The sequence below is a fragment of the Leuciscus leuciscus genome (genome assembly GCF_965113295.1).
Source record: "Leuciscus leuciscus genome assembly, chromosome: 2".
Taxonomy (NCBI): Eukaryota; Metazoa; Chordata; class Actinopteri; order Cypriniformes; family Leuciscidae; genus Leuciscus; species Leuciscus leuciscus.
In genome coordinates this window covers 30,968,945-31,113,123 of record NC_138726.1, presented here as the reverse complement: position 1 = coordinate 31,113,123, position 144,179 = coordinate 30,968,945, and the positions used below count along the sequence as shown (strand labels likewise).

At 38.3% G+C, this 144,179-nt stretch overlaps 1 protein-coding gene across 1 annotated transcript; it reads right to left on the bottom strand.

Annotated features, from left to right (window-relative positions):
- Positions 1-86,263: 86,263 nt before the first annotated feature.
- cdh11 (cadherin 11, type 2, OB-cadherin (osteoblast)) lies at positions 86,264-141,650 on the bottom strand. Its single transcript, XM_082162157.1, has 12 exons — positions 141,159-141,650; positions 104,050-104,528; positions 103,035-103,329; positions 102,231-102,350; positions 100,227-100,394; positions 98,492-98,679; positions 96,143-96,396; positions 95,236-95,372; positions 94,505-94,626; positions 93,226-93,343; positions 89,500-89,751; positions 86,264-88,362 (listed from the first exon to the last, which is right to left on the bottom strand). Exons 2-12 carry the CDS (start codon positions 104,299-104,301, stop codon positions 87,866-87,868), a joined length of 2,403 nt encoding a protein of 800 aa, XP_082018283.1. The 5' UTR covers positions 104,302-104,528; positions 141,159-141,650; the 3' UTR covers positions 86,264-87,865.
- Positions 141,651-144,179: the final 2,529 nt, after the last annotated feature.

Here is a 144,179-nt window from a genome sequence, read left to right as displayed (position 1 = left end):
CATATACATCAGGATGTAAGTGACAGTCTGTCTCAGTAGAATGGAATGAGGCCATAACTACAGTAACACTTATGGTAAATTTTATTTTGGTGAAGAGACCTTATACATGAATGCTACATCTACATCTAGTTGTTCTCATATCTCTATACCAGACAAAAATACATTCAGCGGAAATAAGAGTACAAAAAGGCTATATATTATATGTCTATGATATTATGTAAATCACAGGAATTCACTAAAGTAAACAGGATTATTAGCATATGAGAAAGCAGTTATAGCTCCTTACCGTTATCATCAAAAACCCTTATCTCTAACCAGTCTGCTCTCTTTCCACTCTACCCCTTTCCCCACAATTTCCCTCGTCTACCTCCAGGTCTGACTCACACCTTAATTAGATTAAGACATATAGTACTTTTCCTACAATTCTCCCAAGACCTAAATGGAACATAAATGATTGAATCCCTATTAAAGCAATTATGAATTGATACCTGGGGGAAGAGACTTCTGACATAAAACATTCAATATTCTCTTCTCCCCTGTGATCTCCTTTTTAAAATGTTTACATTCAATCATACTGCTCTGTTTTTGCCATCATTAAATTTGTAGCATTCTTGTCAAGGGAATGTTTACACAAAGAGGGGCTCATTGAGTAAAATGACACGTTAACACTGACAATGCAAGGAAGAATGGAGTTGACTGGCACTTTTTCTCTGTTGAATTTATCTGGTGGAACAAATAAGGGTTAAATGAAAGCTTTAAAAACAGATGCTATGTCATGGATGTCAAAATCTATGTTGTTGTGCATTTCTGTTATGTTTGGTTGTCAGGTTGGCACACTGTTTTTAAGAGGGAAGAAAAAGTACTGAATATATATATGTTTTAATTCTGCATAAAACTCACACCAATTAACACATTTGTGTGACATGAATTGGAATATATTAATATTAAACTAAGATATGATGTATTATTAATTTAATACAAATTTCACAATCTGGTTTCAACTTTTTTTTAATTACTTAAATAATGAATCAGTCCATCTCACTCATAATATTAACTTATTTCAGAATGATGATTTATTTGTGTTTCATTCTATGTGTCAAAACCAAAGATATCACAATATAACAGATTCTTCTCTTTTAAAGGTTTAATTCGTTCAAATATGAAAATTGTGTCATCATTTCCTGTCCCTCATGTCGTTCTGTATGACTCTGTATATGACTTTCTGTCTTCTGTGGAACACAAAATATATTTCAAAGAATGATTCAGTATTTAATTATATTTAACTATATTTAATTATATAAATTATATTTGTGTGTGTGTGTGCGTTGTGCGTGCGTGCGTGCGTGTGTGTGTGTGTGTGTAATAGTAAACAAGACCAAATGAAAATAAGACTTTCTGAAACAGCAGATTTCCTCACAAAACTCAATAGTTGAATCGGAATTCAACAAAACGTAAAATATCAAGAATGCCTGATAAAGATGTTCTACTGTCTGTGTGCATCAAGCAGAACTCCAGAGTAGACCTGTCATGTCGCATACATTTAATAACAAATGGCAGGTGGTGTTGTGGTCAAGTCTGAGTGACCCAGAACAGCCCTCCCTTTGAACAGCACCTTTGAACTCAGGACAATATTGCCAGGAAAACCAGTATGTTGTTTTTCAAGGGAATGTAGTTACCAGTCACAAACAGAAGCAGACGAGCGGTCTTGGCTCTCCTTCTCTGGGGCTGGAGGTTGGACAGGTTGAAGAAAGAAAACAGATTTTTGATCCAGATGTCTCTGAGACCTTTTTGGCCACCTCCCCACCCATGTTACTGTAGGCCTTATTTTCCCCAACTGCTTATCAATCTCCAGAATTGTATGCTGCTTATTATGCTGCTTTTGGACATAATGCTGGCCATTGTCCATAGTTCACATTTCATGCACAAGTAATTGTTGACCCAGTTATATTGTTTGCCACCCTTGTCTTTCATGTATTCACTGTGGATGTGAATGTTACTTAGGCTCACCCCAGTGAGAGCATATTCTTAATATTCTCAATGCCATTTGAAATCCATGGATTAGTCTGACACATCTCCTATAATCCACAAAACATCCCGTTTTCATATCTGAAAAAAAAAAAAAAAAAAAAAAAAAACATATTGACATAAGATCCTTTGCCTCAGACAAAAGGAAAAGATGTGCTGACCCTGTATGCTCATAAAGACAACACAAAGTTGGGTATGAAAATCATATCATGTAATGAAAGGTCCAGCTTTGTGTTTAAGACTGTTGTGTTTTAGGCTTTTGAGGATAAGAGCGGTCATAATGCAAAATTAAAATGTCACTGCAGTTGGTCGTCTGTTTGACATATCTTTATATATATAACAATAATAATCATTTTCTAACACTGTTGAGGCATTGAGGCTAAACACTATTGAAAGAAAAAAAAAAAAAACATAGAATGATTCTACTAAAACATGTTTTTGAATGGATCACACAAAAAATAAAATAATAATAATAATAATTGTTTGTTCGACTTAAGCATTTTGACGTCATATTTGCTATGTTAATGTTTCCTAAAAACAGCTTCATGCCCTTTCAGCCAACAGTTTTATGCTGTGAAATACTGTAGCCATGTGTCAGAAACAGATCAAGTGGTTTAGTTGCAGATGTTTTTATTGTATTTGGATTAATTCCATGTAAGCGGATATTCTCTCCATGTTAATCATCTGAAATTCTTGAAGAGCATAGAAATAGAATGTGTTTGCATATGAATATATGTTCCATGACCATGTCAACAAAAATATTATTGCTCTCTGTGCAATGTAAGATAATAATACCTAGGTAAAGCAAAAACATAAAAATAATAATAATATATAATATTAATATAATAACACATTTTATATTTTGGTTTCATATAATAATAAATTATAAAAAATAACTAGACGTACATTTTCTGAAGAAAATGTGAGTGGTGCTTGCCCTGGCAAAACTCGGCACCTGCAGATGCTACAGTGTTCTGAGCGATTGCAAGAGAGCCTGCCACCATGTCTGCACAGTGTTCTGGAGCTGAGATATGGCTAATTCATGTATTTGTACATTGCTAGAGAACTATAAATGGTTGCTAGGGTGTGGCTTTACAGTTTATTGGGTGATATTTAAAGACTATTTGCCAGTCTGAATCAAAAGATCCCAACCCTGTTTTTCTACAATGTTGTGGTGCTGTGATATCGCTTGTTAATTTTGTTATACGGTTGCTAAGGTGCTGTAAGTGGTTGCTAGGGTGGGGCAAAAAAATATTACTATTTATTGGCTGCTTGATATGCCTATTCAAGTGACACAACCCCCAAGTCTCAAGGACATTCTTATGCAGAGTTATGATCACACAAATTTCTTGACTGTGTTAAGTCTATGATTTGTTTTTTTTTCTGCTAATTTTTGTCCCGCCAGATGAACTTCGTACACTTTATCATAGCACCAAAAAGTCATAGCACACCTCTCCTCAGTAAACCAGACTATTTGACGCCTCATTCATCGGTCTATAACAAACTGTGTGGGACAAGCACCCCTAATAATTATAATAAGTATGCAAGAAAATAATTGTGATTCTTTGCTTTGCAAGCACCACCAATAATTGTGTAACATGTATGTTTTGTTTTATTTTGTCTTTGTTATCCCTACTTAGAATGCGGCTGCAAGGCTCCTCACGAACATTAGGAAAAGGGAGCATATTACCCCAGTTTTGGTAAAGCTGCATTGGCTTCCTGTTATATCGGATTCATTATAAGGTGTTACTCTACGTTTATAAAGTTGTCCATGGCCTGGCCCCAGAATATATTACTAATTTAATTCAGATGAATTCATGTAGTCCTCAATGATCACTTAATTGTTTACTTCTCGCAATTCCTAAAACTTGCTTGAAAACTAAAGGGGATTGGGCTTTTTCTGTTGCCGGCCCAAGACTGTGGAATACCCTTCCACTTGACATTAGATCTGCACCCTCAATTGATATTTTTAAACGTCGGTTGAAAACACATTTGTTTTCTATGACTTTTAATTCTTGAAAATTTGGCAGTGTATTTTGTTTTATTATGTGTATGTTATGTATTTTCCTCGCTGCTTTTAATTTTTTTGTTTGTTTGTTTTAGTTACTATTGACTGTTGCTTTGTGTTGTCTGTTTTATTATTATTTGCTATTATCTATTATTATTAGACTGATTTTAACACAGCCCTCTGGTCTACTTTGTAGTGGAATGGGCTCTATAAATAAACTAGACTTGAGACTTACCTGTGTGACCAAGGCCACATCCAGATGAAGCCAGAGCTTTCCCTATCCAATCTCTTTTTTTTTTTAGCGTTCAAAAAATAAATTCCTTAAACTCAAGAAACTTGTGTGAAACTTGCCGTCGTCTCAAGAAATATCTGCATACACACAAAACGACTAAAACAGACTCAAAAAGATGTAATATACATGCCAGACTAGTATGTGATGCTGTAATTCTGCCACAGAGATACACACAAAACGTAGAAGAAGACTCAGAGCATGCGCATAAACCTTGAGCGCTGTATACAATAATAATAGTAGCTTCTTCTTTTCTTTTTCTTATATATATATTAGGGCTGGGGGAATTAACGCGTTAATCTTTGCAATTAATTTGAAATTTGAAATGATTTCCTGTTGCGTCTGCTATTAAAAAGGCCGAAATATGCCGTCCCGCCCCTCCATGTTCGGCGGTCAGGTTTCATTCTCGGGCAGCTTTCATGAGCGTGAGTGTGTGTGTGTGTGTGTGTGTGTGTGTGTGTGTGTGTGTGTGTGTGTGTGTGTGTGTGTGTGTGTGTGTGTGTGTGTGTGTGTGTGTGTGTGTGTGTGTGTGTGTGTGTGTGTGTCGGTCGGTCGGCGCGCTCTGTGCTCCGCGCGCGCGTGTGTGTGTGTGTGTGTGTCCGCTCGCTCTGTCGTTAATGGCCCAGCAGCGGCGAGCTCTCCATTCCGTGTGTGTGTGTGTGTGTGTGTGTGTGTCGGCGGCTCTGTCGTTAACGGCCCAAAGGCTTCAATCATGTACTAAGCACTGGAAATGTAAAGTCCACTCAAGTAACGTGAAATTTCTCTGTTGACTTCTGTTTGCTGAGCTGGTATAGCCATGCTGGGCAACAATGGTAAAATGACCTGCTCTGATCACATGCTCTGGTAATAATAGCTTTGTAGGACTATATTTTGTTTTAATAATTAATAAAATAATAATAATAATAATAATCTGTTAAATTGATTATGTTGATTGATTATTGAAAAAGAATAATATATTGATATATTGATGTTTAATATTTTAATATAGGGCTATTTTCTGTTCCCTTTTTTTCCTGTGTTGTTTAATTAGGTGATTCTAAGTTTAAATATTGATGATTACAAGCTTGGGGGAAGCGCAATTAATTGCAATTAATTACGAAATTGTGCAATTAATTAGTTTTTTTTTTTTTTATCGATTCCAGCCCTAATTAAAATATTTATAGAAAAAATTGAAAAAATGTTTAATAAAGTAAAGCATAAAATCAGCTATATCTGTGGGGATTTTAATATTGATTTATTGAACCCCAACAATCACAAATTGACGGAAGAGTTTATTGAAACATTGTATAGTTTGAGTCTTTTTCCAACAATCACTAAACCAATTAGAATAACAGGTAATGGTGCTACTCTGATAGATAATATTTTTACAAACAATGTTGAAAATAATTCTTTAAGTGGAATATTAATTAATGATATAAGTGACCACCTGCCAATCTTTGTGACTTATGACTGTAACTATAGTGGAAAGAGAGAGTGTAACGAAATTAAATATAGGAGATTTAGAACTGAAGAAACTATATTTGCATTTAGAAAGGAATTAATTAAGTACAACTGGAATGAAGTAATTAAAGAAGCTGACCTTAATATTGCATATTAATTATTTTTAGACATATTCATAACTTTATATAATAAAAACTGTCCAATAAAACAATATTGCAGTAAAAGGAAATATTCTGAAAAACCTTGGATGTCTAAATCAATTCAAAATGCTTGTAAAAAAAAGAATACTCTTTATAGGAATTTTATAAAATATAGAACGAAAGAATTGGAATTAAAATATAAGAAATATAAAAACAAATTAACTAACATAATGAGGGTATGTAAGAAGGATTATTATAATAATTTACTAGAGAAAAATAAATATAATGTGAAAGGAATATGGAATACAATAAACACTATTATTACAAAAGGACTTAATAAATGTAATTATCCGGAATATTTCAAGGACAATGACAGTTGACAAATATGAATGTGGTGGTTGACAGATTCAATAAATTTTTTTGTAAATGTGGGCCCTAAACTGGCCAAAGATATAAAGCACACAGGGATGAAATACTCTGTGATGGATCAAGTGGATAGAAATCCACACTCATTTGTTTTGGGAACTGTAGAAGGCAAAGAAATTATAGAGATTGTAAGTAAATGTATGAATAAAACGTCAAAAGATTGTGATGACATTGATATGTCACTGGTAAAAAAAGTAATTGATGGAATTGTAGTTCCATTAACATACATAATATAATCTATCATTTAAAACAGGAGTATTTCCTGAAAAGATGAAGTTGGCAAAAGTCATCCCATTGTATAAAGCTGGTGATTCACATGTTTTTAATAATTATAGACCGATATCCTTACTTTCTCAGTTCTCAAAAATACTCGAAAAATTATTTGTTAAAAGGCTAGATAATTTCATTGATAAAAACAACTTACTAATGGACAGTCAGTATGGATTCAGATCTGGTAGATCAACGTCTATGGCACTAATTGAGTTAGTAGACAGATTAACAAATTGTATGGAATATAAAAAATATGCAGTAGGGATTTTCATTGATTTAAAAAAAGCTTTTGATACTGTTGATCATGAAATTATGTTAAAAAAAAATGGAAAGGTATGGCATCAGAGGTGTGGGCTATAATTGGATAAAAAATTATATGGAAAATAGGAGTCAGTTTGTACAAATGGGTAATCATCGGTCAGTAAGCCTCAGTATTTCCTGTGGTGTCCCACAGGGGTCAGTTTTAGGCCCCAAACTGTTTATTCTTTATCTAAATGATATTTTCAAAGTATCAAATGTACTTAAATTTACTTTATTTACGGAAGGACTCTGATGAAGATGTAACTACATCGAAACGTTAGTCAAGTCATTGTTATGCACCTTAAATATATATATTTTTTATTAAGTAGACATCTGTGCTGCACCGGTGATTCCCTTTTTTCTGCTCTGTTTTGTCCTGCCTTGGTTGCACCGGATTGTTGTGGATTACAGAAGCGCAGAGAACCTCCTTTTCAATTGAGTACTTAAATTTACTGTTTTTGCTGATGATACAAATGTTTTTTGCTGCGGGGACAATTTGCAACAGATGATGGAAATGGTAACAATCGAAATGAATAAATTAAAACTTTGGTTTGATTCAAATAAGTTATCTCTCAACTTGAACAAAACCAGATACATATTGAACAAAAATACATTACATACTATGTACTGCACACTTATTTTGCCATATATGTTATACTGTGTGGAAGTTTGGGGAAATACCTATAAAAGTCATTTGCAAAATATTTGCACACTACAAAAAAGAGCAATCAGGATAATAAATCATACTGGGTATTACGAGTTTTTTAATTCACATTTGTTAAAATGTATGGATATTGTTACATTTAAAACTGCTCAATTAATGTTTAAAGTCAAAGAAAATAATTTACCAGGTAACATAAGTGCAATGTTTAATGAAAGAGATGGGGGATATCATCTAAGAGGATACTGTATGTTCAAACAACCTCTTGTGCGAACTGCTATGAAAAACATGTGTATATCAGTTTGTGGGGTAACCATATGGAATGGACTGGATAATGACATCAAACAGAGCCATAATATTATTCGGTTCAAAAATAGATTAAAGAAATCATTATTGGATCAATATAGATAAGCATAGTCTGAAACACAGGACTAAATCTGTAATGTGAAAGTACTGTGGTTAAGGTATTGTTGTGAGTTATGTAAGATCTGAGAAAAATGTATGCTGTAACTGCGTATTTATTTGCTTTGTAATATTATTATTTTGTTAAATAGGGGCAGGTTTAAATAAGCTAATTGCTTCTGCCTGCTCCTTCTCGAACAACTCTTTTATTTTGGTATTATTATTATTGTTATTATTTATTTTATTTTTTTTTACTTTTTTTTTTTTTTTTACTTGATGGTTGTGTCTTATTTTGTGGTTTTAATTATTGTTTTGTTTGTTGTGTAACTATGTTGATTGTTTGAGATAAAAAAATTAAAAAAATAAAAGTAAAAAAATCCATTTTTACATTCTGCGCTAAATGTCTGCTAATCTACTGTTAATGTGCTTTGGTTTGGTGACTGCCTCCCTAATGTCAGCCTTTGTCTACCACCTCAAAGGCTCTGTTATGCACAATGCATGTCCTCTGACCTTGAAGTGGCCTTTATGACAGGCCTGAAAGAGGCACTTTAGGATTCTATGGGTGCTGAGAGAAATGCAAGACTGAGCGCTTCTCATGTTTGATCCTGAACGAGGATGACATTTCTGACAGCAGATGGTAGCTTTTCAAATTACATTCACTGTCAAAGGGGGCAACACCTTGGTAATTTCTAAATATTGAATTCAAACTATATGGTCAAATTCAAGTGGATGACATTCAAATGTCCCCATTACATTTTTTATTTTACTTTTTTTTTTACACAATTTTTGTCGCTAAAACATACATGGTTACATGTTTAAAACAATCATACTAAATACATAAAGTGTGTTGAAAGTTGTTATACCGTTACTCTGTATGTTCGCTCTGTGGCTGGTTGAGACACTTGTTGAACTTTGAAGTAATCTAGATCGATATTAGAATATCACATTAACAAAAGCTGGATGACTTGTTTTTGCTAAAGTTCTTACGAGATCAAGAAAATATGATCATATAACACCGATTTTATCATCACTGCATTGGTTACCTATAAAGTTCCGTATTAATTACAAGGTATTGCTACTGACTTATAAAGCCCTAAACGGCTTAGCTCCAGTCTATTTAACGGATCTTCTATCGCCCTATAATCCATCGCGCTCTTTGAGATCACTAAATTCAAGGCTTTTGGTCATACCTAGGATATCCAGAACCACCAAAGGAGGGAGAGCATTTTCACATTTGGCTCCAAAACTCTGGAATAGTCTTCCTGATACTGTTCGTTGCTCAGACTCGCTCTCCCAGTTTAAAACTAGATTAAAGTCGCATCTCTTCAGCCAGGCATTCATATAATCCTACAGTTCAAACTACAATCCGGCCTCTATCCAATGCCAGAGGAGAACTGGCCCCCGACTGAGCCTGGGTTCTCCCAAGGTTTTTTTTCTCCATTAAGGCACCTGATGGAGTTTTAGGACACCATTAGGTCACTTGATGGAGTTTTTCGGTTCCTTGCCACTGTTGCCTTTGGCTTGCTCAGTTGGGGATATTTTGGGGATATCTAATTTAATTTTATCAATCAATAAATTCCTCTTGAAACAAACTTTGTTGTATTATTTTAATTTAATACTGTGAAGCTGCTTTGATGCAATCTGTATTGTGAAAAGCGCTATACAAATAAACTTGACTTGACTTGACTTAAATGACATGAAGTTCATTTTAAAATATATTGTATGATGGAGAAAGCTCTCGCTGAATATGCTATATTAGCCACTTGGCAAAATAGTGTTGTCTCTGAGGCATTGTAAAAACATGGTACTCGTGGTAAATAAAAATAAAAAAGACTAACCGTGTTGAGCTATATAACAATGATTTGTTTTCTGATGCATTCGTTCCCTGTCTCTCTTTGAAACGGAGCACCATCGTTGGCTCAGCCTGGTTGGCTCACAAGGTTCGGTTCCTGGACTCCCCAATTTCCCAGGTTGGGTTGGTCGGCGACGCGGTGGAGAGCTGAGCCCACAGCTCTTCGCCGCCCAGGAGCAGATGGAGGCCACCCGACACATCCTGCCCCGGCGGCCCGCTGTTGCCTCTACCCCGCCGCCTGTGGCAGTTCCTCCGCCTGCTCGTCGCCGAGGGCGTCCCCTGCCGCTGCCTCCGGTTCCGTGGGGCCCCCACAGCAACCTCCACCCAGGCCACAGCATAGAGCCAGCAGCAGGCAGGCCGCCGGGTCTGTCTCAGGCAATGCCAAGCCAGGGGGCAAGTGTCAGACGTAGCGTCCCTGAGATAGGCCACCCAGGGATGGGGTAACGAGCTCTTCAGATGGTTACTGTTCCACCACTGGCTCCCCGGAGTCCAGTGGTACCCGAATTGTTAAGAGAGCAAATTCCTCCGTCCCTGGGACCCAAGAGGGTAAGGCTGGCAGTGTTCGACCGGCAGCATGGTGCGTTCGAGGACCCGGTCTTACGCCTTCTCACGCATCCCCTGTTGCCCCGTGGAGACAGGTAAGTGTTGCACCGCACACTCAGACCCCGCTTCGGGCCGCCCACGGGCCTTCCGAGCCGGGTCCCTGTCCTCCACCTTGCTGCCCCACCTCGGGTACGTCTGTGGTCTTCTGGGCCTGGGCCTGGTTTGTAGAAGCGGAAAGAGCTTCCCAACCGGTCCGGACCAGACTGTGACCATCAGGCTATGCGATTCACTATCGCTCGGCGCCCGCTCAAGTTCAGTGATAATCATCACACTAGGGCAGAAATGCTCCTGAAAGCTCAGTGATATTCATCACACCTAGTGTTGAGCAGTGCTCCTGTCTTGTGCGCGCATGTCGCTGTCCTACTGGCGAAGGACACGATATAGCCGCTCCCTCCAGCCGATATGAAGGCCAGTTTGTATAAACTCGTTCTTAATGTACCTACTATGTGGTGGGTCGTGACCATCTTGGCCCTGTGTCACTTGAAACGGGCCCTTTCTTGAAAGCCTCCGTCCAAGTTGCTACACAGAGAGGCATTTTTCAGAATGCCCCACCCCCAAGCTTGGTCTGCAGTGTTTGACCTGAATGACATATACTTCAGATCTCTAGCCTTCCGCACCACAGGCCATCCTGCATGTTGCGTTTGAGGGCTCGAAGTATCAGTACAGAGTCCTACCCTTCGAGTGCTACATAGCCAGTTGGGTCTTCACGGCTTAACCCTCTGGGGTCTAAGGTGTTTTTGGGGTCCTTGAGATGTTCTGACATGCCCTGACATTTGTGCTTTTTTCAGTTGCTTATAAACATATTAATGGCAAAGGTGTAATTACACTCTATTTAGCACAAACAGGGCTATCATAATATGTGAGCAACATGTATGTACATGTTTGTATTTTTGAGAGAATAATGTTTATGCATGGTTATTGAAAAAAATAAAAAATAAAGTTTCTGAAATAAGGCCACAAAACACATACTATATATGTGTCCACAAGACTTCTGAATAATGCATTTTGTCGCCTAGAGTTTTTTCTTCAAAATGATGTGAAAATCATCCTGCCTAATTATTCACATAAAACAATACATTGATTAAAATTTTGCAAGACACTTTATGTTTGGAAAGGCCATATGCGAGTGGGCGTCAACGATCATGCATATTTAGTGGTTCACACCTGAGGAGACAATGGGGCCCGCATACTTAATGAGCCATTCATTCAGGTGTGTCACTGAGCCACATACATATATATATATATTGGAACAAACACATAATAACATATTATTTGATTACTTTATTTTTGACAAAACATACTATATTTAACATATGAACAAAAATGGGCAAACAAAAGCTTATTTGAGGTGGCAAATATTTTACAGTAAAAATGTATAATCTATTCAAAACTAGTCAACGAAATGTTGTCTTTCATATGTCTGTAACATAGGTCTTTTGTTTATATAAGAAATATAAATGTTAATTTGCGGTTTAATACGTTGCTTATACAAATACATTTTATTTCAACATATTTCAGTCGATTTTTAGTCATCTCAGTATAGTTTGATAAAAGCGGATCATTCATTCACACACAGAAACGCGATTCAAATTTAAACAGTCTTTTTGCGAGAGCGCATCTCTGCCATTCATTCATTCACACACAGACACGCGATTCACTTGAGAATGAAAAAAAACTTACTACAGTATTCTCAGGATCCGTTGCTCCTCGAAATGCCAGCACTTCTGAGGTACATTTTCCATTTTTATTATTCCTCACAGCGCCGCGAGACAGTGTAAACAAGTACATTGATCTGAATAAACTTGATGTGTTTTCTCGAGCTGATATGTGGGCGTTCACAGTTTGTATGGGATCGCCTCAGTCATTTGCGTTTGAATAGCGCGCGCTCTCCGTGGGCGGAGTCACATTAAAAATAATTAGCTGAGAAGAGAACGACTGACATCTCTCTCTTTTCATACAGATTACATAAACTGAGAATATTTGTTTTTTATAAAAAATACTTCATTTAAAAGAATAGAATTCAAGCTTCATGCCTGTGTGTCTGTATGCCTGTTTGACTGAGTATTCGCTGAGTTACAGTTCATTTTCGGACGCGTTTCAGAATTGACTTCACTGACAGAGAGGAGGCAGAACTCGCATCATGTTTATTTTTCTTTATTTGGCGAAAAGCACAACACTTTGTTTTTATTATGAGTATACTCAAAAAAAAAAGACACACTTAACAGGATCGATTGATGTATAACACAAGCATATAAGATACAAATTCTTAATTTTTTTTATTTAATTTTTTTGCACTGATAAGGAAAAAAACGAGCCTATCGCGCCGGCGCGATAGCCGACCTCAGGGGGTTACAGGTCGAGTCCCGAAATAACGGGTCGAGTCCCGAGGTGACCGTGGCAGAGCGGCACGCCCTGTGTGACAACAGATCACCCCGGCCTGCCGCCAAACCCTAAGCCCGTGTTCAGACCTTTCATTTCTCCGGGCCAACCGCTCCTAGAATGAGGTCAACTAACACCGACTGAGGGGCCATGTACAAAGGGCATGCTTTAACGGAGGCCTGGGCGACCTCCGACTGCATTGGCATTCATTACCTCGAGTTGTTGCAGTTCACCTAGCTTTGAGCCACCGCTGCTCAGCAAGCTGGTACTGCTCTGAAAATACAGCATTGCGACCGTTGTGCTAGCTTCCCTCGCATGTCACAACGCCAGTCGACTCCTCCTTGGAGTCAGAAGCTTCTGAGGATCGCTTCATTCCACTATTCTCCCGCCTGCTCAATCGTGCCGCCACAAGCCTCACGACAGCCTATGGCCAGGGAGAGTGGAGACTCCATCCCCAGGCGGTCCAGCTGGGCAGGGAACACTTCGGGGTGACACAGTTACATCTGTTTGCCTCTCCGGATTCGTTCCTCTGCCAGTTGTGTTATTTCTGTCCGAGCGGACAATCCTTAGACAGACACTGGCTCTCAGCTGGCCCCGGGGCCCCACAGAGATGCGTTCCCCAGTGAGCCTTCTAAAAAAGCGGCTATGCGATTCATTGTCGCTTGGTGCCCGCTCAAGTTCAGTGATTTTCATCACACTCAGGTGTTGAGCAGAGATGCTCCTGAAGCTCAGTGAATTTCATCACACTCAGGTGTTGAGCAGAGATGCTCCTGAAGCTCAGTGATTTTCTTCACACCTAGTGTTGAGCAGGGCTTCTGTCTTGTGCGCGCATGTCGCTTGCATGTACTGTGCTAGGTCAGGAGTGGAGCAGGTCTTGATAGTTGCCCCTTATTGGCCCAACCAGACCTAGTTCCCCTCGACAGCTCTTCCTGATTTTCCCCTGAAAACATTCTCAGGGACGGGGCATGATGGCACCCATGTTCAGACCCCTGGAGAGATTCCAGGTCGGTCCTAAAAATGGATGCAGAGGTTCAGGTGGCTACAGCAGGATTATGTGGTAGTCACCGTCATCAGCACCCCTAAGAGGAAGTGTTGCTTACGCCAAATAGAAGTGGAACCTATTCGTTGAGTGAGTCTTCTCTCCGTGAGGAGATCCTGCAGGTGTTCGGTCATTTCAGTGCTCTCTTTCCTGCAAGAAGGGTTGGAGTGAGGGCTGTGTCCTCCACCCTCAAAATGATGTTGCCTCTTTTTTTTTCTTTGACACACATCATGATGCAGTAGCACAGGAAGCACGTCCTGATCGTCAGGTTCCTGAGGGAGCAAGAAAAGCCTTGCGCCCCTCTTTATCCTCTTGGGCCTTATCTCTGGTGCTACTGCACTGCAGAGACCGCCCCTGAGCCACTGCAGGCAGGGCGTTAAAAATTCTGTTTAAAAAAAAAAAATTCTCCTGCTCGCGTGCTCTCTACTAGAGGGTAGGGACTTACTCGCTTTCGGTCAACGAGTTGTGCCTGGAATTCGGGTCGGCTAACTCTCACTACTTGAGACCCCAGCCTGGATATGTGCCCAAGGTTGCTACCTCTCCCTAAAGGTGGGACCAGGTGGTGAGCCTGCAAGCACTGCCACAGAGGAGGCAGACCCAGTCCTGGCTTTCTCTGTCCGTCCGCTTCATTGCGGTTATACGTGCACAGAACGCAAGCCTTAGGACCTCAGACCAGCTCTTGTCTGTTAAGGAAATCAGCAGAAAGGGAAGGCTGTTTCCATGCGAGGTTGGCCCACTGAATGGTGGCTGCCTTCATCTTGGTGAAAAACCCGAGATGCACATGTCCACTTAGGTGGTGAGCTCCTCTGAAGTGAGTGTATGCTCCCGCCTAGGCGTTGACACAGAGTGCTTCGCTGACAGATATTCTAGAGTTGTGGGCTGGGCGACACCTGTAGTCGAACAGCTGCTTCTCGTGGGCTCACTTTTTCATGAAGCCAGTTTCACTTGAGCCTGGTTCGAAGTGTCGGCTTGCTGCGCCATTCCCCTCCTATGGACTGGATACGTGCGCAATTCTTGCTCCAGTAGAGTTCCCTCTTAAACAGAACCCTGTTGGGTTCCTCCACACCCTCCGGCAACGGACGCGGCGGAGCGTCTGAAGCCAGGCCTACCACTCGTATGCACTGGTGGAGCTTGTGCTAGGCTGGATCCATATGTTGCGATCCCCACGGTGATCCCATATGTGTTTTCTTCCACGATACGGCCTGAAGGAGGGAACGGAGGACGTAGTTCTGCGCTGCGGGGCGGAGCGTGTAATCACGCACGCCAATGTTGAATTGGCTTGATTAAATAGTAGTACGAAGAAGACAGGTTCCCTAAGCGTGATCCCCATTCAGTCGACGTCGACTACGTCCTCCGTTCCCTCCTTCAGGGAACAGTGGGTTGCATATGCAACCAGGACGTTATGTTTTTATTAAATAATTGTCATTGTCACCATGCTTATGGACTTTTTAACATAATGTCACATTGTAATAAATATTGTAACATTGTAATAAATATTGTATTCTCCAACACACAACATTATTGTGCCTTATGATACCTTTAATGTAACTCATATATGGTTCATACTGTATGGTTGAAATGTCTCTTTATGTTAAATCTTACTTTACATGTGTATACTATATCATGAGATTTTTTATAATAATAAATTACTTTAACTTTAACACTTTTTACTTTTACTCAAGTATATTTTTGACCAGATACTTGTTCTTTTAATTGAGTAAAACAATTCACTAAGTAGCCTATCTGTACTTTCACCTAAGTATAAGTTTTGAGTACTTATTACCTGATTAATTCAGCAATTTATTTTACACAGCAGGAAATTTTTTTTAATAATATTGTAAGCTTTGTAATATATGTCCATTTATTGCATATCCCATGAATAATAATACTTATAATAATATTATTATTATTATTATTATCATGATCATTATTATTATTATTATTTAGTCATTTTACTTTTTGGTTTGACTGACAGGTACAACTAACCTTTCAAACTTGCTTTTATGCATGTGTTATTGTATAATCATTATTTAGATGTAAAACATACACTAGGTAAGTGAACACAAACACTAGCTTCACAAGCTCGATTTCACATATTGTCTCTGTGTTTGCAAAAAGGAATTCTATATCCATTAGCATGATAGTCTTCTTCAATGTTGGTCTTCTCTTAGTTTACCATACTGCCAAAGTAGGTACAACAATTGTATGAATATTATGAATGCTATCCAGACATACCTGCCATGCCATGTTTGGCATTGTCATGTGACCTGCAATGTAATTTGTGTTGCTTCCACGTGATCTCATGAGAATACGTGTGTATTTTTACGTAAAGTGTAGTTCTACCATACGTACATTTAATTACGTTTTATACACACAGAAACGTATAATACTGACGTATTTACAGCACTAAAATGTATAACATTTACGTATTGACAGCACAAAAACGTAATTTATTTACGTATAAACAACTTTACCGACGTACAAATTTGTACGTATTCCTATTTAACTTATGCATATTAAAGGGTTAGTTCACCCAAAAATGAAAATTCTGTCAGTAATTACTCACCCTCATGTTGTTCCAATCATGTAAGACTTTCGTTCATCTTCGGATCACAAATTAAGACATTTTTGATTAACCCTCTGAGGTCTGAGCTGTTTTCTGGCCCTGGAGGTGTTCTGACATTTGTGTTTTTTTCTGTTACTAGTGACATTTTCATGGCTAAAGTCTAATTACACTGTATTCAGCACAAACTCTGCTACAATAATATATCAGCAGCATGTATGTAAAAGTTTGTAGTTTTGAGATAATGACATTTATGCGTGGTTTGTGAAAATACAAAAAAAAATTGTCACTGAAATAAGGCCATGAAACCCATACTGATTATTTCTTCACAAGACTTTTGAAAATTGTATGACATAGCCTAGAATATTTGATCCAAAACTATGTGAAAATCACCCTGACTGCTCATTCAGATAAGACAATATATTGATTTAAAATTTCTAAGACGTGTTTTGTGTGACAAAGCCATATTCGAAGAGGCGTGATCATCTCATGAATATGTAAGCTTTTAACACCTGAGAAAGACAAAGACACTCCCCTATCTGCCCTATTAGGAGCGATCAAGCCCTGTCATTCAGAGCAACCTTGCACAAAGAATGAGGAGATTTAAAAAAGAATGGCTTTTAGATTGTTTGGATTTATTTACAACACAACATAATCCAAAAATACACAACAAATGACAAAAGAGCACATTGAAAACAATGATCCAAAGACAGAGACCTTTGTGCCATTCCTAAAAACATTGTACATACCATTTCCAAGGTGTTTGATTTTCACTTTACCATGTTCATGTACAGAGACTCATGTGAATGTTGAAGTCAGCAGGACTCAGTTGCATCTGGTCCCTGAAAGAAAAGAAAAAAGTGAACATACTGGTATCAAGAGAAACTAGGCCTGCACGATTTTGGGAATACATTTTAGATTTTTCTGGTTAAAATAGCTTTTTAAAATTCACAGAATACACACACACACACAGACACACACACACACACACACACAAATGTTTCCAACAATATATAATATAAAGAACACCATATTTGTTGTGCCTTGTAGGCATAAGCTATGTGCAGTACTGCATAAAATAATTTTATTTTACAAAGCAGCCTATAAATCTTCCAAAAGATTTCAGTAACAATGCTAGAGAAAAATATATTGATTATCTTATGTTACTTCAAATGTTTCCATTCGTTATGATGATATGAAATGAGATAATAGTAAAAACATAAAGCCTAATGTTTGGTGCATTTTTCCTTTCAAACGCAATCGCGCTCCAAAATATGATACATTCAAACCCACAGCGCGCTCCAAAATATGATACATTCAAACGCCATCGCGCTCCAAAATATTAAACATTATGGTTATATGTTTGAGCAGATATCCACAAACAGTATTTAACAGTAAACACGGGTCTAAATAGTATAATATTCACCATATATCTAGCAACAGTTCAACTGCAATGTGAAGTTTATGCAACAATACCATAAACTAATAAGTAAGAATTTCTTACCTTACATCTTTCTTGTCTTCAAATCGCGTTCTTCTTCTTCTGATGTAAATCCAATGTAAGCTCACAGCGTGTCTTCCAAACTCGACGAAAAGCAGAGACTTGTGAAGTGTTTTGGTGTTTTGTGTTTGAGGTAACGAGGGCGTTCGCGTTCCATGTGGAGATTTGCATGTGAATCTCTTTTGCGCGAGTGGGCGTGTCAAATTAAAAAGTAATTAGCAAGCGTTTGAGATACTGGACATCCTGTTGGTTTTATACAAATTACTTAAACACCGAATATTTGTTTTCAGTTTGAATCCGATCATTTAAAAGTACACACTTAAATGTGTATAAAGGTGTATGGCTCATAAATGTGTGAGAAGGATTCGCTGAGTTTTGTTTCAGTTTATAGACGTGCTCAAGAAAAAAAAGTTCACCGAGACGGAGAGGCAGAACGCACACCCTGTTTATTTTCTTTATTTTACAAAAGGACAATGTTTTGATTTGATTGTAAGTGGACACATACAAAAGTAGAAATATCACAGATTCTTTTTTTATATTTCTTTTTTCTGTATAACCATAAATGACGGAGTAATTTAAGTTTATTGTACTACAATGTGAAGAAAATCCAGCAAAACGCGGGGGCGCGTTTTCCGACCTCAGAGGGTTAAATCTGAGAGCTATCTCCCTCCTCCATAGGCTTCCAGAGGGACCGAAACTCGCCGGCCCAGAAAGTCAGTGAAGAAAATGTTGAAATAGTCCAAGTGACTACAGTGGCTCTACATTAAGTTTATCATGCGACGACAATACTTTTTGTGCGAAAAAACAACAAAAATAACGACTTTATTCAACTATTAGTGTTCTTCAATGTGGGCCTCTGACGAGAGTTCACGGGAGCGCCACGACGCATGCGCGAGAACTGAGATTACGGCGTTCTTCTTCTACTACTACTTGTTACTGGCTGCTCACTATTTAGGAGTATTATCGCCATCTACTGTACAAGATGACGTCCCGACATTGCCGGGAGCGCAAAACGGTCTGTTTACAAGCAGCTGAAGATGCGCGCTGTATGTAAAACTGTATTCGTAAATATGTCCGCAGATTTCGATGTAGATGAAGATTTGATTTTTTTTTAACCAACCATACTTATTCGAACCAGAATACACAGACATTGAACTACAAGAGATGGAAGATGCTGCAACACAACCGCAGTCTGCTTCTGAAAGACAGAGAGCATTGGACAGCTGATGGTGTAAATGTAATCAGTGCCAAGCGATGCCTACTGAGGCCATCCTTAAAAATATTTTGGTTTGCCGTAACAGCCAAAAAAAAAAAAAAAAAAAAAAAAAAAAGGGGTCGGTTGGTCGGCCTATATATAGCCTATATTCTTTCTTCTTTTTTTTTAAAGATTCAATGTAGAGTTTTGGTTCATTTAAGAGACGAGCGCGCGGGCGCCTCCATGTCCTAATTATATTGCCTGCATGCTACAATTAATACAAAACGAAATTCACTTTAAAGAAAGGCTTTCTACAAAAAGCCTACAGTAGCCTACAGATAAATTTAATGTCGGAGCGTCTTGCAGGTGAGCATGTGGGGGGAAGAGATACGATTTTCGATCAATCATCAAATATTATATTATTTTGCTTTTGTAAAACTGTATTCGTAATGTATGTAATGTCCCAATCGATGCAGCACACGCTCTCCTGTTCAGGCCATCCTTAAAAATAGTCTTGTTTGCCATAACCCGACCGACCCTGTCAATTTAGGACCGACCCAATTCATAATTTTTTTACCCTTTTGGACTAAAAAAGTCCCCTTTGGTTTTTAAGTTGATAAAAAAAACGACTTGCCGGTTGTAAACTTGCGTTAACTTGCAAAAGAATATAGGCTATATCAGCCCGTTCTCATCCCAAGGCGTCATATATTGACGCTTTTGACATTTCGTCTACATCGAACGCACATGGCACCCTTTAGCGTCAATATGAGACGCAGATAGAAATGGGCCAGAAGGCGCCTCCTAGCGGTCTAACCCTATCCCTACACTACACCTAAACCTACCCATCACCGAACAAAGCTCTGTGCGTCTCATATTGACGCTAAAGGGTGCCATGTGCGTTCGATGTAGACGAAATGTCAAAAGCGTCAGTATTATGACGCCCAAGGATGAGAATGCGTTGGCTATATATAGACCGACCAACCGACCCCTTTTTTTTTTTTTTTTTTTTTTTTGGCTGTTACGGCAAACCAAAATATTTTTAAGGATGGCCTCAGTAGGCATCGCTTGGCACTGATTACATTTACACCATCAGCTGTCCAGTGCTCTCTGTCTTTCAGAAGCAGACAGCGGTTGTGTTGCAGCATCTTCCATCTCTTGTAGTTCAATGTCTGTGTATTCTGGTTCGAATAAGTATGGTTGGTTAAAAAAAAAATCAAATCTTCATCTACATCAAAATCTGCGGACATATTTACGAATACAGTTTTACATACAGCGCGCGTCTTCAGCTGCTTGTAAACAGACCGTTTTGCGCTCCCGGCAATGTCGGGACGTCATCTTGTACAGTAGATGGCGATAATACTCCTAAGGAGTGAGCAGCCAGTAACAAGTAGTAGTAGAAGAAGAACGCCGTAATCTCAGTTCTCGCGCATGCGTCGTGGCGCTCCCGTGAACTCTCGTCAGAGGCCCACATTGAAGAACACTAATAGTTGAATAAAGTCGTTATTTTTGTTGTTTTTTCGCACAAAAAGTATTGTCGTCGCATGATAAACTTAATGTAGAGCCACTGTAGTCACTTGGACTATTTCAACATTTTCTTCACTGACTTTCTGGGCCCGCGAGTTTCGGTCCCTCTGGAAGCCTATGGAGGAGTGAGATAGCTCTCAGATTTAATCAAAAATATCTTAATTTGTGATCCGAAGATGAACGAAAGTCTTACATGATTGGAACAACATGAGGGTGAGTAATTACTGACATAATTTTCATTTTTGGGTGAACTAACCCTTTAAAATCGTGGCATTAATGTTTTGACTCTATTGCATTCAATTGTCTTATCAATTAAATTTTCAGTCGCATTTATTAATACAGTTTAATGTTACTCATATAATAACGTTAACGTTACTCATAAATAATAACATTTCGCTCTGTTCCCCAGCAAACACATTTACGTCTCTGGCACATTGCATTTTGTAACAATGTCGCTTGCAACATTGTAACAACGTAGACTTGTAAGACGTGACAGGGCTGTAGCAACGTTGTTGCGCGACATTCAGCAACTGAGAGATGACGTTCTGACAATATTTTTATATGGTGTATTTTGTTCGATAATTATATACTTTTTATTGTTTATTGTTTATCTATATTATTATTTAATGGGGCTATCAACACCTGCAAGTGTAGCCTACACTTTGAAGAGTAAAAATGACAGAAGGTTTCGTTAATTCAACTTTATTAAAACTGCATATAATCAAATTGCATACATTTGTGAAAAAAAGAAAAAAAAAAGAAATAAACGAATATAGAAATTTATTTTAAGTAGTGCTATAATAAATAAAACATAAAAAGCAAATGCAGTTCAGAACATTTAATGAACAAACCCGGGTCTGTATGGCGGACAGTAGCCGAAAGCAGGTGTCACTGGGGAAACATCCACAAATCCAGAGGAGCAAAGAAACGAATGAGACTAAATAGCGGAAAAATCTAACGAAAAACTAAACAGTGCGAGCGATGCTACATTAATCACATTAGAAATTAAAGTTGTAGGTTGTGTTTGATAGCTGAGGTAGGCTAAACGCAATACTCACGTATTTGCTCGATGATGAATGAGAACACAATGAGCCCAACAACAGGTGGTTGGCATTTAAAAGGCTGATTTTCCCGCTTCAGGGCAGTGACGAGTACATATGTAGTCCAGTGGTTGTCAAGACCAGGGGGGCAGGGTTTCATATTATTTTGAAGTTTCCCCGGGCGCCGCCATTGGCTAGCGGACCATCACCTGCTGTTAGCATCCCATTGACTCCCATTCATTTTGGCGTCACTTTGACAGCGAATAACTTTACATCTGAGGCGTTTAAAGACTCCATTTGTCCATAATTTTTTTCTAAAGAAACACGAAAATGTATAAAAGGCTCCATTACCTTGTATCTTACGTTATGGCCCCGTAGATGCAGTTTTTGTAAAAATAGGCTAACGATTGCGTCATAACCACGCGACTCTCCGTCGCACAGTAGAGAATTACCGTATGGACAGGAGGAGCAGCTTGCGCGCAATCGATGGGACGTGGAGGCAAAATGACAAAGTAATTAATCAGAATACCTAGCAAAAGTTGCTCCTGCTCCTAGCTCATGGACACCTCCTACTCACACTCTCCGTCTCTGCAAGATTCGGAAGGGAATGATTCAGATTTCTCTTGGCACAGCTACTAGAAGACAGACGGGTTGCTCACGTCACATCTACGTCGTCAAGCTCAGTTTGAGTCTGCGCAGTACGCTCGACCATCAGGAAGTAAGTGCTTCTAATTGACTTCACTTGTCTCCGTTGAATCCAATGGGGTCGCTGTGTCCAATTTATATACTGTCTATGGTCAAGACACCGTTGGCACAACCTTAAGCAATGGCCCTGAACGATAGTTTAATGTCAACATTGTGACAACGCTGTAACAACCTTCACTACACAACATAGTTATAGCAACCTTTTGGCCATGTTGTTAAAACGTTGTTAGAAGGTTGGCTACGTTGTGCCAACGTTCTGTGTTTGCTGGGTCGTGCCTTCTGCTGCAAACTCGTTTCGGAGGATTAGCCTATATGGTGTTCAACAAGAATACACTTTAAAACCTTAAAATACCTTCTTTAATCTTTTAACCATTTTGTAATATTTGGTTTATTTACCGTGAGACACAAAAGGCGTTTTCTCCTATAGACCCATAATACACTAAAACACAACATCAATTCACAAAAGACATCAATTTTATTAGCTTGATGTAATCCAAATCTTTAGAATCCATACGTTGTTTGCAAGAAACTGATCCAAATTCAGCCCTTTATCCGGTGATCTTCATCTCCATTTCTCAGCAGAGACCGTAAACGTCAAATCCCGCGCTCGTGGTGAATTCAAATTCAAAAATTGCGCCTGAACCCCGAAGCGTTACGACATATTTTATGGCAGTGATATCAAACGCTCATTGGCTCTCGCATGCTTCGTCACAGATTGTGATATGCCGTGTTTAAGTTGGTGTACTACATTTGAAATGGAGAAGCACGCGCGCCTTCACAGAGCGAACAACGAACCGAAACCGGATTAACATTTTCATGGATTAATAACTTAAATTCTGCTCTGTAACGTTACCTCATACAAAACTATTATATAGTACCAGAGAGGACTGCGACACATCGTCATGTGAACGACTTTTGGTACTGGTTTTGACATTTTCTCAATAAATAAATTATTGTGATTACGTGTCTGTCTGTTGTTTTTGTTTATAATTGTTAGTTTTAACAAATGGTTAGGTTTAGGGGTAGGGGTAGGATTAGTGGCTCAAACTATCTTTTAATGCTATATTGTTAATAAAACTGCCATTTCCCTACACATATCTATTACGTTTTGTCCTTTTAATATTTGCTATAAAATGGGTAGGCTATGTTTAGGTGTGGGAGTAGGGTTAAGGGATCTTACATTTATAATCTATAAAATGGTAAAAGGGAAATTATACAGATATCTTTATGATATGAAATATTCGTAAATAGTTTACGTTTTTTAGCTGTAAAAACGTAATAATGTTACGTTTAAACGTTGCAGAAACGTCCATATTATACGTTTCAGCATATATCGAAACGTACAAAAAAGTATGTTTTCTATCTTTGAAAATTACGTATTAATACTTACGTATTAACAATGACACCAGGCTGAAATGGCATAGTAAAGTGTCCTTTCTATGTGCACTTCAAAATCTTGCAGGAGCAGTATCATCTAGGTACTTTTCATTTGCTGTTTTACGAATACAGTGAATACATTGAATTCTACACCTAATGTAGATATTCAGATAGTATCCTAATGTAGCTTACTTTTTTGCTGCCATCCTTCTGATATGTAATACACATTTCACTATCCAATCAGTTATTTTTCACTACAGTAAGGAAAATTAAATACTGCATGAATGTTCCCCCTATTGTCACACTTCAGCCTATACTACCATGATCTGGCTATTTTCACCCTTTACAGACATATTAATCACACAATCACACATAGTTTTATAAAATGATGGCATACAGGTGTTTCTATATGTTGCCGTTTACATGGCTAGCTAAAGTAATGCTTATGTCCTTGGCCAGCTATTGGATCCCAGTAGGGAACATGTCAGACTAACACCCAAGGAAGTAGTACATTATGGAATACATTGCTTGGTTTATTGGTCATGGTTAGAATGACATCTGAAGGCTGCTCCAGTAATGCTAACCTATATTTATATGAAATGTGTCCAAGAGACAGCACCACATAATATTGTAGGTTTCAATGCTAGTGAAAATGTCAGGTTGACAGTTAATACTGCCTCGTAACAAACACAAGTCATGCCCCCCAGTTAACCACAGGCCCATTTTAATCCAGAGATAGGTTTCACAGATGTGAACCATCTTCTTTTGCCATCTAATTGTAGTGGCAATATATATAAAAAAGTCATTTTAATGTGAGTATAAAAATGCAAGTTTTTTAGCAACACGCAACCAATGAAAGTGCCTCAGTGTTTGCCTCATTAAAAATTCATGATTTTTGTACAGTCACAGAAACGTTCATGCTGTTTATGCGTTAGTGTCTGAGAAAAATAGAAACTATTATTGTTTCTGTATGTTCTTAAGATATTTCATAATCAAGAATCTATATGGCAACATTTCCAAAAAAAATATAAAAAAAAACAATAATATATATATATATATATATATATATATATATATATATATATATATATATATATACACACACACACACACACACACAGGTAGCATGCTGTTTTTTCTCCAATTGATGTAACCTCATAAATAAGCAAATAAGAATGTTAACACAGGGTTTACAAAATTATTTGTTTGAAATCACAAAACTGACACCAAAGATTAAATATAGCTGCAAGCAGCAATTATCGGGGCCAAGCGCAAAGAAGACAATAAGACATGCCAACATGGCTGGGAGTGTGAGACCAACTGCAACAATGAGAAAATAAAGACATTTAAAGATGATTTTAGGCAAAATGGCTGAAAAATCATACAGTAACTAAAAATATGATTTAATGGATTATCAAGACACATACCGAGTTTTGTAATGTGCAACGATGGCAGTGTCCTTGTTTTGTTCTATTATAGCGGTACCAAGTGGCTCTCAGAGTGAGCCTATACATGTGTGTGTCAATTTTGGTGAAAATATCTAATTTTGTTTTGGAGTTATAAACAGTTATATGTATGAGAGCATAAAAAATCACCCATGGGTGACTTTGATTGGATTTTTTTTGCCACTTACTATCAACATTTTTACATTTGGGTATTAGCATTGAACCAGCGACCTATGTTTCCAAACAAGTGCTAATTTATAACATTGCGCTAACCATGAGGCAAAACCTAGAATGTTTGGTATCATTAGACTTTGCAAGGATTCAGGAATGTAAGGAGGGTGGTGGTGGATAAGACACATGCCTTTGGTGTGAGAGATCCGGGTTCGAATCCACTGTGAGACACCAATGTGTCCCTGAGCAAGACACTTAACCCCTAGTTGCTCCAGAGGCGTGCGACCTCTGACATATATAGCAATTGTAAGTCGCTTTGGATAAAAGTGTCAGCTAAATGAATAAATGTAAGGAGATGACTCCCGTGAAAATAAGTCAACCAAATCTAAAGTTATAAGCATGTAAATATTTTTTTCACCAATAGCTGGTCCGAAACTCGTGCCGATGACCAATTCCAAGTTTTGTAACGATACGTTCATGCATTCCTAAAATACAGCATTTTAGTACAAAATTCAAGCAACCGTCTAGGAACCATTCGAAAAAGTAGGTTTTAAAAAAAAAGTTCTGATGTCATATGTCATATGATGACAGTTGGTGGCGCTAGAGGGATTGAGTTAGAGACTCCTAATTTGCTATGGTGACAGTTCAGACTGTCCTCTATCAGTGTGCCAAATTTCATAACTTTCCCTCAAGCGGTTCCATGAGCTGCCATAGACTTCAATACGGAAGAAGAAGAAACGGAAGAAGAATCATAAGAATGCCAACAATTTCAATATGCCTATTTCAGTGCTTGGCCCCTAATTACTAGGTTAAGGTTTAACTACAACAAGTAGTTAAAAAGATAAAGATGAGCAAAACTAGCAAGATTAATATTTAATCTGTTGTAGGAGTCAAAATCTATTTCTATATTCTAAATGTGTTAATGTGTTAGCAAAACACCTCCAACCCAAAATCCCTAAAAACTGCAGGGGGATCTGGCAAGAATTTATGCTATATGTGAGTGTGACACCATATGGCAGAAGTATGTTGTGCTGAGTGGGAGAGAGAAATACTTGAGTGAAGAATCTATTGTATTCAGAACAGGGGATTTTATAATCACTGCAAGAATTTAGAAAGCTACACAGTACATGTCAACAGCCTATGTTGTTTAATGTTGGGAAAAATGAGGCCAATGATTTCAACCTTGAAACATTTGACTCCCACATGCACAAGAGTAGCTAGAGGATCTGTTTATCAAAGCCCCAGGTGCCAGCGCTCGTCAAAAGTAGAGATCTTAAGCTCATAGAAACACAAAAAAAGGGTCATTAGCTTACTCTACAATTGAAAGCACTAGCCTTTGGCAGATGGGCAGTCACTTTTAAAAAGAGAAACCAAGATTAAAGTGGAAAGAGCCCCATTGGTAACCAATCTGCATGCCGATAGAGAGCTCTCTATCTCTATTTCGTTCACGGTGGCACTTAATCCTCTGTTGTTGTGTTTTCTTTTTTTCAGCTCTGATGTGATGAAATACTCCCTTTTAACATCTCTCTCTCTCTCTCTCTCTCTCTCTCTCTCTCTCTCTCTCTCTCTCTCTCTCTCTCTCTCTCTCTCTTTGTTTTTGAATATTGCAGTTTGCAATGATTCAAAGTTGTATAGGGCCTTTCACACTTCGCGATGTGAAACAAATAGACAAATCACAGAATGCACGTTCATGCATAATCTCATACCACCAACAACTGCACATCCATGCATAATCTTAGACTATACAATTATGATTTATTTATGAATGTAGTTGTAGTTTATCCTTCAGTGTTTTTTTTTTTCATTATTATTTTTACCTCTCTGTATGTACCTGTATGTATTCCTTCCTTGCAAATAACCCTCGTGAAAAATAGGCCTACTATAAAATAAATGTGTTTTTTAAAAGCCTCTTATGGTGAGAAATTATCCTATAAATGTTTATTTTGCTCCCTTGTACTCTCTTGATTATGACAGTTTTTTATGCAGTTACAGTTAGTGGAATGATTTAAAACTTTGAGTAATAACACACATGCTCAGTTGCGCCTTGGCTGCTTTCCTGTATTTCTCCATTTTCACTAATGGCTGGCATAGTGAGATCTCCCATGATACTGTCACACTGTTGCTGAGCTGTGTTATAGTGCATACAGTGCAGGATGGAATGATGACTGTTGACTACTAGTGAAGTATTTACACTGAAGTAACATGAGACTTTATAAACTGGTTAGGACATTTAAGTAGCTTTTTAAAAAAAATTAAAATACGGTTGTGTATTTTGAGAAAAATCAATGGCAGTGACATATTTTAAGATATGTGCAAGTTGCTGTCAGTTAAAACAACTCAAACATGCATTTTAGTCGGGGACCAGGCTTAAGTCTAACCTCCAGCGGCTAAAAAGAACGTCGCCGGGAATCCAACCAACACACATGAACTATGCTAGCCACTATATTTCTGTATACTATTGTCATCAGCATTGTCGCTTGCGACAGAAGCATGCGAATATATATAAAAAAGAGGCTTAAGTCTGTGAAACTGGGGGGTGTGATATGAGATATTATAAACACTATTCACTGATTTTATAAACACTGTTTTCTATTTGAATATATTGTAAAATGCAATATATTCCTGGGATGATGAAGCTGAATCTTCAGCAGCCAATATTACAGTCTTCAGTTTACACTTCATCCTCATAAATCATTTTAATATGCTCATTTGGCTCATTATTTTTGGTTCTCAAATATTACTAATAACTATTATTATCAATGTTAAAAACAGTTTAATATTTTTTTTGTGGAAACTGTGATTTTTTTTTTTTCAGGATTGTTTGATAAATAGAAAGTTCAATGAACAGTATTTATTTGAAATAGAAATCTTTTGTAACATTGTAAATGTCTTTACTCTCATGCTGAAAATGTATTTAATGTGATTATTTTTTTTAAATCTTACTCAAACTTACATAAATGTTTGAATGTTATGACGGTTTATTAATCTGTTTTCAACATTGATAATAACATGAAAAGTTTCTTGAGCACCAAATCAGTGAATTAGAATGATTTATACACATGAAAATTCTTCCATGTCTGACAGACTTTATGTACCTACAACCTGTCTTATTTTGTTATATTGTATTTCTGTTGACAATATCTCACTACTGCCATCGGCAGTCCCATGGGTTCTCTTCTAAATGACAGCAGGCTGAGGTTGAAAGCAGTGTGCAATTGGTAGAAAACACAGACCTAGAATATGTTTACCATTGCAATTCACAAATGACTGCATAGCCACAGAGACAAATTTGCTATAAACAATAGTTATGTGCAGGAAATCTGATTAAAAAATATGAACCAAAACGGTCTTTAAGGTCAGCTGACCAGCTGGTTTTAACGACTCCTAGCTGGAGAAGTGGAGATCGAGCTTTTGTAGTGATAGCTCCAAAACTCTGGAATGATCTACCCCTTTCTCTCAGATTGGCACCCACATTAGGGGAGACCGGGGATGGTTGTAACACGGGTCAGTTGTAACAACTCCGATATGTCCAATCAGGAACTAGTTACAAATCACCTGATTCACTTCGCACAAGCTCAGTTTAGTTCTTATTCCACATGTGAAAAAGTAGAGCCCTGTTGGAGACACAGCACATGTTAGAGTGGAAAAAACTAATTTGAGGTATGAAAGTAACTTTTTTTACTTTTTTTGTTTTTGTTATGGGAATTTCTGCTTTGTAGTTAAACTCCTCAAACTTTTATTATGTTTATTGTGTGTCTGTGTAGATATTTTCCATGCCAGTTGTTAGTGCTAATGTTTTGCCTGTTAGCTGTAAGGTGAGCTAGTTCATGGCTACATGACTCTGGGTTAGTTGTAACAACAAGACTCTGGGTTAGTTGTAACAACAAGACTCTGGGTTAGTTGTAACAACAATGAAACGTTATAACCTACCCCAAGAAATTTTGTTAAATTTATATATGTTTTATTTGAATTTCAGTATGCCTAGGTCTTGGAAGAGAAAGACAGACAGAGGAGTTTCTCTCACAATTTTGAGGAAAGCATCAGATGAGACAAAGGGAAAGTCTATAAGATCTGTGGCAAAGTTGTATGGTATTTTTATGTATAACATTTTTTGAGTTCAAGTTCAATTTATAATGGTAATTACTATGACTAGTTATATTGAAAAGTCAGTGTTGAATAAAAACCTTTCAAAATATTTTTTTTTGTCAAAATCCTTATTTCATGATGTTACATATCACCCCGGTGGATATCATAATGTTACATCTCACCCCAGGGTATGTTACAACTAACCCAGACTATGGGGTGAATTGTAACATTTCACTCCTCGTGTTTGAAACTAAACCATGCATTTTCTGTTTGTGTTGCAAAGATAATAGCTATGTCATTTAATAGCAGACACTTGTAACTAGTTTGGATCACATTTTGAACACACTGACTTAAAAGTACTAAAAGCTATAGACAGAAAGGTCAAAATTGTTACAACCATCCCCGGTCTCCCCTACGTGTTTTTAAACACAAGCTTAAGGAATACCTCCTTGCATTAGCATTTAATGGGGTATAGTAGTTGTTTATGTAGGCTATTAAAACTGAGGGGTTTATTTCACTGTTATTTAACTGTGGTTTTAGTGTTGTGTTTATGTATAGTTTTTATGTGTTTTTGATATTGTACAGCACTTTGTTCAATGGTCAGTTGTGTAAAAGTGCTTAATAATAAAAAAAAAAGAAATAAAAAAATGCATGTTGTGTTTTCATGTTTTATGGGGACTTTCGGTAGACATAATCATTTTTTATACTGCACAAACTGTATATTCTGTCCCCTTACACTAACCATTCCCCTAAACTTAGCCATCACATAAAACTTTCTGCATTTTTTACATTTTCAAAAAACATCACTTGTTTTATACATTTTATAAGCTCTTTTCCTCATGGGGACCAAAACATTTCAAAAAAGGACAAGGATTGCGGATATCTCTGTGGGGACATTTTGTCCCCATAATGCAGGGTTTACCAGGCCACACACAGAAAACAGGGCCCTCTTGAAATACACACATCACATACACACACACTGGGTTTTATGGAGACATTCCATGAAAATGTATTTTTATACTGTACAAACTGTCTATCCCTTAACCCAACCCTCACAAAAAAAAGAAAAAGAAAAAAGAAAATGCATTTTTATATTTTTCAAAAAAATAAATAATAATAAATAATTTACTTTGATTTTTAAGCTGTTTTTGAATATTCTCATCTTTTTGAGGACATTTTGTCCCCATAATATAAGGTGTACCAGGAGGACCACACACACATTACACAAATGCAGTAATACTGATGCAAAACAGCATTTTCTCCCGCTAATGTGTCAAGAAAGAAAGAAAGAAAGAAAAAAAAGAAATAATTCCAGGAAGAGATGATCTCAATGGCCAGCAGTTATTCAAATTAGCACCCCAAAGCTCAAGCCTTTATAATATTTGTCCTCATTGCACGTTTAATTGGCTGGTCTATAATTTTGCGCTGAGAATTTAAATTCAACGACTGAGATAACATAGGCATCCACTTAACCTTCACCCTTATTTTGAACATTTTAATGACTGCCTTGCTTCAGTGACACCATCAGTGCTTATAGCGCTAAAGGCAAGAGCAGTATCTGGAGACTGAAGAGAGATATCTCATTTATACACACAGCCTGTCCTTGCATTTATTTTATTTCCAAATTACCAGCCCTTCTGTTTGTTAAAGCACCTCTTCTGCATTGAGCGCAGTAAGAAAGGCTTCTGCGGACACTCTCGTGTCTCTCTATTTCACATCTAGGTTGGAACCCTGGAGTCACACAGGAGAAGGAAATCAGCCCTAACACACAACTGTAATCCATCTTAAAAGCACACTAGATAAGCTGTTTAAAGCGTCCAGAAAACAGGGCCATGAAACACACACACGCACATGTACACACACACACACACACACACACGCATTTTTACATTTTTAAAAAACCTTTCATTACTTTATTGTTATACCAAATTTACAAATGAGGACATCCCTAATGGGAGGTTTTTGGAGATTTTGTCAGGTTTTGGTCACTTCCGGGTACAAATTTGTCGTCAAAATTAGTAGGTACACAAACACACACACACACACACACACACACACACACACACACACACACACACACACACACACACACACACACACACACACACACACAAGTACAGAATAATTACTGCTCATTCTCACAGATGAGACTATAAATGCTACATGAATTGTTTTTGATTTTTCATAATGCATTTATTTAATTTTCATGCAATCATCCATAATTTTCACTGCTTTAGGGATTAGTGAACTTACCATCTTTTTTATCTATAACTACATTTTGAAAATGTCGTTTCTTGGCAGAAAAACACACATCAAAAATTGCACCAGCAGCCACTATTCTGAGTAATACATTCATTGTGTTATTAAGCTCCTAATTACTTTTCCAGATTTCCCCTGGTAACACATGGCTATATCTGAACTTCTGAACTTTGCTGGTTACTTCTAATTTAGCTGTCATTCGGATGAAACATCAGGACCGAGTGTCATTCTTTTTCCAGTGAAGAATAGCACTACAGGTAGGGTCATACTAGCAATTATCTGCAAGGAATCACAAGGTGTCATCACCAGTACGAAGGAGAGCGATAGAGAACTTTCAGGGAAAATGTTCAGCTTTGATCTCTATCTCAGTGACTGCCTTTCCCCCCTCTGTTATCATTCAGTAGCACCAAGGGAAAGAGTATGTTTGTGCCATTTCATAGTTTATGTTGACTGGTAGTAATTTATTCCACCTACTGAGCACTGGCAAGGAATGGAAGCAGGAAGGAAGAGATAAGACAAATTGATGAGCAGTTGGCTGGGATATCAGTGACTGTAACAAAGACGTAAGAGGAAGTACCCCCAGGTCATTAGAATACTGATGGAAAGAAATTGGTTGCAACCTTGAAAAGTCAAACTGTGGATGCCTCCCCACCTAAAAAAACGCTGTTAAAGTTGAGCTGGAATCATGTCATGGCTTGAATTGTGAAAAATACAAATCTGTATTCGCTCCATATGCTACTTTCACACAGCAGCAAAATACAGTCGCGAGCATGTTACGTCGCCATTTTTTATGTTTTCTTTAGTCACTGTCACTATGGATACAGGTGTAATTCATGTCATCATGAAAAAAGAAAAGTGCTTTGGCTTTGATCAGTCAATGAAAATAAATTGAAATGTAACATAATATATATTACAATGTAAACTTCACAGCGCCTTTGCATTTTAATAGGAGCCTACCCTAAAATAAAATTATTCCACAGTGCAAAAAAAAAAGAAGAAGAAGAAGAAAAAAAAAGTATACATAATTACAGTGCATGAAAGAGAAGAAAATAATTATAACATCTAAACCTCCTACTTCTAACATTTAAGAATATTTTAAGCAGGTGCAACTGATTTATTATTGGCATTTAAAAATGTTGGTACATTATTTCATTAGCTTTAACTAGGCCTACATGTTAGTCGTATTCAGTGATAGCACTTCAAGAAAAGTATCTATATGTTGCACACATCCATGTGATTGAAAATGTACAGTCGGAATCGCCATGTGCATTCAAACTGAGGAGGCACATTCCCCCCCCCCCCCCCCCCCCCCCCCCCCCAAAAAAAACACAACAAACAAACAGAAAAAGTATACACTATTTAAATATGCTACTATTTAAAGCAGTTTGTTTATTTTTTTTTTAAACAAGAGACCCATGATAAAGCTTTCTGAGAAACAGGAGAAAGAGATACCTGAAAGGAAAAGAGAAAGTCTCCATCTGGTTTAAAAAGCTAATGAAGTCCAACCTGCGTTATCTTTCTGATGTAAACTTATCAATTACAGAAGCCCAGTGCTAATGAGTTTCCTCGCCACTTTTAGGGGATTCGTTTCAACACTAGAGAACTGATGTGTGTGTGTGTGTGTGTGTGTGTCATCTGATTAGGAGCTACCGATGTCACAAGAGAAATGGAACACTAATAAATTTTCACCTCCTAAAAAAATATGGCTTAAGGCTAAATAATAAAAAAGACTATGTGCTGCAGATCAGCTCAAAACTGTGATAGGAAAATATTAACAGTTTGCTCATGCTGCTTTGTGGCCTGTAGAGACTTTAAACTACAGACTAGATAATATTGCCTGAAGAGACAAACAATACAACATGCAACCTGAACATGAAACTCAAAGGTAATGATCGTAGTTACCCAATATCTCTGATCCTACAACAAGAACATTAATACACAATGGTCATTAAATCATTATAGCAACACATGCCTAAAAAGCTCAAAGAAAATGCTTTTGCTTTTGTAACAATTTAGCCAGTAAATGTAAGGATATATGTGTAGGTCCAATAGGAACATTAATACAATTGCAACCAAAGAACCGCAAACTGCCAATAATACAATTGCGTAGCTACTGTATATAGTAGTAAATAAATATAATACGTTTTTGTTAGTAAAACATAATTGTATTGGTTTGAAGAAAATAGGCTGTTATTGAACAAATTTGGATTAGGGTGTTTTTCAAAAATGTCATTTTCACAATTTCAATCATCGCTTCTAGTAACCCTAGCAATGCCCAGAATGTATAAATGTCAAACTTCAAAGATTTGAAACGGTTTTAAACTTAAAATTTTGCAAATGATAATGCATGTAACTGATCATCTCATTACTTAGATACAAACAAAAGATACAAACACTACCGTTGAAAGGTTTGACCTCACTTTTTTAAAAGAAATTAATAATTTAATTCAGCAGGGACCAATTAAATTGATCAAAAGTGACAATAAAGATTAATAAAAAAAATAAAATAAAAAATAAATAAAATAAATGCTGTTCTTTTCAACTTCCTACTTATCAAAAAATGCAACATGGTTTCCACAAAAAAAAAAAAAAAAATATATATATATATATATATATATAAAGCAGACAAAACAAAAACATTTTTAAACATTGATAATTATAGTAAATGTTTTTTGAGCACCAAATCAGCACATTAGAATGATTTCTGAAGGATCATGTGATGCTGAAGACTGGCTGCTGAAAATTCAGCTTTGCAGGAATAAATTATGTTTAAAAAAATATTAAAATATAAGATTAAATTGTAATAATTTGTCATAATATTACTGTATTTTTTATCAAATAAATGCAGCCTTGGTGAGCAAAATATATATAAAAATTAGTCAGTACTACAGGTATTAATAGGGCAAACTGATGAAAAATGCCGTTCATGATTAAAAAACAGTCTGGCATTGCATACAGGTTTGATTTTGTTTCAGGAGCGCAGGGATTTCACTTCCCAGCAGTTGCCTTTGAGCACCGTTTATAATGCTGCTCTCTCTCGTACGCTCAAAATTCAACCAGAGTAAATGAGCAGACAGAGATGCTTTGATCTGCTTCTGATATCTGTCGAAATTTTCATCCCACAACAAAGGAGAGAGGGGGAGAAACAGGTAAACCCTGGCCTTTTGATCTCCATCCTATAGCGGACAGTGCGGCCTCTGAAGTGGCATGGGTCATTAAAACTCTTCTGCCATGGAGGCTCGCTTGAGTGCAGATGAGAGAACAAGGTTACCGGAGAGGACTGTGCTGTCAGGAGCATCCAGCTAAGAGGCTTCCGGGTCTCTGGGGGCTCTATCCATCTTTACATGAGTCCACATTTGCTCAAAGATGTTAAGTCTACAGACTGACCTCTAACCATCACCTCGGACTTTACCTGCAAGCTGATGACGTAGAATTCTATATGTCAGAAATAATTCTCTCAGCCTGCAATAAGCAGCTTATTAAAATCGTTTAATAGTAACTATTAATATGAATCTATACTGGTGTGTCTGAAGTTTTTCATGTGTCTGCTTGTTTGGTATTCTCTGTGGCGGTTACCATAATTCAAGACAAACCCTCCAAAATGCTTTGTGGATTGATTTAGCATTTTGATGTTGCCCAAAATCGGCCATTGTGTGTCCCACAATGAGGCTGATTCATCCAACAACTCAATTTCACTTTTCAGCCTAAATGAGATTGGGTGTGTGCAAAGGCAATGAGGTCAGCATGGAAAATAATCTCATGAGGCATAATGTTCCTCATACATATTTGAAATATGTGAATGTAATTTGAGAGGGAAGTATGCCTAATCTATTTTTTTTAATGTTGGAAGTCAAATCCATCCCTACCTGTCAAGATAATCAATCTTTTTTCTTTTTTTTTTTTTTTTTAAATGAAGGGGAAACCAAGTAATAGGATTGAATAGTTTATTTCCTACACTGTCTTCGGGGCCCTTAAATGTATATTAAAGATTGAAGATCACACACATTTCTAATGATTTTGGCTATGCAAAGTCATTACTGAATATGGGCTCACAAGATGGAGTAGTTACAGATGTAAGAAAAAAAAAAAAAAAGAAACAGTGACAAACAAGAAAGACTGGAAATGATACCACACACAGCAGAAGGGAAACATAGGTTTGCTGGTCAGAACATGCTGAATGTGTTTCTGTGGCCATCTGGATATTCATTGTGGCTATCCAATCTGTTTTTTGTGTGTTTTTTTTTTTACATATGTGAGTCACTATTGGACTAACTTTGATTTCCGATTATTGTATCAACCAGACTCACAGCTTCCCAGAAACACATTAATCCTTCATTTGAGAATGAGTGAGATTTGAAGTGTCTATGAGTCACTTAAGATAACTAATAACAAACTAAATAGATGGGTGGACATAACAGTGGTCGTTTTTCAAACAAATCTGTGTCCCATCAATTGTCCAGTATGCGTTGCATAGTCAAGAGATCAAACAGTCTTTGAGGGTTTTACTTGGAGTGGTAGTTCTTAGCACCAAAACAATGAAGTGCTTGCAAATTTTTGTATTATTATTATTCATTTATTGTCAAAATAATACATTTTTGAGCATCATATACGCTATTGAGCATCTGCAAGCACTCTACGTATCACACCAATGTGTTCATAATAACAAACACCAAAATACAGCCTGGATGTTTATGGTGCAAAACCACCAGATATCAGTGAGTGTTTTAGCAGCAGGTGGGACAACAGACCTGAAACAGACTGCTAGTAATCTGGTAATCTGGTCTAGAGTTTCAGGCTTTTCCAAGAGGAATATACTGTCTCATTCATCAAGGCTGACAGACTATATCTAAGCACCTGAAAGCTGCCATCCAATATCATACTCAAATCCATTCTCATCCAGACACGCCAAGGGTCACATCATATCTCCTTTCACAGGAAGACTCCCTCTTCACACTATAGTCCATGCTTAACGCCCACTATATCACTAGTCATTTCACATATAACATTAACAATGTACATCATGATAAGGATGATGAGTGACAGAAATTATGTTCATGATGGTGATATGGACTGCGGTTATATTGTCACTTATTTATGGAGAAGAGTTTTGAGTTAAACATGGTAATGAAACATTTTAAACTTCTTACCTTGTAAAGGCAAGTTATTTTAGATTAGGTATTCATTTATTGTAGTTTCAAAAATAAAGAATGAAAAACAAGACTACTAATTTACCAATTTTCAGTTTTTAAGTCAAGTCTATCATGTCAGTAAAATAAAATTAAAGAGAAGCCTGGCGACTGGGTTTTCATTTCTGTTACAAACAAATGTTTTTTTATATATATATATTTTTTTTTATCCAATAAATGTAAATGCATTTAAAAAAAAAAAGAGTAATCAAAGTCAAATTTTGCTGAACTGGCTTTTGTTGCACCAACTATGCAGAAACAAATGTAGAAAACGCACAGCATGAAAATCATTATTTTTTATAGGACACTGCAAGACTAACTGGACTGGAGATTTGCCAAGTTGATGGGGAGAATGATTTCCATCCATACGGATGGAATTGTTTTACTCACCTGCTCCATCTTTTAGTACCAGGAACATGGACCAATTTCTCTTAAATCCAACAAGCAAACTTCATCTACTTTAAAACATCTAAATAATGTGTTAAATAAATAAATAAATAAGCCTTTGTTGCATTCTTTTCCGGGGCTAATGCTCCGCCACTATAAGCAACAAAGAAAGTCTCTTGCATGTCTCACTCAAGCTGGAGGAGAGTGCATGGGGGACTAATTATGCTGGCACAACCTCAACACTCAGTGGGAGAAATTCCTCTCTTGTGGAGAGTTCTGGGTACAGTTAGGCGCCCACTGGTCTGAAAGACTGGAAAGGGGCATAAAGAGAAATCATTTGTGGATCTACCAATCATTTGACTAATGGTTTGCATAGTATTATAATCAAAGCATATGAAAAGCCGCAATGTTAAAAAAAAAAAAAAAAAAAAAAAAAAAAAAATCAAGATGAGATCATGCACACACTATAATCCCAAATTATAAAGATTAGACTTAAATGTTTGAGGAGGACATGTGCAATTTCATAATGTGCCATGTTGAAAATGCATTGTAAAATTCAAACCAGCACCAGCATTAGCTCACATAGTGCAAAAGAAACTAATTAAAATGCAAAACAGGCCCTAGCATGAGGTTGCACAACACGACAGCAACCGTCTCCTCATTTTTTACTCTCTGTTTTGTTTGTTTCACCTATTGGGTAGCTTTCATATGAGAAAATATTTTGCATCATGACCCTGATCAAAATGCAGCTGACATTGCGGAGAACAATACCAGTGCATTTAAATGGACGACGCGTGCGGCGGCTGAAGAATGGCACTAAATGAAACAGGCTTCAAAGCAGGATGGCTCAGCCTGCCTTTGTTACCCAGACTTTGTACGAGGATGGATAAAAACCTTGAGTTGATTCTGTGAATATGCAATGGCTTACAACAAATCCCAGGGCTATGTCAAGAGCTCTCATTTGAGCCGTTGTGCTTTACAACAACGGCGCTCCTCTGGGAGCAACAGTTTCAGCATATATGCCAAAGGGTTACATGAATTATCAATAACAGTGTATATTCTCTGTTCAGTCATTCTAAATGGACAGTGTGCTCTTATCACTCTCTGTTGCTGGGTAACAGCTGAAGAGAACCGTTATGCGCTTGTAGTGCTTTTAAAGGGGCCATATTGACTCATAATTCCTGAAAAGGGTCTCTGAAAGCACCCGTGTCTTTGTGAGGTGAAACTGGCACCTTTGTATACACAATACAACGTGACCCAATAAATCTGAGCTTTTCAAGAAATGTCCTTTGTTTTGCTCGATGATTTCTGCAAAAGCTTAAACAGAGATTTCACCCATAACTAGAAATTCTGCCATCATTTAAATCACGCCGTTCCAAACCCGTATGGCTGTCTTTTTTTTTTGTTGTTGAATAGAAAGGAAGATATTCTGAAGAATGATTTTGTCCATACAATGAAAGTCAATGGGGTCCAAGAACCAACAACAAAACACTGAGACATTTTCAAAATGTCTGCTTTTGTGGTCCAGAGAAGAAAGAAAGTTATACGGGTTTGGAACAACATGAGGGAGTGAATTCAATTTTATTTAACTTTTTTTTTGGCAAACTATTCATTTTAGGAGTCTTTATTGTGCCTCAGCAAATAAAAATGATTAAATCACATTCTTTGCTACAAGAAGTACATTCAGAAGATTGGCCCATAGGTCAATTCCAACAAAGCTGAGCGCAAAGTTTGATGTATTAAAATAGCTTGTCTTTGACATTCACAGAAAGTGACACTTTTTTTTTCTTTTTTTTATAACAGGTCCCTGCTAACTTCACTCTCTCTGCTGACAGTCTGCTTGTGAAAAGCAAACTTAGTCTATGCACCTAGCTTTGTGTCAGCAATCGATTGTTCCCTCTCCTCTCATCTGCCATCCATAGCCCTGTTGCTATGATGCCATTGGTTTTCAGAACCAAGCTGAATAGGCTCTACAAAGCAACACATTTACTGAATAGAGTTGCAATGTTCTGAAGACACAGTGGCATTCATCTAGCCTTGAACGTGTCTTTCCACTCATGCCCTTTACTTTGTTATGCTCAAAGGGCATGGAGAGGAAAATCTACTCTGACATCCGTTCGCTTGACATCTAAACAGCACTCTGTCAGATGTAAAGCTTCAGCTAGGTTCAATTCTATAATTTGACGATAAGAACAAGCTACATATCATGAGAGATTTAGCCCCCTACTTTCCACCCACTCATTCATGATAGCTGTTTTATATACCATACCCTAAAAGACAAGACAGACATGCACAGGGAAGAAAGGAAGCTGATTTGACTTGAACACTCCAGCGGGATCATATCGATTGCCGTGAAAAGGTGGGAGTAGTTAACACTTCATAAGCTCTGCATTCGTGGATAATTTGCATATGCATATGTATATATGTTATACTGGAGAAAAGTGGATTTTAAGAGTATGTTAGAGAGTTTTACATGAAAGGCAAACCATAATCACCATACATCAGGGGATAAGCTATCTTTCAATATCTTATCATCATTCTTTAGTAAAAAAAATATATATCTTACCTGATTTTTATTTATTTAATCATATCATTTATTAAAAATAAATAAATAATTGAATGTAAATAAAACATGCTGATTTATTTGGCTATACAGCATTGATATAATCAATATAGAACAAAGTATAATGAATAATACAACAGAAAATTTGTTATACAATTATAACAATTAAAGTAATACAATTAAATGTACTTACAAATAGTCCAATGGAACACATATTCTCATCAGAATATGATGCATTTCTCTATATTCATTTATTTGTTTATTTATTTATTTTTAATAATATTCAGTATTTTTTGTTTATGAATGCACATTTTGACACTGCTCATTATCTTTTATATTTGGCTTCCCTTGGGCAAGAACTAAACACAAATGTTATTGATATTAATTCATTAATTACCATACTAGAAATGAATGAAGGCTTTTCCTTATAATCGAATAGGATTGCAGTAACAAATTAAACAGAGCTCTAGGATAAATTTGCAAGAGAAACAGTAACATGGAGAACAGTGAAGTGTGAATCTGGCAAACGATTAACAAAAGCCGTTAAAGTGTTTATGTGCAGAGGAGAGCTCTTGTGTTTTAAACATGAGAGCAGAGGTCACGCTCACACCTGTCCACACTCAAAGCTGAGAGTTTGCATGAGAATGATTTTTAGAGAGCCATCAAAACAACTCGCATTTATGTCCCTGTTATCCTCACAGGCATGGAAAGCATAACTTATTTCGTTTTCGTACTCACACATATAGTAGGTCGTTCTTTTGAGCTCTATATCTTGAACTATGATCCATTATCTGCCAGTGTGGGTCAGATTTTAAAATGTAATTGTTATTGACAGGATCATAGGGCAGAAACACATAGGTTTAGTATTGATCAGCGAAAATCTGCATCATTCACGTCAGTGACTAAAACACCTGCAGGCCACGATGCTCACGGTCATTTATCTTCCCACCGCTAAAAGCTGACCTAGCAATCAATACGACCCAAACACACAGGTATAAAAACAAGCCAGGATCGAGCTGCTGCCCCTGATTTACTCACCACAAAAAAACTTTTACAGTGTGCAAGCAATTAACACCAGGCTGTAAACAAATCTGAGTGCCATTCTGAACAGAAGCAAGAGGTCTCACAGAACACAGCCTCGTGTTTACACATTTAGACCGCTCTGACCACAAATGGAATAAACTGCGGGATTGCTAACGCAATAATTATCACCAGCCACTGCGGTAACTGAAATGCAGCGGAAATAAAATCCCTTAAAAGAGGGGCAGAAAAGAGAGGGAATACAAGTTATGTGATTGGGATTACAGTTGTTCCCTGAGTAGCATTTAAACATCATCTTATCAATCACTTGCTAAGCACTCAGGACATCTCTGAATACATAAATTTTCACTGATGTCAGCCACAAAGGGAGACAACATGAAATACGAGCAAAGCCCTGGTGAAGGGCTTTCTTCTTTTGACTCAACTGAAACCAATCGCAAGTGCATTAATTCTGCGCAGCTGCAGAGCAGAATTGTAATCTGTTCTCGGTCTCCTTTCTCTTTCCCTTTACTCCCCCACCCCCAAAAAGCAGACTTAGTATAATGCTGCTGTGTCTTAGTGAGAAGCCTTCAGGCAGTTAGCATTGCTCACTGATGGCAGGCTTTTGTCCGCCTAAAGAAGCGCTCCCTATCAAGTGCTTCTAAAAATCAGCACAATAGTGTTCTTCAGTTTACGGCTCACAATGTCTCCACTTCAGTGAGTGTTATTCGAGCAGTAAAGTCCATGAAGCTCACAATAAATCTATCACTTATTGTTTTAACTCAAATGCCATGCACCCTTAACTTTCAGATGTCAGACTAAACAAATGAATAAAACAGGCCTTTTGGAGTGCACAATTATTATATGTTGACCTTCTTTTGGGTGAAGATAGGCAGAGGATCCTTTGGAGTGTTTGACGATGGTAGGGATGATAGGTACTTATTCATTTGTGCCGCTCGTTACATTCGGTCGAAAAGTGGTTCTGAAGCAATTTTTCATGGCAGCAAACATGAATAATAACAATCCCTAGTGATACATAATTACAGCGACCTTGCAGACAACAGAAAGGGCACAGCAGCAAGAGCCATCTCTTCTAAAAACTATTTACCATACTAAAGATAAAACTACTGAGAATATTTAAATCAGGGTTTGGCCCATTATACATCTACACTGTGAAATCCAACAGTGATTCTAACTTACACTTTTTAGTTAACTTTACTTAATGTCTTAACTTAATTGTAAAAATCTAGTAATCTGTACTATTCACGTACTATGCTTTGTTTACTAAGAAAACCCAAGTTAAGATTAATTGATTGGTTTGAGTGTGGTTTTTGAGGCGGGAAAAATCTTAATGGACTTTTCACTCATGTCCTCCAACTCTGCAGTTATTTTTCTCTTTTTGCATTCACTCATTTATTTTCCTAAAATGTTTTTAGTCACCATTATGGCGATTAGTGATCCCTTTGGTTGGGCACTTGGAACTTCATTTATACTCTTGTAATTCTCTTCCCATTGATGCAGCGATTGCAACAAGAAATCAGTTATTCGGTTTCAAAGGAAGAGAAGATTATATATATTATATGATGACCTTTTATAATTTTGTTGCTAACACTTAGCCTATGTCCTAAACCTTGTGAAACTTTTAATTGGGTTTATATTATCCCTCTATAATTGTGACAATCTTGCAATTGATCATACTTGAATCACACAGACTTCAACATTCAGCCTGCAAAACACAACAATGGTAACAATTATATTTTATTTAAAGTGAATTATCAAGTACTCTCTACAGTTCTTTTTTAGTTACTAGAACTCTTGTGTAAGTGAATTATAACTAAGCATTTGTCAGTACCACAAACTATTCCTATTTCACTTTACTTTTTTTTAACTTTTTTTTTTGGCAATCGGTTTGCATGCTTTTTTTTAAGTCCAACTAATTCGATTTTACAGTGTACAGGTGTCTAATCCCACTCCTGGAGGTTCACCTTCTTGCAACCTTCCTATCCAACCTGCTTCACAGACCTGGTTAGCTGGTTCAGGTATTGGAGCTGAACTTTGGTTAAACATGCCTGCTACTTTGCCCTGGAATCAGACAGAACAGAACAGTATGTTTATGTAAATCACAGGCGGTGTTTGAGATAAATTCTATTATATGCCAAGTGTTTGGGGTCCAAAGCCCAATATAAAAAGCTCAAAAATTTAAAATACATTAATACTCTTATTTTGATTGTCCGCTTTAGACATATTCTACTAACTATACGTAAATTTGCAACTACTTGTCAACTAACTCTCATTAGAGTATTAGTAGACTGTCTGCTCAATATCTGCAAACTCTTTATTTTGATGCTCTCCAGACAGACATTCTACTGACTATATAACTTTGCAACTACGGGTTGAAACTAAACTGAACCCTAACACCTAACCTTTGGTTAGGATGGTGCAGAGACGCCAGTGGATAAACAGTGCTCTTTGTCATGCTGTACTTTATTACATTATCAGGGTTTTGCAAAGATCATAGGCCTACACTTTATGTGCTCATTTGTGTCGAGGAAGTGACATACACTGCAGTGCACACTCTAGATTTGGATGGATGACACATTGTAAGCGATGGATGACACCTGGTAAGAGTCTTAGTATTTAGCATTATAGAGGGTCCTTGAGAATTTAATTATCTGTTTTATAATCTAATCATAATCTTGATTATTTTGATTTATTGCGACCGCGAAAGACATTTAAGACCAGTCGCCACAGAGCATGTCTTTGCGTTTAGAAAGTAAAGAAATGGAGAAATGGAAAAGAACGCGAGATGTGTTTTTAAAAGCTTTGTTTCACTTACAACATCTTAAAAACGCAACGCGCATGAGCGAGACACAAACAATTCAAAAGGACGAAGCGCATGTTTACATAGAAAGACAAATAAAACAGTGGAACACAAAAACACGTTCTGTGCCTTGGGTATACTTTGTCAATAAAATGCGGACAAAAAAAATAGAAGGTAACGGGATTCAATGAAAGTGAAACAATCAGAAACAGAAGGTGTTGTTTATCCACTTGGCGATTACAGAGCATCTATCTTTTATAGAGGACAGTGATGTGAAGTTTTGACCTCTATAGCCCTTTTTCCAGGGTATTTTCTTGAGATTTGTTTTCAGTAACATACTGGACTACAGGGAACTAACAGTTCGATGACCTGGAAGATTGACAATAAAATTAGGCCAATTCAATTCCAAGAATCATTATTCAAAACTGCTCAGTAATTGGTAAAACTAGACTGAACGTTTGAAAAAGTAGTTTCTGTAGGGAGGAATTCAGAATAAATTGTGCCCCACTGACAGAGTTGTTTATTTGCACATGCTGTCTGCATTGTTTCAGTAACTGATTCACTAAAGGAATTGTGCAAATCAGGAAATGCAACAAACACGCCCCCCAAAATTGTGCTAAATGCAATTTGCTGGGTTTTGCACTGAATGCAGCACAAAACTGTGAATTCTGTTTAGTGAATGTATATACATACTATGGGGGGCCAAACAGGAAAAAATTAAAAGTAAATTGAGAATATATAGACACAAATCTGAATATATATATATTTATTAGCCTGAATATATAAATGCAAATCTAAATATATAGTAATAAGCATTGTGAATAGTTACAAATCTGAATAAATATAAATCTGAATACATTTATATTTAGTTATATATTTGTATTTATTTATATATTTTTTTCATTAAAATTCATTACAAACAGACTTCCAGACATTCCTTTTATTTTATTCCACATTTGATGTGTGACTTTTATCTTGCTTGCTTTAAAATCATTTTCTCTTGTTTTGTCTTTTTTTTGGGGGGGGATTTGCTTCTCGGTTCCATGTGATTTTAAGCTTTTCTTTGTTCATTCCATGTTTTATAGGCAACCTCTGTCATGCTAATTCAGATTAGCGTAGTTGGTTTTAAATTAATCTCATTTATTTTAGTTCAGGACTCCATAGTCCAGGTGTTAGTAATCTGTACTTAATCTTTGTTTCAGAAAGCCATTTTTTAACACGAAGATCATCCATTCTAGATTAAGGCCTACTCCTGTCTTCATTTTAACACTGTCCGGGAATTTGCCCCTACACACACACACATTTTTTTTCAACACATGACCACAAAACATTACACTCTTGGCTGTAGACCATTTGTTATAACTTTGAAGTGCTTTATTGTGAGTAATATCTTGCCAATGAATATTAATTAAGCCTTAATTTTTGTACTCTGCGATTGGAAAAGTTAAAAAAGTCACCACAGAAAAGTCATTGTCATGACCACTTCTCTGAGATAATTCCCACCTATAATGCTCACATTCTGTCCTCAAAGTGTAGATGAGAGTTAATATTCACCCACTCAGATTCTTTCAGGCATGTCTAACCATAAATTAACTTTGAAATTAATGGCTAGAAACACTAACTCAACGGTAAGTGCTTTTTATTTAAGCATACAGTGTAAAAATGCATGAAATCAGATGATACCTAAATATTGACATGTTTAGAGGCAAAGTGTCTAAACACTTGTTTTTTTTCACAATGATTCAAAGTTCAACAAACTCATACTTCTCACCTCCACCATTTCCATTTTAATACACATCATTTTATTTTACACTCAAGAGACATGTCTTACTTTTAGTGAAGCCTTAAGGGGGAAACCTTAGATCACTTCCGCTGATTTCCCAAACCTCCCACTATTGTTATCAACCTGACCCAACCCTCTTCCCTTGACAGATAAATACTTACTGTAATATGTGTTGCTCCATTACGTGGCTATTTAAGTCCTGAAGAATGTACACTCTGATCATTCAGATGTGAGGTGGAGAAATATTATTTATTCATCAGAAAAGTGTGGGAGTGGAGCACAACTCTGCCATCTTTCTGGCCTGAGGGGAACTGCGTCCTTATAATGCAAATTAGGCATTGTGCCGCCTGAGTTTCCGAAAACTCTGCAGGGCCGCACCTTTGTCCTCTGGGCAAATTACTTAGTTTGAACACGTTTAAAACAAATGTTGTGTCAAGTAAGACAAGTTCAACATTATAGTGACCATATCCCACTTTAATGTTTTGACCTATTTAAAGACTTGTTGCTTCTGACAGCATGTTACTTCTACTGAAAATTCTCTCATCGTTTACTTACATCTCTTTCTTCTGCAGAACACAAAATAAAATGTTTTAAATAATTGTCTTTATCAATAGAATAAAAGTTAGTGGTTGTCCAGAACAGCACTGGACCCAATTGACTTTCATTGTACGAATGAACGAACTAACGAACTAACGAACTAACTTACGAACGAACGAACGAACGAACGAACGAACGAGCAAACTAACTAACTAACTAACTAACTAACTAACTGATACAGAATGACATGATGATGAGTAAATGATAACATAATTTTCATTTTTTGGGGTGGTGAACTTTAAGTTTTTATTTTATTTTGATAAGTGAACCTTTATAACTGAAAGGTCAGATCTAGTCAAATTAACTATGTGGTGAACAAACTCCAGTTCAAACCAGAATTTGTAAAGAAAAACCCAGAAAAGAGAAATTCAGCTCATCTTCACATGATTTCATGCAAATATAGAGAAGGTCCATAAGTGAATGCATCCAGTGAGATGGACTGGTCATTTCAACTAATTAGGTCAGCATGGCAATTATGAGTGACCAGGGGAATCCTGTATGTTTCGACACTGCTCTTTTATGGGGGTATGGGGGTATGATGTGTGGGGTTTTTGGAAGTTGTGGACTTCAGCATGATTTTCAATGCACGGTAGCTCCAGCAGGAAACCAAAGATACTTATTTCCCCTGAGTGAAAGATGCCCTATCGATCACACTCTCTCTCTGCCTCACTCCTGAGATAAAGGCTGGCATATGGCTGGTGCCTTGAGCCCTTGGAACATGGTGCATGCATTATGTTGCCATTATTGCACCAGGGTCCCTCCACACCAAAGATGTCGATTAAAAAGAGGCCGAGTGCTTTCACTGTGCAGTGTTGAGAGACAAATTACACTGGCGAGTGGTAGGATGTTGATGTGCTATGAAAAAAAAATTAAAAAATAAAAATCTTGATGTTGAAATAACTGTATTTTCAAACACTATCCCTGTAAGTATATTAGTAAAATGCAGTGTGCAGTTTTATTACACAACACACAGAAAATGGTTTTAGCTTGCAGTTGTGACCATGTCTGCAATTGGGTGTCACTTTTGGGCTAAAGATGATCTTTCTATAATAAGGAGTAATTGTCCATTGCTGCATTCAATGAATCTGTTATTATTCATCTCCACAAATCAGCACAGAAGACAATTTAAAGGCTCTGCAATGAGAACATTTCTTTTCCAAATGCCACGACTGAAAAGATTTTCAGTTTCAATGCATGTAGGATTCATCAGCTTATTAATAGCCTCCCTTTTAAAAGCAGAGGAAAATAATGATCGTGTTCACGTGCCTGTATTCTTTTATATATATATATATATTTTTTTATTTTTTTTTTTTTTTTTTTTACTATTTATTTTCTGTTTTTGTGTAATTTTCCCTGAGCCTGGTTCTGGAGGTTGGGTTGAAGTTAGTACTCTGTGCAGTAAGACAGGGAATTGCTTGATACTGTGCTAAAGTCTGTCTGTCTCCGTTTAAAGCTAAATAGGTGCTTATAGCCTTGTCCAAATCCAGTCAGCCAGTATTTGTAAGATTGTAATCTTTTGCATGACTGGAACTGGCCAATGTTTAAGCACTTTATTTTAAATTCATTATCTTGCATTTGTGCCAAATGTACAATATGATTCTATTCGTCATGCGCTATATCATGCAGACTCACTTGAATGAAGACTTTTATGGAACCAGCTAATCACAGCTAACTGATAAATGGGACAGCGTAGTTTATTCCCATTGAATAATGCATGTAAGTTGTATTCCGGTAGATATAAAGCTCAACATTGTTTGATCTAAGTACAGGCATGAATACTTAGATGATTGTAATTGAACAGCATGAAGATCCCTTTCTTTTGCTTGGTTCTGTTCATAAATGCTGCAGCCATATATTTAATGAAGTAATGTAATACCATCAACCTTGGTCCATTGGTCCTCAGAGGCTTTGTTTTATCCTCAATAACTTATTTCAGGCATTACATTAGCCCTGCTGTCACTGCAAACTCCAAAGATCACAGGCTAATAGTTTATCTATAGCTAAATGCATCATTCATCTTTCGCCATGAGGAAATATTGACAGCAAACCTTGCCATCCATCAGAGCTGACAGCTCACAATATTGCCATCCACACCCATCCCATTATCATCCTAAAACGAGACGAGCCACTTCTGATTACCCAAATGATCTATTACATTTGCAATAAGAGGCAATTCTTTATTGATGAACAATATGCAGTGATCACTGTGTCTACAGGATTTGCCATACTACAGATCTGATACCTTGTTCAGGGATGGGTTGATATGCACAGAAGTGGACAGGGAAAAACAAATGAAACTGTTGAGGGGGTCGCACACCGGGCGAGAAGCGCAGCACCACATCTTTAAAATTCGAACACATTATTTTCTAAGAGTGTACACACACACCGGCAGCGCTATTCGACGTCTGTCCGCAGCGCCCAGTTACAGCTCAGAACCTTGTTCAAAATCACAGAGTGCCATTTATATAGTTTTATATTAAATTTACATTATATTTGTCTCAAATCATTGTTAATGTATATACTGACTTCACCCTGTGCTGCAAGATACATTTAGTTTTAAGAGCTAAAGTGTTCAGACTGCAGACTCAGCAATAATTGTATTTTATTGCACAGTACAATCATAACATTGTACAGACATTATCTTAATTTCATAATGACCTTAGAAATAACATTATTGCTGGCCATAAACTGAGAAAGTGCGCGTCCGGTGAACTTGTTCTAGACGCTGCACTTCTCGTCCGGTGTGTGACCCCCTTTAGACAACATAAAGTGTGTATAGTGAGGGACAACTGGAGACAGTTCTTTCTTCGTTTGAAGTCAAATCATTGCAAGAATAAAGAGACTTGGCTAAGGATGAGGAGCCAAGGATGCACATCCGGGTGACAAATAACAAAAAAATTAGCTGGAGAAGCTGCGGGCAGCCATTATTCCTTCTGACAGGTCACTTCCTGAGGGCATAGATGTGTTTTAATGCTCTTTATGAAGCTACAGCTCAACACAGTGGGTCTGAACCTGACATGGATACAGTATATTTTAATAGCAATGTATCTCTCTCAAATGTGTATCATAATGCATTATTGTCATTCTGATTCTCTTTAAATTTTATTTTTATTTTTTTATTTTACAAATTTTAGGATTGATATATTATTCAATGAAAGCATTTGCAGGTAATGCATAACATTGGAGCCTTCCTGTCATTCAGCACGGCACTAATAACGCCAGGTCATGCATGGGTTCGATTCCCAGGGAAAACGAGAATTGATTAAATATGTATCTTGAATGCAATGCAAAGTAAGTCGCTTTGGATAAAAGTGTCTGTCAAATAAATAAATGGAATAATGTTAATTTCAGTGGGAATTCCCCTTAGCTGTAATAGGTCACATCCAAGAATTAACTAAAAAGAAATTCTGTGGCAAGGGCTTTCATGGCTTTGGTGTAATTTGTCAAAATTGCCTCTAAAAAAGGAGTAGTCTATTTTTAATTTGAAAAACCAGGGCGTGAGACATCCCGTGTGTTAAGTCCAAGCATTTGCAAGAAAACAAAGACATGAAGAGTGTCATCCACCCATTCCCTGCCAGCACTGGAAGCAAATGGAATGCCATTAAGCAAAACAGTTAAAAAGTTCACTCTCTTTTTTTCCGAAGGACACTGTGGATCGCTACTCTGCAAAAGTCTGTGTGCAAACTGGACACCTGGAAGGGATTAGTTAATGATCACTGGAGTCAGATCAAACACATAGCGAATTGTTCAAGATGGGCCGTCTGCTATCGATCATCCTTCTTATTCTTTACAGTGAAAACCATTTCAGTTGTTTGTGTAAAGTGCTAGAATAAGGTCATTCTTCTTTTATGTCAACATATTAAATAGTGTGACCATTTGTGCCCATGCAGGGGTTCTTTAAACCAAAGCATCAGAAATCAAAGCAAAGCAAAGGACAAAGAACACAAAAACAGACCCCCACCCCCAATTGCCCCACAAACCACAGCACCAACAGCATCTCTTACAGTGTCACACATGTCTGGGAGGCTGTCAAACCTCCAAGAAGATAAATGTCCTTTATTGACTGTAGGAAAAGCCGAGGACGCAATCAGTCATAATTAAATATTTAGAAAGCTTAAGGAAATGGCCCGTTAAAAATAATTTCCAGACCGCTTTACACATGAACTTGGTTGAACAATGTCTGAATCTGAGGGTCTTTGCTTGACCTTACTCAGAGCTCACATTGTGAAATCTTTGAAGCGCTCAATGTCCTGCTTATGTCATGGCTTGTCATATATGTGACCGTGGATCACAAAACCAGTCGTAAGTCGCAAAGGTATGTTTGTGGCAATAGAAAACAATATATTGCATGGGTCAAAATTATCGATTTTTCTTTTATGCCAAAAATTATTAGGATATTAAGTAAAGATCATGTTCCACGAAGATATTTTGTGAATGTCCTACCATAAATATATAAAATATTTATTTTTGGGAGTGAACGCAGCACAATCGCGAACATAAATGGACAACTTTAAAGGCGATTTTCTCAATGTTTAGATTTTTTTTTTGCACCCTCAGATTCCAGATTTTCATAATTGTATCTCGGCCAAATGTTGTCCTATCCTAACAGACCACATATCAATGGAAAGCTCATTTATCCAGCTTTCATATGATGTATAAATCTCCATGTGACTGGTTTTGTGGTCCAGGGTCACATATTATGAATTAAATTGACATCTAAATTTCGCTTGAACTGCATGGTCACCATGATTTTGCCAACCCCTAAATCTAACCTTACCCATAATTTATCCCTGAAATCAGAGAAAATTATAAGTGGATAATAATTTTATAGAAGCCCCTAACCGATGTTGAAAACCTCAACTTTACATAAACTAAAAAATCTGTCCCTCAAATCTAACTGGTTTATTAGAATGTTGTTCCCAGATCAGCAAGGATGTTGATCAAGAAACATGTTCTACTTGGTGAAATCACATTAACCTCCACTGTATACAGTAGGCTATATGTAATGTTTTATATTTATTCTAATATTTGTATTAGATTTAAGAAATTAATTGACCCTAAATTATCCCTGTAAAACAATAGGAATTAAGATAAGATAATACATATACTGAAAACTGAATAAAGAAATATTTGTTTCCTTATTTTTTAATGCACATTTAGATCCCTCACTCTGTTCTGTTCCACTGTGTCTAGCTGTTTTTGAACACAAGAACATGTCTCGTTGGGACGGCCCCTAAGTCTTTGAAATCAAAATGAGATTGAGTCTTCATAGCAGGTGCAGAGTTTAAATTCAAGACATTAAGCCTGAATTAATTATTTGCCTCATAGGTCAGCTCTGAAATCAAAGCAATCGGACCATAACATTTTTTTTTTCTTTTTGTTCCATTCCTCTCTCTCCTTTCCCATCTCTCCCACTCTCCATTTGTTTTGAAGCCTTTTCTCTACAATTATCCAATTATTTTTTTAACAGAATAATTTCTTGTAAAAGACAACGTATTATGGGTAATTTCTGTGAACATTCACCACATTCTCTAGCTTTTACCAACCTAGCATACAACCATAAAGAATTCCTATTTTTACGGGTGAACTAAGAATCAATATGCCTAATTTTAACAGTGAAATAATGGATTAACATTCTCCCTAATATTCATTTGGTTGGATTTATGTATTTATTTATTGCCATGTCAAAGGATGGTGATGAAGGAAGGAGATGGATATAATTACAGCCGTTATTAACAAACCAAAAATACAGAAGACAATACAAATATGACCTTAAAAGTCAGGAGTAGGAGAAAACATTACAGCTTACTAGCTAAATAGGCAACACAGGACACTGAACTGCAAACGGATGAGGGTTTAAATACACAGAATAATGAGGTGTAACAAGACACTGGTGGTGATTAACTAATGAAACTAATGAATCACTGACAACAAATGAAAAGCAAGAACATAGGGAACAAAGGCAGTAACAAAACCAAAACAGAATATACACATGACATTTATAGCAGTATTGAAATCACGATATAAAAATTTTAGCACAGAGAGATAAATGCCAGGCTCACCACTGATAGAACACTGATTTCCAATTAAATGCTGGATAAGAAGCCTTCAACTGCTCTGAGTGAAAGTACAAATTGTTTTAACCTCAGAAAGAAAGAAGGGTGAATGACAGCATGAATACAGAAATGAGCTCATGGCCTCTGCTAATGGGAAACACTGGTGATATATATATATATCTTCTGTGGAATGGAAGTGAGAAAGGGAAAGTCATAATGGCTACCCTGTCACATCACTATCAGCAGATTAGTCTGATGGCTTATGGTCACTTTGTCTGATCCCAGCCAGCTGAAGTCTAATGACCTGTGTCAGAATCTGAGGATTTTTATCAAAAGACCTCTGAAGTTCCATTGGGTAAGGGTGGTCGTTTCGTCATATATTTCAATAGGACTTCATAATACCATCACTAGCCAATGTGACTAAGTCAGAAGTAGTCTATATAGACATACAAATAATTTAATTCATGCAAATATAAGTAAAAACCCAACAAGAGATGTTTCAGTTTATACTGCTTCTGTCATCAAGTAGGTAATAGGTAACTCATTTATTTTTTAATTGTAATGTACTGAATATGCTTGAAAATTGCAATAGGTTATGGAGGAATTGCAATAGGTTATGGAGGAATTGCAATAGGTTATGCCATTGTATAATTCTTGCTTAATCAGGATTTTAAGAGATGAAATTAGTTTTTTTTTTTTTTTTTTTTAAGAACTGAAAGGCCGTTCAAATGCATTTTTATTGAGTTTGTCAATGTAACATCTCAGAACCACAGAAATTTTGCCACTGTCCATTGTCTTTTTTTATATTATATATTTTTTTTACCCTTGGACAAACACGATCTCATGAAATGAAGTTGATGATTATGTAGTCCTGTACTAAAGGTTTAATATTTTTCCCATATGTTCTTTAACTGCAGAGTCAGTTATTCAAACGATGAATAAAGCCATTTACAGTTAATTAGTCATCAGCTGTTCAGTGCCTTTCCTCTATGGTTCTTATAAACAAGTAAATATAAATATTTAACAAAAGAGTTCCAAACTGAGGAGTATTTGTTTGTGATAAATTAGCTAGTTGAACCTAAATCATGGAACCTCAGAACTCACAGACATTTTAAGTTAATCCATGTAATTCAACTAAATACAAATGTTCTCAGACAAATCCTGATTTTCATCTAATACTACCATTCTACAAAAATTATGATAGTAGGAAATATTTTTTTTTAGGTTGTCTTTGAAGAAATATTGAAAAGTAGTTTTACTCAAGAACAGTACACACTAAGACAGTTTGATCAAATATATATTGTCAGCCATATTCATTGTCAGTGTTGTGAGTGTTCAACATGATCTCATTAGTATTCTATATATTTTATAGGGTGAATTCAGGTTGATTGGGACTTTTTTTTTTGGCATTGAGCTGACTGGGGAAAAAAAAGTGTCCCAATCAACATGAATTCACCCTGTCACCCCAAACATATCAGTGACATGTTTTTCCACTTGTAAAGTCTTCTTTCTTGTAAAGCCAAGAGTTAAATCTGCACCCCTCATGGCTGGATATATCTGCATGCCTCATGTGAATAGATCCAGCTCTAAATTGGTTGGGGTATTAAAACTGAAACGTACCTTTACAAATGTATAAATTATTGATAGTCTTGGGAGGGGACACAGCCACTTTGTTCTGACCTTCACTGAGCTAAAATTGGGTTTTAAGGGCCCACATCTCTCCTTTTAATTCTTTTCTTTGACAAAAGAAGGTCACTAGAACCAGTATATAGTAATTAGCTAAATTCTCTACCCTTGTGAAGGTCATTTAGGCAGAAAATTATTTTAGTATGTCCCAACTGTTGAAATCTCTTGTCAGATATCCTGTAACATATTATATGTTTTGAATCCAAATATGTTCAGCATGCAGGTGAGTAGAGTTTTACAGTACTGATTATTTTGACATACTGTGGAAAGCCCATAACAAAGGACTCTAGATTGAACCCATCTACTCTGTAACTTTTCAGTTTAAGCCAAATCACATGGCTCATAGTATTGCCCTATTTCGTTATTTCTGATGCTGTCAATCTTTCTCTCCACTCCACAATCTCACATCGATTGAGTGCCCACAGATGGCAGTCCCCTCTGGATTTGAGCCCACATCTCCACAGGCTGAGCCTTCACTATACCAAGAAATCAATTTGCCACTAATGCAGAACTCAAGCAGGTGACAGATTCAGAGAGAAGCCCACCCTTCCAAGAGAGGTACACTTACTTAATCCTGTATGTGATCCACACTACTGGCTGTATATCTGGTGGAATGATCTCAGCAAAGAGGACATGGTTTCCAACTTTTCTAGATCCCATTTAGACATTTTAAATGTATTCAGACATTTGACAAGCATATCAAATAGCAACTGAGCAGGAACTGTTTGCTTCTACAATGGCTAAAGTAGATGCCTAATATCCATTGCACACTGGCTGCCACTTCATCCTTCGGCTGGGAGTCTGTCCTCTATTTAGAATAAGTTGTTGAAATCCAATAGCAAGTGCAGCACAGTAGTGCATGGATTGAGCTTTGTTGCATCGGCAAACTAATCTCTAAAACTTCGAACTAGCTCTAATTCAGTTTGCTCACACTTTAGATGTTTCTTTGAAGGTTCCAATCTTTCCATTTTATTCAGCAGAGGGGGAAAACAATCCGTAAGGGACCAGAATGTTGAGAAGGCTCTGGATTGATGTGCATCTCTACTCAGAGAATTTTAAGTCCAACTCAGAATTCAAAAACCCTTTGAGCCATTTGTAACAAAAACACTTTTATTTGCTTTTAATCTTAATTCTCTTAGTCTCGGCGGTATAACGCTACACTGTTTAACATTTTTGTGTGAAATTACAGTATATTCCAGGTTATAAAAAAGTAAAACTTTTGAAAGATTTGTTTACATAAAAAAGTAAAACTTTTGAAAGATTTGTTTACATAAAAAAGTAAAACTTTTTTATAGTTTTGCTATAAAAAACTATAAAAGCTTTTTTTTTTTTTATTGCATTACTTTCACAGTAGGACTTTTTTTTTGTATCTAACTGCACAAAAAAAAAAAAAAATGTTTCACTGTGAGTTTACAGTTTTGGAAAATACAATTTAATGTAAACAAACAACATCATACTGTATTTCTACAGTGCATATGTAATATGAAGGTACCCAGCATGCATCATTTCTTGATTCTTGGTTTGTGGGTTTTATCTGTGCTGCTAAACTTATTTTTGCTTCGCTTTTATCACTTTGTGTTGTTGGTTTATTTTGTAATTTTGGTTTATGTTGTAGGCTATAAGTGTTTTTATTATTTGTTGAACATTGTTGTGTTTTGTATGTCAAGTATTGATGTCTGTGCATCATTAGGTGATGTCAAATCTTTCATGACTGATGATGAATCTCAGCAGTTGCTTCATTGTTGTGAAAGATCGATCTACAAACAGTTATGAATTTGAAATAAGTTATAGGTAAATCTTCATGCTTAAAGGTGCTGTAGGACTGGGAAAATGCTAACGTTAGCCTAATAGCAGTAAAAGCGTATGTCCCACCCTCCCTGCAAATCGCCGTCCAAAGCCACGCCTCCTGAAAGCATGAACGCGCACAGCCAAGAAGACCGGAGACAACGTTACTGCAATAACAATATCATGTGTCATCCACGGTGAATAATTCACCAGTGAGAAAACTGTATGTACAGTGAGTAACACTACTATACCAAACGTAAACAAATTCTTAAAAACAAAATTAGACAAGTTTTCGGTTTGTTTAGCTAGCAAAACTTGTCAGTGTGTTTTAATAGTTCTTGCATGACAGGGTTTCCACGATGAGAGTCTGCTTGGTTCCGATGAAGATATATAGATTGTAGATCCTATGCCAGTGCCACTTGTCAGTTCAGTGGGAAAGTTAGGTTGTTGCTGCTTGCCTGTCATTTTTGCTCTGTCTGCACAGCATACGTGAACGCGCTGATGACTCATTATGTCTGCGTAAACAGCCTGTGCAGTGGTAAAACACACATTGACCACAGGGAACACTTGCTATAGGCAGGGATGGGCAGTATTTCAGATACATGTATTTAAAATACGTATTTGAAATACAAAATACTATTTTGTATTTTAAAGGCTTTGGAAAAAATCTAATGTAATTTGTATTTAAATTAGAGGTGGGCATAGATAATTTTTTTTAATCTAGATTAATCTAGATTAATTTTGAAATTAATCTAGATTAATCTAGATTAAAATGGCTCATTTGAATTCTGCCGAAGGCATTCAGAATATGTGTGCTACCCAAATAATGACTATAAAAGTAAGTCTTTGAGAACGGGTTTCTCAAGCCAGGTGGCGCATTAGACCAGGGGCTCATCTCCTGTTTCCAAAATGCATCACAAACTGCTTGAGAAAGCTGTTCTACTCATAGACTGTAAAAGGTTACTACTGTACTGTTACCGTCCATAGGCAACATTAGGTAAGCCTATGTTATTATCAACTACTATAGGCTATCAATTAGGGATGGGCGATATGGCCTAAAATCTATATTGTGATATACATTGCAGCCTCTTGCAATAACGATATAGTATATTATAATAAAACCATTTCAGAACAGATTACACAGACCCATGCTAAACAACTGCTAAATGTTTTTTTTTTTTTTTTAAAGGGTGTATCTAGTTTTGAGAACATATATTGTGCAAAACTGTAAGTATACAACATAATTTTGCAGATAAATAAAATTTAAGTACACTAGCTGCAGAGACTTAAGTAGGTCTAATGTTTATTATGGCTTGGAGCTTATGAAACCCCAAATTTAAAATTAGAATATTGTCTAACTCCACGGTTGTCAAACTGGGGTACGCGTACCCCCAGGGGTACGTGGACTGATTTCAGGGGGTACGCGAATTGCCGGTAATCTTGACAACCGCACCACCGCGGTGGCTAAGTAGTACCGGCGGTGGTTTGCCAAAAAAATTAATGCTGTTTTACATTAATATTATGACACACAAAGCTTTGTTTACAAAAGAAAAAATAGGTTAGCAATTAAATGTTATATCGCAGCCATGGAAAAGTTTGAATTCATGACGAATGAGAGAGTTGTGCGCGAGCCCATAAACTTAAGCTTTTTCGGCTTTGAATTCTGGTTTGCGATCTGGTCACCCGATTATTAGCGAATTTAAAAAATATTCCATTAGTTATTCCTTATATAGAAAGCTTGAATTGTCTACTTTTAAACAAAACAATTCAAAACGAAAATGCATGGAATCTCTTGTTTCTTTTCCCATATCTTCACTCGCGTCTCACCCATTTCCAAAGGGGATTATAAACGTTTCTTCCTTTGTTTGCTTTTAGGTAAATTATTTTCGTATTCTTTACTGTGTTAAAGTAGAAAAACGCTGTAGGACAGATAGCCTACATTTTTACTTGTACGTCAAATTCTTTTTAACACAGTTTGTGCTTGTTAGGCTATTAGACATATGATAACTGGTAAGGCGCGTCAAGTTCATTTGTAAAGCGCGTTTCACACGCGCGGGTGATTTTAGTTTGGCTTTCTCTGGCAGCGCGCAAACATAGCCTAAATGCTTTGCCCTTGTGGAAGATAGAATTCGCTCTTCATACCTTTTACAAGTAGAAAACATGTAGATATCAGAAAATAGATCGATGGTCTCTTTCCTGCTCGTGTCCCACATCCCTCTCAAAGAGCAGAGTGGTAGGATGTATCACGCGTCTTTGTGTGGAAATATTAAACGAAAGTTTTTTTTAGTTTTTTTTTTTTTTTTATAAATAGATTCAACTTTATTATATTATGTAAGTTACCAGTATTTACTGATATTTATTTCAATGCTTTACAGGCTTTAGTGTGTTGTTTCTTTGTTGTTTTTTTATTTATTTCAAAACAACCCCCCGACCACCGCAACACCGCCGGTATTTGGGTCCATTACTACCGCGGTGGTAAAAAACTGCCACCGTCACAGCCCTATTTGTATCATATGTTGACTTTTGATGAGATTTGTATCATGATTCTATTATCAACAAAATTGATAAAAATAAATATTAATAAAAACTAAAAAAAACTTGTTGTTAACAATTGGTGGTGTTGGGGGTACTCCGGAAGATCTATAATGTCTCCGGGGGTACATGCCTGTTAAAAGTTTGGGAACCACTGGTCTAACTGATGTCTTTTCAGTTAAAAAGAAACACAACAACGATTCTTAAAATCGAGATTATGTGCTACACACCACTATGATATATTGGAATGGGAATAATACGCGCGCGCTGGTATTCAGTGATATCATGTTTCGTTTTGAATTTGAGGTGGTCGAACGGATTAGTCGTGTGTTAACTTACCGAACTGTTACCCCACACACTCTGTATATAGTTTGCTGCTGCTCGTCTGACGGCTTAAACCCGAACCAAGTCCAAATAATGGATGTTGCACCGATCTTTTTCACCAGCTTTCACTTTCAGCCGTGTTTACTTAAGATGACGTCGAATATGCGTTGCAGCCGGGTTTACCTCGCGGCCGCGGGTAGATTGCGTCATCATAGCTTGTGTATAGAGACAGCTCCCAACCCAACTTGGAGAATAGATTAACGGCGATATTTTTTTTATCGCGCGATAAGAGTCTCGCGTTAACGCAGCACGTTAACGCCGATAACGGCCCACCACTAATTTAAATACATTTAAGATGAGTATTTTTGTATTTTCAAAATACATAAAATATTTTTTTGTTGATTCAAGTTAAAATAGTGCATTATTCACTTCAGTTAACATGATAGAATAAAAGAGCACAGACAAGTGGTAAAATAGCGTAAGCCAATCAGCTTTGAACGGTTGTTGATTTTTATCAACTAGCTTGTCAAATGTGTTTAAAGCATTGCTGCATGTTAGGGCTGGGTGATATGACACTATACCTATCATAGTGATGATATAAAGTGTGAATTGATGGAACTTTTTCTAAATCGTTTTTATCCGTGCAGCTTTTAGTGGGCAGGAATTATTGGAAAGTTGGAGTGGAAAAACAAACACTGATGAATGATATACCACAAAAATCTTCAGCTTTTAGTTTTATTGTACATAAAAAATAATAATAAAAAAGGGGTAAATAGTGTCAAATGAATCTAAATTAATTATAATTTAAAATTTTAGAAACACTTTCTAATTTTAATAAACTTATAGAAACAAATAAACTTTACATAAAATAAACATAAAATTACTTAAAAAGCATTGGACTACCTGCAAAAAAATTTTAAAAATAAAAAAATCTCAAAAGAGTTTGAAATTCAGTTTATGCTGTGGAATCAAATCTGATATTGAGAATTGTGAAACCATGATATTGTTACTGTGAAGTAAAATTGAGATTTTGGTCATATCGCCCATCCATTTTCTTTGCTAGATAGCAGAAAAGGTTCCCACAGTTTACATACAGTATGAATTTTGTGTTCACCACAAGTAATAGACTACATTGTAACCAGAAATAAGTCTATAAATGGCTGCTATTTTGCATAAGTTTGAGAAAGAAAGAAAGAAAGAAAGAAAGAAAGAAAGAAAGAAAGAAAGAAAGAAAGAAAGAAAGAAAGAAAGAAAGAAAGAAAGAGACGAGGTTAGAAATGAAAAGTCAGTAGGCCTATGTAGTTTCTTCAATCACTGTGACCTATTACCTGCACTGGATGGCCAATTTCACATGTATTTTGTGTACTGTATCTGTACAGTATTTTTTTCACACAGTATTTTGTATTTGTATTTAAATACATTTTCCACACAGTATTTTGTATTTTAAATACATTTCCATGTATTTATGCCCATCTCTAGCTATAGGACCGTTCGGAGTCGGACCGAACGCAGCGATTGAACGAACATGTTATGGTCCTTCCACAGATGACATAAAAATACATTTAGACCACTTTCAACCAGCATAACAAAAAATGTGTTTGCAGAGAATCACATACGGCACCTTTAAATAATACTAAAACAAAATCTTCATATTCATGATAAGAATAGTTTGACTAACTTCAGATCCTAGCTTGTCATCATTTTAACAATCTTTTTTATTTTATATTTCTGACTTGGCTATATAGAAATTTGAATAATGCAGAGGGTCCAAGATCGCAAGCAAATGGGATAGTAATCACTATTATGTCGACTTCAAAACAATTACAGTGGTAAAAAAAAAGAAAGAAAGAAAGAAAGAAAGAAAATACAATATTACATTAAAGACAACATTGTAATGTGAAATCACAGTAAAACAAGAGCAGCAAGTTACTTACTGAACTTACTGCTGTAAGTTCTGCTGTTTGTTAGAAAATGACCCAGCATGCATTGATTTCACAGTAAATTTCTGACTCTAGTAAATATACTCTTTAATCCTGTAAATTCCTGGCAATTTTTTTTTTTTTTTTACAGCGTAAGCTAGCAAGCCAATTAAGTGTGGAGACGTCATTACAGCATGACATAAAGTAAAATAAATCCTTGTTGTAAGATAATAATGCTTGTAGTCTGGGTTGTCAATACAATACCACACCTAATGGCAAATACAAATGACACATTTCTGTACATGGCAATTTGATTATATTATATTATGTAGTTTAGCATGAATTACCATTTAGACTGTACGACTAGCAGAAAACAAAGAGAGTGCCTGAGGAAGTACTTATGTGTATAACTAGTAACAATCCATGCAGTTCAGGTGCAATATCATACTCTGTATTATACTCTGTAAGGTTGCACTGATAGTTGAGTGCAACGGGTATTATTCTATGTGATTAAGTTTAATTATCTCTAAGACAGCTGTGTGACTGAGTTGATGTGATGTTGATAAATCTAAAAGAATTATCCTTTATACGATGGGAAAATTGAACGCACCTCATTTGAAAGTTTGAAGATGTGTACATACCTTAAAGTGTTCAAATATTTCAGACTTTGCTTTTTGAAAACATTATTGATGTGAGGCAGTGGAATGAAATGCATCAGATGCAGTGGAAGTTGAAAAGGGAGGTTGTGTCTCAGTCATTTTATTGTGCCACACTGCATCTTTGATTCATTGTTCGGATCAGCTGAGTTAAGCCAAAATCCATCCCTCTTCTCTTTTATCCTGCATACCTTATCTATGATGGATTGACTTTGTCCTGCAAATGCTAATAAATATATTACTAGCTCTAATCAGCCAGAAACTCTTGCTTCCTCTACTAGATGTTATTAGTCAGAGTGAAAAGGGCAGCCGCTATGTTCTATTTCATTTAGAACCAAGAGAAATGAACTCTAGATGGTGTTCAACGAAACGAAGTAATTTGCGACCATCTCATAATCATTATACCCTAGCTAAACCTATTGTGGGCCCTTGTGAGCTGGATTATATTACAACTCCGGTGTACTTTGTGAGGGTTATTTTGAAGTACTAAGCCATTTACTGATCTGTCCTGATATTTAATTTCATATAACCCTGTCTGATAAGATTTAATATCTCTAAATATTAGATGCATGAACAGTTTTCTGGCCCTCACTGTAAATCATTTCTGAATCTTATTTTTGGTTTGCACATGTAATTCCACCTAAGCTCATTGTGGGACCTTCAGTAATAATTTTTTTTTTTTTTTCATCAAAGAGTAAACAAAAATAATAATGGATCGACTGTGGCTGATTAATCTCTGGGGCTTTGGATGACAGTGGATTAACCTGCCGCTTCTGAGCAGGGATGAGGTATGTACTTATAAGACATGGATGGAAATCCATACAAGGACATTTCATTGGGATTGTGGTGGACTTCGGGTCATTTGCAGGGTTGTAGCAGCCTGTCTTTTATATGTTTGTGTGTTTGTGTAAGACTTTGTGTCTGCACCATTGTTAACACATGGATAAGTGTGTTTCAACATGAATATAAATGGAGGATTTTTTTGTGTAATGTTTTGTACATGGGATGAACCAAGAGCAACACTATATAAAACTACAAAAAAAGTAGTTTTTTTTACAGTTATGTGGTAATGGTACTTTAGTCTTATTTTAAAGTGTAAATTATACTTTTGTTTGTTAATATGAAAGATCTGCAAAGTTTTAAAGAACAAATTGCATTACATATAAAGTAATTTTCCTCTTAAAAGAAAGAATTTATTCTGAACTGCCGAAACGATTCTTCAGCAATTCCAGTCTCAGCACATTGGGCTTCATTTGCTGCCCACGAACATCATCTACTTTGACCCACCTCAAACACTGTTAGTAGTTGTATATGAGGCCTGTAAGCGCTTGGTTCGTGTTGTCAACATGTCGAGAAGATGCAGTTTCCAGCGCGTGAATCCACTTTGCATGTACTTCATTTAAAGGAGGAATTGATACGGAACAATATAACACCATCATTACTGTTTATATCACTGTCAAATTTGGTAATGGCCATTTTGTTCCTGACTTGCGCTGTATCTGTAGACCAATCGCAACAGACTGGGACGTTTGACCAATCAGAGCAGAGTAAGCTCACGAAAGGAGGGGCTTAGAGAGACTGAATCTTCGAACAAACTGTAAATTAGGAAATTAGGAGAAATTAGGTGATGTACAATGTATATTATGAGAAAATTTAAATGTTTTTGACCTTTGATGCATGTAAATCTATTGAAGACATCCAAAAGAAAATTAGAAACATTTAAAATAAGCATAAATAGCATAATAGGGGCACTTTAGATTATTAGGAGTAAAAACTAGTAGGCTATAACAGTTCTGGAGTCAATAAATATGTTTCTTCTTATTATATTTTTTTCATAGCTTCGTGTCAAAGCTCACCCACAGTTATTTTGTTGTGTACATGTCTGTAAGCAGATGCAATCTTCATCTCTTACCCCCAAATCTGTCTCATTGTTGTTCCCAGTCTGCTGTCTTTCAGCTTTCACCACACCATTATTTGTCTGCTGACAGAGGCCCACATGCAACTACTCCTTTATATATTTTTTTGCCTTCATTGTCTTTTAGATATTGTCTTTATTTTGATTGTTTAGATGCCTGTCTCACAGCTAAAGGCGGGCATACACTGTGCAATTCTGACTCGTGTGACTCTTTTTCGGTCCGGGCCGATTTTCAGCTTTGTTGTGCGTCGTTTTGTCGTGCAGTGTTCGTGAAGTGTACAGGGGGAAACGAGAGGCGATAAACCTCTCCCGACCGGCAATCGGATGGTTGGATGAATTTCTGGCATGTTAGAAATTTTGGTCGCTCCTCGTGACTATATCGCACAGTTGAAGCAGAGCTACGAACCAATTGCCCTAAACTCAGTGTTTTTTCCCTCACTCGACTGCGCAAAAACAGAAGTTTCAACTGCAGCAAAAAATTCAAATAAAAGAAATAAATGAAAATAGGGAGATCTTTCAGTTCTGTAGTTCAAGCTAGCTACAAATTACTGTTGCTTATCTCCAATTCGTGTTGCAAAACGGATTAACGATTACCCCCGTTTTCCAAACCACCTGCAATGTACATTTTGCCTCTTTTTTTAATTTGTTAAACAATGTTTTTTTAAATAAAGCTGTTTTTAATTTTCATTGAATTATTGCAGTGTTCAGACTTATAGACTGTTATTAATTAGATGCCTATAATTTATTGTCATCGACCTAAATGTTTTAGACAATGTTCAATGAGTAGTAAGCTTATGTAATATTTTATTATCCTCACAGCACATTGGTTATGCAGTGATGAGCTATGAAATTGCATGGCAATTTAATTATAATCGCCTATCAATTTAATAAATTAGCCTTCCCTAATAATAAAACACATAAATTGGAAATCTTGATAGCGGATGCTTGTTTTGACAATATCTCTGGATACATGATATAGTCTATAGGCGCAACCCGGCACAAGGGTTTATCGCGCTGATTCATGCATATTTCACATGTATATAGTGTGAACAGTGAAGTCGTAGCTCGGCGCTCAGACTGTATAGTGTGAGCAAAAATCCTGAGCTTTGGCTTTACATCGCATGCGATCTTGTTCAGTGCGAGTAGGTACCTTGCTGAAATCGCACAGTGCATGCCCGCCTTAAGTTGACATTTTGAAAACCAGAGATTCAAGCCACCAGAACACCAGATTCCAACTGAACCAATGCATGCCAAATGCAAACAATTAAAACAGTAATGCACAGCATAACTGTCAGGGTGTGGTGCAGGCAGAAGATGAGGGAGAATCAAAAGTTCTAATGCAAAATTTTACTAACAATATAATCCAAACAGGTAAAGGCAGGCATAAGGTACACTTAATACAACTGAGATTGGACCAAGACTGACAGAACTTAAATACAAACACAGATTACACTGATTAACAGAACACCGGTGAGACCGATGACGATAATGACTAAACAGGTGATACAAATGAACTTATGACAGTAACCATAGAAACAAAGGAGAGGCGGGAAAAGAACAAAGGCAAACAGGAACCAATCAAAACTCAAACTGAAAGTCCAAACAAAATGTGGACACGTGACAGTACCTCCCCCTCCCAGAAGGCGCGACCTCGCGTCGTAGACAGAGCAACTGCGGAGGAAGGAGGTTCAGGAGGACAAAGATCAGGTGAAGGGCAGACAGAAGGTTGGAGGGACCAGGGCGGAGGGAGGAGCCATGGTGGAGGCAGGACTGACAACTCGAGGCAAGTGGGAGAGGAGACCAGGGTGGAGCCGGAGAGCCCAGGCGATACAGAGGATCCGGTGGGCCATAGCGATGCCGCAGGCTCTGGCGATTTGAGGTGTAGGCGGGGACACAGAAGGCTGTGGTGGAGCCGGAGTGACAGGACCAAGGTAGAGCTGGAGGGAGTGAGGAGCCCAACGAAGCCAGAGGAGTGTAGTCCTGAGGCGAGGACAGACCAAGGTGGAGCTGGTGGACTGATGGGCCACTGTGGAGCTGAGGGAGGTAGGAGCCAAGGTTGAGCTGATGGACTGACGGGTTGAGGTGGAGTCCTGGTCGAGGAGGTTGGAGGTGGAGACTGGGAATCCACTGAACATGCTGGAACTGAACACTGGTAGACCCACCTGCTGAACACGGAAGGGGGACCGACACGGTAACGGGAACAGTTATTGGGGCAGGAACAGGTCTAGGATGAACAGTCCTTGGGACAGGAACAGGTCTAGGGACAGGAACAGGTCAAAGAACAGAACGGGGAACAGGTTGAAGAACAGAACGGGGAACAGGAACAGGTATTGGTGTGGCGGCGGCCATCCTGGCTGAGGGCTCAGGCGGCGAGGGGTTGGTGGCCATCTTAGCTGAAGACGAGGGCTCAGGCGGGCATGACGTGAAGCTCAGACTGGTCAGGCAAGAAGTGAAGAAGCTCTGGCTGGTCAAGCATGACGTGAAGATCAGGCTGGTCAGGCAGTGTTCTGAATCGGGGCGTGACGCTCTCCAGACACCAATTGATGGTCTCTTTCGAGTCCAATGCTGTGCTGTCTGGGAGGTCGCTATGGAGGTGGAACATGAACAGGGTCCTATGGAGGTGCTACCCGATCCAGAACAGGGTCCTTAGGGTCTCGTTGTCCAGGGCGCTGGTGGTGGCAAGACACAGTTCTTCACAAATGAAAAAAAGGTTAGGGCTCTCCTGAGCCAGGACGATCATTCTTGCCCTATCGTCCATTTTGGGCGGTCCGATCTCCTGTCAGGTTGTGGTGCAGGCAGAAGACGATGGAGAATCAAAAGTTCTAATTCAAACTTTTACGAAAACTATAATCTTAACAGGTACAGGCAGAAGATAGGTACACACCAGTGATGCGCGGGTCAATGTATAAACAACCCGGACCCGACCGACGTTTTCAACTAACCCGCCCGCAACTCGGACCGCAAAAAAAAAGAAAGAAAATATTGTACCCGACCCGCTTCCTGACCCGCATTTTTTAAAAGTAGGCTAGTAAATGCATAGCAAGAAATACACATGACAAAGCCAGCACTTTGGTCATTATCTTTCATTATTTCGGCAACTTTGCTCTTTCTGTTTGTGTATTTGCGGAGCTTCCACTCCCCAGTCTTCACCTTTTCTCTTGCCGCCTCCATCTCTACCTGCAGACTGAGCTCGTGCGTCATCTTCGCGCCAGTTATTCAGCCAATAAAGTGTAGGCCTATGTATTTCATAGAAAATTGCATGTGAGCGGAGTGGAGCGGGAGCAAGCGGGCGGATCTTGGACAGAACGCAGAGCGGCATTTTTAAAAGGATGGAGCGTCGATTTCCCGCTCCAATTTCGCTCCGCGCACACCAAGATTCTGAAGCATGCTCAGTCAAGCCTGACTCAGTCTACTGTTGATGACTGCAAGATGGATTCTATTTTCAGTGAAAACTCGGCTCAATAATGGAGTTCAAAAAGTAGGCTACTTCAAAAAGGAAAATAAGAAGTCATACAGGTGTAAAACTAACTATTATGTGGTAGAAGAAAACGACATCGTTTCAGTCAGTAGGCCTAAAGATTAATTTTGGAATCTAAAAAGACACATCTCTCGAAAACATGCAGTGTGATATGTGAACACGCTGGGAAGAAAGCAAAAGGTTAGCAAATTGAATACGGTAACTTAAAGTGTAGCCTAAATTAAATACAGCGTAAAATGCAAACAATTGATACAAGCCCATTTAAATTTTAATCCTGCGCGCTGCGCACAAGTTCAGTTATAAGAATGTTGTCCTAATAGTTAATTTAGCCTAGGCCTACTTTTAAAACGTTTATGTATATTTATTTTATATTTTTGTTTATATAAATTTTATTTATATTATTAGGCCCATTTATTCGTTTTATTTTACAGCAGTTTGTGTGTACAATGGATATAAGCCCATTTAAATTTTAATCGTGCGCGTTGCACAAAAGTTAACTTATCAAAATTCTGGCCTAATAGTAAATTTACTTTTAAAATTTTTATGTAGGCTATATTTTTGTTTATATAATTGTTATTCATATTATTAGGCCCATTTATTCGTTTAATTTTACAGGACTTTGTGTAGGCTATATTCCTTCTTACATAGGCCTAATTTGTCATTTGAAATAAAACATTTCTATTTGAAAAATGTTGTTGTTGCTCATTAGTTCTTTAGGAGGTAAGGCTGTGGTCTAAGCTACAGTGATATAGGCTACATGTAGATTTTTTTTCCCCTTTTTGGAGCGAGCGGGGGGCGATTTGAGTGGAGCGCGGATCAAACTGCGTTGAGCGCTGATCGAGCGATAATGAGCGGAGCGGCCTGATGTAGCTTTGAGCGGGGGAGCGGAGGGGTGGACAGTTCCGTGAGCAATGAGCGAAGATTCTCACCGCTCCACTCCGCTTATGCTCTCTATACTAGGGGAGAGCAGGGGCGAAAGTACCATTTTTCAGAAAAACATAATTTGAAAAGATGATGTTTTAGACAGAGATATATTTTTGCTGTGGTCAGTCACTCACAAGTGTGGTCTATCAATACCAGGTGGTATTTTGTAAAAATGTAGAAGGACTTCAGTATAATTTCACTTTGAACTTAAGACTGCTCATGTTACTTTCGACCCCGTCAGTTGGGACGAAAGTAACACACAGGTGGGTCAAAAGTAACACAACAATATACAAGCTAGATTGTTTGTGTTACTCTTGTTTTTTTTGTTTTTTTTATTAGCCTAAATATACCTGAGTATATGACCTTGTTAACATGTAACTGCAAACATATTTTGGCCTTTATATTTGTAAAAAATTGTTAATTTACATTTTCATTTTAAATTTCAGTTTCATCAATGTTTCAAATAACCCAACAGTACAAATTTGAATTGTTTAGAATATTTTTTTTTATTGGCAATGTCAATCTATTTTATAAAATGTGTTTTCAACATGAACAATATGAAAATTTAATTAAATTACCATAATATAAATTCTCAACATAATGTAACAATAGTCATGTTTCCATCAAGGTTTTATGCATAAATTTAAAATCTGCATTAAAACATCAGGATGGAAACCCTGAAAATACATAGGTGGAGGTGGAAAAGCTATAAGGTATGGCTAAAACCTAAATGTGACTAAGGTAAATGGAATGGTGACACAGAAATCAGCTGATTTAAATGTGAACGCCCTCTCTTAAACATCTGGCTGAATCAGACCTCTATCTGTCTTACTGACCCTCACTCTTGCCATGTTCTGTTGGTATAATATGACATAAACATGTTTTAATAAATGCTGCAACACAGAGAAAGTCACCACATTAGCAGCGCGACAAAAGAAACACTTGTTTTCACTATAGCGGGACAAAAGTAACAAGTGTTACTTTCGTCCCGACAGGAACTCCTGACGTTTAAACCCGATTTACTTTTATACTGAAAAACTCTAACAAGGCAAACTTCAGGATGTGTTACAGCACTTAATAACATGTAGATTGATCATTACTGTTTGACATGAAACGAAAAACACATCTTGTAATTAGAAAAAAAAGTACCGCTTCAGTAATTTACTTATCGAACTCGAAAACGTACTCGGTTACTGACGTAACCTCGGTTCTCTCTAGAAGAGGGAACGAGTACTGCGTTTTGTAAAAACGCTACGGGAAAAGTCTCTTTTCACGAAATACTGAAGCAAAAAATTATCCTTAATTTTCATACATGTAAAGCGCGTTGCGGCAGTGCTTAGCTATGGCGAGACGGCTCGCTCGCTCATTGGCTGCTCTGCAGCAACTGCATAAGCCTATCGAGCGAGGCCTGAGGTGACGTCAGGCCAATGAGGACGCTTCGCGCCCTCCTAGCCATTTCCCGCCGAGATGGGTGTGGCTAGCCTCTATATAAGGAGCTCGAGAAGGCTGATTCACTTGATTTTCATCGCCGAAGCGAACCAGAGTGAACCGTACGCACGGCAGAGAACGCAGTACTCGTTCCCTCTTCTAGAGAGAACCGAGGTTACGTTAGTAACCGAGTACGTTCTCTTACGAGAGTCCTCTCGTACTGCGTTTTGTAAAAACGCTACGGAAACCCCTTGTAAAGCGCCGTGCGTGCTGGGATAAAGACACCAATCACTGGAGCAGACCAGGTGTACAGTGCATAATCACCAGATAGACTCACAAAGAGTCTGATTACATAATTCCCCATATTGCAACGTCCACGGACGTAAAACATGACCTCACAGAGAGAGTCTAGAGACAAGAGGGGATTCCTCTGTCCTTATAAGGTTGCGTCAGCAGACGCGAATATGACATAGCATAGACAGGGTGGGGAAACCTGAGCTAAATGCGGGAAATGTGGGTCTTACAAAATTATGCCCATAAGACAGTCGGCAGCGCATTGCGCATGCGATTTCAGTGTTCTAGTTAGACAGCTGAATCGGCTACACCGATAGTAGCTTAGCCTGCAAGGCGGGAACCTCTAGGTTGTAAAACCTAATAAATGTAGACGGCGAGGCCCAGCCCGCCGCCGTACATATATCCTGTAAGGAAATCCCGCTGGACCAAGCCCACGAGGAGGCAACACCCCTCGTGGAGTGCGCTCTAACTCCCAACGGGCACTGGAGGCCCTTGGCAGTATAAGCCAGCGCTATGGCGTCAACTATCCATCTGGATAGGCTCTGTTTCGAAACAGCCATTCCCTTGGAACGTCCACTGAACGAGACAAAGAGCTGCTCAGTCTGTCTGAAGACAGCAGAGCGGGACACGTAAGCTCTTAAAGCCCTAATGGGGCAGAGAAAACTTGAGTCCCCTTCCTCACTTGATCCCGGCAGGGCAGACAGGGAGATGACCTGAGCCCGAAATGGTGTGTTGAGGGATTTTGGCACATATCCATGCTTAGGTTTGAGTATGACTTTAGAGTCATTAGGTCCAAACTCTAAGCACGTTGGGCTCACAGAGAGCGCGTGCAGGTCGCCTATGCGCTTCACTGAAGCGAGAGCCATCAAAAACACTGTTTTGAAAGACAAATGCTTGAGGCTAATAGATTGGATAGGCTCGAAAGGGGCACCTTTCATGGCCGCCAAAACCGTAGAAAGGTCCCACATAGGAACTGAAGGAGGTCTGGGAGGATTTAGCCTCCTAGCTCCCCTGAGGAAGCGGATGACTAAATCGTTCCTTCCTAGAGACTGCCCCAGCGTTGTTCTGGAAAACGCTGTAATAGCCGCCACATAAACTTTGAGCGTGGAAGGGGATCTGCCCTTATCCAACAGCTCCTGTAGGAAGGAGAGAACCTCCGTCACCTCACAATTGAGAGGTGATATGCTCCGAGCTGTACACCAGCCGGAGAAAACCGACCACTTCGAGGCATAAAGCCGCCGAGTCGACGACGCTCTGGCCTGAGTGATGGTGTTTATCACTCCCTCTGCGAGGTTAACGGATAACCGTTGAGCGCCCACACGTGAAGCGACCACAGCTCCGGGTGCGGATGCCAAATCGAGCCCCCGGCCTGCGAGAGGAGATCTCTCCTCAATGGCACTGGCCATGGAGCGATGTCTGCTAGCTGCATCAGGACTGGGAACCATGCTTGGTTCTTCCAGAACGGTGCTACAAGCAGTATTGAGCATTTCGTTTCCTTGACCCGCTCTAACACCTGAGGCAGGAGGGAGACGGGGGGAAAAGCATAAAGCGGGCAGCGCGGCCACACGTGGGACAGCGCGCTGTCGTTCTTGGAAAATAACACGGGGCAATGAGCGTTTTCGCGGGACGCGAATAGGTCCACCTCCGCTCTGCCGAATCTCTCCCACAACAGCCGGGCTGTTTGTGGGTGTAGAGACCATTCGCCCAGGGGAATGTTGTTCCTGGACAGTCTGTCTGGGCCCACATTCTGGAGCCCAGGCACATGCACTGCTCTCAGCGAGCGCAAACTGTGCTGAGCCCATATTAGGAGGCGTTTCGCCAGCCTGTACAGGGATGTGGATCTCAGACCGCCCTGGCGATTTATATAGGACACCACGGCCGTGTTGTCCGAACGGACTACGACGTGTTGGTCCTTGATGTGGGGATAAAAGCGCGTTAGCGCGTTGTGCACTGCCAGCATTTCCAGGCAGTTGATGTGTTGGAGCTTTTCTCGTTTCGACCACAGGCCGAAGAACGGTCTGCCCTCGAGCAGCGCTCCCCATCCCGAGGTGGATGCGTCGGTCGACACCATCCTCACTCTCGAGGAAGTCCCCAGGCTTACACCTGATCGGTACCAGTCGTCTGCCAACCAAGGTGTCAGGGCTGTGACACAGCTCTGATCGACCTTGAGACGCAACCGGCCGGACACCCACGCTCCGCGCGGTACTCGCGCTTTCAACCAGAACTGCAGAGGGCGCATGCGGAGCAAGCCCAGCTGGAGAACCGTTGATGCTGAGGCCATGAGACCTAGCATCCTTTGAAACGTTTTGAGCGGGGTAGACGCGCCGCAGCGGAAAGATCTCGCCACGCGCTGAATGTGCAGCACGCGCTGTGGCGACAGCCGCGCTGTCATAGACTGTGAGTCCAGAATGGTACCCAGAAACGAAATCGTTTGACTGGGGTTCAGTGAACTCTTCGTCCAATTGACCGTGATACCAAGATTCTCGAGGTGGTCGAGTAAAATGGTTTTGTGCTCCACGAGCTGTGATCGTGATTGAGCTAGGATCAGCCAGTCGTCCAAATAGTTCAGCACTCGCATGCCTCTGAGTCTGAGAGGAGCGAGCGCCGCGTCCATGCATTTCGTAAATGTACGAGGTGCCAGGGACAAGCCGAACGGAAGGACTGTATACTGGTATATCTGACCCTCGAAGGCGAATCTCAAGTATCGCCTGTGACGTGACGCTATCTGTATTTGAAAATACGCGTCCTTCAGATCTATTGACATGAACCAGTCTCCTCGGCGAACCTGCGCGAGAATTTTCCTGGTCGTGAGCATTTTGAAACTGCGTTTCACTAATGCTTTGTTCAGCCGTCTTAGATCCAGTATGGGTCTGATACCACCGTCCTTTTTGGGGACTAGAAAGTATCTGCTGTATAGCCCCCCTTCGCTTTGAGCCAGGGGTACATGCTCTATCGCCCCTTTGCATATCAGTTTTGATATTTCGGCGCGAAGTAGGTGTGCTACTTCTAAATTCACCGTAGTCTCGACGCGCGCTGTGAAGCGGGGAGGGCGTCGACAAAACTGTAGCGAGAAGCCTCTCTTTATAATGCCTAGCACCCAGTCCGAAACCCCTGGAAGCGCTGCCCATGCTTCTGCATGGCTGGCTAAGGGCTGGATGCGAAGCGCGCTCTGTTCGCCGTGCGACAGAGGTGCTTCGAGGTGCGATAACATAGGCGTTATGCCTGTGGCATTCGAGGTGGGGGGCGCGCTTAATACAGCGGGCAGAGCGCTCGTCCTCGACCTTACTACAGTGCTTAACTGAGTGAGGGAGGTCTGAGCGAGTCCCGCGGGACTCATGTCTGCGAGTAAACGTGGGCGGGAAGCGGGCACATTTACTGCTTTGGCCGCGCTGCCTGCCTGAGCAGAGCGAGCGCGCACAGGTTTCGTTTTTACAGAGAGCCTGTGGTCTGTGAGACATAGTGTGTGTGGGCACTGGGGAGTGGGCACTTTCACTATATTGGAAGCGCAATCGACCTGAGTCGATTTTATGTGCGCGAGCCCTAAGTGTAGGGCTGTGCTTGTGTGTAGGGATGGGCACTGAGGAGTGGGCATCGACACTACATTTATAGCACCAACGGCCGTGGCCGGGACACCAGAAAATACACTCTTTTCGGGATATATCTGGGTAGCCGTGAAAACGGCTTTTGTGTGCAGGCGAGCGGGCAACTGTGCAGGCTTGCGTCTTGCAGAAAACGCTGGAACAGTCGCAAGTCTTGGGACTGAAACAGCGGTGCGCTTGGGTGAGAGACCGGCCGCAGCGGGGCTCACACACCTGCGCTTCCCTAGGAGTGCTAGGACTTCTTCGGGGCTTCCGGCTTCACCACAACCCTCGGTCGAGGCCCGCGCTGAGCAGGGCGTCGGCTGGTAGAGCGAGAGCGGGACCTAGAGCTGTGCTGCTGTCGCTGCTGAGAAGGTGTGGCGGAAGGCGGGGGCTGATGCTGAGAGCTTCGCGGATTCTGTTTATCGCGATTCGCTGCAGAACCGGAGCGCTTCGGCAGGAAGTGCTTAAAGGCTTGGGACGCTTTCTGGGCCTCGGTAAATCTCTCCACGAACTCGGAGAGAGAAGAACCGAAAAGGCCAGCGGAAGACAGCGGGGCGTCGAGAAACGCGTTGCGCTCGGAATCAGCCATTTCCGTGAGCGTAAGCCATAGGTGCCTCTCAGCAACAGTGGCGGAAGCCATACATCTTCCCATGGCCTGTGCAGCAGACTTGGTAGCGCGGAGTGTTAGATCCGAAGCGCTCCTCAGATCCGCGATGCAGATAGCCTCCGGTCCCATCTCGTCCAGCTTACGGAGGAGATCACCTTGGAAAATCTGCAGTGTAGCCATGGTGTGTAGCGCTGACGCAGCCTGCCCAGCGGCGGAGAAGATTCGCGCGAGCAGCGTCGACGTCATGCGGCAGGCTTTAGAAGGCAACACCGGTTTAGTCCGCCGTCCAGCAGAGGGCGGGCAAAGGTGGGTCGCTATCGCCTGTTCCACCGGCGGAAGTGAAAGGTAGCCTCGGTCTTTCGCATTATCCAGGGAGGAAAATGCTGGCGACACAGACGAGCGCGTTCGCGCAGAGTAGGGCGCATTCCAAGCCTTCGCCACTTCTTCGTGAAGCTCAGGAAGAAAGGGGGCGGGCTTAGATTCCGGAGAAGTGCGCTCACCAGGGAGGAAGCTACCATCCAGCCGGGTACGAGAAGGGAGTTCCGGTGCAGACCACTCGAGGCCGAGGCTCGCCGCGGCCAGCGCGAGTACTCGCATGAGCTCCTTCTCTATGTTGGCTCTCGTAGTGGGCTTGCGGGCAGGAGGCGCGAGGTCCTCAGAGCTCGCCCAGTCCTCGCTGCCTGAAGCTAGCAGAGAGCAGGAATCCTTCTCTCTCGACGCGGCCTCAGAAATGACTTCCTCTGATGAAGCGGCGGCAGACTGCGGGCGCTGAGCATCAGGAAGTGAAACAGGAGAAGCCGGTGAAGCAGGCGGGCAAACCGGCGAGCTTGGTCGAGCTGGAGCGGGTTCCGGGGCCCGCTGCGAGCGGCGCTTCTTACGGCGCGGCAGCGCGGCAGAGAGTGCAGACTCTGAGAAGGATGCCAGGCGAGTCCGCAGAGTCACCATCGGCAAAAGGTCGCAGTGAGGGCAGCCGCCGTCAGCGAGCGCGAGTGCTGCATGGTTCTCACCCAAACAGGAAACGCAGATGACGTGTTGGTCTCCCTGGGCGAGTGGGGCTCGGCACGAGCCACATGAAGGCATCTTTAAAAAGACGCAGCTCTTTTAGGGGGTGAGTGTCGCGGCGGCGAACACACACACACACACACAAACAGAGTGATAAAGGATATATAGCGCCGGAAAGCGCAGCAGGTACGGCTGTAGAAGGCGGCGTTGCCAGCAGCTTCGAGTGGCTCGTCCCGCTGAAATGCTTGCCTCAAACGACGCTTGCTTCCTCGTGATCCAGCGATGCGTGAGCTTCGCTGAAGAGATGAAAATCAAGTGAATCAGCCTTCTCGAGCTCCTTATATAGAGGCTAGCCACACCCATCTCGGCGGGAAATGGCTAGGAGGGCGCGAAGCGTCCTCATTGGCCTGACGTCACCTCAGGCCTCGCTCGATAGGCTTATGCAGTTGCTGCAGAGCAGCCAATGAGCGAGCGAGCCGTCTCGCCATAGCTAAGCACTGCCGCAACGCGCTTTACATGTATGAAAATTAAGGATAATTTTTTGCTTCAGTATTTCGTGAAAAGAGACTTTTCCCGTAGCGTTTTTACAAAACGCAGTACGAGAGGACTCTCGTAAGAGAACTGCTTACTGGACCTAACTGCGGGAAACGATGACGAAATCACGTGATATCTGGCAGCTCCGTCAATGGTTGCGTACTGAACGTGCTGTCATAGCTTGAAATGCTAATATAGTCAGGGCTCTGAGAAAATCGCTTTGTTACTTTCGTCCCGCGTTACTTTCGCCCCGGTTCTCCCCTACTATATAAATTACAAAGGTTTAATTGGCATCTTTATTTCAAACGACCCGACCGACCGCGACCCGAATATCATTAAAAATATTTTTGGATGACTCGTAACCGCGGGTAACCGCGGGTGACCGCAGGCACCCGCTCATTTCGGATCAACCCGCGCATCACTGGTACACACACTTAATACAACAGAGATCAGACCAGGACTGACAGAATAGACCGAACTTAAATACAAATACAGATTACACTGATTAACATAACACAGGTGAGACAGATGACGATAATGACTAAACAGGTGATACAACTGAGCTGATAATGACGGTAACCGTAGAAACAAATGAGTGGCGGGAAAAGAACAAAGGCAAACAGGAACCAATCAAAACTCAAACTGAAAGTCTAAACAAACGCTGACACGTGACAAATACAGTAACTCCAGTATAATGATTCTTTATTATGATTTTTGTTTTGTGGGTGATGTGTCTTACTCTCTCAGTTCTGAAAGCATGTGGTTTGGATGCAAAAATGAATCCATCAATCATGAATCACATATCTAGATGAGTGTAAATTTTTTTTTTTTTTTTTTTTTTTTTTTTTTTTGTGTGTGTGCAAGATTTCTAATGACCAAACAAGCAAATATGATATCAAATATATAAATAAACATATGTGTTTGAAATATGACCACATGCAATCATATAAAAAAAAAAATATATAAAAAACATCAGTTAAATGACTAATAAGCTGATTATTTGTTAAATAAGATAAAAAAAAAAAAAGATATAAGACAAATGTGGATAAATTAGGCATTGTGCATTGCACTGATTTGCTGCTGATTTCTGGCATATGTCTTTGGTATGTTAATCATTGTGTGCAATTTGAAAGCTCTATAATGACTTGATTAACAATATATATATATATATATATATATATATATATATATATATATATATATATATATATATGTTTGGTGATTTACATATGCAATCTAGAATATAATGTAATGCTTATATTACTATGTTGGTTATAAGTTCAACCAATGGCAGGTTTATTTGTGAAGTTAAAGTGAACGGGGGGAAAAAATCTCAACAATGTAACTGTGCCTTTCTTTTGTTGTTCTCATTTTGCCACCAACATCCTTTGCACTTGTCAAACAGCTCAAGGGGCTCAAAGTGCAAAAAAAAAAAAAAAACTATAAATAAATAAATAAATCAAATCCCTAATGAGAAGGAATCAGGCAGTAGGGAGACAGAATAATAATGTGTCATTTACAAATGATGAAACAGCTAAGACGGTTGTGTGGGGGTAGAAAGTGTCTCGTTTCGCCCCAGGAATCTGACAGCATTGTCAAGCAAGAGTCCCCACGTAACTTCAGCACTGCAGAAGAACTTCCGATCAAAACAAGCTGGCAACACGGGCAAGTTAACCTTCTGCCTCTTGTTTGTGTTGCACTAATTTGGTCATCACTAGGCTCAGTGTGGTGCCATGGTGCTAATTACATCAGTTGGGCTTAGAGAAAGAATGATGGGACGAGTACCTGAGGCAGGCTTTAGGCTCACTCTCTGTACTTCCATGATTGAGGGTGTCTCACATGAGCTCTCTTCCCCTTTCGCAATTCAAAACCAAATTAGAAAAAAAAAATATGCAAATAGAATAATTTGGAGTACTGTGAAAAAAATCAAGATAGATGTACCAGATAGTCAAACAGGGACAGACAGACGGACGGAAGGATGGAGCTTATTCAATTCAGTTCTGGCTGCTTGCCGTGGTGGTATACATCTTGTTTAATGTTCAAAGGTACAAATGAATGCAGTAATCTTGAAATCACAGCTGTTCCAGCTAATAGAATATTCACATTTCTGCAGCAAACATCTTAATGACTTAGCAGAAGTTGTTTATATTGTCAGTTAAGCAAATAAATGGCATTGGAAAACATATATTTTTTTAATAGTTCTGAAGCATTGCAGTTTCATTGTCATGTTGTCATTCTTTTCAGAGGTTGAAAGATGATGGACATTTTTGATGAGGATTTTACGAGAGGACTTGATAGAATTCCTCACTCTTTTGAAATGTATCTGGTAATCCTATCACATAAAGGTTGAGTGGAATGTTTTTTCCTTAATTGAACTTTTGGAGCATGACCATTCAGTCTATAACTGTGATGCTTTTTCATCTGTGGAGTGCTGGAGCAATGATAAACGATGAAGTAGAATTAAGATTGCAGGTTTAAAGATGCGTGTTGAATTCAGTTGTGCCACATTAGTATGCACAACTACCATTCAAATCTAAGGGGTCAATACATTTTGTTTTATGTTTTTGAAAGTCTATTATGCTCGCCAAAAATATGTCTTCCAGTTTACAGTGTTTGGGGGGTCTCTTGTTCGTGTGTCCAGTCTAGCTGTAATCTGGTCACCGCAGTAATTCCTCAACCACTTTATCATCACGCAAGGAATGCTCAGAGGTAGGCAACTCGTAATCCAAACCGGATCCAAGAGATTCGTCGTCCTCCGCATGAGTCGAAGAGGTGCCAGGGCGCACTTCAGGATCATGCGGGAGGACATCTGGATCTGGAGAGTGCGAGCGATAGGGACAGACCCGACTCTCGCCCCTCAGCCAGATCCATTTGCGAGCCACACGATGGAATAGTGTGTGCTGGCCCTTGGAAGTAGGCAAGACGAGCACGTAGCATCTTTACTGTGAATAACTCACAATGCACGCACTCGCCTCGTTCTAATTCAAAGGCAGCACTTCCCCCAAACAAACAAAATAGTATTGGTGTGCGATTCATCCATAGGACATGAACACAGAGGCACACACCGTTTGTTTTGTAAATCGCTAATTAATTTTCTTTTGTTTCTTTTTCTTTCACTTGTCATACAGAGTGTAGAGGAAAAATAGAAAATGTTATGCGCACTGCCTAGCAAAAACTGACTCCTGGCAGAAAAAACAGGGAGCTTGAGAAGCACTAACACACACGTATGGTCTGAAGAAAAAAGACCTGTCGATGCACCTGGCTGTGGCACATCTAATTATAGCATCTGACGCGCCCGCATTCCGATGACGTCACTGTCCGAGGCTATAAAAGTTCAAAGTCAATTCCACTGACGTGTTGCACACTTATATTCACAGCCGGTCACACCAAAAGTGTTCCCAGAGTGCTATATCAAGCGCAGCATTACATTTACATTTAGTCATTTAGCAGACTAAATGTAAATGTAAATGTAATGCATTAAGTGTTGCTTTTGAAAGGGAACTGCATTTATGACTATATATATGCTACTGTCACATGAATCTTCATGTAAGTGTACATGATTTAATCATACACTGTAAAAAATTTCTAACCCTCCCAAATCAAAAATTTCAAGTGACCGATAACATCTACATTTTTCAATTGGCCCAAGTGAAATTCTTGTTGCAATAGTCTGTTAACATTGGCTCAATGAGAAATAATACGTCAGACTAATTGAAAAATTTTGATGTTATCGGTCACTTGAAATTTTTGACTTTTTTTACAGTTTATCTGACAGAAGTACTATTTATTTCCGTAACACTTAGGGTTCATTAGTTAACATGAACTGCACTTCTACAGCATTTATTAATCTTAGTTAATGTTAATTTCAACATTTACTTATTCATTATTAAAATCAAAAGTTATATTTGTTAACCTTATATTTGTTAACATCTGTGTACTAACATGAACAAACAATGGACAGCTGTATTTGATTAACTAACGTTAACAAAGATTAACAAGCACTGTAAAAAAAAAAAAGATTGCTCATGTTTGGTTCACGATTAATACAATAAATAATGAAACCTTATTGTAAAGTGTTACCTATATTTATTTATGTCTAAAGCTTATTAATGAGAAAAATCTGAATGACCATTAAGGGTAGCCTGACAAAAGGATACTGCCAATAAAATATGCTAAATTCAGTAAATTGTGGTGTCAATTTAGACATATGGATTAACAGTTGTAAACTTGAACAGAAAACTTTCCCTTCAACTGTGAAATTAGGATATTGATAAGAAATCAAATGAACGTCTTCAAACGCCACCCTTCAAAAGATTTCCAGTGGTTATTCAACAAGCTAAGTGACACATGCTTAAGATGAGCGGTCTTTGTTATCCTCAAACTACATACAGTATACTGCACATAAGCCTGTTGTTCTGTAATCGCTGTTGTCATGATGGATCTGATGTGGGATATGCAAAAATTCTAAAACTAATAGCATACATTTTCTCTCATAAGGATTGTTATGACTGGACGACCAATTATATATGGCGAACACTTATAGGCTTCATCCGTCATCACCGGGATTGTTTGTAATGTATATTCTGAGCTAATTCTCATGAAGCAGATGAGCCGTGGAGAGAGAAGTCCATAAAATATCCTCATTATTGTTGTAGTAGTCATTAAATGCTCCAGGAAGACGAATTGCAGTGACACTCACCCTCCAGCTTTTCAGAAGAGAAATTGCTTCATCTCTATCATGCCTTCCACATCAACCAGAAGAACTGTTCAATCTGAAGGTGTTTGTAAAACCCACTTAGCAAATGCTGTATTCTCAAATGCTGCAGGTTTAAGACATAATCATATAGCGAATAAAAGAGCAGCATATGAGTAATTTAATCTGGTCTCTTTTTTTCAGATGAAAGATGAAGTGAAGTAATGGGAAGAGTTGCAATGAGCTGTGCCACTATAGAAAGTTTGGCAGAGGAATAAGTGGCCCACATTTAAGAGTGATGGTACAAAGACTATCAAGACCCTTGACCAAAAAGACAATGGACACCTTTCTCTGGTCAGCTTCCCTAAAACACACTTACTGTGATTTACCTGTTGAAAAAACAGAACTAATGTCTTCCAGATCCCTTGAGATTTTGTGTCATGTGTCTCTTACATTGATGTAGGCAAACAGTGGGGGGATGTAGAGAATTCAGCAAAGCCCAACACATGCCCAGAGTGATCGCCACATCTCCAAAGTCCCAGTCCCTCCAAATCGAAAAGCTTTAGTCTTATCTATAAGGGAAAGCTTATCAAAACGATTGGATAGACTGGAACAAAGGAAACATTTGACAGAAAGAAACTCAGCACAAAGGACAAAGAATATTCCAAATCCAAGATAAATCTTTTTTTCATCTTGGCTTTAAGATACGTACCCAGCTGCTTACAATTCATCAAACAATAATAAAAAATAACATAAAGACCATTTGCTTATCTAATATGTTCATGAAGGCTGATGTTTAATCATGCATTTACATGGAAACATATCTGATTAAACAGGGAATTGCTGGATATGCAGAGAATGTCAGCACTTCTAAACGGCGAAATCTAGAGATCCCTCAAATGCATGTATCACACACACACACACACACACACACACACACACACACACACACACACACACACACACACACACACACTACCGTTTTTTACTATATATTTTTACAGTACTGTTCAAAAGGTTAGAGGAGTAAGTAAAGACTTGACATTGTTGCAAAATTTTCAAATAAACGCTTTGAGCTTTATTCCTCAAAGAAATAAAAAAATCAATCAAAAAAAAAAAGATATATTAATACACAAGATAATTTACCTGAAAAAGAAACAAAATATTACTGCTCATTCTTTCACAAGCTTTTAAATTATGAATAAAGAATGTGTATATGGACATTTACTTCACTTTTTTAAAGATTTTAATTCAGGATTATAAAACATTTTTCTAAAACTGTGAGCAAGAAAGCCTTATTGGAAAGACAAACATTGCAGTCATCACATGAAAAGATTGTAATTTGGTGAGCAGTGTAATCCAGTTACACATTTAGGCTTTGCTGGATAAACATCTGAGGTGGATCAGTTGTTGGTGCCCAGGGAGTCGATTGTGAAGCCAGTTTAGTAATGACTTGTTTCATTGCCATAACAGCCTGGCACAAGTAAAGACAGTTCGTCCCCCACCTTGGCGGTTTGAAGCAATTCTCAGACCCAAACCCACACTCATACTGAGACCAACCTCCCCTGAGCCCACATTCAGACTTTGCTTAAACAAATAGTGAATAAGTGTATAAGGTTGTATTGCAATATGTGTATGGCTGAACACTGAGCTGATTTAGATTACAACACATTCAAAACAGAGGGAAACCTGGGTCTGTTTGTGAATCAAATTAAAATCAGTGTTTATGCTCACTGCACACATGCATCATCTCACTTTGCCACAGAACTTTTTATTGTATTGTGATGAACATTGTGATGTTCTTGGCTGGAGAACTAACTAGAATCTGACCGCAGTAATGTTAGTTGTCAAGTAGAATAATCAGAGCTCAGAGATACTCAGAAGTCAGTATCACATAAAATCACATGAACACCATTGCATGATTATTAAAGCATAAGTGGTCATTTGCGACTGTGAGGGGGAATGAAAGTATAGCACCACAGGCCTTAACCTCATCATGTCCTTGGGGTGTGATTTGATGCCATTGTGCGTAAGAAGAATAAGAATTTGCTACTGTTGCGTACCAGCGATATATCCCCATGACTCACAGAAGACGTTCACTGGTTCTGTCTTGCTCATTTTCGTTTTAATTCTCTCCTCACCTTCTTCTCATCCACGCTCAGACTGAGATGTGGCTTCTACTACAGTGGTGCTGAATGTTCATTTGCATGTGTTTGAATTCTGTTTATTTTCCTCCTGTTTTTATTTTATCTACAGTATAACTCATAGATAAATTCCCTCCTAAAATGCATACGTGGGTCAAAAATGTCTTACATATGTGTGATGCAATTAGATGCATATGATTTAAAATGCTGCTTGTTTTATACTGTAAATAAATAAAATAAATGCATAGTTAATCTTGTTTACTGTGAATCACTTTTTTTCTTAATAAATATAAATCTGAACATAAATTCAGTATTGCTCACATGTAATAATGTTGACAATTTTGACAAGCATACCAAAAGTGCATGGAAGCCCACTTCTAATTAGCAGCTTTGGCTTTTCAAGTCATTTATGTGTGGAAAAATCTCTTTCCTTTTAATTAAACAAATGTGAAAAGACACCTTAATCGAGACATTCCTAAAACGTCAGCTGACAAGATTGCAGATAAAACAATGAGATGCATGTACTTGGTGAACTGTGTATGTATATTAGGTTTAAATTCATAAAAACTGAGTCACTGAGAATTATTTATTTGTAAAAATAAATACATTTTTTTTGTCCGTGCTACTGGGAGGCTACAATTGTAAAATTGATTTTCTGACCAAGCGTGTTACAATTATACATTTTGGAGTGTGAGTAAATATTTATTTATTTGATCTAAATAGCATTTAGATTTAGCTATATGAAATAAGGAAGTATTGTTAAAATATTATTGTAAGTCAGGCTTACAAAAAAACAAACAAAAAAACAACAAACATTTTCATATGAACTATTATTTGAAAGGTCTGATTCAAGTTAATTTTGTGATTTGGTGAACATGTCCAGTTTTAAATTACTTCACTTTTGAGAACTGATTTAATTGACCTAGTTTATAATAATACATTTGAAATGCCCAAACTAGAATTAGGTTAATAATTAGCATAATTAGATACAAATGAGATTCCAGCTTGTATTGGCTACTTAATATTATATACTTGATCATCACGTCTTTTCACTGATCATTTTAGTCCCTGATATCGGATATTAGGTCATGTCTTGTATAGGAGTTGACAAGGGACCTTAATAACCCCGATTGACAAGTCAGAACATTTCCAGAACGTGGAACAGTGTGGAAAGATATGCCATCTTAGATCTATCATATCAGTATGCATAGTGTGCCAACTTATTAAGAGTTTGAAGGATATATGTTTTAATTAGCCATACCTCTAGCGATTAAGACCTGGGAGACAATTATATTAACTAAAATGTTAATTAAAGTCACAAAAAAAAATCTTAATTGTTTTCACACCGCTGGTCCTCTGTGAGTCCAGAAATAATTCTCAGAAGCTTTTCCCCAATCCAGCATACGCTGGCCTAAATTTGCTAACTCCCATGTCACAGTGGCTGCTGTCACACGTTACACTACCTGTTCTGATATGGGAACACAAAGAATGTCAGGACATTTCATACTGAAGAACTGGAACAAAGTGGAAAGCTACAGAAAAGTTACTGTTAAGCAGTTATGATAGATCATTTGGTTTATACGGCACTATAAACGAGTTCAAAAGGATTAATGATATTCTATCCACAAACATAATTTCCATGGCAAACCAAAATGGTAGCACTGAGACGTTCACATGATTTTACAGCACCACAGTACAGTAAAGGTATTAGATAGTAATACCATGGTATAAGATTGCCATATTCAAGTAACATTAAAATCAGACAATACTCCAATATACTTCATATGGCAGCAACAATAAATAAATACATAAATAAAAATAAAATAAAACCTGGTGTCTGTTCAAAAAACACAATCTTATGTTTTTGTTAGTGTTGCTAATTCTAATTTGAAATTTGGAATGTTGTTATATAATATTATATAATTAAATATAATTATATTGAAAAATATTTCAAGAAATTTCAAACTTGTAAGTGTGAAGTTTGAAACTTGACAAAAAGGAGCTGGTGCCATTATGTATTCCAGACATGAGTCTGAGAGGTCAGATGGGTATAACTTTAACAGTTTAAATGAGGGGGAGAAATGCTGCTGGACTTGTATCCTTACCGTGCTTTGAGGTAAATGTTGGTCCCATGTGACTGTCCCAGGTGTTCTGTACGTATTTTGTGAAGAACAACAAAAAGTGTGCAATATTGTTGGGGCGCAACGATACATTTATCCCTGCATCCCTGTGGGTAAGGGACACAGAACAGAAAAGCAATATGGCCCTGAAGCTTTGCAAGGATCCTGCGGTGAGTTATGGAAGCTAAGCTATTGCTAGTTTCCTGCGACACACCATAAATCATAGAACAGGTTTGAACTTTTATATTTATTTTCTACACCTTCTTTTTTTGCCATCCTACAACTACAACTATGAGGAGCAACTCCTGTGGAAGCATTTGATGCGTTATCTGTGCAAAATCATGGACATAATTCCACAAGCCTTTAGCTCCAACCTCCACCATAGGTCAAATATGCTCTCCCACCATCCTCTCTCTCTCTCTCTCTCTCTCTCTCTCTCTCTCTCTCTCCAAACTTCTGAAGCGACTGCCTTTGCTTTAACAGTATCTCAGTATTTCAGGCTTACAAGCTTAACAATCAGCTTGTAACAATCAAACAACAGTAAATCTTCTTGAATTTCCTGTTGAAAGCAATCCTATAAAGCAAACAAGACAAAATCAGTCAGAGCAGTTACAATTTCTTAATTGAGGGCTTAGTGCTGAATGACAACACAAAGGGAATAATGGCTTCTGCCAGTGATAGAAGAAGAACAAAAATATTAAGCAGGATTTATTCAGTTACAGAAAGCCGAGTAAATTAACATAAGAAAGAACTATTTTAGCAATATACACAAAGGTGCCATGTTCTATCATTCATTTGACAACAGATCATGTTCCTATATCATTTCAGGCATATAATTATATAATACAATTTAAATAAAGTGTAAATTATATGTTCTACTACAACTATTTGCTCTCATAATAATAAAGCACTGCTAGGCTTAAGGAAGATAAAGTGGAAGTGTGATATGTTTCACACCCAAACACACACATACACAAACAGTCAGAAAAACGTTTTTTCCTTCAGCAAATGCATCACTGATATGAGACAATGGAATTGATTTCAATAAGTATGCATTGTTGTTTTTTCTGAACAAAGAAAATTCTCCTCTAATTTTGATCTTGTCTGTCATATGCAACGATAGGTTTCTTGGGCTTTCGAGCATTTTGTGCAGGTCTTTCCTCCACCCTGTTCTCAGGTACATCGCAGTGCACCCAACCACACTTAATGCTTGCAGCGCCAGTGTCAGGAAGGAACTATTGATTCATAGTACCCAGGGAAGAATCTGACACTTTTTGTATAGATCCTTGAGATCCGAGTCAGAGCTGCAGTCTGCCCCTCCCCACACGCTCCCTAGAAACTGAGGAGAGACAGAGGTTGTAGGAATCACCCGGGCCTGTTAGTAGGACGTAAAGGGCACAGAGGGTGGCAGGACAATCACCAGAACAGTAAGGCTAATGGTAAGTGGGTTTGGTTGAGAGAACCGGTTAGCCAGAAAATAGAAAAAGCTGACAGGCCTGTTATACCGACCACCGTCCAGTCGAATTAGGTGACATGTTATAAAAAAAACTAAAAAAAAACTTGACTCAGTACTTTGTGTGTAAATGCGACATTTATCTTTATCTGTAAATAAATCTTTATCTGTATTGCTTTACCGAACAAAATTTTGTACAGGGCATTTTTTCAGAAACAGTAAACCGCATTTCAAAACAATCAGCCTTGTTGGTGGAAATCCGGCAATTCCCGATTGACATATATCCGTGGAGCACTGGTTTGAAATCACTAATCAGATAACAAGCGGATGCCACCCACTGCTAGTGCACCTTTGTAATCTAGTTCTTTGACAGAACATGTCTAGCGACATGACATGACAACTGCACAGCTGCTGTCATGTGACCTTTTTTTTTCTTCTGCTCAGAATCGCAGATAGCCATATCCTTTCTGACAAAAACTCAGGTAAAAATAAACCAAAACCAGTATTTTTAAAGGGCATGTGTTTTAGCTGCTTGTTAAGAGGACACCTAGCATGGAGGTTAGCTAAGGGCAACGGTTCCACATGGTACGGTTTGTCATCAGAGGCTATTTTCTGTGCTTCACTCCATACAGGGCTACGGTATGTGTAGTCTTCCTGCATGGGCGAGAAGAGCCCGCAGCAGTGCTCTTCTGTTTATTTCCAAGCCCCTTCAGGGAAATTGGTGTCCAATCTCATTCAGGTGGGCTGAAGTTCGGTTTTATGTAATGCTATTTTTCTTTTCAATGTTTTTTTTTTCCTTTTTTTAACAAAGTGCACATTGACCTTTCAGTGTGCGGCTACCCTGGGAGACGAGAGAATGCAAGCCTCTCTAGTTGGAGACAATGGAGAGACCTACCACTGGAAAGCACCGAAGCCGCTGGAGAAAAGCTCTGCACGTCTCTGTTAGCGTGAATGCAACAAAAAAAAACTTGAGGGTTTCTGTATTCACGTTCAACCTTTGTGTTTCCATCATTGCATGTGCTACAGCGATTAGCGCCAATAGATTTTCTTCACACAAATTTATTTCCACCATCAATCATTTTTATAAAAAGAGCATTTATTTAAAAGTTTTTGCTTCTTAGATTGAAGCACATAATAAAGCAACAGTACAATGTTCATAAAATATAAGTGTGATGCTGTAATATTTTCCTTACATGTTGAAATACTGGTATTTGTATGTATACTAAAATAAGAACTTTTAAAATTGTACAAATAGTTACCATAAAATTGACATAGAAATTAGCCATTTCTCACTGCGACAGGACATACTGCTATTTTCTCACCAAGGAGAATAACATAAGCCATTAAAGAAAATGAGAAATGAAGAAAACATTAAAAAATGATAGTCATAATGATATCATCATAATAGAAAAAAAGAGAAAGATTTACATAAACTGATCGGTGTAAGATTGATCCTCAAGAGACATATTTTGCACATTGTACTGTACATACGTTATAAGGACTTTAGCTTGCTTTAGGATATAGCTTTCAAGTTACAAAAAATGCACTAAGTTGCAAGAGTGTCCATTAGTTAAGGCGATTTTTGAGCTCACAGGTCTTTCTTTGTGATTGTTTGTAGATGGAACTGGGCTGAAGGTTTTTTTTATTTATTCTAGTTGACAGAAAAACACAGTCTATTTTTGCTGAATCCATCTGCTTCCTTATATATATATATATATAAGAGGACCTGTCTGGACAATGTCTCCAAAGACAATATGGAGGCGCTACAGAAGCTACAGAAGTCTAAGAGTACGTTTACACGACATCGATGTACTAAAAACCGGAAAAGCTTTTCATTTGCGTTTTTTGTGTACAGAAGACAATGTTGTCAAAATGATCCCTGTTCACACTGATTCGCGAAAACAATAAAAAATGCTGTACTATGTATGCCAGGCCAGTAGGTGGCGAGGTCACATTGTAAAGAAAAACTATGCGCCTATAGACTGAACACGTAATACGCATGCGCAGGACGTCACTGTTTTCACAAATTTGCAAAACGGTATTGTTTTTAAAAACTTGCACTCTGAAGCCTGTTTTAAAAAGTTTGCGTTTTCAGACCCCCAAAACGCAGTTGTCGTGTAAATAAACAGGCAAACGCACAAAAAAAGTTTTGTGTTTTTAGTTAAAAATGGTGTCGTGTAAACGGCCCCTTAATTTGCTGACGTTCGCTCAAGATTACTTAAGGCAACTGTTTTTGTTTTTTATTTCTTTGTGAGCTCGTTCACAGTATCAACAAATCCATGTCTCTCTGTGATCCACATCCATAACCTCAAACCTGTAGGAACCTACAAACATCAAAAGTGTAACAGAACGTTCTTCAGTTCTTAAACAATATTGTCACATATTTCTTCATTTCATACACACCACAGAGACATGTCCACCACAGATGTGTCTATGTGTCTCCTTTATCTTTTTTTGTTTTGTTTTTGTAAAAATTTTATTTGCACCCTTCTGGCTCCCGCATAGCACATTGTGAGGCTCCCAGCATCTAGTATACTGTGCGTATACTTACAAACAAGCTAAAGTTTACTATAAAGTGACAAACTCATGGAATACTTATAGTAAACTTCACAAAACACACAGTTAGTGGAGGTGGGCCGGGTGGAGGGAGATGAAAAAGGACGTATCTGAGCGAACGTTAAGAGTTGTCATCAGCAGAGTCTTTGGTGCCGTAAAGATCGGCAAGTTTCTTGAAGCGCGGCCCCCAGCTTTGGAGGTAATCGTAGTCCAGGTCTGAATCTGTGGTCACCGACTCTAAGGAACTGAGAGAGCCGGCGATAGAGCCTCTTCCTTCATAACCATAGATCTGAATGGAGTCATACGGGGGCGCTGTGGGGTCATTGTCCGCGTCAGAAATCCGAGATTTGATGAAATCATCCACATCCACGCTGTTGCCGATGGGCCTCAGGCCGGGGCGCATAGGATACTGCAGCTCGGGCTTGATGTCCTTACGGGGCAGGAAGCCGTTGGCACCATCTGGGTTCTGTAGGGTGGCGATGTCAAACGCTTCTGTGTCCTCCTCTCCACCTCCCTCATCATCATAGGTGATGATGTTCTCCCGAATGTCTTCCTCCTCAAATACGATCAAAGGCTCCTTCTTCTGGCGCCGCAGGGCCACAAACAGCACCACGATTGCTGCAGACATACAGACAAATGTCAAGCCAATGCTAACAGCATCTCTCACTATTGATGCTTCTGTAAATACGTAATCACATCAGAAACAGTTTTCTTAAATGTAGCAGCTGGAAATGTTTCATTACAAAGATAAAGTGTTCCTGTTACATGCAATGTTTTAATATATCTTTGGTAAGTCCACATAACTTGAGGCAGCTAATATATTTTGGGAAATGGGTCATTTTATAGTTCTTCAATATGGATTGACAGGCTTTACACATTAGAATACATTTTGAATCCCTCTTGAGAGTGTTTTCTATGTGCAAATTTAGTAACTTTACGTGCATTTCCCAAAATACACTCAACACGATTGTGTGTGTATATGGAAACATAAAAGCTACAGAAATATAATCAGTTACACTTTATTGAAAGGTGACAGTAACATTGTACTTACTCAAATAAGTACTGAGTAATATTAATTAACTACTGTAAATTTATTATAGAGTTACAATTTGGGTTAGGTTTAGGGTTAGTTACTTGTAATTATGCATAATTTACTGATATTACTTTACTAAGTGCAGGTAGTAACGTGTAGCTTCGTCAACTTAAAATAAAGTGTTACCATCTACTCTATTTAAACATTTTACACAGTCACAGCAATTTGATAAAAAAATTTTTTTTTATATTTTATTTTATGCATTGTTATTTAAAAAAAAAAATCTGTATTGGTTAAAATTATGCTTACAATGTGTATGTGTAATTTTGCGGTTGTCCAACTGGTAACTGCATGAGTTTGCCTACTTGCAATGCATTTTAGCACTACAATTACTCTAAAGCATTCGTCTCTGACAAATTGAAATATTAATTTTGCAAATGATCATCTTTACAACCTACTTAGGCTCACTTTGCTTTTAGGAAACAAAGCTGATTCATTTTTAGAGACAAGCAAAGTAAAAAAAACTATGTACTCTGTTAAGTACTGTATCTGTTCTATAAATATGCTTCTGTAGTTGTATGTGTGTAAGTGCATTTTTGGGGTAAAATGCAAATATTGACAAGCATCAGGTCCCTATGAGAATGTTTAAACCAACCAAGCAAGACCCCAATTATTTACACATGGTTGCTTGTATATTCGTATATAAATATAATTAGGCTCACCTAGTAGAATAACAATACAGGCCAAGATGGCAATCAGAGCTCCAGTGCTCAGCCCTGCTGACAGGATGAAAGGTTCCACATTGCAGGAGAGGATGGTGTCTTTGCTGTCGCAGCTGCACACACGGATTATAAGAGTATTGGTGCTGCTCATCGAGGGTACGCCGTTGTCATTAATCTCAATAGGAAGGTGGTACACATCCTGGGTCATCCGGCTGAAGCCCTTCCGGATCACAAAGATGCTGGCGGTGCTGTCTGTGGAAGCAACAGAGGAACATTGATGGAATGTTTAGTTCAGATGATGAGGAGATTATAAGATTTTAGTAAATTCACAACAGAGTTGTTAATGTGCTGAACAGAATTACAAAGTTTTCCCCTCCCTGGAGGTTAGGTGCCATGAGAACTACCCACAGCCACCGGTGAGAGTCAATGAGGTGTGAATCTTCCAATATTAAATTCATGTTTAATATTGTGAACATTTATCAGCTTTTGGAAGTGTAATCAAAGTTAGAGCGGAGGGAGAGGTATTGGTTTTATTTGCAACTGGGAGCGATGGATCAGTGCCAGTGCATTTCCCTGACTCAGTGCAAGGTCACGCTGAAGGCGTAGATGGAGTGAGTTCATTTAGGGGCCTGGGGTTTAGTCATTTTCACTCCCTCTGGCACCACTTTCTTCAACCTTCAGTGGCTCTGTCAGGGAAGGCCGCTAATGATATGGCTACAACGCTCATATAGCACGATGTCGCAGACAGGCTCCATCAATCTAATGCTATCCATTATAATTCTATATCATATTCTGTCAGTGAGATTACCATGGGCTGTGTGAAGTATTAATTTGCCACATTTGAACCAGAGAACGCTCCTCTGGGTCCTTCTTTTTGATGTTGTGTTTTTGGGCCACCTTTATTGGAGAATGCAGTACACTTAGAAATCTCAAGGAAGCATGCATGCGTATGATTCACTGGCCACGTACACTTGATGTATGGCAAAAATATTGAGCCTGACATCATAAACGCCTATATACTCTTTATGACTGGACAATGCTTAGATTAAGCCAGGATTAGGCCTTAGTTCAATTAGTACATTTAAGTAGATTTTATAAACATGCCTTAGATAAAAAAAAACATTACTGATGTGCATCTTAAGACAAAACAATGGCACTGACATATTTTAAGATATGTCAGAGCAATTTACTTTCAGTTAAAACATGCATTTTAGTCTGGGACTGGCTTAAGCCTTGTCTGTGAAACCGGGGGCAATTATTATTATTTTTTATTTTATTTTAGATTAACAGTATAAAATTAACAGGACATCTTTTTTCTATCCATTATTATAATACCGCAATATACTATGTACTGTATATACCAGCAGATGAAGTTCATACGGACCTAAAAAAATATGGGTCACAACAATAGAATTTACTAAAAAGATGCTATTGCTGGATGTTTAATTCCCACATTAAAATGCAATTGGCACTTTCACAACCTTGCAGCCTGTAAAAGGAACACATTTATAACCAGATCAGATGCTTTTTATTTTATTTCTTTTTTTATTTTATTACAACTAAACAGATAATATTCCATACTCTTAATATTTAGAGTTCATGCACATTTATAATCAGCAGGCCTTCATTACGTCCGTCTGATAAGAGGAGCCATGTCAGAGCCTCTGTGAAGAGAATGGAGCATAATGGAGCTTCAGATAAATGGGTGGGCAAAGCTGTTGAAAACTGTATCCATTTGAAAGGCTCTGGATCCTGATAAAGCCAGTCATTCTGAGTAGCCTAATCTGTCTCCCTAATATTGTTGGCTTTTGAAATGGCCTGCTAAAAAGTGCTCATCTCCTTTCTCATTAAAGCAGACCAAATGGGAAAGACAGTCATTTCTCTTTCACTCCCTCATCTTCTCTGTTCACATGGGTTCACTCTATTAATTTAAGACGAAAAAAGCCTAAACAGATCTCTGATTGTAAACATTTTCACTTTAAATACAATTAACACGTTTCACTCAGTCAGGCTACAATTGACTACAATTTACGGATTATCAAAAGAACACTGTGGTGACTAGTACAGATTACTGGTCTGGATTGGTACAGATTACTAATCTGGTGGGCTCAGATAATCCACGGTATTTGAAAATCCACAGAAGAATACTGACCGTCATGGGGAAATCTCAGAGTCAAAATAAGATACACCGGTGTTTTGCCAGATGAGAAGTTTATTTACTATTTAAATTCATTTTACTCTAATTCATTTTATAACTATCATTTATCTCTTTTAATTCCTTTTATAACTATTTTAATTTCCCCAGCTTTTATTTTGTGTCTATTTTCTATGCAAAGCTCTATGAATTGCTATAGTGTGATTATTATAATTCCTTTCTATGTAAAGCTTTTGAATAACTGTGAATTTTCCTTGCTTTTATTTTGTGCTTTTACTTTGAATTGCCATAGTGTATGAAATGTGCTATATAAATAAACTTGCCTTACAATTATGTGAAGATACCAGCATCAGCTACTGACAGCTTTATTGTATTTCATGATATTTCAATCTACTGGTGGACAAAGAGAAATATAGCACAATCAGAAATGAACCAGTGGAACAGAGAGGTTCAATCATGACGTCAATTTGTAGGTCAACCTGCAAGGCTATTTCGCAATGGGGTCTCTTGGGGTGTTTAGGATAGAAAAGGTTTTGATTTTTGAGTAAAATAAAGTCTGTGGTTAAACTTGGTTAAATAAATGAAATGGAGCTACAGTTGTCTGATTCATTCAGCACATAAAGTCAAAGATAGTGTAGTCCTTATTTAGCGATGAAAAGCAGCTTCCACAAGTTTAATTTATGTACAAAAAAACAGGAAAATCTGAAGTAATTCTGAAAACCGATTGGAAATTTCTGAACCCATGGCTCGAAAATGCAAATTCTTTACCAGGTTTTACGACTACAAACTCAACAGGTCTAGAGGTGGGAAACAGTTTAGTTTGTTAGCATATGGACTACAATTCATTATCATATCATAGCAGTCGAACCGAGCGTTCTGAAATAACACCAAAGCTCCTTGTAAGCAAAGTAAACACGATTTACAGTTTCTTTGAAACATACATAATTCAGCTTGTAATCTACCTAGAGCCACAATATAATGAGTTCATAAAATCACCAAATTCCCCTCAAACTGAGCACCACCCAGTCACGATGGCGCTCCTCAGAGAGGCTCTTCAGTGAGCTTAAACTTCAGACTTCTCATTTCCCAGCAATTGAGTCTCACACATTACAATAGGTAGGGCTCTTATATGTGGTCTTCAAAACTGCATCTACCTGTTTGGGCAAAGACTATTAGAAGTAAGGTGATGATGTTTTTGGGGGGGGTTTTTTGGTGCACCAAGCAGGATGCTTGAGAAGTAGATATAAATGTGGCTGCCTACCAGCTGGGCCTCACCCACGTTTCCAATCCACAGATGGAGAAGCTCAAATGAGAGTGACGCCTCCATAATTAATAAGAGAGGAAGTTGACTTGAATTTGCCCACCTCATCATGACCTAATTATCAGCACGGGTTGGTTGGGCGACACTGCACACACTCACTCCTACGCATGGATAAACTCATTGGTTTGGAAAGAGACTAAAATATTTTGTGTTTCAATTGGCGTATTTCCTGAGGCATTGTACTTGGCTTGAAAGAAGCAGTTCTTCAGTGGAAATTATTCTATTATGGGGTGTTTTGTGTGTCACTCACCTCTGTTGTCCTTGAGGGAGAAACTGTGGTTATTAGCGACCTCAGGGGCCAGGCTGAAGTGGAAGTGCTGGCGGTGGGCCATTTCGTCCTTATCCGTAGCACTAACTGTCTCAATGAGCTGTGGAGCAGAGAGTTAATATCAGGTCATGTTAAATTGGTTAAAATCACCAGGGCATGCCTTTAAATAAATGTATGCCTCTTTTTTTTTTTTTCTGTCAGTCACTCAAACTTTCAACTGCCCGACAAAGGGAAAGTGAACACGGCATTGATTAAATTTCGGCATCAATTTAATCTTTTTTTTATGTTCATTTAAAAGTTTTGATGGAAGTTGTGACCTCTTTTAGATATTAGCTAATTCATTAACAGTTTTCTGTACCTATTTAAAGACAGTTTTAAATTTAAGAGGTACATATTTATACGGTACATCCAAATAAATGACATTAAGCAATAGCATTTAAGCTAAAACTTCACCACTAGTCTAAAATATTATCTGTTAAAACTTTACAATAAGATTATACACTATTGTTTAAAAGATTTGTTGTCGGAAAGATTGTTTAATTCTTTTGAAAAAGTCACTTATGCTCAACAAAACTGAATTTATTCAATCAAAATAAAATTATTCAATCAAATTCAATCAAATTCAATCAAATAACTGTTTTCTTTTTTAATATAGTTTAACATTTATATAAAAAATATGACCCCCTTTGAATGTTAGTGTAGATGTGTAAGTTAATGCAATATCTAACTAAAAAGACTATATCAATAAAATAATTGTTATGCATTAACTAATATTAAACTACAGGGCTGCTGAATGCTTGAATCTGATTGGTTAACAAACATTCTAAGTTGTTCAATTATTTCCAGGGAAATGCATGGCTAAAGTATCACTTCATCAAATTATTTCAGTTATTTCAAAGGTCTTTACAGCCTACAACAGCAAAAGAACCAAAACCCTCAACGACACTGACCAAGCAAATAAATATAGTAAACAATAGGACAAAAATGACCAATTATTTCCATGTTTTATTACGTATGGAAAGCACATACTCTTTTTCTCCCCTACTGGAAAAACCAGCATGACCAGCTCATGGTAGCTGGTAAGACCACCCAAGCTGGTTCCTCAGCTTGGTGGAGCTGGATTTAAGATTGCCCATTGTCAATTATTCCTCACTTAATGAACCTTACTGTAAAGTATTACTGATGATTTAATTAGTTGTTTATTTAATTAGCCCTACAAATATTTAATTGGTTCTCAAGTATAATCAGTTAGTTTACTTACCTTTCCAGGGCTGACATTCTCACAGACAAGCACTTCGTTTTGAGTGGCAAATTCGGGAGCATTGTCATTCATATCTTTGACTTTGATATTGACTCGTACTTTTGCATCTTGGTGATGGCCACCTGAAACAACAACAGAAATAAAACAAAAAAGACAAGTTATTTGAGATATATCTATAATAAGACATGAGTGACAAGACTAAAAAAGACAGAAGTGTGCTCCTATCTGAAAATACCAGGTTTAGTGAATGCCTTGATATTATGCTTTCAGACACAAGAGTATGTTTCAGACAAGAGTAAAACAAAATAATGTTTTCTATGTAGTTATATAAATATATATATATATATATATATATATATATATAATATTTTTGTTTTTTTGATGGTTGAAATCATCAAAGACAGGAATGAAAAGGAAAATGTATCAGGCAGAAACCTTGAATTCAACCAGACAAACACTAACTGCACCTCAAGGAAATCACATACACACAAAAATAAATATATAACATTTATGGCCAATTACACTCTGTTCACTGAACTGAGGGTATCATTTGAAGTTTGAAGAGGTAATCTGTGGCTGTCTCTTCTGAAATCATGCAGGAGGCCTGGCGACACTACAACCACATAAGAGCAGGGTGGAGGGAGAGCTGAAGTGCTTGGTTAGGGAAAAAATGAGAAACATGCATGGCTACTCTGTTATTTAAAAGCCCGGAAAGGAGATGAGTGACCTACCAATCTCTGTAGCACTGACAGAGATATTGTGCCAAGCCTGTGCTTCCCGATCTAAGGGCCTTGTGGTCTTAATAATGCCGTCCTCTGGATTAATGGTGAAAAACTCTTCCAAGTCTGTGTAGCGTGGGATCATATATCTGGGATGAAAGAGAAAAAATAAAATGTGAAAACTTTCTTTTGGGGTCTCTCTCTCTCTCTCTCTCTCTCTCTCTCTCTCTCTCTCTCTCTCTCTCTCTCTCTCTCTATATATATATATATATATATATATATATATATATATATTGCATATAATATGTGACCCTGGATCACAAAACCAGTCATAAGTCGCACGGGTTTATTTGTGGCAATAGCCAACAATACATTGTATGGGTCAAAATTATCGATTTTTCTTTTATGCCAAAAATCATTAGGATATTAAGTAAAGATCATGTTCCATGAAGATATTTTGTACATTTCCTACCGTAAATATATAAAACATTTATTTTTGTGAGTGAATGCAGTACAATCACGAACATAAATTAACAACATTAAAAGCGATTTTCTCAATGTTTCGATTTTTTTGCACCCTCAGATTCCAGATTATCAAATAGTTGTATCTCGGCCAAATATTGTTCTATCATAACAAACCATACATCAATGGAAAGCGTATTTATTCAGCTTTCAGATGTTGTATAAATCTCAATTTTAAAAAATTGACCCATGTGACTGGTTTTGTGTTTTTTTATATCACTTCTTTTTTTTTTTTTTTTTTTTTTTTTGAATTTGGTCTAAGAAATCAAGACTCCCAGAACAGTAAAAAACCTTACTCATCAAACACAAAGCACTGATCATACTTGTGTACTGGCAAAAAACAGGCAAAGCAAAAGTAATATGTTTTTGTTTTGTTTTTATAGGAAGGAGGTGCTACCTGATGGGGTTGTTCATGATGTCGGTATCTTTGGCATGCACACGGCCGACCGGAGTGCCTGCTGGGGCGTTCTCCTCCACCTCAAAGTTGTAGCCGGGAGCCATGAAGGTTGGGGGCTCGTCTGCATCTTCTACTGATATTTTCACAATGGTGGTATCTTTGTATGGACCCCAGGCGATGAAACGGGGGTCCATATGTGGGTTGGAAGCTTCAACCTTCAGTGTGTACGATCGCTTTGTCTCAAAGTCCACAGGCTGAAAACAAGAGGTCAGGACACAATTTGGTTATTCAATTTGATAGAGGCTGTCAATAGAAAAAAACATATATATATTCAGGAGTCACTGTACATGTTCAAAGATGAAAATGACCTTTGTGTTAATAGATTCTGGACTACACAGAGAACCAAAGGGGAATTACTAGATAAATAAGTTGAGCAATGAGCAACTAAATAACCATTAATAGATTACCAATAAATCAACAGAAATTAATTAGAAAATAAAGAAACACTGGAATACATCTAACCAGATTTAAAAAAGGGGCAAACTTTAAAAGACACAGACTAGAGGGCACTGTTGTTATACATTTGGGAAGGAGACTTTCTCCACAAAGAAGCTCATATGAGAAAGAATACAAATATCAAGGCTCTTGCAAACGTATTTCAGTTACAGATTGCACTTTTCCCAAAATTCTCCACTGACACAACTCTCATGCCATTTAGGTGTAAGCAAATGAAACAACATTTAACAAACAACTGTGCTCAAATGCAGCCAATCATTTGGTCTGCCTGTGTCCTCTTGCATCGCCAGTTTTCACACGTCTGCCTGTGTTCTGATCAGCCTGTCTCACCCGTCACACCTTTCGGCCACAAATTACCAAGTGAGAATTACACATAAAGGGTACATATCAACTCAGACACATACACATGCAAGATAGCTGTGTGTTGATTGGTTAACAAAAAATAAATAAATATTGCTTCCTCATTCTCTTCTCTCCCTTTTTCTTTTCTTTGGATCTCTTTAATGGAGCTGCCAACGCTGGAACAACTATGACCCAGTTCTTTCCTCCAACAGGTTGGAAACTATTCTCTGTTTATTCTGACAACAGTGGTCCCTCTTCTCTCTCTTTCCCCCTACTATAATCCTTTATTTGGCACCTAATAACTCCCGACTGAACCTAATCAGAAGCAGATAATATTCACAATAATGCTACGTCTCTGCTTAATATTCAGCCTGCGTCGCCTGCCCGCAGTTGAAACAGAATACTTGATTAAAACCCTGGCAATTCCGTCAGTAATTTCGACTTTAATTTTCAACATGCTTTGAAGAGCAAAAGGTGATGATTTCCCAAGAGGTGTATCAGCGAGGCATTGTGTTATTGAGTGAAGCAGCATTGCATCAAGCTGATTGTTGTTGGCATGCCGTATTGTCTGTTCTCTCACCCTTACTCCTGATTCATCCCCTCCTTATACCCTTCTCTGCCATGTGAAAATGCACTGCTGTGGCAATAACGCTTAAAAAAAAAAAAAAAAAAAAAAAAAAAAACGAGCATGACACAATGCCCTAATCGTTCACCATACAAACCTCCTTTACACAAACAACATCCATAATATGCTGATGCTTCACCAGATGACACAGCTCAAACATCAATAATTATTCATCAATATGCTTCCCTATCTGACGATCATTTTGTGAATGATCATTACAGATCTCAAGCTGTGGGGTGAAGAGTAAAAGATCACCAGCAGGTGGCAGTGGTACGGCTGCAGACTGGGTCTCTTTGGTTCTCAGGCTAAAGCTGGTTGGTGGTGAGCAGACTCCTCAAGGCGATGTGGGAATTTGCCTCGTCCACAGGAGGTGGGGGTACGGACGGGCGGCAGCCTAACCCGAGTGGCTGTGTAATTGTCTGCATAATCCAGGGCCTCACAGCAGGGGAGGAATAACCCGGGCAGCCTGGCCCAGATGAGTTCCCCTCACATGGACAGAGAGAAGCAGCCATGAAAGTCAATGCTCATCTCAAATATAATAGGGAAGGGATGGGCAATGTCATAGCAATTACAGAGTGAAAATGGTGAAAAATCACTCTAGCTTCCCAGTAGTCCTACACCTGAACACACAACCTTGCATATATGAGTGTCCATGCAAATAGGAACACAAATGAATAAGCAAATAAGCTAAATGCAAACGATTCCTCAAGAAGAGAACAGACTAAAGGATGGCCAGAAATTCACAGTAACACCCCTCCCTTTCTCAGGCGCACACTTACTTCCATTCACAAGCTCACTTACATAACTAGAGGTCGCATTCAAACAAACTTCTTTGGCACTCGCTTTTCCTCCCTTACACACTTCACCTTTTTTAGTTTGACGACTGCCTCCTGGGTGTCAGAGTCCTTGGTGATCTCGAAAAGGTTCATGCCATCTCCCTCCAAGATGCGATAATCCACCAGTCCGTTCTCCCCTAGATCAAGATCTCTGGCCTTCAGTCGGCCCACCTCCTCCCCAGGAACCTTGTCCTCTGAGACCGCCATGGTGTAAACACCTGTAAAGTAGGAGAGTGAGTCCCGGGAGCTCTCAGGAAAGAAGAGGTGGAAGGTAATATGGTTTGTAATATCCCAGGCAAGAAAAATCCTGATCACACTGCCCACCCGGGAATGGAGAGTCAGTTCGCTGCATGATACCGGTGCTACCTTCAGCTAGCTGCCTGGCACCTGTGAGCTCTTAGCTGGTGAGAACACAAGTGCATGTGTGAAATTTATATTTGTGTGCTCGAGTGAGCCTGTACGTGTATGTGGGTGGGTGTATGAAGACTATAACAGACACCTGCCTGAGGCTGGAGCTCGCAGAAAGACCATATGGCTCCACTCCCTGTTTGCTGAGAGCCAAAGGCTTCAGCTGCATTTACAAAAATAACTCCCACATGGGGAGGAAGTCCTCGTGAAGACAGGCCAGGGCGTGCAAGAAGGTCTGTTTTTTCAATCAGACCCTCGACAGACAAAAAAAGAAAGGGAGCATTTTCATCTACACGTTTTTCGGGAGCTAAGTTTGTAGTGAGTCAGTGTCAAAGTCTGTTTCGGATAGGGCAAACAACTCTGGCAATCAATATCGAGCCTAAAAAGAGACAGCCGACTGCTCAAGCTTCATTTTCGGGGCTACCAGAACCACATTACATATCTGAAGCTCAGATTCTCACCTGCGCACTGAGCCAAACTGCTGTCTACATTAAAAATCTATCTTGCTCCTGAAATGTTCCATTTTGCAGTTGGCTCCAAACTATCGGTGAGGTAGATTTAAGGATATGCTGGCCTAAGCTACTCACTGTGGGCAATAACCTTGCAATGTACAGTTTATTTTGGTCCATGAATAACGGTTTCTACCAGCACCAAAAACAGGGCTTATGTAGGAGCTGGAGCACTGGGACCATGCTGCATTCTGCTTAAGTCAGGGAAAAGCTTGAAGGCCCTTTGCTACTGAGCCTGAGGCTCAGAGCACACAAAAAAGCGAAAGCTAGAAGGAGATTTATTGGGCCGATTTCTGGAACAAAAAGACAGATAAAATCTATGTGCTTAGTGTGCAGTTTAATGTCACATTGGCAATGCATGAGCACAAGCTCACACAAGCGCATTCCCACTCTCTTCGGTGTACGCAAACACGGTAAATATTTCATCCAGCCTTTCACGCTTGAGAGACTTGATGTCACTGTGCTTGTGCTGAACGTTTAAAGAACATTTGAATAATTAAGTTGTGATATTTTCATGTTAACATCTGTAGCTCATATTAGCAAATTCTGACTTGGTCCCTCAGGGCTTGTCAATGTTAATATGTGGTTTGAGGATTGAAGTGTGGAAAAGAAAGAGCTGTACACTGGCTAAAAGCAAACTCTCCTCCCTTGGTGCATACATAGGAGAGGTCAGAGTAATGTTGTGTGTAGCCAGCCAAAGAGCAAGGCATGGCCACAGTGACTATAATAAAACCTGACAAGGATAGAGGGGGACAAAAAATGATGGATGGAGGAGAGATAGAGATAGGGAAAGAAAGAAAGACAAAGAAGGAGACAACATTCACAGCTGGAAGAATAAATTCTCTCACCCTGAGCGAACTTTGGAGGGTTGTCATTGACATCAGTCAGGGTGATTTTAACCTGAGTGGTTCCTGACAGACCACCCATGTGTCCACCCATGTCCTTGGCCTGGATGACGACATCGTATTCCTGCCTGGCCTCCCTGTCCATGTTGGGAAGAGCTGTTCGAATGATTCCTATAGACACACATACAGGCATAGATAAAAATTGAGTAATATGTCTTCCAGACCATTAATTTGTGCTCTTGGTTCACAGGTGTCACAAAATCTCATCTCCTTTACTTAACCGCTTATGCTCTAATTAATTGACTTGACTTTTCATCAACATTTGTGAAATGTATTCCATCTAAACAGTTTTTTAGTTGCGGTAGTAATTAGAAAACCCTTGAAGTTAGATGCCCCCCTCATAAATGAATTAATTACATTTCAAACATTTTCATTATTCATTATAACCAATAGGCTATTTGAGAGGAATCATTCTGTCTAAATGTATAGATTATTGATTTTATGCAAAAGTTAAATTCAGATGCATGATTGTATTCTGTTATTTGATTTTACTGTCACTGTTCAATTATTCAACTAATCAGTCAAAATGCATACATTTGCATAGCATAACTGATTGCATATTAATGACAACTTATTAAAAAACATTTTTAAATCATATGCTAATTCAGCAGCAAAAAAAAAAAAAAAAAAATTGTCAAATTTATTTGATATGTATTTTCCTTAAAGCTGCCGTCGGCAAATTTGTTTTGATCATATTCAGTGAAATTGACACTATAATCCGACAGAACAACATAAATAAGATGGTTTTAGAAAAAACCCGAGCTTCTAACTCCACCTGGAGCGTGTTATTTGTTTTGCAAAAATCCACCGCTCCTGGATCATCGGGTCCAATCAGCGCAGGGGGGTGTGAGATCTGACTGTCAATCACAGGTCGTGCACACGCCACAGATCCCCCCTCACTCGCGCACGTTAATATCACATGCACACGCCACGCCTGAAGTTCGCCTGGAGATTGCATGAAGCGTGATGGCGGAGAGAAAATCTACTAACAAGCTTCCAATTCCTCGGTTATTGCTATCTATGGATAGATTAGCCAGGGCAGCCTACCTCCGAGTCCATGGTGTTGATAGATGCTGAAGAGACGGACGCGTTCACAGAAAATCAGGTACACACGCACAGTGACGCACTGACGAGCACGACGTCGATGGGAGGGTGCTCGCTGGTAGTGGGGAGGGGCATGAGAGTTGTAAACATTCAAAATTTTGGCTAATCGACCCAATCTGCCAGACTTGCCGACTGCAGCTTTAATATACTGTATGATCATCATCAATATCAATATCAATATCAATATCAGTATATGCTAATTTTATCTGTAAATGTATTACAATTAGCACTAAATGCATACTGTTCTTAATGGGGGCATCTCCCCCTACCATGTACACGTCATACACAGTCAGATTTTATCCAGTAGGGTAACTGACCTTGGCCTTACACTTCAGAATACTGCTGTACAATAAAAAAATAAAAAAATCATTCATCTTTCAGACAAGAAAAATATTTGGCTATTTTGCTCATTATTGAGGTTCATAAAGCATGCAACAAATGCATTCCCCCATAGTCCAAAGGGTATATACTGTACGTGAAATAGTTGTATGATGGCTTTGTTAGTACCACACAGATGAGCCGCACTGAACAGGATCAAGAAAAACATCCAGCTTTAGTTTATTAGCAGCATCTGTTCCATCTCCTCTGACTGCTGTAGGGGTTTCCACTGCCACCGGGACATTGTAGGACTAATGTGACCACAAATTAATTTAGCTCAGAGAAAGCTAAGGTGCTCTCGCGAAGCGTGAAAGGACTACCCTCTTCATTCCCAATCCTCATACCATGGTAATTGAATTGAAGCCAAACATGACTTGAAATTGCACATGATGCATTTTTGAATGCATGGCTGGCTCCACAGAACTAACACTGAACCAGTGAAAATATCATTATTGACGACTGTACCTGTCTGCGGCTCCACAGAAAAATAAGGCTGGCCCTGCAGGATGCTGTAGACCAGCCTGGCGCTGTTGCCATACGTGGGGTCATCTGCGTCCGTAGCTGTGACCTTTATCACTGAAGTACCTGTAGAGGAAGAACATCACCAATCAGCCATGAGAGGGATCCAACACGTTGTTGCACAGATCTCACAGTCTGGGATACATCTTCCATTGAGGCAGCAAAGATAACAACGATTCTGCAACTTTGCTATTTCTCAGGATGTAAAGTTGAGCTTGAATAACCTTTTTTTAAAGGCAGCAAGAGTATTTCAGAATCTAAAGCTAGATTATACAACCAGTCGCCTCGGGTTTTGTCTCAGTCGGCTAATTTCCATGAAATCTGATTCTGTTTACACACTAAAATTAATTTACCCAGCATGTTTACCAACTTGTCTAAAAGTTTAGGAATTGACCTGGACAAAACTAGCCATTCGAGGTTCCCAGTAGTATTATGTGAGCTGTGAGCGAGGGGTATTGGGGTAACAGATTGTTACCCCGTGACAGGTGAGCATTACTGATGATGTATTGCACAGTGAAAATGCAGTAAACACACAAACACATGCACACAAACAAATGCAGGCACACACGCACACACACCCAGACAAGTCAGCAGTCACAAAACAACAGTTGCAACAAGGCTAGCGACTCACTTTCTGAGAGTCAGATTTCAGCTCTTTTGAATAATGCATGAGGAACAAGATGTCAGGCGTGGGCTCATAGAGAAAGAAAATAAGCTGACAAATATGCTTTTCCAGAGGCTCACACTCACCAACATTGGACATCTCAGCCACTCGCGCATAGTAAGGGCCGTGAAGGAACTCTGGAGGATTGTCGTTGATGTCCTGCACCTTGACAATGAACTCTGAGGGAGGCTCTAGGGGTTTGTTGGTGTCTCGATCTACAGCCTGGGCGGTCAGTGTGTACTGGGCCTGTTCTTCTCTGTCCAGAGTCTTTGTGGCGTGAATGTTGCCCGTTTTGTCATCAATGACAAAAATAGTGCCTGCCCCCTCCCCTGAAAGGATGTATTTAATGTTTCCAATTCCTGAATCTACATCCGAATGAAGCTGTAGGGAGAGAAAGAGAGGTTTTCAGCAACAACGAGCAGGTCAAACAGGAATGCTGACTCGAAGTAGAAAGCTTTTTGGCTGGTCTTCAGCGACCTATGATAGCATAATATCTTACAGTAAATATCTAACCTGATGGCTGCTGCATTGACAGCGAATTCCATAGGGGAACATCCCTCTCCTAAGTGCAAGTCTACATTACTCTTGAGCGAACGTCATTGTTTCATATTAAAATGAGAACGAACCTCATGTTCGTGATATTTATAAGTTGCACTCATACAGTATCATATATAGCTGATGCGAATCAAGGGATGTTGATTATGCTGGTTAAAATGAAATTAAACTCCTGACACAGAATATCCCCACTCAATAAGTCTAAACCTCCAGTTGGGTTCAGGTGGGAATTTAAAGGCCAACGTGCTGAAGGTTCGCCATGTAACTATCCGGCAGGCCCATAAATCGTCCATTTCCCCTATGCAAGAACCATAGGGGACTGCACAGTTATTAAAAAGGAAATCCAATTTATAACCTTTAATCAAGTGGGCCACTGATTGCTTTTGTGGAACAAATGGAGGATATTGCAAGGACTCTGTCTGTAATGAAAACCCCAATGACTTTCATTCACAGCATAACCTTAAGAGAAAAAAAAGAGGGAGGGAGATGGAGAAGGGGTGAAAGGACAGGAAAAAATGGATGTAGAAGCTGCCTCTTTCTACTTACCCGACCTACTAAGACCGGATCTGGTCCTGTGTACTCCTCAATAACAAAGAACTGGTTCCAGACCCATCCTCGTTTGGAGCGGTGAAGCACCTGGCCTTCTTTGCCTCTCTCCCTGTGTCTGTGCAAAGAGAGATGGCGGCGGTGGCCGCGCTCCCGTAGACCTGAGCCCCTGTACGTCGCTGCCGCTGCAGCGCTCCATAGTGCAGCCCCCAAACACAAGAAGAACACATGCAGTCTCAGTCCCTCCCACATCCTGCCCACACTGTCCACTTCCTCTGGGCCTTCCTGTTCACACCCCTCCTGTGGGTATCAGGGTCCAGAGAGAATCCTTGAAATGGTGCCTCCTGGATGGTGTGGTCTCTTAAGGGGTTTAGGGGGAAAGTAGGAGACCTCACTGGATTTGACTTCCCACGCTGCGATGCATCACAAAGTCATACTTCACCTCTCTTTTCTTACTTCTCATTTATCCCTTTCTGATTCTGAAAAAAAAAAAAAGAAAGAGAAAATACATCATTGGTCACATGAGGGAGTATAAGTAGGTTACAAAGATCTAAATTGTCTAAATAAAATGTAATTCAAACCTGGAAATAAACAGAACATTTTAGGATATTAAAACGATTAAAGACATAACATTTCCAGATCGCTATCAAATAAGAACATTTGTGTCATTGATCATGTGGCATTCTTTGTAAAGGTCAGATGTCCTTGCTTCTATTGAAGCACAGGATGCTCTTTGGCTTGAATCATGCTGGAGAACATGATCATTATAGGTTTTACAAACACACCTGGGGAGTTAATGGGAGCAGCACTCAAGCTCCATAAAAACAAAAGGGGACAAATCAAATACAAAGCCAATCTGAAAATCATGTTAGTATTTCCTTTCAACTGTTAGCTCAAATTGTTATGCTTACAATATAATTTGTAATGGAAACAATTCATTAAATAAAAAATAAATAAAAAAACTGTCTCAGACTTTTGTAGCCCACTGTATATACAACATGATTACTTTTGTCAGACCACACTGGAATCAAGTTAAATTGACTGTGTTAAAATGTATTAATTCATTTTGTAACAGTGTACCCTGAACTAATTAAGCATCAGAGGTTGTAAGCCCATTTGCGCCTATTCAATTAGACATTACGCAGCCAGCGGTCTACCAGCAAACCATTGTTGCGGTAAGCTATTCTTTATGTTTCAGAATATAAACCACACGGCACACCAGGTCTCATGGCTGTTTATATGAAAATGTAATAAAAAAATAACTTTCTGTTAAATAAATGAAGAACACAAAGTGAGAGTGAGTGAGTGGGGGGGGGAGTGTGTGGGGGAGTGGGGGTGGGGGGGGGGGGGGGTGAAATAAAACTCCCTCTCTATACAATTCAAAGGTTTGGGGTCAGTAAGATTTTTTTAAAGGATATTAATAATTTTATTTAGCAAGGACACATACACTTTTTCCCCACCATTGACGGGAAATATCCAGCTGTCCGCGTTTTTCTGAAAGAAGGCTACCAAAAGGCTACTAAAAACATACCCAGATTCGAGTGTTGATAAAAAAGGAATGTATGGCGCTAGAATAATTATATTTATTTTTTAAAGCAGAGGGTCTGTTATTCCTTTTGATACAATGGCATATTCAGATATTCATACAACAAAATATTCTGGGGGCCATGAAACTTGTGAAAACGTTCAAAAATACTGGTGGTGGCTGCCAACTTTTTTAGAAAGAGTTACATTGCACACAAGTAACCATAAACACATTTTATAATGTTACTAAATATTTCTATTTTAAATAAATGCTGTTCTCTCTCTCTCTCTCTCTCTCTCTCTCTCTCTCTCTCTCTCTCTCTCTCTCTCTCTCTCTCTCTCTCTCTCTCTGTGTGTGTATATATACATACACATAAACTTTAATATTACTTAAATAAATATATCATAAAGATCATATCAATATAACACAAGACCTGTTCTCCAACAGCTGTCAATAGCATCCCTCTCCAGAACTTTATCCTGTGTAAACACTTGTCATGTTACACATCCCGTAATTAACCACTTGAGGTGTTGGGTGAAATCCCATAAAGTCCGTTCATCGCTCTCTGTCTGGGTGTAGGCGGACATGATATGGGAGTGAGGCCCGTCGGGTATTTTCTCATTCACTGAGCCGCTAACAATCTTCAGCTCTGACAACAACAGTCACGGTGGCCCGCTGCACCCACACACACGCACACAAGCTGCACCATCCTTACCTTAATAGTAAGTCAATTCCTCACTTCACACACGTACGGAGGAGGGGTCTGTGCAAGTGTGAAAACCCAACCAATCACCACTCTACAAGGTAAAGCCCTAAATATTTCCCAAATAAAGTGCATCCAGCAGAGAACTTGGGAAGTGAGTGCCTTAACTCAGGCAGACCTCCACACTGTCAGGCCCTATAATGATTACATTATATTGCTTCACGCTCTTCTCAGTCTTGGCTGTAAATTGGTGGCGGTGATAGAGAAAGAAGACATTTTATTCCCTCCTTTCATTATTGACAGGCCACCAAAATGTCAAAATGCTCTGTTAGTTGGGGTGATTTACAGGCTATAGGAAGTTTGGGGCAGTAATATTTTATATACATTTCTGAAAAAAGGCTCTTATGCTCTCCAAGGCAGCATTTATTTGATCAAAAATACAGTAAAAAAAAATATATTGTGAAATATTTATTATTTATTACACTCTTTAAAATGTATTAAGTAAAATTAAAATGTAAAAGTATGACTATACATTCGATAATGATTATTGATTGGTTTTGCAATGTAAGCACAATTAACCATATTTTAATCATGATAACGATTTCTGCTTCTCTAGATTCATTTAAAATAATCGTTGTGATATTTGCCCCCGCTGATTATTTGTTCTGAACAGTTTTTTTTTTTTTTTTTTACATTCCACATTTTGCATTGGTAACAAGACAAGCCTCCACTAGCGTTCCTTTTGGGGTTGCCAGGTGTCAACAGAACAAATCCCCCAAATGGGGGATTTTTCCTAAAAAGACAAATTTTCTTCCCAGTGATTTACTTAAGCTTATCAATCTGACAACCATGCTCATGCACTCTCTCTGAGGTGCAGCAAAAAAAAAAAAAAAAAAAACTGACCTAACAACACCGGGAAACATGTATGTTGGAGTTTAACAATGTTCTCTGTGAAATTCTGCTCAAATGAAAGTGTCACTGCCGGTCTCTGATCTGAATCTGTGGTTTGTCTCATTTGCAACTGAATTGCTTATCATAAAATATCGCATGTGAAGACAAATTACAAAGAACGTCCATTAAAAGTTTTCTGTTTTCAGTTGAAAACTGTCGTGTAAGTGGCCACTAACTTAATAACTAGTGATTTTTACAACGGAAATTAATCAATCAAAAACGTAGACGATGACTTTCTTCTAGAGCTGGTGTGCAGCCAAAACAATCTTTGTAGCATTCATTTTATATTATCAAAGTAAAGCTGCTTTGAAACAATCTGTATTGTAAAAAAGGGCTATATAAATGAAGGTGACTTGACTTGACAAATAACTCACTAAAACAATGCATTACCAGAAGTCATATTGATGGTAAGTAGTGTTCAATTTACTCTTATCAATACAATTGTAATCAATACAAAAAAAAAAATGGTATTGATTTCCCGTGTGATGAAGCCATCTAGTTGATTAAAAATGTCAGGACTTCCCTGCTCTGTCTCTCACTCCACTGGCCTACCTACAACATTCCTCTAAGAATAGTTCTCAGCCTTTTCTTATTCATCAGGGGTGCATGCTCTGTGTCTCAAGCACCAAACCACTTGATGATTTATACAAAAAAAACATTGAGAAATTACAGTAAATGGTCTAACCCCTAGAGTGAGTTATTCTTGCCCTGACTGAAACATTTGTATAACAAACCAAGTAGGTTCAGCCAACAACTTTTTCGGTAATGTCTTTATTATGGAAAATTATCTGTGAGGACCGAAATAAATTTCCGTGTCTTTTTATTTTTAAGTGTAGAGTCATTCAAAGATGGTAAGTGATTCACCAACCCTGCAATGTCTGTACCATCTGTTAAAGTGATACCGTTATTTATCAAGCACTCTTATCGGCCAGAATTGTTTCTCTGTTGAAAGGATTCAAACTCTAGCATCTTAAAACATATTTGACGAAGGAAATAAAGTGCAGATATTGTATTGTAAGAGCAGTTTTAGTTTTACTCTTGAACAAAAACTAAGAAACTGCTACGTTACGCTTAATGGAGGGCAAGGGAAGAAAATGCCTCCGTGTTTGCTACCACAAATGATCGCTCTGCCTCACAGCCTATAATTACTAGTTTAGTGGGATATATTCAGTGGAATATGTTACACATTCCTTAAACTAAATATAAAATTCTGCACTATAAAATACCAAGACCTCAATCATAATGCAGAGTCATGGACTCAGTTGCCACTGCAAGAGCCTTGGGATGAAATGAAGCAACTGCAGAATCTGAAAGGCACTGGAAGAGATCCTTTGGCCCAACCAGTATATAGATATAAAACAAATAAACGGATGAATGGATGGATAAATAGATTTCAAATTCTTAGGAGAAATGTCAAACTGGATCCAGAAGCTCTGTCATGGCCTATTGCAAGCATTCAGAAGCCTGAGAAGAATCTAATTTCCTATCATATTTTCTCACAACGGAAGGATCAAGAAAAGGAAACGGAGAGCAAAAGAGGAAGGGTTAGGGAACAGAAGTGAAGCTATATTTCAGTAAAAAACTGAGACCTGAGAGAAAGTTATTCTGTTCTTTGCACTGCATTTTCAGATAACAGCCACTTACCCTGTTGGTTTCTGAATTTTAGTAGGTAAATTACAGCAATTCAGCAGCGAGCACACTCTGGATCTTCAACCACAAATGTAGTAGGCCTATCTAATGAAAAGTGGCTTGAGAGTAAACACTAATGTGAAAATGGTGTGGTCAGATCTACTCAATTGTTCACTCATTTTTTTTTCACTCACTTTAACTCTCAGTAGCACTCATGATGTAAGACCGTGAAGAAGCACACATGGATAGACGTGGTGTGTAGCAATAAAGATGATCAATCTCGGTGTATTTTTAATATATGTTATTTTCTGCTTGGATCATCAGCAGCTACACTAAATGTTTTCACCCAAGTCTCTGAGACTGTATTTGTGTCATGTAGCATAATGTTCACACACATATACATTAGATATTACATTTAAGTGGCTTTTTGTGCTAAACATCCAGAGATTTCCTTTCCATTCCTTCTTTTTTTTTTTTTTTTTTTTTTTTTTTTTTTACCATTACTTACAGCTGGCAAAGTGAAATAAAGATGACCAAGATGCTGTGTAGCAAGTTCCCATCATGGTGACCGTTAGATTGTGTAAATGTGTTCTTGTTAAAGTAGGCTATGTGTATACTGTGCGTTTTTTTTTTTTTTTTTTTTTTTACTGTTTCTTTAAAACACTAATCATGTGTGTTTATGCATTTGGCTATGCACTTCATCCTACACATTAATCATGGTGAAATCTACATGACTCCATTTATGTATTAAGGGATGAACAGCTTTGCTGTAAGCCTATACTTCAAGTGCATCTCTCTTTTTAAGACAGACACTCTCAGGCACTTTTACCAAGCTTTACAAGACAGTGACAATACACTGTAAACATTGTTTGCAATAAAAAAAAAAAAAATGCTACAGTAAAAACCTGTTATCTGCAAGTTTATACAATTATATGCATCCCATAATACAGTACCTGAAACAGTGTCACGGTATTGTTTACTGTGAATTTCAAGCAACCATAGCTGCCATTTTTACTGTGAACAGAATATGTACCAATGCTGTATCACTCATACACTTCTACAGTTACCAGTTGCTCAAAATTATTCAGTACATGGTGTTTCAAATGATCCAATAGTGCCTTGGCTAATGTCACAGGTTTTGATTGTCTGTTAGGATTGGTCTTTTAAAACCATGTTTGACTGTACATTTCAGTATATTCTACCTATATTTGCAAGAGCTACCTGAAAGATATCTCAAGTACTGCCTGCCTGTTTGGTGGCTGGCTTTGAAGATGTGTCGAAGAGCCCTGGGTGCATGTTACCCTGGTGTATATTAAGAGGAGGAATTTCAACAGCATCTACAGAGAGTAGCCTGCTTTTTTCCCCTTCTTTTTTTACCATCATCCTACTGCCCTAATGGATATCCAGCAGACCCCGCTGCATGGCTGGAATCTGTATAATAGTGCTACACCTAAGATTTCAGCCTGCATAAACAGAGATAATTGCACTTTTCACCTCCATTGAATCTAATGAATCACAGCGTTTATAATAGTACATTTTACAGGCATGCTTAATGGTTCAAGCAACAGCACTATGCGTAATTAACATCACAAAATAATGACAGTACTACGGAGCCCCTAACGGGACCTTTGCAAAACAAAAAAATATACAGACAAGATAAATAAATAGACGAGATACGTTTCTCGTGAGCACACAATAGTTTCTCGTGTGCACACGAAAGTTTCTCGCGTGCACACGAAAGTTTCTCGCGAGCACGCAATAGTTTCTCGTTAGCACGTGAAAGTCTGTCTGTATATTTTTATTTTTGCAAAGGTCCCTTTACTGGCTCCGTACAGTACAAACAGATTGTCCAGACCATGTGCCGCTGGTCAACCAACAAATGGCTGACTTAAGGTGTGGTCACATTTATCGATTTTTGACAAATTACTGCAGGCAACATCAAGTCATTTCAATGGGAATCCACACAATATAACTTTGCATGGGGGTTGTCTCTGGGTGACTGGGAATGTAAAAAAAAAATATGTTGTATAAATATTGAAACAATTACACATGTCATCTTTAAGTAGGTGTGTTTCACCACAGACAGTGAGAGCTTCCTTCTAGCTTTGTATTTTCAAAGCAAGTGTGACTTTTGAACTTATGTGAAGGTTGCTCCTCTCTCATTCTACTCCTCCATCCTCACATTTTCCTCAGGCACTCAGAGATCCACTCTCAAGACGCAAAGATCTGAATGCCGCTACATCATAGAGCTCTCGTATAAGCAAACCGGGTCAAGTGTTTAGCACCGGCAATGTGCAATTTTAAGGATCTCAGAGTGACATTCAAACATTCACATAACAATTCTGGTCTTGCCCTAAAAAAATGTGTGATGAAGGTCAAAACTTTTAGTACTTTCTACCATAATTCTGAGAACAAAAGTCAGAAATAAAAAGATTTTCTTTCAAATGGCTAATTTCTATTTGAGGCATAGAAAATAGAAGGCTTTTGAAAAGTGGCAATGTAACAGGAAGTCATAACCTCTAAACACTACATGTGCTCGTGATGGACCTGGGAATTGAGATGTGTATCTATTCACTTCAAAGTTCTGCCATCAAATCCTTTCCCGATGCTGTCACGGAGAAAAGAGCTTTTTGGTTTCTCATTACCCAGCAGTACTTCCCCTGGTCAGCGATTGTGCTCACAGGGCGAAACCTGACTCTTAATTGCCGTTCAATTACAGAGACTAATCGGTGGAGGTGTTTCGCAAACAAAAATCACTCAGCCTGGCTCACTGCAGTGCACGGCTAAAGAGCTGATTTGTATTCTAAAAAGGTGACTAATATTCATGCCTTTTTCTCCTTTCCTGCCTCCACACTTCCTCTGAGAGGTCTGGATTATGAATATGCTAACGGTTGTGGCCAGGGTTCTTAGTTATTGAGGTGAGGGAACGTGATGGAACACGTTCTGCCTTTGCTTTTGCTGTCGTTTGAGATGTTGATGCTTCTGCTGCCGCCACCATGGCATGTTAATGGAAAACCGCAATTGCTAACAACCGGTGAGCTTCTTGAAGCAGTGGTGGTGGAGTCTTACAAGTCTGACTATAGAGTTGAACGCCCTTACACTTTCTCATGATGTTATTTCAGAAGAGCCCAAGGCTCCGTCACTGTCTGTTCTGCAGCACGTGCCCTTGGAGAAGTGAACTGAGTATCGCCTTACTAGGGCAAACAAGGCTCAGCACTCTACTTATATTACCTAGAACAACATGAAGGTTAGACGCCTAAAGGCAACAGTGTGTGTCTTGTATTCCCCGCATACCTTGATTATCCACTCTACGAGACATATTTATTTCCAATAGAACATAAACTTGCGTCAAACAGCTGAAACAAATCAGAATGTCGTGATAACAAACAATTTAAGGGTCATTGGAGTGGACGCAGGTGGACCCACATTTGGTGTGGACGTGTGTTTGAGTCACTCAACCAGATCATTAAAACTCATTATGGCTTTAGCCATAATTATTAACCACAGAAATCAGCTTTTGCACATGCCTGGTAATGATAATTCCTCTCATTATTCATCTCCGCTAACACATTATCCTTCTGTTTATTCATGCAAGCACAAATACAGGCATATTAATATCAATTTGTAAAATACTCCCAGCCAGCCTTTGCTTTTCCTGGCCCAAATTAAATAATAATAAAAAAAAAATGAATACAGCACTACAATACAAACTGTTAATTTTCACGAATAGATGCTTAAATTGAGTAAAATATGATTTATTTCCTCTTGCATATATTGTAGATGATGGCATGGAAACTGAAAGCAATACAATAATAATATTCGAGAAATTGTCAAGGAAAAAGAGAACAAATAAACAAAAAGATGACAGATAATCAGTTCAAGGATGCATACATAACAGTATTAAATGGAGTCATTGAGGTCTATGCATGACTGGCATGCATGACTGACTTTAAAATATTCAGCCATGAATGATGATTCCTAATTTCTATAGCCTCTCACTTGACTTCTTGGATGTCATTTAACATGGTTTCCAATTATTAAAGATAATTTTTCCTTTCTTCTTTTTCCCCCTCTTTACACATCAATAACATCCTAATTATGTCTTCAGTTATTATGCTATTCCAATAAGCACTTCATAGCTTCACTGTATATCCAAGAATACTAATGACTAGGTTATAAAATACACTGACTAAAGACAGCTGCATGTCCTCAGAGCTTCAATCACCCGCAAGACACTTCATCCATTATTAAAATGCACAAGGCTAATAAAGGCCGTGTCTTTTTTGTCTCACGCACAAGGCCGCAGAATATTATTGTCACTGTGGTAGATGTGCTTGCATGTTTTTCTTTTAGCAGCTACATTACAAAGAGGTGAATGGTGAGGCCCTGCCAAAGCCTCTCATTCCCAAACCTTTTCATTTCCTGGAAAATGGAGGACTAGTCAGGGTTTTCAGACAGCCTCGTCTCGGAGGATCCGGGGAGCAGGAAACTGCGGTGTCTGGAATTGATTTGAGGCAAAGGGAAAATAAAATACTTGAGATTCCTGAGGTTTGGGGGACAGCAGGCAAAAAGTCATGGATCCCACCAATGCAATGCAGGGAGACATTGGAGTGAGCGCAAAATGAGACTATCAGGCTTATGTGACAAAGTTTAGGGAGCCATTTCAAGTCCCAGACAACTTATTAGACCATGCCATTTAAAGTCACTAGGCATATTTCAATAAAGCTCCCACCTCTGAATTTCTGTGTAGGTTGTTTATTTTGTAAAACCACACTCTTTACCGGTAGCATCTGCAAGCTACTCCCATGCTTAAGCTATACTTGACTGACAGCTTTATTGTTTTACTTTTTCAGAGATGATTGAAAAGCAAATGGTGCATTGATAAACATCACTCGGTTTGCAATACCTTTTTACCAAGCATCTCTGAGGAGAGGTTAATTCATTGAATTGGTAAACAGAGAAATTAAACCTTCAATAGTGTGCACAACTGAAAAGGAGAGAGACTGAAAATGATTATCCAGCTGCTCTGGCACAGAACTGCTTCAAACTGAGAATGAAAAGGAGGCATGTGTGTCTCATTCATTTTAAAACTATATAATAATCCAGAGCTGTATGAAAATGTATATTAATATTTATTTAAATTATCGAAAATAACAATGGATTTTGTAAATATATGCCACTTTTTCAGTAAATTAGTGAAAAAGTCCCTGATTCGCTTCTTTTGCTCACTCGCAAAGTCTGTACAGGACAAATATGCATAATATAAATACACTATACAGCTATACAAGCAACCTGTTTAAAAGATTCCCACATCAAATCAAAATATAATTGAATAGAGAGCTTGTGAATCTGAATCGAACTTAATCAGGACAATAGCCAGTACAACTGACATGTCCAATCAGCAAACATCACAGGTCTTATGCTCACTGTTTACTACCTGATAAATAAATATAGACAGAATACATGAAATGAATGATTTGAAACTGTCTCACAGTGAAGATCGCCCATTGGAAAATTTAGAGAGGTTTTTTTATGTATTATTTATTGTTGTGCCAGGATGGCTTTGCTGCAGGATTGAGGATAAAACATATATGGGGATCAAACATAGAAAAGATATAAAGCAACATGTTAAACTCACAATTTCATAGCCACTGAACAGATTTCACTCATGGGTGCAGGCAGCAGAACCGAAACTGTCTCTATGGTTGTTAAACAAACACAGAAGATGTCAAGGTGATGAGCAAGAAGATGTGAAAAGGAAGCAAGGGTTGAGGGTAAACAACATGAGCAAAGGGAAATCAAAAGCAGAGAACATAAAGCACTGTCAGAGAGCACTTCACTGCGTCCAATTTCCTCTTATCATTGATGAAGACATAGACTCTTTTGAACAGAAGGCTGACACTGAACCTATATCCCTATCCCGTCCACAGAGAGGTGCACAGTGGGAGGCTGGCACTAAAAAAATCATAACATTTTCCCAGCCTCTAGATCGAGAAAATAGTTTGCACTTTTAAATGTGTATCAATAAATAAATTAGCTTAAAGTTCTAATACCAAGAGAAATAAAATAAACCAACAAACAAACACAACTACAATAGTAGTGTAAACTGCAGAATCTGAATTTTATCCTCAAAAAAAAAAAAAAAAAAAAAAAAAAAAAATATATATATATATATATATATATATATATATATATATATATATATATATATATATATATATATATATATATATATGAATCTGCTTTTGGACCATTTCTGAGGGCATTAGAGAAAATGCATCTGTCTCTCAACACAAGCAATTTGAAGCTCAAGCTTCCCTCTAACTATGGCTTAGAGACCTTGAGAGGTGGTTAAAACAAGGAGATGCCTGTCCTCAATCCTTCGACCCAATCCACTCCTGTCATGCACCGCTGACTCAACAAAGATACTCTGTCTTCCTTAAAACATCTGGTGACAACTACCTACCAGCAGGACTCCTTTGAGACAGATTCAAGCCACAGATTAGGTGTAAATGACTCAAAATGGGAAAAGGCAGTGATATAATAACACAAACCTTGGACGTGCAGACCAGCAGGGAGTAAACAAAGGCAAATGTAGACAGGGGAACACAATCACACTTGTTATCAATCTTCTCAGGACCTTTCTGGATGACATCAGATGTTAAGTTACTAACTTTCTCATCTGCAACCTAAATGTCTATTATTGAATGATATCCTGCACAGCTTCAGGTTGATGAGTCATATTCCAGAGTCAATTTGGAAAATCTCTTGTCTGTCAGGGCTACAGTTAAGGAAATCACCCATGTCAAGGCACTTTGGTGATCTTAGGTTATCTTACTGAGTCATATTGAACTGCAATAACTGTCTTCACTGAGGATGACATGACAGTTTGAATGTTTTATGAGTCTAATAACTTTAAACCTACAGGTTTTTTTTTTTTGGTTTTTTTTATTAGAATGCTCAAATATCTGACCGTTTTAGTAATGACTAATAAACCTATTCTCATATAATTATGTAGACATCTTAAAGTTAATTACAAAATTAATTAGATCTTAAAACTGTGACTCTGCTGCCCTGGTAGAGATGTGCTTCCCTGTCACTTCTCATTATTTTTGGAAAATCTCAAAGGTAATGACAGCAATATTAGGGACAATTATATGTTTATATTTTATATAAATTGGACACATAAATACAAACTAAAATGAACTATAGAGTAAAACTGAAAAAGCCTACACAAGGAACAAGCCTTAAAATTTGCTAACTATTAAGATTGATCTTTTCTCCATCTCTGTTAAAATAATAGGAACCAAGTTATATCATTACAGATGCTTTAATTTTGGAAGTCACCTATGCACATATAGTCACATACACATGCTCACTCTATGAAATCTGTGTATTAACAATTGAATGACTGTATTTTAACGTAAATTGTATATTTTAACATAAATTGTACCTAGGCTAGAACGTAATTCACAAAATGTACATTTCAAATTGCATTATGGGACCTTGATCTTTACAACCACTGGTTGTGAACCACGAAAAGTTTGATTTCCTTCAGCTCCACTTTGCATGTTAAAGCTAAGTATTCTATGGAAATTACAAAGAAGTAACCATAGTTACAAATATGCACTACTCTGATTTAATTGAAAAGCTTTAAATTGACTGTTGAGTGATATGTTTTTTTTACTATTCTTCAATACCATAAGCAGTCCCACCACATTCACAACAAAATCAAATCCACATCAAATGACAATTCATGTCACATTTCTGTTGTACCAAGCAGAATAACCTTTAAATTCTGCAAGGCAGAGGATATCGTCTTATCAGGTCTCTTCTTTTGAGTATCTTCCCCAACCAATCCTTCACTGAGTTGAGCATTACTAACTGTAAATCTTACCCAGTGCTTTTTCACCTTTACATAATGACCTTTTCACACACTTGCGCACACATCCAGACACACACACACGTGAATGTGCCTCATGAGGCTTTCAACGGCAGTTGACACAATCCACCATTTCAAGAGCAGCACAAAAGGCGGCTCATCTGCCTGGTTGGTTCTGAGCAGAGCTCCCAGGCCCCAGTGCACACCGTCACGCCTACTGTGCAGCAGAAGAAATTAAGAAGATAGTCATTTGGAAGGTATCAAAGGAAGCAGGGCAATCCTCTTTTTATTCTAGCAAGTTGGAAAATGAGATCGTTAATCCTCTGGGGCTTGAATTTGTTTTCTGTGTCTCTAAGTTTGATTCCTCTGGGATTTATGAACCATTATAATCTCATGACAAGGGAGATGTACATTATTTATTTATCTGGGCCTTCATTTCATTGTCTCTGTACCTGCTATATCTAATCTAATCTAAAATGTATCTATTTAGTACATTTAATGTTTACAGGCTATTAAACATCTTACCCTTTTTTTATTCCTTTAACGGAGTGTCTATCTAGACTAAGTGCAAATAGCCCACCTTATTGGGAGAGGCTTTTTACTCTAACTCCGCCCACTGACATCTGGTTGGGCCAGACAAAATTACGGAAGACTCTGGATTGCAAATGGTAGCAATAGTGTAGGGGGTGTCACCTTTTGCCGAACTCACTCTACTTCCTTTTTCCCATCACATATCAGATCGGGAAGGCATTTATATTCAATAAAAATTAAGAACATTTTTGAAAAGTGGAAATAAAGTGTCTAATGCGTTTAATAATAAAGTGTTTATCAGTTAGGGTTTGGAGTAGGTTTAGGGAGGGCTGTATTGTCCCAATAAGGCGGCATCCATTAAATAATTTGAATAAATACAAGAATTTACACTCTGTTATTATTGCATACCGTTTAATGTACAACAACACTGATGTGCAAATAGTATCTTTCACAACTCATAAGTATAAATAGCATCTAACTACTATTTACACGTATTGCCAAGAAAATACTGCTATTTTTACATATAGTGTAAATAAAATCTATCTCTATTTTCACTTAGTGTGAATATAATCTTTTGCTATTTAAACTTTGCGTAAATAGCAACTATCGCTATTTGTACTGCGTAAATAGTATCTACTGTTATTTGCACTTAGTACAAATAGCCACTGCCTTTTTTTAATTGTTTCTTCTAATATTCAGAAACATCACTATTTTTGCAATACCTGGATAATAAGGAGTCATTATTTTAAATGCAATACTTGAACCACTTCTCTGGAAAAAATAAATAAATAAATAAAATCTGTAGTGAACAGCATAGACTACGTTCTGTCAGGGCATCTGGTGTTTATAAACTAACAGGTACATTTCAAATTTGAGTGTACAAATTTCATCAAAGTGGCACAAATATCAGCAATTGCTTTGAACTACAGTACTACTATTGATTTGGCATCTTTGTATCTCAGTTAAATCAAAACTCTTGCTTACAATCAATAGTTCCAGCGGGTTTGAAAAACACCCTTGACACATCAAGAATCAAGGAAAATCCTTCTAGGGGGAAAGATCTGGATGGATGGGAGGCTGCTTAACTATTTATAGCAATGAACTGCAAACTAGTTGGGAGGAAATCTGTATTCTACCATGGCAATGAGACAATAAATCTAGTCGTTTAACCTGCATGGCTAGAATTAAACTTATAATCTCTGTTTAAAATCCAGAAGGCTAAGTGTTTTGTTTTCGATGCCTAGCATGTGTGTTAAGCGAATGCCTGATCCTTCGGTCAATGGTTAAAAACAACAGAATCATTATCATCTGCACATGAAGAGACACACTCCCCGATAAATGTCACCAGCGCTCTGATTTATCCTAAGCCGGGGCCAGGGTCAGGGGTTAAGGCTCAGAGGGGTTCTAACTGCTGAAAATGTTGACATTAGCATCCAACTCCCAGGGCATTTGCTTAAATCGGGCATCTCTCTTCTTTCCTTTTTTCTCACACTGTAGACAGGAGAGGATTAGTGGCTGCTGACAATCATGACATATGGCAAAGCTAGGCTACGAGCCACGATCAAAATCACACCACGCATTATTCTTAGTTCATGCTCTAGCAACAGAGTTTCATGAAAATGTACGGTTGCTAAAACAGCTAGAAGTCAGTGCACATTAATGCATGTTGCTTTGTGAGAGTGCATATCTCAACTGTGATGTGAGCTGTCACATCTTGATGCAATGAAATAATGGGTGGGGAACGCTTACTTACCCACAGGAGTCATTTTCAGAACGCCGGTTTGAGGATGTGAATTCTTTAACCACCTGACATTTACATGCATCACACATCAATCAGTCAAAACTACGCCCTACTACAAGATGCATGGGGAAAACTGAACCAAAATGTAGGTGATGCTAACATCAAATGTCTGACAATACATGTTTAGCATACAATGGATTTTGTGTTTGGTACATACCAATTGAAATTCATATCCTAGCATTTATATCTTATCTTCAATAAATAAAGAAACCAAATGCAATGTCATGTACAAAACCATGACTAAAACCAACCAAAACAAGAAATTCTTCTTTGATTATTTCCAAGTTATATTAGTCATGTTTGTGCTGACAGATGGCATTTATAAAAATCCAGTCTATGAAAAGAACAATATGAGAGTGAGAGCACACTGACGGAAATGTCAGTCACGTTATGGAAGCAGTTCTCCCATGAATTCCACATTATTCTGCATGTCTGTGAATCCCTTAGGCAAACCTTTTTTTTTTTTTTTTTTGAGGGTTCCAGTGGCTGTTTGATTCACAAAGGTCATGCTGTGGGGAAAAAAGCACAATTCTATCCTGGTAACCCAAGTGGAAAAATTATTTAGTTAAATGGACGGGTTTGCCTGCAAGCTTATAAAGAAGAAAGTCGTGTAAAAGCAAGTGCTCTGACTATTAGGACCAGAGGAATTACTGTGGTGTGGGAAATGTTGCTAAGTATGTGCAATTTAGGTTCATATCAGTTTTGTTTAGGTTTTTCTTTACCTTTTTTTCCCCACTTTTTTAACTTCCGTTTCCAGCGTTTTTCCAATGCTCCAGTTTTTTTTAAATTTTTATTATTATTATTTTTAAATAATTTATTATAATTATTATGTTAATATTTATTTATTAATTATACGTTTTATACTAATTGTAATTGTTTATGTTTTAAGTTTTTATATAATTATTTAAAAAATCTATTTTATAGAGTTGTACTTTCAGGTGCTTTTTACAATTTTTATAGCTGAGTTTGTTCTGGAAAACCTCTTTGACAAATACATCACGCAGCAAGTGCTTGTTATGACAAACTGCAGAAACCCTCAGTCTTTCAGTCAATTAGAGAATGGGAAAGCACAGAGAGAAACTCATAGCCTTCATTCTTACACACCGCTACATGTTAGAGCAGTGTTTGAAGGTGGAGAAAGTTGAAACTATTAAATGCTATATGCTCTGGGCCCACAAATGACTCCTGGTGACATATTGAATTTCATTTAGTGCTACGCTAGCATCAAATCAACTTTGGGAACTAGGAGGCAGACTCACAGTCACTTCTCTGAACTCAATGAATATCAATGATGGCGACAGATTCTGTACAGTAATGAGAGAACATGAGCAATTTTATTGAAGGAAAGGCACAATGGAGTTTGAATTAACAGACTTTTCAGCATCGTCAAGAAATATGACTGGCCTATTCTGAACTATTCTGTAAGCAGACGCTCTATAAAATCAAATTTAAACAAGGGGGGTTGCCTAAATGACTAGACTAATCAACAATATAATTAGTCTGGTTTCACATTCAACATTACAACACTATTTCATTTTTATACATAAGATGCATTTAATACAAACTATGTGTTTGTTTTTGTTTTTAGATGTTGGACTTTTTTAAAATATGCATGCTGTCTGAATGTGTATGGCTATTGGTGGTGCTTTGGGATGGATTTGAAGACTTCAACTTTTACGAGAAGGTTTTACAAACTATGTTCTGCAGTGCACATTCTATTAACTGCAGTTCTGGCACTCCCATCCCAACATACTGTGCAATACGACGTACATTCACATCACATTTTTAGCAATAGTTTAGCGTAGTTTTTCAACGAAACTTTACTATTTATATGCATTTTGAAGCCTTGCCAGTTAAACTTTTTGGTTTCACTTGATTTTGATGGACCCTTTAACACATTCTGTTGACTATAAGACTCTCATTAGAGTGTTAGTAGAGTATTAGTAGACTTGTAGGGTTAGGGTTACAATAAGTTGACATGTAGTTGCAAAGTTACTTATAGTCAGTAGAATGTCTGTTGGGGGACCATCACAATAGAGTTCGCAGATATTAAGCAGACAGTCTACTAATACTCTAATAAGAGTTAGTTTACATGTAGTTGCAAAGCTACTTATAGTCAACAGAATGCTCAAAAGGGACGATCAAAATAAAGTATTACCAACTTTTTATTTGCACGCTGACATAAGCTTTTCTGAGCATGCACACTAAATGCCTGTCACACAGCCCGATTACTGAACTAAATTATTTTTCACGTCTTATTGTGCTTAAACAATCAAATACACACAAGTTTACATAAACAAACAAAAGTCTATATATTTTAAATGAATGTAAACAGTTTGACGGATGCGTGTCAGAAGTATATGTACAACAGGTCTTGATGAGGCATCAGCCTAATATACCTGCTGCTGTCTGTCATGTCATTAATGTTAATCAAACAACAAAAATACATTGAGAAAATAACTCACTGCTCTTGACTGAATAACTTCTGTAGCTTTAAGAAGCAGTGTATATTTAATTCATTCAGTGAAGTCTATGTAGTTTTATTTTCACATTTGTTTATTACATTTCTTACTTGAATGCTACTGTTACAGTAAATACTGAACATATTAATGGACTGTTTATTTCATTTGTATGTTATCTTGTAATTGTCCTATTATTTGTAATGTGCGTTTTTGTTCTTAAAACAAAATAATAAAATACATTTAAAAAAAAAAAATTAAAAAAAAAAATTGATAGATGAATAAATATATCAGTGTTTTTCTAATTTGATGATGCGACGGACCCCCCAAATATGTCCCCCTTTCAAGGGACTCGAGTCAGACGTGTATTTGGACCCATTTATAAAATAAAATAATAATATTATAAATATGTGTAAAATATTACCTGGAAATGATTTACTTTCTAATAAATTTCCATTAAAAATTATATAAATTTTTACATAATATTTATCTTGTTTCTACTAACTTTTTTTTATTATTATTAGAATACGTTATTTTTTAAACATGAATCAACCAACTTTGAAAAACCCCAGACTAGACCATTATTTGATTATTGTGATTTAAAATCTCTCCATGCGACCACATGTATAGCTAAAAGAAAATTATGTTTATTATTAGTCACTGCAGAACTAAATTTTTTTTTTTAAAAAGAAAAAAATATCCCCAAAGCTTTGATGCAGATGTTTGTCTATATTTGCAAATGCAAGTAGAAAGAAAACTGCCAGCATATATATATCCAATCACAGCCCATTGAGTTTTGCTGTTCCCCAGCTGCAAGACTGCAAATCTTAAGGCATGAGAAGGGTAATTAACAGCCTAGTCGTGAAGCCTGGCAGAGCAAGTTATCCTCATAATTACAGCGAATAGGACCTCAGATCAGCCGTCAGCTAAAAAAAAAAAAAAAAAAATGCTCTAGCTCTCCTTCACATAAACATGAAGACCTGCCAAAAAATAACTGAGGTACACATTTCAAATAGAGGTGTCTATTTAACTAAGCACAGACTTTCAGTGTGTGTGCATCTGAAACCTCAGTTATGTTCTGTATTGATAAACTGCTTTTTTATTTTGTGTGGTACAGTCCAACCTCAGCGAATCGGGACAAAGGATGAAATTGGGTTTGGGCAAACATGGAGCACGGGTGGACAGATTAGACTTGTTTACGGGGTAAATATGCAGGTCACAGCTGTGTGGAGCCGGTGCCACAGTCTTCATCTTTCCTACACGTGACAGAGGAGTCCTGCCAGACACTACTGTTATTTGTGGCAGAGATATTAGACAGAACTAAATGACTCATTCTCAAAGCTCTGTGTTTTCAGGAATTGTGAGGATAGAGTGAATAGATTCGAGATGCACCCAGTATTATTCACCTTCTGTCTTCGTGAATTTGACATATTTTGTTATCGCTGTCCGATTACAACCATTCAAAGCGGTCTGTTCTGAATAGCAATGACCACAAATGTCCCTGGGACCAAAACACAACAAGTGAACATCGTGTAAAAATTCTAAATATGATCAAAACGCACAATAAAAAGCAACCTTAAAGGATTCGCAGAGAGACAGAACACTCATCTATAGCTCTGCATCCTAACAACACCGTCTGGGCTTGATTCCCAGCACTTCAAACCAGACATGGGGAACAAACTGCATACATAAGAATCCTCAAACACCACGCATGGCGCCCAATACAGGCAGCGCAAAAAACAATATCTGCCACCCAATCTCCCAGAGACTTGAGGAACAATCAAAAGCTTCTTAAACACAAGCACGGCCGGCGCTTCTGATTGGCTGTGTATGTGTATTTGTGTAAGAGAGGAGAGGAACAAAATGTGCAGACTACTTCACTCTGCTTTTCTGTTGGGAAATATGGACACAATTCAATTAGTAATCTAAAGACAGAGATGAAAACATTGTTTCAACAGCAGAGAGAAAAAAGTCAAACAGCGAGGTCACCATATCAAACCGTCTCACTCGCCTCTATTCACCTCTAACAATACATATTCAGTGAATTGTTGATAAGATATTTTCAAAGTTGAGCCATATTCTAGCTTTTACGCTTCTTGTATGGGAGACATCAGTGGCGTGAAATGAGTGGCTGATGAATGGCTATCCTCTTTTCACAGCTAGTCATCTGTTCTGGTTTTTCATTTCTTTTCCAAGCAATTTTTTTCCTCCTCAAGAGGAACCTCAAGTGAGGGTTCAGTCCAAGTAATGACTTTGTCCCTGATGCCTCCAACCCGAGGCATCATCACAAACAGCGTAAAAACTTTTGTCTATGCATGTCTGTGTGTGTGAGTACCACAACATGAGGTCAAAAAACGAGACTGTGATCGCATTGCTAATATATGTAAAAGTGGAGAGTCGCAGAAGCTTAAGGAAAGCATGGGTCAATGGAATGCTGATATTCCTGGCACCACTTCTCTCTCGAGGGTGATGTTTATGGATAAGCTCTTGAATATGTATTCCACAGATTATGAGATGTGCCTCAGAATGACTGTCCTTTATTTCCCCCGAAAAAGGTCACTGACCCTCCGTTGCCGGCGATCAACTGACTCGAGGCCAAATTAAATCACTCCACTTTTCCTCCTTGACTGGCATTTATTTTGAAGAAGAGGCTCCTAGTGCATCGTATTACCTGTGCGAAAACCTGCAATTGAGGGAAATTCAATATGCTTTCAACATGCATTTAGCCTCTGCGGGACTGGTGTCAGATTTGCTATTGTGTATATCTGATAAAAAAAAAGCAATGTTTCTCCCGGTATATGCTCATCGAATTATTGCAGTTCCACCTATCTGACCCTAATTTTGTAAATCATTAGGTTTTTATTATTTGTCTATAGTTCTTCACATCAAACTGCAAATTATTTTCTCCACTCTGGTGCTTTCTAATAGGATTTGTGCAGCAGCATATTTGATTGTAGTAATCTATTTACAGAAATCTTTAAAAATGAAGAGAGCTGGAGAACAAGCTGTGAAAATTGTAAATTGCTATTAAATGGGGCTTTGTGCCTGCACGTCATTGATGCCCTGTTTGTGTAGCCGAGGTGCATTCTGATAAAATCATCATTAATAGAAAATACAGCCATGCAACGAGCCCATTGATACATGGGAGATAAACCAATATTTAGATAGGCTGGGAGATAAGTAAAGGACGCTTGAAAAACTATCCGTCTTCAAGCCGAAACAAGCATTAGTAATGAGATAAGCCTGAAGGTAGTCTGCTACGGTTTTAATTCCTGAACTTTTTGGGATAATAATGTAGTAGTCAATATAAACCTTGTGATTAATTATCACTTGAACTTTCATGCTAGCAGTGCATTATGGGTGCCGGGAGCTAAACGAAAGAAACATCATCTCACAGAGATAAGGCGTCACCCCTTTCCTTATGATAAGAACGTACTATTTTTCTTCTTTCCTTGGTCGGTGTCATTGGAAAGTGACCTATAGAATGCATTTTTTTCTTCTTTTTTTTAGTTATTTATTCTTTTTGCTCTATTTCTTTCAGCACTCAAAAGCTGTGAGCAGCTGAATGGTTATCTTGATAAGAGTAGGCCCTGAGCTGCATGCATTGTGACAGCCTCCAATGAATATCAAGTGACGTGCGTCACTGTCTGCAGCCATTCCGGAGGGGATAAAAACGCTTCCATTATAATCGCCGCCTCCTTTTAAACAGCCATTACCTCGGGGCGCAGTAGCCAGAGGTGAGGTAGGGGCGCTGACATACACCCACTGTCGCCCGCCAAATTAAAAGAGGCTCTGGCCTGCGTTCGTGAATACTAAATGCATCCTGGAATGCCTAATGTGGATTTGAGTCATTCGCTCGGACGGCCTGGAGAACGGAATCCCTCCACAAAAAATAAATAAATTAATAAATAAATGAAATCAATAAGCTTGAATTATCAATAAACACAGCTTTAAAAGGCAACACAAGTGTAAAGAGTCACTGAAAAAGCTTGCTGGCCGGGCTGCTGAGAGAGAGATTTTTAGAGGACGATCTGGCTTCTGCATCTCACCCACTTACGGACGCTCCGCTAATCGGCAGCCGTTGAGCCTCATTCATCAAGGCAGTGGTTCTCACACCCCTCACTCCTGGGGGAGAGGCAGACGTAACTCCCGATGTGTGCTCCATACTGTGGCTAATGACTAAATCTGTCATTTTCGGCATTATAAAGGTTTCTGTTCTTTATGCGTACAATCTCCATCATGCTTGATTAGTAGTGGTATGCTAAGATTCAGTGGCTTTCTGGTCATTTTGCCCAGCAACCCTCCATCTTTCTTTTTCTCAGTCCTACTCTGATTTTCAGTTCGGTCTTTCAGTGGCTCTTCACTGTCATTCTTTTCATTCCGCAATCATTTGCCCAATTATTAGGCAGACTACAATATGGAATAATTCATGAAAATGAATTATTCCAGTGGTTTAATGAAAGTGAGCCTAGACTCGCATACTCTGACTGTATAGACACAGTAATCTTCCATAGTTACGGTAAGAAGTCAGTGATAATGAGAGAATATATTACACTGAACACATTGTGTGTAACCTAAAATATAATACACTATTGGGGAAGCTACTTTGAAACAGTATATTGCAAAGATATAATTAGTAGATATACTAAACCCTTTTTATTAAAAAAAAGTTTTGATTTCTTACAAAAAGTAGCTACCTACAATGAAGATTAGCTGCTTAGCTTACTGTTTTTCTGTGTAAACTGTGATACATGTTACAGATGTTACATGATTACATGTTACATGTCAGGATTCATGTCAGGATTCATTGATGTACAGCATTTATTTACAAAATAAATCTTTTGTAACATTATAAATGTATTTACTGTCACTTTTGATCAATTTAATGCATCCTTGCTGATTAAAGTTGTCTTTAAAAAAAAAAAAACGTTCCCGAACATTTGAACAGTAGTTTATATTAATATGTACAAATATTAAAATAAATAAAGTAATATAATATAATATAAACCTAGTGAAAAATAAATATACTAAAATGTATTTGAAATACATTTATTTTATGCTGAGTATAATACAAATACATTTACATATTTATGTACTTCATATAAATACCCTGTATTTGAACTTTTGGTATACTAAACTGATATACGTAAAGTCTGCTTAATTGGAACAACTACTAAATATACTTTAGTTATCTGGAAGTAATGCTGAGGTCCAACTAAAGATATACTTAAGTATATTTGATTGTGCTAAAGTAGAACTATTGCAAGTATACTTTAGTTTCACTTTCATACTATCCTTACTAATAGTGATTAACACTAAGTACTAAACACATTTTAGGCTTAATATTAAGAAATGTGCATTGTGCAGTAAAGAAGTAAGCCTGCTCCACATAAAGTTTAATTATAATATTTATATCAGTCTCAAGCAATTTGTCAGTAAATATGTTAATAGATTTGTAAAATACTTAATATGAAATAAATGTTTTTTAAATACATTTTGGTATAGGTTTTTTTTTTTTTTTTTTTTTTTTTACTAGGGAAGTTTACTTGTATACTAATATAACAGATTCAAACTAAGCATATTACCTCAAAAAGATGTAACAGGAGTTAAAATGAATCATTTAATTGCACAGTGATTCATTTAAATGAACTGATTCACTATAATGCAGACTTCTCAATGATATGCAACAGAGGACAGTGCTTGTTTGAGTTTTGCCTCAGATCATTTTTCTCCACAGCTGCGGACATGATAAAATATGATGAAAAATACAGTGATGTGTTTTTAAACAATACACCGAATGGTAAAAAAGTTCCGTGTTAATATTTTGAAAAGAGCTGAGCTATAATTGTCATATTACTGAAAAATTGAGTTTGTAGAATCACAATTTTTAGCCAATTACTGACTAACACTGAATACACATTTGTGCAGTTTTATTTACCTCTCCCTCTCATACAAAGTCTTCACCTGCAGCTCTGAAATATGGTACGTTCATAGGCCTACATTTTTTCAAGGGGTGCACAAACTCTGATGCATTTCTCCACAGATTTAAGTGTCTTTTTAAAATTGTATCCCTGGACTCAGTGAGGTGCCACTGGCCAGTCATAATCTGTTATTGTGTGCCTGAAACCATGTGTGATTAATTTCTCTTTTAAATGAACCGTCCAGCCCGCTTTGGCATTGGGGCCATGATGGAGCCGCACTATAAATGGTTTATATCATGGCTTTTGTCAAGCTCCTTTCCCCCGCAGCCTCGCTCAGTAATTGAAAAGCCACCTCCGACGGAGGGACTGAGCGACTGTGTTTGTAGCATACAGACGACGGGGACCGGGGGAAAATGGTCCGAGTGGGTCTTACCACCTCAATGTGAATAGCTACCCAACAGGATTTCCAGGGACACCTGCGCTGACCCATAATGACCCACCGGGCACCCTCCATCCAAGCAATAACGTTTTCTGTTCAGTCTGGACGGGAGGTGGAATAACTGGATGACGGAATGAATACCAATGTTAATAATGTAGCTCTCGTCGAGCTTTGTGTTAGTATCAGATGTGTTCATTGTGAATTTGATTTAATCTCAGAGGCGACTATATCTGTCAGCGTGGCCTCAACAGGCATGGAAATCGCTCTCTTTTTCGTCCCTCTCTCTCTGTTCTTAGCCTCAGGATTTGCTTCGCTTGCATACAGAAGGGTTGTGATAAATGATAGCATCTGCCTGCCTTCTTCACCACCTGCATTTAGAAATTTCGTATGGGTTCTCACTAGGAAAAGGCTATCACTGCTGTGCAAACCGCACATTGGAGAAAAAAGAAAAGAAAAAAACATTTTCAGAAAAAAAATATAGACTCTACATAACATCTTTCATCACAGTGTTTTGAATGCATAACTGCAATAATATTTTTCTCCCTTATTACCTAAACATCTTAGGTCCTGTCACATTGGGTGACCCGATCACAACTGGTCAGCTGAGACTTAGCTGAGACAAGCTTAATTGTTATTTCAATTAAGTTACAATTATCAAATTACAATTATCCACTTAGCAGGCACTTTTATTGTATGTATATCAGTAAGCTAGTGAGCTGTTTGTGAAAAAAGTTTCTTAGGCTCACTAAGGCTGCATTTATTTGATAAAAAATACATTGTAATATTATTACAATTAAAACTTTTGTTTCCTGTATGAATATATTTTAAAATGTATTTTATTCCTGTGATGATACGCTGCATTTTACTCCATTACTCATTACTCCAGTCTTTAGTGTAACACGATCCTTCAGAAATCATTAATATGCCGATTTGGTGCTTAAAAAACAACAACAACAACAACAACAAAAACACTGGAAACAGTGATTTCTTTTTCATGATTCTTTGAAGATCAGACAGTTCAAAAGAACATTATGTATCTGACTAAAGACATTTTTGAGCAATTTAATGCACACCTTGCTAAGTAAAAGTATTAAAATCTTCCAAAAAAAAATAAAAATCGTACACTTTTAAACGATGCTGTGAATATAATAATAATAACTGTATGTTTATATAGCGCCTTTAAAGTTAATTTCTCAAGAGAACAAGAAAATAGTTCAAACAAAAATTGATATGCATAAAATACAATAAAATCTAGCCTAAAAACCTATGTCTTAAGATTTAAATAAATTATAAACATGGCCGCTTTAAAACCCTTCTTTTAGTGGTTTACCATGTGGGTCGCATCAGGAAAGATTAGTGTTTATGGAGTGATCAGATAGCAAAATGTTACCATGATTATCATTTATCACTGATCTTAATACCAGGGCTGAACATTTTCTGTGAAGCTGCTTTGAAACCACACACATTGTTTAAAACACTGCACACATAATGCTTGACTTGACCGAAAATTCAGGTAAAAAACAAAACAAAACAGTAAAACGTCTGTAACCCAGAATTACTGCCGTCTCTATCAATCCCCCACTTCCAGTGACAATACGTTGTGCCCCAAATAACCCTAAGAAGCAGAAAAACACCTCCAAGTTAAGAACTTATAGAATTGTCAGCTTTCATGCCACTCAAAATCTCCCATTTCCGCTGCTTCAAATGCTGCTCGGAGCAGTGCTTTTGAAATCCCCTATTTGGTGACGCACATGCCTCTATTCTGTGTTAAGACACTTCTGAGAAACAATGCACTGGCATCCTGATCTGTCCCCGTGTAAAACACAGCAGAGTTCGGCACTAAAAGCATTGCAAATTCTTTGGTTCTTAAATTTCAGCAGCTACAGTTCTGATCAAAGCATGAATGAGAGAAGCAGAATAAAGAAATAAGTCCAGTCGAATTACTTTAGTATATGTAGGGCTTGACGATATGGCCAAGGTTTATATCACAATACATTTCTTAATTTTGGTCGATACAATATAATTCCGATATCGATATGACAAATATAAAAGCCTCAGAAAAAGTGCCAAGAATGCCCACAATGGATGTCTGTACCTACAAACTTCTGAAAAATGTATTTGCCAAGTCTATGAAACCTCCTCCTATAAAACTATATAATATTTTATAAAATAAAAAATGTACAAATAAATGAATGTCCACCTTTTAGTTGTATTTAGCCTTCATCCAAACAAGAAATGTGAAATCACTGTCAAATAAACAAGACCCTCAACTTTCAAATATTAATATCTTGAAACTTCAAACTTTAAAATAGGCTGATTATATTATTCTTATAGATTGAAACAAAATTGCTTCAGCCAGGATAAAGAATATGAAAAGTGCTCAGAGTTGCTGCAACAACAAAAACACAAGTTGCTGGGGTAAGGACATTGTTGAGTGTTTATGACACCCTGAATTCATTCCAATTGATCAATCTGAATGTGGTGTTTAACATGAACGCTAAACAAGTGATCGGGTTGATGTGCCCGCTTCAAATCGGAATATATATTTTTGACATGCGCTCACTGCACAAAAGAGTTTCCCGATGTTTGCGCATAATAACCATTCTCCTACATTTGTTCTTTATTTGTTTTAAACAGCAGACTTAATATTTATCCGTTTCTGGTCATAATTCGGAGACAATGAGCAAGAACCGTTGTGCCGTGCTGCAGTAAAAATGCCCCTCCCCACGTCCAAAACCACACGTCTGTGGATGAGAATCGGAAACTAGGACTGGTGGGACGTTGTCCTGCTCCACTTCACAGACGCGGAATGAAAGAAGAATTTCAGAATGCCGGGAAACTCATTTATATTACACTATTCAACAGGAAGAACAGCTCGTTTCGTGTGTCATTACGCTATTCTACGTCATTGCACATGCGCAGTCCTTTCAGTTTCGTTTGTCAATACATGATCAAGTGTTTACATGTTCTCACGATCAGATTAGAAAATAAATAAACCGCCTATTTTATTCGGATCAAACTCAATCTGATCGATTAAGGTGTTTACATGAAGGCTTTGCAGTCTGATTAAGCCGTCAATACGATTACTAATGGATTATTTGGGTTACATGTAAAGTGCCAGTGACAAATACTGTAATGTATATTGAAATATTGGAAATGTGTTTAAAAATAATATCACCGTTATTGAAAAAAAATATATCGCGATTTATATTGATATTGAATTATTGTCCAGCCCTAAGTAAATGTATATGTACTGTATATGTAAGGTATGTAACAACAAGTATGTAACAACTGACATAACGTCAAGAAGTGTATGATGCAATTCATAAGCAACTGATATTATACTCTCTAGGCAGCACAGTCAGTGCTTTAGCACTTCAATACACACATTCCCGACTGTTACCATGGAGAGCCATTCAAATACAGACAGCTGTCAGGTCAACAATCATGCGAGTGGGCATCAAAGAAAAGATGGTTTGCTCTGGGGTGAGAGGAGCATACAGAAGGTGAATGGGCGAATGGCAAAAGAAGAAAAGGACTGCGCGGATGGGAACATATCTTTCTGGCATAAAATGAAAGACAGTGTTTTACATGACAGTTGAAGGAAGTACAGCTTGTTTGCTCCTCGTGGGAGTGGTGGGATTTGTATGGAGGGTGGTCTCTAGTTTAGCCCCCCCCCCCCCCGTCCCGTACACCGCACTGTCCTGGTCGCTCAGCAGGGGCCGGGCTCCTCCATTACAAGTCGGTTCGGGTTTACGACCCAAGGCTAACTGTCATGTTAATGAACGCCTTGCTGGCCTTCACGAGCCCTGTGTCCTTGTGGAAGTGACAAGCAGTGTACAACCCTTTACCGTTCTCACTGAAAAGGCCATTACTTCCCTTCTCCTCTAACAGTTGTAGTGCTAATGTTCAACAGCCTAATTAGAAAGGGAAGCGGCTGCTTTCCTAAAAAGACTGTCCACCCATGGGCCACCCACAATGTCAGGCAGCTGGAAATTATTTCTGCCTTCACTGTAACCTACAAAGCCCAGCAAACAGGGGTCAACAGGATGTGGACACCCCTGCATTAAATTATAACAATTAAAACCTTAGGCTGGACGAGTCCCTGAGGCCCCAAACTATTTACTGCAGAGCTTGTCCGTGACAGAAAGAGGTCTAAAAAGAGCTTTCCTGACACAACAGAATTTACAGAGGTGTGAAATTAAGTGCAATTTGGCATTACAGTGATTCAGCCAAACCTAATATGCCTTAATGCATTTTCCTATTGCGAGAGTGAAGAATGATTCAGAAAGGATATAAGCAATAGAAAAGCTGTTGCATCAAAGACAAACAGCCCCACAAATGGAATGACAATGTCTGCACTACAGAGGTACTGTAGCACTGCAGCGCTGACAGATTCCTGAGGGTGCTGCTGGCTCCAGGAGTGTGAATGAGTTTACTGATGCAAACACACATTGACAGGCACTAAACAAAAATGGGCCACTAGATGGAGGGACAAACTCCCTTTCTGGTGCATTCGGTTTTCATGTTTTTTATTCATTTATATATATAGGCCTATATAATTTAATAAAAAATGTTGGTTAGTTTTACAGAAAACATTCAAATACTCCAAATAACTGGCAATCAAATCTTATCAAATATATTAAGGTGAGTGAGTATGTATTAGTTGAATAATCTCTGGAAAATCTCATTTATTTTACAGGTTTAAAATTATCAGAGAGAAAATGTCAAAAAATTTACTTAGAATTGATAAAGTTAAACAAAGATAACCATACCCTACTAGTCATCTTTTTCATAGGAAATGTATTATTATATTCATCAATTACTAACTTTATTTTTTATTTTACTTTTTGCTGGAGCCACATTTAAAATTGAAAGGTGAAGTAGAAAAAGTTGAAATTTGTCTGCAGATTTACAGATAAGCAGGATACATTTTCTTGCATACTAAGAATTAATGGTCCTTACAGTTTATTTTTATCTGAACTTAGATCATGCACTTAATTTATTAAGTATATCTGTATGTTATCATGTAGAAAAAAAGTATTATTACTATTATTTTTTTACTATTGATTTAGTAACATTATGTAAATGTTTCAGAAAAAAATCATGAAGCTTAAGATGAAAAATACAATTTAAATAATTTTATTTGATATTTGTACGGGCTGTTGTTGGCATGATTTCCATATCTTCTTCATTTTCTCAATGTGTCTATAACCCTTGAGCACTTGTGAAAACTTTGTGCTTTGAGGCTGGTTGAGGTTAGACGCTGGTCAGTTTGAAGCGTCTGCCTCCTGGTCTTGATCTCGCCGGCAAGGCTGAAGACTGAATCCGCCATTGTGGCTGCCTGATAAAGAGATTAGGGCACTGTGAAAGGAGGCGGGACAGCATCGCCGTGCATCTGAGATGCTTAGCTGAAAGGCCCATTGTAGGTCCAGTACACATCCTGCCTTCCCAGAGTACTTGACAACCAAAACAGCCAACAACAGAATTCCTGTGTCAAACAAAACGCTCCTTGTCTACCCAAAGGTTTATCTGCCTCATTTACAAATGTATGCCTTTGTGACCAAACCGCTTCCCCTTAACCCAGCCACTAGAAGCAGAACTAAATAAATGATTCACTCATTCCATGCTATTTTTGTTGATCTCAAGGTTAAAAACGAAAATGACACAAATAACGTTTCGAGAGATGGGCTGACTGAATGCCCCTCTCTCTTTAAAACGTCAATAGGAAGGAAAAGAAGGATCCGAGAACATGTGCTGGGACTGTCCAACTACTCTTTTGAGCTTTTTATTTTTTGACAAAAAAAATTTTGATTAGCATATCAAGTCAAAAGAGTTTTGGAACACCAGATGTTCCAACCCAATTGAGTTCATACATATTTTTCTTTCTTTCTTTCTTTCTTTCTTTCTTTCTTTCTTTCTTTCTTTCTTTCTTTCTTTCTTTCTTTCATTAAAAAAATCATCCTTGCTAATTTAGTTGCAATTTCCCTCTGAGGAAATGAGCTCTTCAGATAGTTAAATTTAGATAAATACATGTAATCAATCATGCATCTTGTCCTATTATAATTTTCTGAAGGAAGAAAAAAGCTAAGAGGTATAATAGAGAAACTAATATCATTTACATATCTTTTCAAGTCTTCAGATCCTGGCAGAGAAAGGGCCACATCACAGCCTGGATCTGGGGCCCTGCGATTGGCTAAAGTAAACAAAATTGCTGATTACAAACCCCAGGGATTATTTTTGCATCATAATTCATTCGAGACAGATTTCCATCCAAAAGTTAATATGAGACCTTGGAGATCAAGGGTACAAAGCTATGAATGCCAAGGACAGCAGAAGGTTATCAGTGCCGCACTTGTTAAACTCCCAAGCTCAATTTATCCTACTTATTATGTATAAACACAAAAATTAGGAGCCTTTTTTCGCATACCTCACCTGAAATATTGGCCCACCAGGTTATTCAACAAATTCTTTTATCTTCCACATCATCTGTTCCATAAACCTAGTTTTCTCTCACTGTTTGGGAGTTGTTGTTACTCACAGCCTTTTCCACTGTTCTTTTGGTAACTGAGTTGTAATTGGCCTGCTTGTTATTCACTGTTGACAAAGCCCCAGTGCTGCTAGATTTGGACCTCTTGTTTTCTCTGAGTGAAGCAGCCAGACGCTAGTATTGTGGCCAGGTCTTTAGAGAAGGCTGCCCATCAGATGGTCAGTGGAATGGAACATAGCCTGATTCTTCACACACCATTGTGTCAGCTTATAGAGATTAAAGGGATGAATATTTTATCGAGGCCACCAAAATGGCCAGGATCGTACAAAACTGAAACACTAAGTCCGGGAGGTGATGAGTTACGTCTTTCTGCCAAAAGAATGTCCTCTGGGGTCCAATAATAATAATAATAATAATAACAAAACAAACAAAAAGCTCTGTTCAAAAAGAAACATCCTGTGCGGCCATCCATAACCACACGTGTCAAATTCATTTTGTTTTGGAGGATTTTCTCCATGTCTTTCATCAGATAAGAAAAAAAAAGGGGAAGATGAGTGACAGAAAAAAAGGCTGATGAGGTGGTAATATAACATGGAAAAAGCTCAGGCTTTGGCTGAGTGGAGGCCAGGGCTCTGAGATGAATTCTGACGAAGGTTGGCGGAGATAGAGGGAGCAAAAGAGTGGGCAGTGATGAAGAGAAATACGAGATGACTGACTGAGATAGACGGGGGAAAGTTCAGACTGTTTTCTCACAGCCCGTCTGACATTTACAGGGCCAGTTTGGAGGAAAGAAGCTGGAGGAAGCTCTTGACCTCCACTTCATTACAAGCCCAAAAGACCCTCCACCACATTAAATATTGAGAACAGGTGAGGCAGCAGCTCTGAGGAAATACAACAGAGTAAAAGGACAGCAAGCAATGAGAGAAGCACTGAACTGTAAGAACAGCAATGCGCTCTCTCTCTCTCTCTCTCTCTCTCTCTCTCTCTCTCTCTCTCTCTCTCTCTCTCTCTCTCTCTCTCTCTCTCTCTCTCTCTCTCTCTCTCTCTCTCTCTCTCTCTCTCTACAGCAAACTCAAAATCCAATTTCATGCCTCATGTCTTAAAGTGAGCTAATTTTAAGAGATTTCCTTTTACTATTTTGTTTCTGCATTTCAACAATCTGCAGCAATATTCATTACCATTAAGTAGAAAACAATAAGCCACTTGAACGTTGCTACAAAAACCCATGTGATGGTGTGGGGCGCTTGCAAACCTTAAGAGACAACTAGCTACGGAGACAAATGCCAGACATTAGCCGCTGTCATCATGACTGCCATTCTCTGTCTTTTCCTTTTTGTTCTGGTAATTTCTAGGCTGGTGAGGCAACAAATAAACATTTAAAGACAGAAAAACACTGTGATTTGCGCGCCCCACGCATTTAGAGACCCTCCAAAACACGTTATGCGAAATTACAACGATCAGTTTGTGTTCATCCCTATTGTTTCATTACATTCGGAGACTTAAATAGACAAAAGAACAATGAGTATCTCAGGGAAAAGTTTAATTGCACAAAATCATACATTGCCTATAGCACAGTGATAGATAGGGCAGAGTTGGAGTAAGTAGTGTATTATGCATATGCATCACCATATGCCACCCGATAATGAACCTAGAGCACTTAACGCTCTGATTGCAGGCTATGGTTGAACTATAAATTAAAAGATGTTAGTTCACTTTCAGAAGGAACAGGAGGGGGGTATTTGTGATCCATTTGTGCCGGTGTGCTCTTTCTGATTGATCTGCGAGAAATGCATCCCATGCTCATTGTCTCCAGTGTCTTGAATATTACTGTGAATGTGCATTGTGGCAACGCTGGGCTTAAACATGGGAAACCCGACAATTAGCTTTATTGCAGATGCAAAGAAGGAGTAATGGAGCATGTCATTGCAGATCAGTTCATCCTCCCACCCCTTTCCCATTCCAAAAGGAAGAGTTGTAAACCTGTGCAAACCCTTAGCAACACTAACTAGATGGCTGGTGTCTGGACTCACAAATAAGCTACTTGTTTACTTCCAGGGTTTCTTGGCAGGACAGGAAGAACCAATGCATAAAAAATCATATTAATGCAGCCACATGTTTTCACTTTTATGTGTAGTACGTTATGTGAGGAATAAAAAAAAAATCCTGTGCTTACTTTATCTAACCCATCACGTGTGCTTTATTATTGGTATTACGACTTGAATTCAAACTGAGAGGAAGTAAAGAGGGAGGGGGTGTTAAAGCACTTCTGTCTTAGGATGCATTACTGAAGAAAAGGTTACACGTCTCATGTCTAATTGCGTTGTGTGGAAATGGGTTCAGGATAATGTTATCTGCTGTTTTGCGGCCAAGCAAGTCTGAGAGAAGAATCAGGCCTATTTCTGGCCATATACCCAAGTCACATCACTTATGACCAGTGCTTTCTTTCTAAAGGTCATCTCTTTGAGAACGCAGCATGATTTGGTATTTTGGTTTAATTTCAGCAAAAATTTTATTTCAAGAAGTTTTCTAATGACTAGGTCTATAGGATACAGTATCAATGGCAAAAATTACCATGTTTAAATATTAGTCAACAGATTTAATTTCACAGATATGACTGAATAGATTAAGAAAAAATATGTGCAATTAAAGCAAACACAAAACATACGTCAAACCACACAGATAATGACAATCCTAAATGTACTAGCTTACCATTAACAATTCCATGTGTGAGGTAATATCACAAATAAAAATAAAATCTGTGCTTGATAGTCCCGCAACAAAATAAAATATCTAAAAAGTATTTGTAATAATTGAATGACTGCATTCTATTTTTCTGCATTTCAAAATAAATCCAAGCATGAGAACACCAATGGAATTTAATCATTTGTAAATATGTGCTGTACGTTCTCTACGTATTTTCATCCATAAAAGAATAGAGGATACAACCGTCAAAGAAGGTTGAGTTACATCATGGTCTTCAAAGGCAAAGGTTAAAAAAAACAGTATTAGTGCTAGATCAAAGAATGGTCTTGACATCAGAAAAAAAAAAAAGGATTTCCAAACTGCTTTGACAAAATCTACTTGGCTTGTCACACTCCAGGCTGTCCAGAGTAAATGAAGAATATTAACAGTGAAGCCTAGTAAAACCAGCAAGCCATACCGTTGGCAGCAAATTCATAATGGATTCGTGATGTATTCATTCATAATCCAATGCCTTTTCAGAGCAGCACTATAAACTGGCTTCAGATTGCCAACATTTAGATAACATATCACACCAAATCTCATAAAACAAAAAACACCCAACTGCACCTGACGCAATGTGGTTGCTCATCTCACACTGTTCATGTCAATTCTTCAATCCTCACAAATATCTGTATCACTAAGATCCTCTCAGGTGTTGTTCATTAGGCATTTTTTCCACAATCTCAACATCTCCCCACTGCATCAGTCGTGAGATCATGAATGATGAGTTATGTTTGTCATTGCACCGCATTGTAAAGTAAGGCATTAAAATAAGAAAAGAAAGAAAAGAAAAGCACTCCTGCTCTAAAAGTTAGCATATAAAAGGGTGTATGATTTTATGCTTTGCTAATTGCTCCTCATAAGGGTGAATGGATGTTTTGCAGCACCCACGCAGTGATTAGTGCAACCACGTTCAGCATGAAGGCTGCTTTGTATAAATGAAGCTATAATTCTCCACTGTGTCAAATACTCTATTAATAAGTATTTGATGGGGAATAAAAAATAAAAATAAAAATAATAAAAAAACGTCCGCATCCAATTTATTCTCCTGTTGCCATATTTCATCCACCGTATTTCATAGTGGTAATTGTAGACTCTCTTCATGACTCTTTGTAAAAAACATTTCACAGTTGAAGATGAAGGCCCCCGTTCAAACAAGCTATATATATATATATATATATATATATATATATATATATATATATATATATATATATATACACACACACAGTACTGTGCAAAAGTCTTAGGCATGTTAATATTTTTATTAACCATTAATTGTAATAATCCAGTGAGATTTGTGTATGCACAAGGAGTCTGACAACAGCCGGTATGATCTGATCTCACCATCATCGAGTCTGTGATTACATGAAGAAACAGAAAAAACTGAGACAGACTAAATCCAGAAGAACTGCAGGAACGTCTCCAAGATGCTTGAAGAAACCTTCCTGCAAAGCTACCTGAAAAACTCTGCGCAAGTGTACTTGGACAAAAGCCGTTTTAAACGCAAAGGGTCGTTACACCATATATTGATTTGAATTAGTTAACAGAAGTTAAATCATAAATAAATTCAGTTTGTGATTTTATTTTTGAAAGCATTCTCACTTTACATATTAACACACTTTACGGATATTAACATATATATAAAATTAAGTAGCCTACTTTTAGGCATGCTTGGCGTCTGCATGAGGGATGCCAAGAAATCCCTAAGAAAAAAAACGTTATACAATAGAAAGTGTGGAGTTATCATACAGTACCAAGCCACCAGTCAGAAAAATGTATTTATGTGTTCCAAGGTCACTAACAGATGGCATGAGATTCCTGCACTGGAGACAGTTGGCACGAACAACTTGGTCCTGTCCAAGTGCTGGTATAATCATCATTATTCTGCGCGTGAGTAGAAACCACCACAATGAGACCAAACTGCCGAGGAGGCTGCCAGCAGAATCGGAAAGACTTTCTTCATGCATGAACATGGCCGAATTTATAGGTGTGGAGATTAATTTACTTTTTTTCCCCACCAAAGCCCAATTGATGTGCAAAAGCACTGTTTGTCTAATCGTAACTTCGCTTTTGCTTTTCAAAAGATCTGCTTTAATGAAACCTATAATTAAATGCTCCCTCATAGAATATGGACTGATCAGATGAGCTCCGAAAATCAGTTCTAGCTGAGGTATTCTTTTCTTTAATTGAAAATTAAGCTCAGCAAAAAAGGTCTCCCGGCCTTGTTTGGATGTGACTGGTGATGGAAAAAAGGGCTCTTTTTGAAGCTTCACAAGTCACCATAACAAATGCCTTTATTTGTTGAAAATGACTGAGTCTCTTCCTCTATCGACCCGCAGTGATGTGGGACTGGAGCAGCGCAGCACCCAGCACAATGCAAGAGCAAGATACCGGGGCTTCATTTTTTCTCCCTGCACACAACTCCAAGGTGGTAATGTGACACCAAAGGTAACAGAAGCCACTGACTAGAAAGATGTTAATCCTGACAAAGTGCCACAGCATTAGCCAGAGCCTCTGCTAGATTGAATTCTGCATCCCTGGGGAGCATGAGCAACACAGACGGTGGCGCTCAATCTTTTTGAGTGGCCCTCCGAGACAAAACTGTGGTAAGCAAACTGGTCCAGGACTGAAAAGAACAACAGCACCCTCTATTGAATGCATGTGAGCATGCATGGTGTTCTTCAATCATCATCATCATTATCATCATTATTATTATTATTATTAAGTTATTATTGTTGTTGTTGTTGTTGTTAAAAATAATAATAATACCCACACATTTATCTCTAAGTATTGGATTGCTGATAATAGGAAAATAGGACTGAGTCTTTGTTTATTATTTGTATACTTTCCATTTCTTGTTAGGCCTAGATGTAACTGCCACAAAGTCACAGACATCTTGTAATCGTATGCCTATCACATTGCATTGAGTCTGACAACACATTTCCTATATATATAATAAAAAAAAAATCTAACCTCATTTACAAATGTAAAATCCTTAGCACTCCGATCCAAACACACACGTACGCACTAATTCGCTTCACTGAATCACTCACTATCTTGACAAGTTCTGCGTGTCCAACAGAGCAATACAGAGCTGATATTGTTCATAACGGGTTTGTGTAATGATTCATGGTGTGATTCTCACAATGGGGGGTATTTGACTGTTTTTATGCCCGGGGTTGTACTCTCTCACCACCCTCACGACTCCTCCATTCCTCGCCGTGAATGCTGAGGCGTTGTGGATTCACTCCAGCGACAGGCGACGCGCATTCCTTTCTACAAACCAAAAGCTCGTGACGGGGGAAAGCCTCATCACTTGTAGGCTAAAGCCTAAATAAAAAATATATATATTCTTGAATAAATAAATTAATAAACAAACAGCGGACACCATGCCTGCACTGTGCACTAGAATCTAGATGGAATCGGTATTCTGGATATTAGGCTATATTAGAGCTGCATGGAAAGTTGTTCACAGCACTCTCGATGATCGACAGTCACAAATACCTTGCCAAAGTCACGCAAATAAATCAAATAGCCTAAACTAAGATAATGACGACGTCGTATAACCACAAAAAAATAGAACTGGCTGTTTTTTTTTTTCGTTTTTTTTTTTCACTAGCTAATAGCCTATAGAACAAAACGTGATTTTATGATCATCCTTTTCGTTTTTTTTTTTTTTTTTTGCTCAGGCTCAGTGGAACGCAATGCATCTCTACCACGCCGTGTTCATTATCGTGATGAGCAGCTGAAAAACTAAAAGTTGAGCTTCTCTCTGAGCTCCATGGTCCAACAGGCTACGAAAGCAAAACGCTCCTCTGGTTGTCATCAGAAGCGCTCACATTTGCAACTGACTAAAGTGTGCATGGTTTAAAATAGGTGTGCAGTCACTGCAAAAGAGCTGTCTGCTGAGGGATGGAGAAAAGCTTTGGTGAGAACGGCTGACCCGTCCTCTCCATTCCTCTGAAGCCAGCTCTTGCAGTCCAGCGTTGATGTGATGCGCATTTCAGTCGTAAACACCATCATCACTTCCTACCTTGAACACTTGCAGACACGACACCGGTTGTCCAGTGGTGGTCCCAACAGCGGCTAAACGCTGCCACTTCTTCTCTTTGACCAACAATCAACATCCAACAAGAGCAGTCTGTGTAGGCTATTAGCACTCCAGACGCAGGGTCCTCCTTGGAAAAGTCCTCTCCCAGAATTGAAGGAAAACGTAAAAGCCCGGTTGATTTCTTTCTTTTCTTTTCCCTTCTTCAAGTATCGAAGGCAACTGTTAAATGAAGACTGGTGAAATAAAACTGAGGTATGTCCACGATCAGTCAGGTGCAACTGTTCTGCGCGCACGTTCGCTCTGCTCCTCCAACAGCCGGAATGATGATGACCGGTGCGATGTAAAAAGTAGGATGTGCGTGTCTTACTGCCGTTGACTGTGTAGAGTCAACCCTCCTTCTCTCCCTGCGTTTCCAGATGGAAGCAGTTTCTCATCTGTCCTGTCGCGCGGTCCCATCCGAAGCGAGCGGCCAACGCAACTGTTAAACCGGCCTCTAAAATCCTCCTCCAATCAAAACAGGCGGAGGAAAGCTGAGCCCCCACTGGGGATTGAAAAACCTCCTCGTCTCAATCAAAAAATAAAGAAATAAAATAAAATAAAAAAAAATATAAAAAATTATCATTGAGAAATAGCCTACAGCAGATAAAACGAGTGAAGATCGTTTGGAAATACATAACAGCTATCTCTCTTAATATCGCACTATCTCTAACCCTCTTTAGTTTGTTTTATTTAGTTGACAAGACAGCCATATGGAAAACCAGGGACTGCACATATTTTGTTTTGTTTCTGTAAGTTTACTTTTTTATTTATTTAACTATCTCTTTGATAATATTTCCATATGTCTGATATTGTCAATAACTTTTAATTTTTAGTTACAAGATAGTCATGTTCTCCACTTTAATAAAAATGTAAATAAAACATAAAAAAAAAAAAAGATTAGATACTTTATCAAATATTATCTTAATTATTTGTTGTTTTGTTTTTAACATAGGCTATGTTTTGGGTGTTGTTAAATTATATAACAAATAGCTATGGCTGTGACTTCTGAGTAACAGCTCTGAAAGAAACACCTGTTAATATCACTGCACAATGTCTGTTATTTATCTCGTATAACAGTAAATTAATTTGCAATAAAATAAAATAAAATAATGCTTCAATAAAAAAAAAATTAAAAAAACTGTTCATGGTATTTTTAATACGGCCTAACCGTTTCTATAAGCAATAAACTCAAAAGCCACGCTGTATTTTGAAAGTAGGTGAGTTACAACTTACCTCTATTACAACACTCTACAGTTTCCCCTATTTCAAAGTTGACTTTATCTTTTAGAGTAACACAATTTTTAACAATGAATACAGTGTTGCATACATAAAATCACAGCACTATGCTCAGAAAAACTCATTTTGGAAATAGGTCATTATGTTGTAAGACCATTACTCTGGTCATCATGTCAGAGCTTAATTGTAGGTTAGGTCTATAATTATGGTATCCATTACTGCCCTGCTAATTGGAATGTCTACTCCTACCATTGTGCTTTGTTGATTGGAACTGGTAGTCCACTGAAACTGTAGTTTGACCCACTTCTTTTTCCATTTGTGGCATAAGGTTGAGGCAGGAAAGTTTCTTTTTCTGTGTATGTGGATCATGCTGAAAATAAAACCGATCTAATATCACTATTCAGAATCCCATTTGAAGTCTATAAAGAGAAATGCAAAACACTCAGTTTAGATGTTGAGTTTAATGGGATGAAAATCATTTTCTTCCTTCTGCTCGGTGTTGTTTTTGCAACAACGTTATAATAATGGAAGACAATACTGGTCGTTCGCTAAAAAAAATGATTTCCTTTGGCGTATTTATGGTTTGGGGTTCCACCCTCACAGATTGAGGAAGAGTAGTGTTCATTAAGAACAGCTCCGGGTCATATTCAGCATGTGCTCTATTCCTGTCTTTAAGGCAATCCCAAACATGATCCTCTCTCCATCAGCCATTTGACTGGGGATATAGTGAACAATCAATTCAGTCAGATTATTAGCCCGTCTAATAATTGAATTGAGCTGTCGCTCGGGTAATGGATTCACTGCTCACACGGTCGCTTCAGCCAAGGCTGGTTTAAAGAAGTGTGTGAGAGAGAGAAGTAGAAGAGGAGGGCGGGGATGTGGATGGAATAAAAAAAAAGCACCGAAAAAAAAGGAGAGCGACAACGTCGGCAGTGTTACCTCAGGATGGCAGAGCAATCAGATCCATGTCAGTTTTTAATCAGGCTCCTTGGAGGCACAAATTAGCCGTCACATAAGGAAAACGTCTTGCATTGCCTTTCCGTATCACAATAGCATGTATCATCGGACAATTTTAAATCTGAGTAGAGCCTGTCAAGGATTCTATGGCATGCTTTATACAGTTTGTCTTAACATTCCACCAGCGATTATATGACAGTGGCAACAATGTTTTGATGTCACACATTATCAAAAAAAAAAAACCTTGCCAAGCCACCATTTAATACTCTAAAAAGCCAAAGATGCACATGTCTTTTGTTGTTTTATCATTCATTCACTCAAACAAATGACTGCCAATATCAATTGCATGGTCTTACTGGGGCACAGTTGGGTAAATAAAATCAGACACCCATGCCAATGTGCATCCCAGCAGCTGAATCAAACATGTTCCACCACAGCTTGGATTCCGACACACTTCAGGACTATTATTTCTCCGTGTTGTTTTGATCACGTATTCTCTGCAAAAACAGAGGAAGCAACCAGACACATGCACTCTTTGATATAATATCCATTTAGTTTAACCCTATTTTAATCCATTAAGAGACACGGATATCTGTTGGTGGATCAGAGACCTGGCAGGGGTCTTCGCACAGAGCACGGAGAGGAGCTGATTACTCACTCTATTGCTGTGGGGGTTCAAATGAAAGAAAAACAGAACAACCTCAGTCACAGTAATGGAGTGGTACATCTGACACCTTATCAGTTGGAGGTGCTCATCAGAGAGAGCTCGCT

Coding starts and splice junctions, on each gene's coding strand:
- cdh11 (XM_082162157.1), bottom strand. CDS start 104,301: ATGTGGGAGGGACTGAGACTGCATGTGTTCTTCTTGTGTTTGGGGGCT. Junction 102,351..103,034: donor GGCTGAGATGTCCAATGTTG/GTGAGTGTGAGC, acceptor CTTCCTCTACAG/GTACTTCAGTGATAAAGGTC. Junction 95,373..96,142: donor ATCATGAACAACCCCATCAG/GTAGCACCTCCT, acceptor CTTTCATCCCAG/ATATATGATCCCACGCTACA.